General features: G+C 46.0%; 2 protein-coding genes across 4 annotated transcripts; one reads left to right on the forward strand and one right to left on the reverse strand.

Annotated features, from left to right (window-relative positions):
* Positions 1-7,051: 7,051 nt before the first annotated feature.
* Positions 7,052-35,317, forward strand: STOM (stomatin). Its single transcript, XM_004423389.3, has 7 exons — positions 7,052-7,181; positions 20,228-20,331; positions 21,304-21,376; positions 22,476-22,558; positions 26,012-26,215; positions 27,154-27,288; positions 33,253-35,317. Exons 1-7 carry the CDS (start codon positions 7,121-7,123, stop codon positions 33,445-33,447), a joined length of 855 nt encoding a protein of 284 aa, XP_004423446.1. The 5' UTR covers positions 7,052-7,120; the 3' UTR covers positions 33,448-35,317.
* A 5,408-nt stretch (positions 35,318-40,725) lies between these two features.
* On the reverse strand, positions 40,726-96,486 carry GSN (gelsolin). 3 transcript variants are annotated; one of them, XM_014782104.2, is made up of 18 exons: positions 96,405-96,486; positions 85,231-85,321; positions 65,609-65,813; positions 64,754-64,908; positions 59,218-59,379; positions 57,292-57,441; positions 56,017-56,106; positions 53,447-53,579; positions 52,034-52,122; positions 51,628-51,843; positions 49,964-50,097; positions 47,145-47,235; positions 45,163-45,333; positions 44,368-44,542; positions 43,155-43,279; positions 42,839-42,916; positions 41,671-41,731; positions 40,726-41,108 (listed from the first exon to the last, which is right to left on the reverse strand). In XM_014782104.2, the coding sequence occupies exons 3-18, from the start codon at positions 65,802-65,804 to the stop codon at positions 40,939-40,941; spliced, it is 2,196 nt and encodes a 731-aa protein (XP_014637590.1). In that variant the 5' UTR covers positions 65,805-65,813; positions 85,231-85,321; positions 96,405-96,486; the 3' UTR covers positions 40,726-40,938. The 3 variants fall into 3 exon arrangements, with proteins under 3 accessions (XP_014637590.1, XP_004423443.2, XP_004423444.1); XM_004423386.3 differs by lacking the exons at positions 85,231-85,321; positions 96,405-96,486 and adding an exon at positions 67,899-68,234; XM_004423387.3 differs by lacking the exons at positions 85,231-85,321; positions 96,405-96,486 and adding an exon at positions 67,778-67,816.
* Positions 96,487-144,179: the final 47,693 nt, after the last annotated feature.

The following is a 144,179-nucleotide window of genomic DNA, read 5'->3' on the forward strand; positions in this document are numbered from 1 at the left end:
TCTTGTCTTATTTCATTAGCTAGGACTTCCAGTACAATGTTGAAAAGGAGTGGTGGGGGAGTCGTCCCTGCCTTGCTCCTGACTTTAGTGGGAAACCTGCAAGTTTCTCACCATTAAGTATGATGTTCACCGTAGGTTTCTTGTACATGTTCTTTATCAAGTTAAGGAAGTTCTCCATTTCAAGCTTACTGAGAGTTTTTATGATGAATGCATATTGAGTTTTGTCAAATGCTTTTTCTGCATCTATTGATACAAACGTGATTTTTCTTCTTTAGCCTGTTGATATGATGGATTACATTAACTGTTTTTCAAATGTTGAACTATTTTATATATAATTGTATATGATTCTTTTTAAACATTGTTTCTATTTGCTAATATTTTCTTGAGAACTTTTGCACCTATGTTCATGAGAGATATTGGTCTGTAACTTTCTTTCCTTGTAATGTCTTTGTCTGATTTTGGTATTAGAGTAACGCTGGCCTCAGAGAATGAGTTAGGAAGTATTCCCTCTACTTCTGTCTTCTGGAAGAAATTGTAGAGACTTGGTATAATTTCTTAAATGTTTGGTAGAATTCACTAGTGAACCCCTCTGGGCCTGGTGCTTTCTGTTTTAGAAGGTTATTAATTATCAATTCAATTCCTTCAATACATATAGGCCTATTCAAATTGTCTATTACGTGATTTTTTGATAAGTCCAATACATTCATTCCACCCTTCTTGTTAAGATCTTTCAGTGGCTTCCTAATTACCTTCTAAGTTTGGCATATGCCTTTCAGTCTATTGTCATGTCCTATCACTCCCACTCCCTGCATATCTTACTACTTACATTTCCCCCCAAATATCAAGCTCTTTCATACTCATATGCATACACAGGCTATTGTGTATTCCCAAAGCATCCTTTTCTACCTTGTATTTATTCTACTAAACTCAGCTTTCCACCTTTTTCTGATGTCTCCAGGAGTTAAGCTGCCCCATTCAACTTGTACAACAGAAAAACAAAAATTATTCTTTAAAATTACAAAGAAAAAAAACCAAATGTTTGAAGTTATTTTAAATTTTCAATGCAAATCAAGATGTATAATGAAACAAGCTATAAAATACCGATCTGGTTGTGGATTATGTCCTTTATAAATTCAATATCTAAGACAGACACATTCTGACACAGCATATCAACAATGACACAAACACTGAACAGTAAAGTATCATTTCAAGATAAAGATCAAGTATATATCAAGATTGAAGGCAAACTTGAGTACTTATTTAGGTATATGCTTAGATGTGTCACTTTTCAGGAATGCATTATGAATGTTTGAGGTTTTTTGTTTCTTTTTATTTATTCTGAGTGATGACAAGCTTAATCTCTGGGGTCATACAGACTTGGAGCAAACACCACTTATAATCTGTGAGATCTTGGGCAAGTGATTAAACCCAGTCTCAGTTTCCTCATGGAATAAAAATAAATAGTTGTGGTGATGGTAAATGATGGTAACGATATTACTTGAATTATAAAAAATAATGTAATTATATAGGCCTCTTTTTCCTTCCACATACAGTGTTTGAAAAAATACTTTTTAGTGAAACCTTAGTGTCCTGCAAATAATAAACTGTTGAAGAGAGAACCCCTCCAACATAGTTCCCTGTTATTCATTTTTCTAACTGACAAAAGTAGAATATGGTAGACACTAGATGGAGCAACATTCCAAGCAGAATAATCCTTCCTAACCAAGAACTTTCCTAAAAGTTTATTTATTCTTTATTTATTTAAATAAATTTATTTATGGGCCGGCCCCGTGGCTTAGTGGTTAAGTGCGTGCGCTCTGCTGCTGGCGGCCCGGGTTCGGATCCCGGCTGCCCACCCACACACCGCTTCTCTGGTCATGCTGAGGCCGCGTCCCACATACAGCAACTAGAAGAATGTGCAGCTATGACATACAACTATCTACTGGGCTTTGGGGGGAAAAAATAAATAAATAAAATCTTTAAATAAATTTATTTAAAAATTTGTTTATTATTTCTTAAAAATAAATCAAGTCTAGAAAAATAATCACTCATAATTATAGCTTACCTGAACACATTTTGCAAGGAAACATAAATGGCTTTGAATATCGCAGAGATGTGGATATGAGAAAACAGACAAGACAAAGATTTGGATACACCATAGTTATATGAGGTATTATGGGCCGAATTGTATCCCCCCAAAACTCATGTGTTGAAATCCTAACTCCCCAGTACCTCAGAATATGACTGTATTTTGAGATAGGGTCTTTAAAGAGGTAATTAAGTTAAAATGAGGTCATTAGGGTAGGCCCTAATCCAATATGACTGGTCCTTATAAGAAGAGGAATTTGGACACAGACACATACAGAGAGAAGACAATGTGAACACACAGGAGGAAGAGAGCCATCTACAAGTCAAGGAGAGAGGCCCGGAAAAGATCCTTCCTTCAGGCTCCTTAGAGGAAGCCAACTCTGCTGAACCTTGATCCTGGACTTCTTGCCTCCAGAACTGTAAGAAAAATAAACTTGTATTGTTTAAACCATCCAGTCTGCTGTACTTTGTTATGGAAGCCCTAGCAAACTAATACATGTGGAAAGGAATACTAGAATGTCACCTCCATGAGGGCAGGAATTCTTGTCTTTTTTGTTCATTGATGTATCCCAAGCACCTAGAACAATGCCTGGCATATAACAGGTGTTCAATAAATATCTGCTGAGCCAACTAATAAATAAAGTAGATTAATAAGATTCTTCCCATAGATGACTCTATTAAATACCACCAATGTTACAGGAATGCTTTTTATTTTCATAAGACCCGAGAACCTGGACTCCCCATGTTCTTACCAAGTGCCATGACGTAACTGGTCTGCTGCCACAGCCCAAATGGATAAAATCCTCTGGTGAAACTCTTGTTATGACTCAATTCCTGGAGTAATTTCCTGGAGAAGAGAAGAGTTGAGCAGACAAAAACACTGCGGTAATACAATAAATGTGAATTAGTCCACATGGAGAAACAGATCAAACTTGTTAGCCCAGTCCTGGGGAAAATGTCACAAATAGTAGTAACTTGCTGGTATTGCTGCTCCCTCAAAAGTATCTGGTTAGCTTATTTCACTAAGGGCATTGACAATAGCCTGGATTCGCAATTTAAAGGAAACAAATAAATAAGGACTTTCCTGTTGTTCTTATTAAAGCATTTCTTGTGTGGACACAAGAAAAAGACTAATTAAATTTCCTTCTGACTTATTCAGTTATGGATTCATGGTGCATGTCCGTCTTTAAACCGATCTCCACGTCTTAATGTCATCACTATCATATCACCATCAATCAATATGTAATTTGGTACCCTGAATATGCTAGGGAAATAACAGCAAAATAAAACACAAAAGAAATATAGAACATATACTCTGATTTTAACTATATGCAAATATTCTTTAAATAACAGCTAGAGGAAAAATTCACTGAAATTATAACAGTTCTGTTAGAGGTGATAACATTATAAGTAATGCTCCCTATTCAAATTATTTGTAATTTTATATAATAAGTCTTCATTTTTAAAGCATAAAGTTCTCAAAAACTATTTTAACTTTTAATCGTTACTAGAAGAAAATTTACAATTAGAAATTCCCCCAAAGGGAGAAGATGATATGCTAATATTTATTTTAAAAGACATTTAATCAATACACTTATACAGAATATGCATGAGAAAGCCAGAATACACCAGTTTCATGGGCAAGTAAAATTCAGCACTATAAATCAAAATCTGAAAGTTTCCACAAGGCAAAGTAAACCACGGACAAAACAAAAAGACAACCCAACAACTGGGAGAAAATATTTGCAAATAATATATCTGACAAGGGGTTAATTTCCAAAATATATAAACAACTCAACAACGAAAAAACAACCTGATCAAAAAATGGACAGAGGATATGAACAGACATTTTTTCAAAGAAGATATACAGATGGCCAACACATGAAAAGATGCTCAACATCACTAGTCATCAGGGAAATGCAAATCAAAACTACAATGAGATATCACCTTACACCCATCAGAGTGGCTATAACTAACAAGACAAGAAATAGGGCCAGCCCGGTGGCTTAGCAGTTAAGTGCTCGAGCTCTGCTACAGGCAGCCCGGGTTCGGACCCCAGGCACGCACTGACGCACCGCTTGTCCAGCCATGCTGAGGCTGCGTCCCACATACAGCAACTAGAAGGACATGCAACTATGACATACAACTATCTACTGGGGCTTTGGGGAAGAAAAAAAAAAAGACAAGAAATAAATGTTGGAGAGGATGTGGAGGAAAGGGAACCCTCATACACTGCTGGTGGGAATACAAACTGGTGCAGCCACTATGGAAAACCGTATGCAGACTTCTCAAACAATTAAAAATAGAAATACTATATGATCCAGCTATCCCACTACTGTGTATCTATCCAAAGAACTTGAAATCAACAATTCAAAGATATTTATGCACCCCTATGTTCACTGCAGCATTATTCACAATAGCCAAGGTGTGGAAGCAACCCAAGTACTCATCACCAGATGAATGGATAAAGATGTGGTATACATATACAATGGAATACTACTCAGCCATAAAAAAGAGAAAATCCTCCCATTTGCAACAACATGGATGGACCTTGAGGGTACTATGTTAAGCGAAATAAGCCAGACAGAGAAAGACAAACACTGTATGAGTTCACTCATATGTGGAAGATACACATATGGATAAAGAGAACAGATTAGTGGTTACCAGAGGGAAAGGGGTTGGAGGGTGGGCAAAGGGGTGCATATATATGGCAAGAGGTTTTTACCCATCTAATTTTTATTTAGACTATTGGGGGCGAGCACAATGCAGTCTATTCAGAATCTGATAAATAATAATGCACACCTGAAATTTCACAATGTTATAAACCAATATGACCTCAATAAAATAATTGAAAAAAATAAAATCAAAATCTGGAAACACTTATCCATCCTGACTCATTTAAAAATCCAGTCAAAGCTTGTTCTCAGTTTTGGGCCTGGAATTAGCTCTCAAACTGATGCAATCTGAAACCAGAGCCAACAAGTGTTTACCAAAGTCTTTGTCCCAAAGGGAGGAGCCTCTTTTCTGATTCTCCAGAAGTGATGTTGTTGGGATTGCCTTGAGCCCTGAGCAACGGCAGCAGGCAGGAGGACAAACATTAAATTCATTTTGAAATATCTTTTTCCTTTCCAACAAAAATAAAAGCTAAATACTTTTTCACGATATGCCATTTGTAATCAAGCCCTCTACCATTTAACTAGCTGCTTGTGCATTTGCTCCTCTCCTGGGAACCACAGCATAAACAGGAAGTTCGTGCCTCTGGGACTTATTCATTGCAGAATGGAAAAAATGAAGCTGTGCACATTTTCAAGAATAATTTAAAGAGGAAGGATCACTGAATTACTGTACTCCCCTCCTTATCTTCTCCAGGAGACATAAACTAAGTGCACAGGCTGTACTCCACCCACAGGAATATAAACAGTTCTTTGCCCATCTGTGACTGGAAGTCAACTTGATAGCTCTGCGGCAGGCTTTTATCACACACTACAGTCTGCACCCCACAACCAAGATGATCAGCCTCTCTCTTAACACCTGTTACAACTGTGTGTGCTCCAGTTTCGGGCCTGACAGCCAGAAGCCTCCAGAGCTAAAAATCACAGAAAGTCGCCATTTCCTATTACCAAAACACCGCAGTGTTGGGTGTTATACAGCCAAATATTGAGCATATTAAAAAGAAGGAAAAAGTGCTCTTCCCAAGGGAGATCTTTGTGGTGAAGGAATAGCTCTGTATCTTGATTGCCGTGGTGGTTATATGAATCTATACATGAGATAAAACGACACAGAACTATACACACATTTTGTGCCACTGTCAATTTCCTGGCTGTGATACTACAGTTACGTAAGATGTGACTTTCGGGGGAAACTGGGTAGAGGGTACACACAACTTCTCTGTACTGTCTCTGCAACTTCCTGTGAACCGATATTTCAAAATAATAGGTTTTAAAAAGTGTACCTTCTTGTGTACATTAACATAGTTTGCACAGTTTGCCTAGGGACCAAGTCATGGAGAATAAAACGTCGCATGGTTTTTAAATTTGAGGTTTCAGCCACAACCCAACGAAAAGCTTGAGGTTGGAAATACCCTTGAATATGCTTTTCCCTCTGCCTGGGATACCTTTCCAACCTCCCGCACCGCCTGGCCCCCTTCCCAAGGCTGGCTCCTTCTCATCTTTCAGGTCGCATCTCGACGCCGCCTCCTTAGCGAGGCGTTCCCTCGTCGCCCTAACTAAAGGAGACGCCCTCTGCTCTTTGAGGCCCTCGTTGCCCTCACCGCGCTCCTCGCCCCGCGTAACCAGCTGGTTCGTTTACTTGGTCGTGGCCCGTCTCCAGCCGGACCGTAAACTCCACGAGGGCGGGCCCCGTGTCTGCCCGCTGTCCGCCCTACCCCAACAACGAGCACGCCGCTTGGCAGACGGCAGGTGCTCCCAAGGATTTTGTCTGAACAAACGCACGTCACAGGAATTCACTCCCTTCAGCTCGAAGGTGGTCGAGTCGGCCCCTTCCCCTCACACCATTGGTTCTGGCGGCTCAGCCTCTGCGCCCTCACCTTGTCCACCCGGTGCCCCTCCGCCTCCTCCCCTCAACTCGGGCCCACCCCACCCAGGGAGGGCGCCATTTTCTTCTCTCTAATTCCTCTGCCCAGAAGGACGCCGTTTTGTTACTCGCGCCTTTCCCTCAGCCCCCTCCCCAGTATCTTCGGCCCCAGGCCCACGCCCTGCGGCCTCCACTCCTCCCTTCCGGCGCTGCGGCTTCATCCGGACCCCCGCCTCAGAAGTGCCTTGCCCCTCAGGTCACGCCCCTCAGCCCCTGGACTGAGCGGGAAACGCCCACGAAGCAGCGGCGCCGGGGGAGGGGCAGGCCGACGGGCGGGGCAGGGAGCGTGTCCTCCTCTATACTGGGCGTTGATTGGCCAGGCGCGGGGAGGGGGCGGGACCGCAGCCCCGGTCTCTGGTCTCGGGTGCCCTCAGGGCATTCCTCACGGCTCCGACTCCGACGAGCAGTTCGTGAGTGCGGCGACTCCGGTTCGCGCAGCATGTCTGAGAAGCGGCACTCAGCAGATCCTCAGGCCCGGCGGCTCCCCGACTCCTTCAAGGGTGAGCCCCGCGCCCCTGGCGAGGCCCGTGGGGTCGCCTGCTGCCCCCTCCCCTTCTCCTCGGGATCGAGCCCCCGCCTGGAGGTCCCAGGCCCGGCTCCGCGGCTTCTTAGCTGTGCGGATTCCCCATTCCTGCGCTGAGAACGACGAACCCTGCCTCGCGGGCTGGGGGTCAGGTTAGCACGTTAGGGTGCAGAGTGCACGCCCCGTGCCCGGCACCCGGTGGACCCGCGCACAGCAGGGCGCGTCTCCGGTATCCAGAGCCCCAGCAGAGGCTCGCCTCTGCCCCAGACGCCAGATGCCAGGCCCTGTGCCAGCGCTGTCCGTTCCTTATCTCGTGTCTTGCACGTGGGCGAGGAACTGCAGAAGTGACAGGCCGCCAGCGATGGTGAAGCCGAGGCTAAATCCTGCACCCCACACCCAGACCCAGCGTTTTCACTCGACTCGCCTTTCCTACCCGCCCCACCCCCTAGGAGGCCATCTCCTCCACCCAACCTTCGCCCACCCCGAGAGTGAGCCCCCTCCTCTGGAACTGGAAAGAACTCCTGCTCCCCCACCCCCAACCCCACCCCCCGGCCAATTTCCTGTGTAAGAAGCAAGACCGACCCGTGAGGTCCGCCCCAGCTCCCGGTACATAGTAGGCCGTATTTGCAGAAGAAAAAAGGTCTCTTTTTGGCATTCTTCCCCCGTCTCTTTCCACCTTCACTTTCTGCCCCATTCTGCCGCCTCCACTGTATTCCTTTTGTCCTAGGGACCTCGCCTTGGGGTCTTTTGTCCCTTACAAGGAACTCTCAGTTCCCCCACCTCACTCCCACCCTGCCAGGGCCTTCCCAGTCTTGAAGGCAGAAGCTGTGAGTGGCTCAATCTTGTTCCTCTGACAAGGAGACAGGACCCGTGAGAGGGCTAGCACCTTGAAGCTTTATTGGCTAACTCCTTAGGGGGATGGAGGAGGTTCATAAAGAGAGGCATAAACCTCTAGGGAGTATTGAGTCCCTCCCAGGGGCTCTTAGTGATCCAAAGGAATTATTTCTAAGGATGGAATCTCAGACAGGATGTTACAGTGAAAAATTTAGGGGGCTGGATGGGCTTTTCCAGCACCTCACCAAGAACACTACGTTGGACCCGTCCATTCGATTATTTGTAAAGCCAGCCTTGTCCACCCATCCAGTATAAGTCCCGTTTCCCCTGCCCAGCCATCCTAATCTTTAGTTCCTTCCCAGAAGCATCAAAAGAATGATAGAAATCTTCATCCCTCACTTTTCTCTACTAAGCACCTTGGAGAGTTATCTTCCCAAATCAGGAGTGTAACAAGGAGGAGATACTTGAAGAAACTGATATTGAAAGAGGTTCAAGTACTTCCAAGTCACATAGTTTATAAATAATGGAGCTGTATTTTAAGTGTGGGTTTGACTGACTCTCAAACTTGACCATGAAGAAGTTGTGCAGTCCGCCTCTTTGACGGTTGTCTTTTGCTCGGTAGGAAGGCGGGCAGGCTCCTTTCCTCCTACCCTGACCTCCTGGTGGGAGACTAAAGGACTAGGAGGACAATATTAGAAGTTTGGTGAAAGTGTATTCGGAAATTTGTAGAAGTTCTCTGGGAATAAACATGATCTTTGTACTTAATGTTCATTTAGTTGTTTTTCATGGTCACAGACCACTTGTGACTTCTAAGTTCTTTTTCTTGGTTCTATGCTTAACTTTTTTTTAGACAGAAATCTTTTAAGACTCTAATGAAAACTATGTACCCTCTCCTCAGAAAATTATACATACAAACAAAATTTTGCTTGGTCTATGTCACCTTTTTTTAATGTAAATGTTAGAGATCTGATACTGGTAGGAAAGCCATTACTAGAATTTATTAAATAGAATTTTTCGAGTGCTTGCCATATGCCAGACATTACCTAAGTGCTTTACAAACATTATCTTTTTCTTTTTTTTTTTTTTAAAGATTTTATTTCTTTTATTTTTTTTCCCCCCAAAGCCCCAGTGGATAGTTGTATGTTGTAGCTGCACATCCCTCTAGTTGCTGTATGCGGGACTCGGCCTCAGGATGAACGGAGAAGTGGTGCCTCGATGCGCACCCGGGATCCGAACCCGGGCCACCAGCATCGCAGCGCGCGCACTTAACCACCAAGCCACAGGGCCGGCCCCTACAAACATTATCTAATTGCAGTCCTCTAACACTCCACAAGGACAATGTCATCTTCCACCATTTTATAGCAAGGAAACAGGCTCAGAGTGGGACAGTCAACACACACCTGTCTAGGCTTCAGACCTGGACTATCTGATTTTCCAAACCACTTTCCCTATCCTTGAGCTACCTCCAAATGCATACCCAAACAGAGGACCTTGTCAAACATCAGCACTTCAGTGAAGGTGAGAGACAATGAACAAAGAAAGCCCAGGGGAGTCTAGCTTCCATCAAGACCTCTTGGATTAGACAGCTCCAGAGGGCTGCTTCTGAGCGAAGCAGTGGAATATAAAAGCCCAAACTCTGTCCCTATATGTTTTTGCTGATAATTAGTCTTAGGAACATAAATATGCCCAAACCTAGGGCAAGACTAGCTTTTCTTAAAGCCAGTGCATTCATTTTGTAATGAAATAATGTAGGTGGATTGCAAAGAAATGTGTTATTATAATTAAGAGCCATGTCAACAGAACAGATCCCTCTGGGAGAATGCCTGAAAATAAGCGGAATCAAGGGACTGATTTGTTTATTTCAGTTGTTACAGCCCATCAGACTGGGGAGAACTTTGTAACTTCTTCAATAATTAATCTGAGTTAAACCATCAATGGTCATAAATTAACTCAAACTGATGACCAAGTCTACAAGAGCTGGCATCTATGTTTGTTTTTGTTTTTTTATTAATGATTAAATATGTTCTTGGTCCAACCTGATGGTGTAAATTTTACACTGTAAAAGATAGTCACTGACTGCTTGGTCAGCTTTGAAGAAAAAAAATTTTTTAGTGTTGATACGGTGCTGGAGATTGGATTCAAAATCTATTTTTCAGGAAGGTGTGGGAAAACATTTTTCAGAAAACTATCGTAACCAGAAAAAAAGTGAGCACCTCTCCTCTGTGTCTGCCTGGCATACTGTGCATACCTCTATCATAATGTTTATTATGCAGTATTGTAAATATCAATTATAATCACCTTTATTAGACCAGGAGAGCTTAGAAAGCAGAGATATGTCCTACCTCACAGTAGTAAGCTCGGTATCAAGTATGTAGTACATTTGCAAAAATATTTGTTGAAAGAAAAAGCAAGCAGAGGAGGGAGGTAAAGATTCCCACGGAGTAAATCAAGTTGTTAAATGTTTGCCTTGTGTTGGTAGAGACATTTTTCTATTTACAGTCTATTTTATTAAGTTTGTTGTAACCCAAACTGTTGATTATGGAGTGTGATCATCACGTTCCTTATTAGGTACATGTTCTTGTTATAGATAGACTATTTGTCTGGGTTTATATTATCAATAAAGGGATTACAATTGTCAAGGCAATATGTTATACTTAATAAGGAATGTCCTTTTATTTATTAAAGTGTGGGAAGAGCGAAGTTAGAGGTCACAATCAATAGAAAGAAGGAAGTGTGTGTCCGTTTTCTGTTGACACACACTTGTTCCTCCATTCTTTTTGAATCTTTGTCTGTACTCTTGGACTAGTAAAGAAACTTGAACCCCAAGCATTTGGCCTGACATTTCAGTAGATTAGCCTTGAAGATACAAGCAATAAAGTGTCTGTCCTAAAGTAGCAGACAGTGAAAATTATACCAACCTTGTCCAGTTGTGAATGTGCACTTATGGTAAGATGGCATAGTGTAGTGAAAGGAGAGTGGAATTTAGAATTCCAGGATCTGAATTGAGATCTCAATACCATCACTTCCTAGCTGGGTCATCTTGGGCGAGTCTCTCAACCTCCAGAGTCAATTCCTCATCTATATGTTGTGCGTAATCTTACTGTGGTATCTATCTCCCAAGGTTTTGAGTATCCGATGAGAAAATTTATGTGAATGTACTTTTGAAATTTTAAAATGTAATTTATTAAGATATTATTTAATGAGGAAAACAAAGAATTAAAAAATGAGCAATGACTCTTCAGAAAACCTAGTAATCATACAGGAAGTTTAAATTTGTGGACAAAACGTTGTATGAGAGGGGGTCCAAGAAAGTTTAGAACTCTGACTTACGTCCCCAAATGTGGTCTCTTTCTCCTCCAGAGATAGAATCCCCAAGCAGATTGTTAGTCTGAATATTTTCTCTATGGTGTGCAGGTCCCAGTAGGCAATTCACGTAATAAAAAGTTTATTCCTATAAACTATATCAATAATAATCTTCAAGTTGTGATGATAATGGCTACTATTTATTGAACACTTCCTAAGTGTCAAGCACTTTATGTATTTTCTCATATGAGATAAGTACTATTGTTTCCTTCATGTTACTAACAAGAAAATTTAGTGGTAGAATTAGAGTCTGGCACCACAACCCTAAGCTCTTAGCCACTACTTAGCTATTTGGCCTCAGCTGAAGGATAGGGAATCTTATGATCTAGTTTCCTTATGTTTCTGCTTCCCTTTTTTTTTTTTAAATTAAAATGGTGTTATCCTCCAAAGACTTTTATGATAAAAAGTTAATTATAGATACTTTTAAGATGTCCAAGTGAAAGAGCCGAAAAAAAAAAAACTGAAGTAGAAGGGTTTTGTTCTGTTTTAATATATTTGAGGACTAGTCTAAATTTAATGAGCATAATACCATTATGAAATTGTTTTTCTCTCCAATTTTTCTGAACATAACTGTTTTTATCTTTCTAGACAGGGGCCATGTTCAGCCCATCCTTCCTTCCTGAATCCTCTAACCTCACGGGTGGGAAAGGTCTGATATTAAAAAGGGAAAAGAAAAGAAAACATTTGAGGAAAGCAGTGTGAAAACTGCTTTGAGACAGAGGATGATTCTGAACTGTCTTCTTGGATCCTGTCTGCTGACATGTAGTTTCAGTTTGTCTTGTGTAATAGTCTTTTCTCCCCTCGACCTCCGACCAGAAACGGCAGAATTACTCAACTCGTTCAACAACTACTTAACAAATGTTTTTTGAGTACCTCTTATGCGCTGTGTCTTCCGTATTAGCTCATCTGCTCTTCACACTAACCCTCTGAGGAGGTACTCTTATTAGCCGTATTTTTAGATGAGTAGACTGAAGCACAGAGATTTAAGGTACTTTCCCCAAGTCACACAGCTAATAAGTGGCAGAGCCAGCCCTGAAGCCATTGTGCTCTACTGCTTTAACAAGACCAAACTCTCACGAAGAAGACAGACATTGAATAAGATGATTACAAGTGTGATAAATGTTGTTTAGAAAGAGTGAAGAGCTACAGGAGATTAGGAGAGGGAGACCTATATAAGACGGAGGGCTTCAAATTTAAACTTATTGATGGTTACTCTCACCTGGTTTTTTCTCCTGTTTTATGGCTAGAAACATTTGAATGAAGGAAAGCTGCCAAAAATCCTCAAGATGCTTGGGAAATAAAATATTTCTACCTATTTAATTTTCATATTCTTTTTGAGCTGAGCAAAGGACTTTATTGAAAATCTTTCTTAAAAGGATTAGTCCATTTCCTTTCCTTTATATCTTATAGTAAACACATTTTAAGTTTGGTGATTCAAAACATCATCCTTCATCAGTATCTGTGCTTTCGGTCTAGTATTTCTAGCTATAGACGGTTAATAAGAGGGAGGAAAAGTTACAGTCTTCAGTCATGGTTCTTCTGGAAGATTAGCCCTGAGCTAACATCTATTGCCAATCTTCCTCTTTTTTGCTGAGGAAGATTGTCCCTGAGCTAACATCTGTGCCAGTCTTCCTCTGTTTTGTACGTGGGATACCACCACAGCTTGGCTTGATGTGCGGTGCATAGGTCCGTGCCCAGGATTCGAACCTGTAAACCCCAGGCTGCCAAAGCAGAGCATGTGAACTTGACCACTACGCCAGCAGGCCAGCCCCCGCTTATGGTTCTTAACTTGATACCATCTGGCCTGTACCCACTCTGGCCCAGAGAATAATTTCTTCCCTAGAGGTTTAAGAATAAGGGCATTGGAAGAACTATAAACCATGCCTAATTAAAATAATCATTTGAAAGATGGGTTATAGTGTGTGCTTGTTTACTTTGAAGTTTGCTTTGAAAGCCTCTGCCCAAATGAACTGTAAGCTATGATCTCCAAGTAAATATCATCATTTTTCTGCATATATTTTTTGCAACCCTGCTATGTGCTCAACTCTGCCTCTCTCTCACCTCTACCTGTTTTAATCTCTGTCTGTAGCATGCTGCCTTCGTTTTTGTTGTCTCTCTCCTCCTTACTCCTTTTCTCCATTTCTCTTATTTTCCTTTTCTCCTACTGTTTCCTTCCCTTCTTTGTCTATTTCTCCTAAAATTCCAGTCACTTGAAAAACTCAGTTGTAGTTAACATTTTGGTTATTTGAAGACATATTTATATTAACATATTTTATCTGCCCTTTTGCCTGTTTTCACCTTGAGTTTGAATTTTTGCTTATCAGGTTTTATAAAGACTTCGTTTTGACAAAAGCAAAGGAAAGAGAAACTGGGAATCTGGGAAATATGCCCTTATTGGAAAAACTGGAGGAAAGATCAAATGTATCATTTAATTTATGAAGTCCTCCTCCTCAAATAGATAGGTGTATGACATAGAACAGGAATGGGTAGTACAGCCTGTGGACCAAATCTGGCTGACTGCCTGTTTTTGTATGGACCACAAGCTAAAAATAGTTTTTACATTTATAAATAGTTTTTTAAAAAAGAATAATACTTCATTACATGTGAAAATTATGTAAAAATCAATTTCAGTGTCTATAAATTAAGTTTTATTGGAACACAGCCATGGTCATTCATGTATTGTTGTCTGTGGCTGCTTTTGCACTACAGTGGCACAATATTCAGTAGTTGTGACAGACTTTATGGCCTACAAAGCGTAAAATGTTTATCGTCTGGCCCTTTACAGGAAAAGTTTGCAAATCCTGACACAGAATCTCTGATGAGGAATAATAATGGCCAAAAAGAACACTTACATCGTGAATATATATGTTTTTAAGAAAAATTCAAAAATTTCCAAGACCTTTCATTTTGACCTATTGTTGCCCCTCAAAAAATGCTGTTAGAACCAGATAACATGTGTTTCTGAGACTAGATTCCTAGCCATCCTATCTTCCCCCACCCAAACAACACTGTTCTTGGGCCAGTCTGGTGGTGTAGCAGTTAAGTTCTCACCCTCTGCTTCAGCAGCCCGGGGTTCGCCAGTTCGGATCTTGGGCACCGACCTATGCACTGCTCATTAAGCCATGCTGAGGTGGCATCCCACATAGAGCAACTAGAAGGATGTACAACTATGACATACAACTATCTACTGAGGCTTTGGGGAGAAAAAAGGAAAAAGGGAGGAAGATTGGCAACAGATGTTAGCTCAGGGCCAATCCTCCTCCTCAAAAAAAACAAAACAAACACAAAAACACCGTTCTTGGCAATTCACAACATGAATTGTTTCACCTACATTCCAGGAAAGGGGAAGGAAAAGATTGTTCTTTAAATGTTGCTACTTAGGTATTTCAGTAATTCTCTGGCTCATCCTTTTCTTTTTATGTGTAGTAATGCATGTGACTTGGAGTCAGGTTTTCAGATATTGTGTAAGACATGTTTGTGGCCTTTCTCTGAAGAGGAAATCCAGTATCTTTTGAACTTTAAAGTCGCAGTGCTAAATGGAGTTTATGACTCCACATGATATCCAGTATTGCCAAGTTCGATAGACCTTAAAGTAACTCAGTGGATATAGGATCATTAACACTGTACAGTGCTCTGAAATTATGCCTGTGTTAAAGAATATTTTAGTGCTTTTCCAGAAGCTAACCCAACAAAAATTACTGTACAATTTGGTTTTTTCATTTGTTTCTTTTTTTTGGGGGGGGGGGAGTCTCTTCCCAGAAAATCTTTTGCTTTATTACTTTGGGACTCCAAGAGGAATATTTTATACCTACTTTACAGATTTTTGTAAACATTAGAAATATATATATAAGGAGCTAGCTTGTGGCTGACATTCAATAAATGGTTATTATTAGTAGTAATAAAAGATACCTCTGGAATGAGAGAAATTTAAGAATTATGTAATTTCATCTTTTTCAGCAAAATTAGTTTACGTAATAAGGATGTGTGGAATATACTTTGCTAAAAGTATATTCAGTGCAGCAGTTTCTAATTGAGAAAATTGAACACAACCTAAATGTGTATCATATGGAACAATGGAATATTATTCAGCCTTTAATAATAAAGAATAGGTACTGACATGAAAAGATGTTCACAATATTAAAAGCATTTTATACATAAAATCATTATGTACCATTATTTCATTTTTGAAAAGAAGTAAGATAGAAAAGGTTTAAAGGACATTTAGCAAGGCAGAAAATAATCACCATCCAGAGATAACAAAAGTATAGATAACTTTTCTATTTGTTAAGCTCTAATTTCTAATTTTTCTACTGACAATATTTTGCTTTCAAAATAAGGGGGCAAAAGGCAGTAATTTTCAAAATTTACATTAATTTGGGGTTTATTAATTTGGGTTTCCTGGAGGTAAGCCCAATTTGAATGTTCAATAAGAAAATGTTAATGTATAGGCTTATATCCATTTTCAAAACATTTCTTTGGTTAGTTAAAAATTTATTCTAATGCAGTTTTCAGGAAAGAGTTTGGTAGTAAAAGAAAAGAATACTGTAAACCATGGCAAAGTAGTATTTACAATCATGGGATACTTAATCTTTAGGAGTGTTCTCACCCAGCAAAGTATCAACAAGTATATCAACCAAAATATCTCAGGAATTCCGATTGCTCCTTATTTGCCTTTTACCTGGGAAAGCTGGTAGGGAGGATTCAGTCCTCAAGATAATGAAGGAAACTTGAAGGAAATGCATTTCATGAAATTTTGACTGAGAATTTCTTTTCCATTTTCCCCATAAATGGTAGGTGAGAAAGGGTTCATTTACAGCCTGGTGGAATTGAAGCCTCACCTCCCTGAGGAATGTGATTTGTGTACCTTTTTGAGCTGTAATCAGGTGGGGAAGAATTTTGAGGGTTGAAAATAGGATAGTTTCATCTTAAAGGCACTAGAATAATATGAAATGGTGCCATTTCCCCAGTATATACACTCTAATTATTTCTAGCTGAGCATTTGAAATGTGACAGGCCAAGACCAGTTTCCAGGAAATCCACTTAATTTCTTGTTCGTCTTAGTTTGTAATTGCATGTACTCATCTGTGGTTTTCAAAAACACAATGTGAAAATGGAAAGTAAGCACAAAAAAACTGGGCTGGACTTTCTGGCTTTTCCTCATGTAGATAATAATTCAATAATTTAATAACTCAATTCATAAATGAGCTTTTCGAGGATCTTTGAATGTCCAAGCCTAGCCTGGCAGGAGGGAGGCATGAAATGAGGGAAAAATTAAGTCGTTTAAGAGGCTTTTGTTAAAAAAGGGTAAAAACTACCTATTTTCCCATCTTTCATTGTGAAAATTTGAACACTTGAGTAAAATGGGAGGATTACAGAAAACTGTTATCTGCACTGCCTCAATCTTACAAGGCCGGTCTAATTATTCTTAGTTATTACAGGGGAGGAAACTAAGGTTGAAAGAGGTAAAGATCACTAAGAAGTAACAGAATTAAAATTCCAACTTAGACACTCCCTGTTCTCAGGAAATTTCAGTCTAATAAGGGATATAACTGCACAAGAAATTAAAGTATTAGGTAAAATATAAGTGCCATAAGAGAGGTTATCAAGATTCAGAGGAAGGAAAGAACACATCTAGCTGGAAAGCTTCGTAAGAAGTATTTTATATCTGCTCTATGCAGGATACTGTGCTAGACATTGAGAATATAAAAATGAATAAGAAACATCCCTGCCCTCAGGGAGTTTATAGTCTAATATATTCAGGACATAGAGCTATGCACTTTGCCTGGAATATGGGAGACTTGGAGCAATATTTTAGAAAATCCCAAATGCTGTCAGATAAGTATTTTTGGCCAATCTATTCCTTGTTTGGAATCCATTTCACTTTGGAAGCCTTGACCTGAGCCTGGCAGAGAGCCTTGAGACCATCTTTTGCTATAAATAGGCACAGCTGGAATTAAGAGGGCTTCCTCTGTAGGAATATCAGATTTCATTCTCAGAACTCCTGCCATGCTCTCCCAGTGTGGATACTGTCTTGAGAAAGTGCTCCAAACGTGAAAACTTCTTTAATGAGGATGTGTTTATTCAGAGGCAAAGAGTCAAAGCGTGAATTGATTTAGAACATGAGCTTTGAGTGAGATGACTTAATTTGAATCCCAGGTCCTCCGTTGTGTGACCTTGGGAAAGTTGTGTTGCTTCAGTTACCTCGTTTGTAAAATGGAATTAAGAATACTTAACGTGGGCCGGCCCCGTGGCTTGGTGGTTAAGTGCGCGCGCTCCGATGCTGGTGGCCCAGGTTCGGATCCCGGGCGCACACCGAGGCACCACTTCTCCGTCCATCCTGAGGCCGAGTCCCACGTACAGCAACTAGAAGGATGTGCAGCTATGACATACAACTATCTACTGGGGCTTTGAGGGGAAAAATAAATAAATAAAATCTTTTAAAAAAAAATACTTAACTTCACAGGGCTTTGTAAACAATAAATGAGATACACATCTAAAGTAATTTCACACAATGCCTGGGGTATAACAAACCATCTAAAAATGGCTGCTGTGATTATTATCAGTTATGATCGTACCTGATAGAGCTGTCTCTACAGGCAGCACTGTGGCCTTGCTTGGAATATTCTCTCAGTGAATATGTCTATACCCCCAACAATTATAACTTAGAAACCTCCAGGGTTAACTTCGGTCACTTCCTTTAATTATGAATAAGGACATTTACCTCAAACGACGACGCTGGATCAGAAAACTACGAAGTCATGTATAACCAAAGTACTGAACTCATGTATTTCTCACACTTGAGTGTTTCACAGGTTTTTCATCCTGTGTGTTCAAGCACTTGACTTGGATGCCAGCTTGTGTCTCTCTTTTCTCCCATGCCCCCAGCCTTAACTCTGTGCTTATTTCTTGGCCTCCTATTTATTCAAAGTCCTGTGTCTGCCATCTTTGCCCTTTCTTCTGAGCACTAACATGTACCTCTTCCCCTTTTGCCAATCTCCTCCCATTATTGAACAGCTCCTGGAGATACAGCAGAAGCCTTCTGTGGTTGGTAAGAAAGTGATAGTATCTCTTGGCGTCCTCGGTCCTTCTGTCCTCTACAGAAAGGAAAAACAAACTAAAAATGAGGAAGACACTGGATATAGGAAACAGGAAACACAACACAGGAAGTGAAGGGAATTTCCCAGGACCATAGTGAAAGGCAGTCACAGAGTGGCGGCGTGCACACCAGGTGGGAGGACTACCAGACACGGCTGCGAGAGACTCTCTGAGGATGAGATTGAGAGAACACCTGACCCTTCTGAAAGGCGATTTAGACAATTGACAGAAGGTTTGAGGTTGAATCAAAGAGAATTACAAAGGAGAAAACTAAGACACGAACTCCAGAAAAAACCAAAAAGTTGTACAGGAAAGGAAAACTAATTATACCTCAGTATGTGGCTTAGCTTTGATTCACATTTACATATTCATGATAATATAAAATTTGATATTGATCTAACCAAAATTATGACATAATTAGAAGGATGGGTATGTTCATGTGGTAAGGGGAGGGGGCGGAGAAAATGAAATCCTTTTCCATAGTAAAAAATAGTGCTCAAAACTGAAAAGCAAGAAGTAACAAAACCAGCATATTATTTAGAAATATGGAGGTAAATACCAAAATACTCAGCCAAAAGAGCAGTCGCCTTTGAGGAAGGAGAAATTGGAAGAGATGAGCAGGGGACTGCATTCTTTTTGTACTGATCTTGTAGAAGTCTTTGACTTTTTAACTTTCTGCAACTATAACTGATAAAAAATTAAAACTAAAACAGAAAAAGCACAAATGATTAGCAACAAAGGCTAAAAAGGATGAAAGAACAATAGCTAGAGGGGAGAGAAATGGGTTACAAATTTTATTTTTTTATAAAAATATGTGTGACCGAGGAAACAGTCTGGAAGAATATTTATTATCTCTTGATTGGGTAAATTTTCCCTTTTTTATATTTTTCTGAATTTTTTGCAGTGAGGCACGAATTGCCTTTGTAATCAGACAAAAAGCTATTTCGTGTTACAGAAAAGGGAATGGGTTACAAATGTGAGAGGAAAACTGTGTACAAAGATGTTCATTAGAGCATTGTTAATAATTGTAAGAAATCATAAACAACCTAATAATTAGGAAATGGATAATAAATTATGGTGCATGTACCCAGTGAAATAATTTGCAGGTTATCTCTTTAAAAAGAGAGTCTAAGTAAGTTTATACTCTTATTAAACTTTATTATGCTATACCCTAGACTTAAAGGCCTTATTCCTTCCTTCCCCCTTCCTTTTCATTGGTATTTTCGTTAACCATCACATCCTGTAAGAAGCCCTTCTGATAACCACCACCATCACCTACCCACCCCACTCCACTCTCACCTCCATCCCAACTGTGTGAGTTACTCCTGTTTGTGTGTTTTCAGAATATTCTGAACAGATACTCTATGCTTACACCCAGTGTTATAATTTTCTGTCTGTCTTCGCCACTAAACTTGAACCTTCTCAATGGCTGGGATTGGGTCTTATTCATTTTTACTACTTCAGTGCAAAGCCCAGGGCATAATAAATATTAGGTGCTTAATAAATGATTGCTGGATAAAGTAAAAAGACTAATGGGGAAAATACTTGTGTTACCGTGTTAAGTAGATTAGGGAAAGTAGCACTTACACTTGAGGCTTGTTATGAGGATTAGATGGGAAAATGCACGTAAAACAGCTGGTAGAATGCCAAGCATAGGTGTTCAGTGAGGATGAGGATGGCAGGATCGTGTTAATAACAATGATAAGAGCTGTATATTTTTTGTTTTCACAGATAGCCCCAGCACAGGCCTTGGACCTTGTGGATGGATTTTGGTGGCTGCCTCGTTCTTGTTCACAGTTATAACTTTCCCATTGTCAATATGGATGTGCATAAAGGTAAAGAACATCTCATTTGCTTCTGGAAAGGGGTCAACTCCTACCCACATAAACCCCCTTTCTGTGAGCGTGTGTGTAAAAGAGACAGAGAGAGACCATACTGGCCCATAGTTCTTTTTCCTTCATCTTTCTTTTGGAAAATTCACTGTAGTCAGCTATTATAATGGAATCTTAAAACTTCTTTTCAGCCATTGTCCAGTCAGTCCTTCCCGAGGGTTAAAGTAAGGATCGCCATCTAAAATTTTCTGGAGTCAGGGATATGGGATGGTCCTTTGAGAACAAGTTCTCCAGAGTTAGGATGCTGAGGTTTGACTGCTGGCTCCATTGTTTACTGTGTGACCTTTGCCATGTTTCCTCACCTGTAAAATGGGAGGAAATGACAACTCGCACCTCATAGGACCATTGTGTGGATTAAAAGAATTAATGTATTTGAATGTGCTTATTGCAATGCCTGGCACATGGTAAGTACCCCCAAGATGCAGGTTATTTTTTCTATTAAGTTATTAATACTTTGATAAATGGCTATCATTTACATATTCCTAAGAAGATAAAATATGCCCCAAGAATTTCCAGTTAAGTTTATTATTATAATTTAAGGAATCAGGAGACAAACTATGAGGACTTTAGCTTTTTTTTTTTCTTTACTGACAATGCACGAGTCATTGAATGATAGTGTTAACAGCTGAGGAATGAGGTTATGGATTTGCTTCTGTATACTATCCTAGACTTTGCAGATTTTATACAATGAATATCTGTTGCTTTTATAATCAGTAAAAAAAAAGTAAATAAATATCATACTTGGCAGGGTGATTGAACATTGGACATGTTATTTATAGGTATGATCTGGATTGTAGGAAAGAAAACAGAATAAAGGCCTCTAACCTGTTTAGAGCAGAAAAATGTATGTAAAGAGCTCTGCATATAAATATTTGTACTCCTCGTGGTAAATTACTGTTTGTGTTTTTAATCTAGATCATAAAAGAATACGAAAGAGCCATCATCTTCAGATTGGGTCGCATTTTACAAGGAGGAGCCAAAGGACCTGGTCAGTCCGAGGAGTCTGGATTGTACACGTGGAGACTGAAATTTTTCTTTTGTTGAAGTGATTCCCGTTAGGAGGGTCTCTTCTCTGTGGACTTAGAAAGGACTTCACATAGCAGCAGTTGTATAACAATAGCAGTTGTTCTGGCCAGTCTTGCTACAATCACCCTTTCCTTCCCTCTTCTCCCCTCCCCTTCCCCTTCAAGCTGATAAGATTATCTTAGGCCAGGAATAGCTACAGCTATGGAAGTTTGAGCATGAGCATTCCCACTAGAATAAAGGCTTTCAGTCATTATTCTTGGCAAACTTTGGTTAAGCTTCTACTGTTCCAGACTCTGTAAATTCAGTGGAGATGAAAACACAGTCCCTGCCCTCAAGGATCTTACTGTCTGGTGGTGTGACACCAACAAGAAAACAGATAGTTACAATCCTTTGTGATAAATATTATGATCAAGTAATCACAGATAGCTGTAGAAACGCAGAGACGAGTGACTGACCTGAACTAGTAGGATGAGATAAGGCTTTCTGGGGTGACCTCTTGGCTGAATCTTGAAGCATGAAAAGGTGTTAGCCAGAGGGGAGGTGTTCCTGCCGAAATAGCAACGTGTACAAAGCAGTGTGGAGGGGAGCATCCCAGGCTCAGGAACTGCAGATAGCTCAGCCCAGCAAGAGTGCAGGGTGAGGAGAGGGCAGTGGCTGAAGAGGGAAGCCAGGGCAGGTTGTGTAGGACCTTGTATGGCTTGTTCAATGGTTGTATTTCAGGAAAGATGGTTCTTCTTGCAGCTTAGAAAATGGATTGCAGGAGAGAAACTAGAAGAAATAGAAAGGTGACTTGGGAAGCAGTTGCATTTGTCTTAGTGAAAACAAAAGAGTGACGGTAATAGTGAAGTAAGGAAATGAAATCCACAGGCCTTGGTGGGGACAGTTGGATGTGGGCAAGAGGAGTCAAGGATAACATTCTTGGCTTCTGGCTCATTCGCTGAGATGAATTGTTGACTTTCCTTTGATTAGGTTGGTTCTCTTAGAATTGAGTGGTGAAGTGAACTGATGAGGTGCTGGTGTCTCTGTGTAATCTTCTACGTATCTTTTTATCTTTGCCGCAGGTTTGTTTTTTATCCTGCCGTGCACTGACAGCTTCATCAAAGTGGACATGAGAACTATTTCCTTTGATATTCCTCCTCAGGAGGTAAGGTTGTCTTTTGCTGTGAATAAATGACACATCATGTGTGAAAGTGCTTGACAATGAGAGGCTGCTTAGGATAGCAGTTAGAGCACAGGGTTAGAGCCTATCTGCCTTCACCATTTTCTAGCTCTGTGACGTCGACCAAGTTCCTTAGCTTCTCTATGCCTCAGTTTCCTCATGTACAAAATAGACGTTATAATAGTAGGAGCTACTTTATAAGGTTCTTGTGAGGCCTAGATAAGGTATTATAAATAAAGTGCTTAGAATAGTGGCTGATAAATAGAAAATGCTATATAAGTGCTTGTTATTATTATTACAAAACATAGTGTAATGTTAATGTAAGTATAACATTAGCGTTATCGTTGTTGTCATTTTTACTCCCACATTTCTCCTCTATGGGTTTCTGATAGAAAATCCTATTTAGTATAATATTCTTTCTTCTTAAGGTTCTTGATTTTATTCTAGATAAATTGGTTAGAAGCCAAAGAATTAGAAACTGCTCATTTGCCATTTTAAATAAAGCATATAATGTTTTATACTAGTAATTATTTCCTGCTTTCTCAAACTACGTCGCAAATATTATCACAGTTGACACTCACAGCAGAATCCCTAGAAGTATATAGTTACAGTGAGACAAGGGAATTCCTGCAGACTACAGTGGCAGAGCCAGGACTAAAATCCAGCTCTTTGGATTCCCTGTCCAGTGTTTTTTCCACAGTTCTGTGCTAACTGCGTTCTACGTTAGCTCCATCATGGCTCTTGAAGAAGTGATGGCCATTCTGGTACTCGTGTCTAAGGAGGCATAGTGACCATTGCAGAAAGCCTGAAAACATGATGAAGGGAGGAACAGAAGAATCCTGTCAGTGTTTCCTGGCCAAAGGCCGCATACCCAGCAGGATAGTGGAGCCTGGCCATGTTGCCTTCTCTTGTCACAAAATCCAGAAGCCAGGTTAGCAGTTCCTTGCTGGTACTGATCCAAGCAGTTGGTGAGATCAGACTTTATAATCCACACGTATGTGGTGACACCAGAAATCATTTTTACCCACAAGAACTAAACTGAGAGCATCATTGTATTCTCTGCATGTTTTCCCATCTTTCAGGGAAGATTGACTCTCAGAAGCAGCCCCTTTCAGGGTAGCTGGGAATTCTTCTGACATTTTACTCTATCACCGTTGTAGGCCTCTGGCAGGGTCGCTCTCAGCTTCTGCCTTCCAGCTGCTTCCTTGTCTCCTACAAGCTGCTGAATGCAGAGCAGTTTGGAATTTGGCAAGCAGTCCTTTTTCCGATCCCCAGTGAATTTACTGTGAAGGGAGATAAACACTGCCTACGATAAACAGTAGGCAGAGAGGCTGCAGCTTGAGAAAGTTCTGGCTGTGGCAGTTACAGGGACAGGAATTTGTGATACACAGTTTCCCATCACATCATGGGAAATAATTAGTTTCCACACAAGATGGTAATATTCTGTACATTTATTTACAAATGCCCTACTTCTCTTCCAAGTTAGAAGTATTTTTAAATTACTAAAAAAGGATTACTGCTTTGATGCCTGGCAGGACCAAACAGCTGTGTTATATTCTGTTCTTCTTACTTTCCATTTATGTAGCTCTTTACGCTTTCAAAAGGGCTTCGTAAACAAACATCTTCTTATTTGATCTTCAAAGAAATTTGCCTAGAATTGGGCAGTCTTATTAGCCCCATGTCACACACGAGGAATCTCTAAGTCAAACAGTGTAAAGGCCTTGCTAGAGATCGCCGAGGGAGGTACAGGCGGAGCTGGAACTACAGTTCAGGTCTCCTGACTCTCACTCCTGCACTTTTCATCAGTCACTGTGTTCTAGGACCACGTTTCATTTTAGATCATCTCTCGTTTATTGACTACCAGCTATGTGTCAAGCGCTCCGCCAGTGCTAGAGATACAGAGACAAACTGCCCTCAAGAAATTCATAGTCTAATAGAGAGGTAATGATGTAAATAAATAATGTCACTGCAGTAGGGTACAAGGAGAAGAGGGTTTAACTCTGCCAAGTGAGACACAGAGAAGACGACGCTTGAGCTGTGTCTTGAATGATGAGTAAGAATATGCCAGTGTGATGCTGTGAGGGAGAGAGAGAGGGGGGAGATGATATCCAAGCAGAGGGGCAACATGCATAAAGGCCTGGGGACGTGGAACATGATGCATGCGGGAGCATACATGTCGTCTAGTATAGAGTGTGCAGGAGGGAGCGGGGAGGAATGAGGCCAGAGAGCCAAATGTCAAAGGACGTGTATACCAAACTAATGGTGGGAAGCATTGAGGCACTATGTCCTGTTGAGTGTTTTTGTGTAGCATGCTGTAAATATATATTTACCCTGACCTCGCTCTATAAAAACATTGCCTGTTCACTTTTTGTTCTAGTAATACTGTGCTACTTTTAGTTCATCAAACCTAGGCTCTCCCATACCTCTGTGCCTTTGCACACATTATTCTCTCTGCCTTGAGGACTCTTTCACTCCACCCTCCACCCTCAGAAAATCTTTTTCTTCCTTCAAGACTTAGTTCAGGTATCACCCTGCCACCTACAACTGCCCATCCTTTGTCCCTTAAAGCCTCCTTTGATTCCCCAACCTCTTTGAAAGTAGGAACAAGTTTTTTCATACCTTTATCCCTGGTACCTATCTGAGTGGAGTCTCAATATTGGTTGAATGTTTGAACGAATTAATGGAATTAATGAATAAATGAATATATTTTACTAAAATTTTAAAGATAATTAACTTTCTGATGCTGTACTATCTTAGAGTGTTTGGGCTGCTGTAACAAAATACCATAGACTGGGTAGCTTGTAACCAACAGAAATTTATTTCTCACAGTTCTGGAGGCTGGGAAGTCGAAGATGAAGGCACTGGCAGATTCGGTGTCTCGTGAGGGCCTGCTTCCTGGTTCATATAGGGCTATTTTTCACCGTGTCCTCACCTGGCAAAAGGGGCAAAGCTCTCTGGGGTCTTTTTTATAAGGGCACTAATGCCATTCATGAGGGTTCCACCTTCATGATCTAATCACCTCTCAAAGGCCCCACCTCCAAATAGCAACACAGTGGGGGTTAGGTTTCAACATATGAATTTTGGGGGGACACCAGCATTCAGTCGCCAGCACTGAGTAAAGAAAATCAGCTAGTGTTTTAAGATGTTCTACAGAATAACATTCCTTGCAGTTATATTAAAGAAATAGTTGATTGACAGATGTAAAATTGCTTTCCTTTTTTTTTTTTTTTTTGTTAGGAAGATTGTCCCTGAGCTAACATCTGTGCCAGTCTTCCTCTATTTATATGTGGGACACCGCCACAGCATGGCTTGATGAGTGGTGTGTAGGTCCGTGCCCAGGATCCAAACCCATCAACTCTGGGTCGCCGAAGTGAAGCATGTGAACTTAACCACTGCACCACCACACCAGCCCCTAAAATTGCTTTCTTTATGTCATAGATCCTCACTAAGGATTCAGTGACAATTAGTGTGGATGGCGTGGTCTATTACCGCGTTCAGAATGCAACCCTGGCTGTGGCAAATATCACCAACGCTGACTCGGCCACTCGTCTGTTGGCACAAACTACTCTGAGGAACGTCCTGGGCACCAAAAACCTTTCTCAGATCCTCTCTGACAGAGAAGAAATTGCACACAACATGCAGGTGAGGAGTGCACCAGTGCTGTTACTCACCAGAAATTGAAAAATGAAGCAAAGGCTCAATGGTTGTTTGAGAACTTTTTGTTAATTCAAGTTGGGGAATCCCTGGCCTTCTTTCCTTCATAGAAAGGTTTTCCCAAACTTGATGGAAGGGGATGTTTTTCACACCGATAGCTCGTGGGTTAATAAACTGAGGTGCATGCATTGTTTTTTTATTCCCTCAGTGTATACTTTTTTTCCAGAATTAGTAATAACCTTTTTCTTTCACACAATAGTTCAGAGGCCATTCTGCAAGATAATGCAGGTATTGTTAAAGCTTGATTCTCTGTGAGTCCCATGATTCCCTTGTAACTCTCATGCTTTCCAATCTTGCTTGAGTAATAGATGATGAATTAAACCTGACTTGTTCAAAAACGATAAAGTACTATAAATCTGAACTCTTATTATTCGTAGAGGCTTCATTGTATGTAAAATCTATGATCTTATTTGATCCCACAACAATCATACGAAATAGATAGTATGATTTCATTGTTACCACTGTAAAGGGAAGAAGTTGAAGCACAAAGAAGTAATATGGCTCACCTGAGCTAGCCACCTGTTTTTGTAAGTAAAGTTTTATTGGAATACAGCCACACCCATTGGTTCGTGTATTATCCGTGACTGCTTTTGAACTATAATGGCAGGGCTCAGTAGTTGCAACAGAGACTGAAACTACACCATTAGTATCTGGCCCTTTTAGGAAACCCCTGCATTAGTAACAGAATCGAGATCCGCTCCCCAGTGACCCAGCCCCTACTTGAGCATCCCTTCCACCACAGGGTAACTAATCTGTCTACAACTCTGCCCCAGTGCGTTATCCACTCCAGTCCCAACGAAGACTGATACCTGAGGCCTCTGGGCTGGGGCTGAACGTTTCTAGCTTGCCTTCTCTCTTCCTATCAGTCTACCCTGGATGACGCCACTGACGACTGGGGAATAAAGGTGGAACGTGTGGAAATTAAGGACGTGAAGCTGCCTGTGCAGCTCCAGAGAGCTATGGCTGCAGAAGCAGAAGCATCCCGGGAGGCCCGAGCCAAGGTAATCTTTTTTTTTCTCCTTTTCTTTGTAGTTTGTTTTTCCTATTGAGTTTTCTTTTTAATTACAAAAAGTAAAACATGCTTGTTATGAAAAATTGAAATAATCCTGAAGTATTTAGTAAAGATGAAAGCTCTCCCCATCACTTCAAATCGTACCCCCTAGAGGCCGCCACTCGTAACAGTTCAGTGTGGATACTTCCAGATTATCATCCGGGCTTAATTGCGTTTTATCTGACTAGCTTGTTAGACTACTGGCTTGTTTGCTTTTCAAAATTAGGGTCATACTATACACATTATTCTGCACCTTGCTTTTTTCACCTACAGCATCTCGTGGGCGTGTCCGTATATATAGAGTTACCTCATTCTTTTGTAACTGTATGTCCCATACTTTATTCTCGCAATCCCCTAGTTCTGACTTCAGAGCAAGTGGGTAATCTCATCAGTTTGCTTATCATTCATTCCTTCCTTATTTTTGTCCTCACTTTCCTTGTCTTTCTTTTCTCAGGATCTTACTTCTTACTGTTTTTTCTTCCTCTCTCTTTTTTCCTTTTCTTCTCATCTCTTTCTTTGATATCTGCTTTTTCCCCCCTTTTCATCATCCCTGCCTATGTCCTAGCCCTGCATGGGCACATGACCCCTATAGGAGATACTGAGGAAATATTTGTTAACCTAACCTAGAAAAGAGGATCTATTGAGATGCTAATGCATAAGGATACAGGGGTATCTCACCAAACTCAAGGGTACGAAGTAGAGTCAAGCCTCATGAGAATTTGAGCCAGGGACCAGAAAGCAGTCAAGACTCAAGGGAGCTAGTCATTCCATTCCTGGGCCACATCTCACTGCAGATAGCTTGAGGGGGGAATGTCTGACTCCATTTGAACACTAAAGGAGACGGACCAGCCCTGATTCCAAATTCACAGCAGAGAGAGTCTCTTTGGTCCAACTTTGGTCAAAGGGCAAAGTTAGTTACTAAGAAGGTCCCACAGCCCCTTGCCTGTGACTGGGTGGAGGAAGAGGGATAGTTTTCAGAGGAGGGGTTGCTGTGGACTTGACAGATCTCCCAAGACACAAAGAGCCTTGTTGTTAGAAAATAGCAGTTGGCTGGGGATAATTGGCTAACCACAGAACACTGCCCTTCTATCAGGATGTCCTTTAAACCACAAATTGGTCAGAATAAGTTCTTAGCCAGCACCAAATAGAATAGTAGCTCATTTGACATGCTGTATACAGAATTTTCTACTAACCAGAACTTTTAGGTTTTCCTTATGAGATAATTGATGCTCGTGATGATAACCTGGTGATAACGCAGAACCCTCAAGTGCTTTCTCTCAAAATCATCACCTTTAGAAGGCTAAATTATATTTTTGATAACGATATTAAATATGCCCTACTATAATCTAGTTATTCTGAAAATTGGGAATTGCTTTTACCTAGAATATGTCATTAACCAAAAGCCCCATTTCCAAACCATATTGATAATAGAATTCATCACACATAGACTATATAGAATATCAGAGCCCAAAGAGTCCTTAGAGATTATCTTCTAAAGGTGACAAATACCTGGCCCAGATGCTGCCACTCCACCCTCCTATTCCCATGCCAGTGATTAACCACAGCTCTGTTTTCCACTGAGCTTAGACTTGACCTCAGAAGCTTTCTAGAGCACGCCAGGTAACAACCCTCAACTGCTTAGAATTGGCCCTAAAAATGAAACTTATTTGCCATCCCACTATTCAGATGAAAAAATTGAAGCCCTGAAAAGTTACATGATTTACTCTTGACTGCCACCTCGGTGACTTTCCAGGATGGACTGAGCCTCTTCTAGAAGCGTTCTCACCAGTTAGGAAAGAGAGTTCCTATCTTCCCTTTATAACCATAAGAAGAGAGAAAAGAGGCTGGTTAGAATTCTGAATTACTATGCTCCCACGTGGATGGGGCTGTACGGTTGGTCTGGAAGCAGGTTCGTGGACCCAGGCAGTGACTGTCAGTCTTTCAGTTTAGGGTTAACACATAGAATCACAGAGTCTAGCCCTTATGTAAAATACATAACCCTGCAGCAACCATAAGGCTATATATATTCAAGTTCTCATGGAAAAAAGGGGGTCATAGTTTCTTCAACAAATAAACTGCGAAGGGAAAGGGTAGGAGAGCCTATAGATTAAGAGACTTCAGAGAATAATTCCTCAAGTTAATTAGCCATTAGGGAAATGCAAATTCTAATCACAAGCAGTTGCCACACTAGACATCCACTGAAGTAGCTTTAAAAAAAGAAAAGAAATGAACCAAGTGTGGGTGAAGGAGGAACTGGAACTCATATTTTGTTGGTGAGGGTGTAAATTGGTACAACCACTATGGAAAACTGTCTGGCAGTGTTTGTCTAACAGGAAGACTCTCATTTATTTACCAAATGGCATGTACTAGAATGTTCACAGCAGCACTTGGTAATTGCCCCAAACTGGAAACTACTTCATCTCTAGTTGAATGGGTAAATAGTATGTTTATTCACATGAAGAAATACTCTACCACAATTGAAAAACACAATTTGAGAGAAAGGAGCCAGTCACTAAACAGGACTGGTTCTCCCACAAGTTTACATTATGTTAGCTGAACCTCTTTTTGAAGTTTTTAGACCAACTCCTAATGACTTGAAATGTAATATCTCTTGCACTTGCGTTTTCCCTCATTTTCTTTTACGTGACTCTCAGAAAAATGCCTGGCATGTCTTTCAGGCTCATATTTCTGGGCCTGGTCATCTATTAATGAGTGCAAAAATGCAGATCCCCTTTCTCTGCCCTTCTCTCAGACCAGCCCACCTGGGCTACAGAGGGAGACAATAGTACCACCCTCACATGTGTGAAAATGCCAGCTTTAAAATGATGGTCTGTAAAGATAAAGTGTTGATTGACATGGGATTACTGTGCATTTGGCAAAAGCCCCACACACCCACAGGTATCTTGCTTTGCTTCCTAAGATCCTATCCACAGTGTATACTTGCCCTGTATTTAGACAAAGCCAGTGGTATTGCATTTACAACTTTGGCAGCTCACTCAGAGCAGCTTTCCTATTAATTAAATGTGTGCCCAGCCCGGTGGGTCTGGCTTCCCAGCCAAGAGATTGTGTATTGATTGGTAGTGGAAGATGAGATGTCTTTGCAGTTGGTCCATGTCCAGCCAAAAAAAAAGTACCTAATTGGACATCTGGGATGACGTGGAAAAAAATCAGAGCCTGCCGTTCTTGTGGCGGGGGTTCGTTTATGCATTCTCTACTGTGCTGGCCCTGGAGTACAGTGCCACGATTCTCTTTCAGTGTATCTGGCACTTGCCCCTTCTCACAGACCTAGGTAGGACATAATGGTTTGCCATGACAAGTTCAAGTTTTTATCTTCTAAACTAAGTCTCTTCTCTCAGTAACTACCATATCCTGTATCCCTTGTTTCACCAAATGACATTACCCACGCAACCGAAACTTAGAAACCTTGGACTCAGCCTCTGTTCTCCTTTCCTCTGCATACCCAGTCAGCCTCCAAACTGTTGATTCTCCCTCCTGAAGAGCTCCCCAATCCATCTGCTCCTCCATCCCCACTACCAGTGAATTGCACCAATCACTCTGAGCTGTCCCACTAACAGTTCTCAGTCTCGTCTCTTCTCATAGATCCTCAAGTGTCTGAGTATTTTCTTAAACTAGATCTGATGAGGTTATCTACTTAAAACTGTTCAGTGGCTTCCCATTGCTGACAGAATGAAGATCAAACAGCCTGGTCTTCACTGGCCTACAGACCCTGGCCCCGTTCACCCCCCAACTTCCCCCTTTCCTCATATAGTATTCGGCCACTTAGGTTTTCTGGAATACACCAGCTTTTTAATACCTCAGTACCTGTTCATGTGTTCTGTCTAGAGTATTCTTCCTCATCTTAGTCCAAACAACAGAGCTTGTATCCTGTGATATTCAACTTCTATAACCTCACCACCTCACCTTCTGCAAAAATTGCTTTCCTGTTAGTGCCAGCCCTGTACCTTGTACATATCTCTGTCAGCATTTGTCACATTGTCACAGAATGAAGTGGTCTGTCTCATCTCCCCTACTTGACCAGGAGTTGAAGGAGGCGAGGGAGTCTACTCTATCCCTAGCTCCTACACAAGGCTTGACACCCAAAAGTCCCCCGAATTTTACTGTATAAGTGAATGAAATTTCACTGATCATAATTGCTTCCAATTCTCATATTCACAGGACTATGATGAGCCATTAATATTTTGAGATCCATGTGAGAACAACCTAGTGAAACTGTACTTTTAATCTTGATGATTATGGTATTTTCACATGTCTTCTCCTAGGATTATGAATTAAAAGTAACCGCCTTGATTTGGCTTCTGAATCTTTTATGAATTAAGGCATAGGTGGATCCAGAAATCAGGTCTTGACTTGTCACTTGCCATTCCTACTCAGTAGCCTCCGTTTATACATTCGACACTTAATATACCTTGTCTGTCTTCCTCACAATGGTCCTGTGAGGCAGGGGCTATCCCATTTTAAAAATAAGAATCTGAGGCTCAGAATATTAAAAAACCTTTCTGAGGACATTCAGCTAGTAAGGGTTAAGTTTGGGATTTGAGCTCAAGTCTGTCTAACTCCGAAGTCCCTGTTCTCCCCACCACTCCAGTGATCTGCAAACGTTTTTGCCCATGTAACCCCTAGAAGAATTTAGAAAAACTATATGTTCCATCACACATTTTAAATAGACATGTAAAAATTTTCATTTTGATTTTATATACTTGCCAAGAATATAATTCCTGGCATGTTTTAAATATTGACATTTTAAAATAAAACTGTTAACATCATTCTTTTATTTTTTATTTTTATTTTTTTTTTATTTTTTGTTTATTGCAGTAACATTGGTTTATAACATTGTAAAAATTTCAGGTGTACATCATTGTACTTCTATTTCTGCATAGATTACATGGAAATCAAAACTACAATGAGACATCATTCTTTTAAATGCATCCAGGGAAATTTAAATAACGATTTCATCATCTATTTAAAATTGTGTGAATGAGCTGTTTTAACAGTCAGGAATTTTTTATTGTTCTTTTTTCTCTTTGAACTTATATTTCTCTTCCACCTCCCCAACACATTCTTTTCCTAATACAGTATATTTTGTCATGAATTATTTTATTGTCCTACTGCAACACATTTAGTATATAAGTTAAATTTAATTTTTTTAAAATTTCCTGTGCCTACAAATAAGGCTCTAAATGTTTCAGAATTTCTCCTACATAAAAAATAAACTTTTACTAGAAGTGCTTCTCTTAATGAGATGAATGAGGAATGAAGTTATGTATTTGTAGATGGCTATTACTTATTGCTGGAATGAGGCAAGATTCAGCATTTATTCTATTCTTATTTTTCATTTTTTCAGAAATAAGGAGTAAGAAGCCTTATTTACATAAATAAGTAGATGGAAAGGGAAGTTTTGTTTAAAATAGTGTCATACAATCCTTAGCACTCCCTCTGAATTTATGTGCTAAAAAAATCATATGACAATCTTTAGTCAAAAATATTTTTACTCGTCTATCTGCTTTCAGTTCAATAAGGTCCTCTCTCCTTTCTTTGAAATCAGAGAATTGGAAATCTGTCTAACTTACAAAAGGATTTGTATCCAGTCATTAGAGTCATTCACTTTCTCAACCCCTACACAGTATTTTGAATTGTCCCTTTGTTTGGTACCCTGGAAAATGGCAGAAAGGCCGTAGTAAAAGATGTCTTGACCTCAGGAACATAGGCAAATCAGTTATAGGAAAAAGAACATATGGAAACTGAATATCTGGAAATTGATTTCCCTAAAACTCTTCTGGCATACTCCCTGGAAAGTTCTGTATGTCACCTGAGGTCTACATACCCTGGTTTGAAGAGTGTTGCTTGACACCTGCGGTTTTCTGCAGTTTGACCTCTCTTTTCCACTGTTCCATAGGTCATTGCAGCTGAGGGAGAAATGAATGCATCCAGGGCTCTGAAAGAAGCCTCCATGGTCATCACTGAATCTCCTGCTGCCCTTCAGCTCCGGTACCTTCAGACACTGACCACCATTGCTGCTGAGAAAAATTCGACGATTGTCTTCCCTCTGCCCATAGATATGTTGCAAGGCATTGTAGGGGCAAAACAGTGAGCCATATAGGCTAATGCAGAGATGAGCTCTTCCGTTCCAAGGATGAAGCGGGGACCAAATCAGCCTTTAACCCATAAGGAGAGAGTAGGGCAGGAACCTTAACTATTCTCTCTCCCTTTCTTTTCCATATGTTAAGTGTGATGATCTTAGAATGTACAGTGATCCTAGCAACAGATGAAGATTGTTAGCTTGTAAATACTGTGCGAGAGAGAAAGAGAGAGAGAGAGATTGGTGATTTATGTAAGATAATCTCTTACTCTTTAAAATATTTAAAAGTTCATATTTTTAGATCATTATGTAATAGGTTAATCCCTCTTCTTTTGACTTTGAGTCATTCTGCACCCTCTATCAGCAGCCAGGCTAAAGGCAAGAAAATAGGCTATAACCACTACCTGACACCCTGGCTGGACAAATGCTTTGCAGAAAACAGTGACCTTAGGCAGGCTACAACCAGCTTCTCTGGGCCATATGTGCCTTACTTCTGGGGAATCTTAATTAAGGAAATTTTCCTAACATCCGTTTACTTTCTAAACCCAAACCATGTTTCAAAATAATCCTCACTTGAGAGTAGGCATTTTCTTGCCACTAACTGTGAGTGCTGGAGGAAATGGTCAAGATCATGAAAATTATTACTCTAATGCTTGAAAGACTTTTAAATCTGCTATTATTAAGGTCTTTTTAAATAATGTGGGTTTTTTAAACTTCTTTGAGCCTCTTTATCAGTAAATGATTCCTCTGTGATCTTTCAAACCAACTAAATGCTTGTCACAAAAGTGCTTTTTTTCTCACTTCTGCCTACTTTCATATATCAGGTTCTAAATAGTTTTGAGTTTTTAAAATAAAATTTTCTCTAAGTTCTATAAACAATTGTTTACATATACCCATTTGAATAGCATAAGGACTAATACTTTTTAAAAAATTATCTTCAGCAAACCATAATATTTTACTGTCTGCATGCTTTTAACTATTGTACGCTGTGAAATATCTCAGTTACCAATCCCATTCATTAAGTAGTATAAGGAATTCGCAATATATTGGGCATATAATATCCCGTGAGCTTGAGAAGATGTGGTTGAACTTAGGATATCTCTACGGACGTAGCTCTTTTTTGCCTAGTCATTCTTTTTCTGTCATTTACATTAATGCTGAAAGAGGAAGTGATCAGCACTTCTGACCCACAGTTGCTTAATCTGTAATACTAGGAAGCACCTTCCATTTTGCAAATACCTATGAGTCTGAGCCCCCTGGCATTCTTCCTGTTGGTCTGGAAGCTGCTGGTGACATTTGTACCACTTCCTCTTTGAGGCCCCGAGTTCACCTAGAAAAGTCTAAGAATAGCAGCTTCCTTACCCAGAGCCATGCTTCATATCTGGCCTTTGCTGGATCACTCTGTCATCCCGGCCTATGAGTGCCCCTCCTTTACACCTGTTTCTAAGCTTGTTTTAGAAAGCCTTGAACCACCACGTATCCAGGTTCCTAGCTGAGTTTATTAGATGTATGTGGAGCATTTCGACTTGTAACTAAAGTTGCATTTATATTTTGAATTTTAAAATAACGATTTCATCTCTTTTGTGAGGTGGCTCACCCTTGACCACTGAGGACCAGGAAATGACCACATATCCTGGCTGAAAATCTCTTCTCAGATTTAGAGTCACAATGCTTTCTGTTCCTTGAGTTTCCGTGTCTTCAGATGCCAAACAGCCTTTGCTTTTCTGCCTTGTGGATTCACAGCCTGATAGGTTGGAATTAAATCGCTTGGGAGGGAGGAAGCATCGAAGGAGCTCTAGGATGAGAGTGTTAGTGCAAGAGTGTTTTCCAGGTGGCCTCCCTTTCCGGTGCTGTACATAATAAAGTGTGCCCTTTTACTGATTTTCTTTGGGTGAGAGTCTGTTTCTGCCTGCATTTAATGTATGTGGATTTCGTTTTTCAGAAGTGGTACCTCAGATCCTCCAGTCCTGGGCTAGCTGCCTTGGCTTCTTTGTGGGCCAGGGTAAGGAGAGAGGCTACAGTAAGCTGTCTGGCATCTCTCATGTCTAGGCTCCTCTGGTATACCTGCCCACCCATTTTCCCTGGGGAGTTTGAGATCCAGGCACCCCCTGAATTCTTGGCTGGTTTCACTTCCCTTTGCCTTAATCCAAACAGCAGAGGAACCCATTTCTTGCTGTCACCCCGCTAATCACACAGGCATACCCTCTACTTAAAAAGAAATACATGAAATAAAACCAATGGGTATTACCTGCAACATTCAACCTTTGAAGAACTTTCTTGAATTAATGGCTACCATTTGTGAAGTACCAGGCACCTGGCTCTGTGCTCAAATGCTTGTAATACATTCCATCATTTTATCCTCAAAACAGCTCGATGAGATGCTTTATTGTCCCCATTTTATAGATGAAGACACTGAGGCTCAAAGGTTAAAACTTACCCAAAGTCACATGGTTGGTAAGAAACAGAGTTGGGATTCAAACCCTGATCTATCTAATGCCAAAGAGTCCTAAGGTGTCTAAATGTATCTTCGTGTGACACTGCCTGCCTCCACTGCCACCATATACCACCACCAGCAGACATTTTATATGTAGATCACAACTTTTCAAGACAGTCAAAGTTCATTTGATGAGGGAAACTTTGCATTGATACCCAAGCAGACCTTAAACTTGGGCCATCTGATCTAGGCCAAAGTTCTGTCCAAATGAGGGGAGTAGATCTGGTGTTTGTAACCACAAGGTGTTATAACAGCCTGGCCTGAGTGGGAGTAAACCAGGGTTCTACGGATCTTTGAGCTTACATGGCTCCTTAAACTATATTATCCCTGATCTTCACAAGAGCAGGTCGTCCCAAGGTCACTCAGCTAGTAAATGGTGAACCAGTGGTTCTCAAACTTCTTTTTAGCAGCAAACCCCGTTTTTTTTTTTTTCAAAGAAAACTTTACACCAGTAAAAGATTTAGTGTCTTTTATCAGGATAAATTCTTAAGTTCACATTTAGAACATTTACTTAATATTGATCAACGAGATTTACTTAATATTGATCAACGAGGCTGTCTTGAAAAACAAAAATAATATTAATCGGACTTACAAAAGACAATTATAGTCTCAAATCAGGCTCTATATTCAATTAATTTCTCCATTTTGTTTCAAGTGTCTGTCATATTTATTACCACTTTAAAAATGGAATTTGAATCAAATATTTGTAAAATCACTGAAGGACCTCATAGAATTGTACAGATCCCAGTTTTGAAATCACTGCTCTTGGTGCTTTTCCCACTATACCGTCGAACTTGTAATGTGACCTTAGATAGGTCATATCCCTCACTGAGCCTCATTTTCCTCACCTGTAAAATAAGAAGTTGGAGTCCACCTATTTGGGTCTCAGACTTTTTGAAAATATGTTGGAAGCTATAGAGCACAAATTTGCATACAACTTTAGGGGATACGCTGACCCCACCACCATGCCTGTCCAAAGATTTAACAATCATTGGACTTGATAATCTCTAAGGTTTTTTCTAACTTCAGCAACTCCAGGCTCAGATCAGGCTGGGATTTGCCTAAAGGAGTCACACTTGCTAATAGGATACAGCCCTTTTCAATCCACTCCATAGCCAGAAGAGTTCATTGAGAAAAGAAATTCAAACTACTGATTAAACTGTGTTTTAGAAAGCTCTAGAAACTTAGTAACCATAATAGAAGCTGGCAATCTTTCCTTGAAGATTCTGAAAAAAATAGGCGGGAAATTAAGCCCTCTAAGAATTACTAGATGCCACAAGACTGTAAGGAACCATTACTGTTAATTATTATTTTCAGCATCTGACCCCAAAAAAGTCTCCCAACAAAATGGCTGTCTACCCAGCATCCGTTTACCCTCTTCCTCCTTCCTAGGAACCGTGACTTTGTTTGGGTACCTCTCCCTTAGAGCTCTCACCTCAGGGGAAGAAGAATGCAGCCTCAGCTCCTGGGATGAATCTAATTGGCCTATGGATAATTCCATCCCCCTAGCCCATGATTCGGTCAGGAATGGTCATGTGACCCCTGATGGGTTCTTGAGACCTGAGGAGAAGTTTTCTATAAACTGGGGGACAGTTTCTCCTTTCTCCTCCTCTTTCTGGGAAAACTTCTCGAAATAATCCTTTCTCTTTTTCTCTGGGCATTGCCATGCGCAGGTGTGAGAGCCAGAACACCTACAGATATTTCACTACTACATCAGGAATGCCAGAGCCAAGAGAATCAACAGGAAACCCAGACAGACTCATTGGGTTTAGTCAACCATGAGGCCCCCTAAACTCTGCACTATCATTTATGAGCGCACATAAGTGTGCTTGTGGTTTGATTTGGTTTGAGTTGGTTTTCCATTGCTTACAGACAAAAACATTTTATCTGATCCACAGTGCGGTGGGTCTTTACCTCCATGGATATATACTAGGGCCTACTGTGGGCTCTTCAGTTTTACAAAAAAAGAGAAAAAAAATTTTTTTTTTACCGTTTTTGAGCACTTATTACAGGCCAGGCATTGTGCTAAATATAATCTCCCTTAATCCTGGTTAAAATTCTTAGTGGATAGGCACTGTTCTTACTTCCATTTTGCAGCTAAGGAAGCTACAGAGTTTAAGTAACATCGATTACACTGCTGCTAAGTGGGGGAGCTAGAATTTGAATCCAGGTCTCACTCCAAAGCCAGGCTTTTAACCACTATATTTATACCACCTATATTATTACCATTTGGGGGAAATTGAGGCTCATAGAAATTTTTCTGTTATATCTCTAGTACCTTGCACACCGCCTGGCACAAAGTACACAATAAATATAGTTGAACTGAATTGCCCAAGATAGGGCACAGGATCCATGTTCAGGCCACTCTCTTTCCAAGAGATGCCCCTTTGGCACCTGTCATGGCATTTCACAATGACTTCTCCATTGTACATGATGAAAGCCAAGGTCTCTCCAAAATTGTTAGGAAGAGAAAATACATGGTTGAAGTGATAGTGTTCCTGATTCTTTATTTTGCCTTTGAGGGAAAAATATGAACTCTAAGCAATCCAGTTGCCTCAGGCAACGTCTTTTTCTCAGAGCATTGCAGAGCTCTCTCTGATGCCACAGCCACCAACAAACCAAAATTGGCCAATAAATCGCCTTGAATGCCAATAAACTGAAATGAAGAATGCATGGGCAGGTCTACCTGCAATTTGGCTCCTACAGGTTTCCAGGATGTGAGCTGGCCTTGTCCAGACAGGCCTCCATCTGCCTTTAACGAAGACCCTAGAAGCTCCAGGTGGTAGATGTTGCAGGACTTTGATTTGTCAAGTGGATCGCTTTGGCTATGAAAGCAACCCTTTAGTGTAGGCGAGGCAGGCTTTACAAAATCGAGTCCAAACCCCTTAGCATGGCATTCGAGGCCCTTCATGAACTGAGCCCTGCCACCTCTCAGATTCAAGGCCTAGCACTCCCCACCTTCTGCTCCAGCCACACAGGGCTGTTGTCTGTCCCCGAGCATGACGTTCTCCTTCACAGCTCCCCATCTTTGTGCCTGCTGCACACTCTGCTCGAGATGTCTTGACTTCCCCCCACTCCATGTTTCACCTGGAAAATTCCTTCTCCACTACCCTCATCACTTCTGCGATGAATCCGAACCTCTGGAGGTAGGGCCCCTGGGGAATCTATGCTTTTAAAAAGCTCCCTGGGCAATTTGGGTGATCAGCCAGCTTTGGAAACGACAGTGTAAACACACACACACACCCTTCCCACCACATAAACCCTCACACTGGTTTCTGTTCCTCAGCCCTACACATGGGAGTTTTCACTCCATAACTTGGCTGGGGATGGGGTGGGAGGAGGTGGCACGGAACAAGAGAGGGAAAAACATGATGAGAAAAAACCAGAAGGATAGAGGAGAAGGAGGTGGTCTATCCCTCAGCAGTTCCTTGGACTGGTTTGGAGCCTCCATGAAGAAAAGGTTTAGAGGCAGAAGTTCATGGAAATGTCTAAGAGGAACTTTGTGACATCCTGAGCATGAGCAGAATCAGGGCCCAGGGGACGAATTGGGGCACAGAGGAAGTCTCTCTCCCACACCTTAAAGGCTGCAAACTTTGGGAGCATGCAGGGGCACCTCTTGCGATGGGAGCTGCAGCAGCAGAGATTTCTCCAAACAGCTTTGGGGCAGAACGACTTGTGCAAGCCAGAGGAAGCGAGGAAGGTCTAGGTAGATGTTACAGCGTGTGGTGACTATGAGAATGCACCTTGCCAACTTGCTACTACAGGGAATGTAAGTGACTAAGGGCCCCAGCTGCTGGCTTTGAACTCCATCCCCACAAGAGCTCCATGACTGAGTGTGGTGGGGAGATAAGACACCACACCTGCTCCTGGGAGACTGGCAACTCCTTTGTTGGCTGATTTGACTTTGGCTCAAGAACATTTTGAATCGAACAGACATTTGTACCCCAATGTTCACTATAGCCAAATGTGGAAACAGCCCAAGGGTCCATCGATGGATGAATGGATAAACAAAATGTGGTATATACATATAATGGGATATTATTCAGCCAGCAAAAGAATGAAATTTTGATATATGCTACAAAATGTACAAATGTTGAAAACACTATGCTAAGTGAAATAAGCCAGACACACAGGACAAATGTTGTATGATTCCACTTATACAAGGTACCTAGAATAGGCAAATTCATAGAGACAGAAAGTAAAATAGAAGTTACCAGGCACAGAGGGGAGGGGGGACTAAGGAATTATTGTTTAATGGGCACAGCGTTTATGTTGGAGATTATGAAAAAAGTTTGGGTATAGATAGTGGGGATAGCTACACAACATTGTACAGTAAATGTATTTAATGCCAGTGAATTGTACACTTAAAAATGGTCAAAATGATAATGATTATATAATGTATGGTTTACCACAATAAAAAATAACAACAAAAATGGGACCATACCATTAAAAAATTTTTTTTTTTACTTTGGCTCAAGGACTCCCCAAAAGCTTTGCCGAACCTTCTGGACTGCACAACCATCTAAGATGCTTCCACTCACCCTTCTCTCCCTGTCTTCTTCACTTGGGGTGAGACTTGCATCTTGGTCTGATGGCTCTCCAGCCTTCCCGGTTCCCTCCCTATTTCCTTTCATACAGACAGTTCCCCTAGTACAAGCTATGCACATTTCATCTCATCTTGGCATCTGCTTCTCAAAGGACCAGGATTAACCCACAACTCATCCACCAGTTCACAGGCACATGCGAGGCCCCTCCCTGGGCACTCTCAGAATAATTGCCAGGACACGTTGAGCCACTAACACTTCAAAAAGCTTTTATTGAATTCAATTTCCAAAAGCACAGATACTTGAGACAATTTTGCAAAGACCCTGAATTTTTGCAGGGCTGTTTTTGACTGCTGTAAAAAACGCACACACACCAGAGTGGCCCTGCTTGCCGTAAGGTCTCTTTGGAGGGATGGACAGTTCGAGAAGGCACTGACCAGTGACCATGGTGGGACCTGCACTTCCTCAGGCAGCCAGCTCAGCCAAGGCCCTGTCCAAGGGATCCACAGACCAGTAGTTGTCATCCCAGCCGAGGAACCAGCCCACGAAGGACGGAGGCTCAAAGCCTTGCTTCACAACGGTGATGGTGGTCCGCCTATCGCGATGAGCTGGGTCCGTCTCAATATACCGCTTAGCTGCAGACACACGTGCAGGAGGAGGAAACCCCAAGAATCCTTAGTGCCTCCCTCACCAGGGGAAGGCCGGTCAGGGCAGGAGGTGCCTAAGATGGTTTTGGTCCTACGGCCCCTACTGCCCAATCCCAATGGTGACTCCTCCACCATTCTGCCCCGGAACCCAGGAAGGGACAGGGGTCACAGTTTAATCTCCTGCTTCACCAGGCTTATATCATTTTCTCTTGTTGTCCCCTACTGGAAGACATTAAAGAGCCAGCTTTTGGGTTCCCAGCTCCCAAATCAGATCTGTTCAGCTCCCACGACTTGCCTTCCAACATCTAAACCCTGACAAGTTCAGTCCTTGGGCATTCTGGGAATTCGAAGCAGGTTCTATCTGCCCTGGCCTGACCGAGGGCTTTCTGAAGGAACTGAGCTGTTCTTTGGCCACCCCAGGCAGGGCTCCCTGGGGGCTGACCACGGATGAGGAAGTTCCCACCCCACTGTCATGAACTCCCAGACCTGTAGAGGAAGCCCCTCCCACCCCACCACAGGGAACAGACCACGGGCAGACTTGGGCCCTCACCAGAGGTCAAGGCTTCTGTCTTTTCCTCTTCTAGAGAATCCTTTCCGACCCAGACAAAGACCTGGAGGTGAGAGGTGACACAAAAAGTACATGAGGGATGCTGCCCAAACTTACTGCTGGAGGGAGAATAGGGAGGTTCTGGGTGCTGGACGGGACAAACCCTCAGCTGACAGAGGCCACAGACAATGCCCAGAAGGATTTAGAACAGAGGTTGCAAACTGGTGACCTACAAATGTGCTTTGTTTGCCCACCCACCACCCCACCGGGTCTGCAATATCTTTTTAGACCAATTTAGTTACCAGCTAATTACATTAAATCTAGATTTTCTTCCAACTTCTCTTGAAAACTTGGAAGATCTGGCAACCGTGAGCCTTCACCCTCACATGGATGAACCTGAGCAGTGGCTGCCTCCTTTAGATGGGAAGTTCCAGTATGCCTCAGGCTCCACCACTCCTTCATGTCTCCCCATCCCAGCTTGCTTCACTCATTAACGTCGCCAACCAGGTGCCATGAGGCACTGAGTTTGAGACCCCTCTCTAGAAGTTGATGAATTATCTCTTTACAGGTTTTTATTTGTTCAACAAATGAGTGGCCAAACATGCTCACTGGTTTATTCATACCACAAATATGCATTAAAGGTCTGCTATGTGCCAGGCTCTGTGTGTCTGGGCCCACATGGGTCAAAGGCTTGGAATAAACACAACTCACCACCACTGCCACCATTTTGGATCTTATTATAGTTTTGTTACATCAAAAAATCTAATCAGCTGATTTTTATGTATCATCTATTTTTACATATGTCTAAAATATTTTAAAGAGCACCTGTCATTGATAACATAGTATTAGACCATCAAATACCAGACTTAATTGCTCTGACTCATTTACAAATGTGTTCCCTATTAAACTAGCCCTTCCTCAGTGGGTGCTGTGTCTATTCTGCTCGTCGTAGGACTTCCAGTACTCCAGCTGGATTATGCAAGGTAGGTACCATCTCTCCCTCATCTTTGCAGATGAGGAAATAGAGGCTCAGAAGGGAGAGGTGACTTGTGGACTTTTCCAGCAACAGCTGGCACTGCCCCTTTTAAGTCCTTCTGGCAAGTATCTAGAGCTGGAAGCACCTCCCACTCCCTCGGGCCCAGAGAGCCTTCACCTTCTGTCCTGCACCCACCTGATCCCAGGTGTCCAGGAGCATGACGTCATCAGTGGCCAGGTCTTCCTGCATGAACTCGCCAGGGACCTCTTCGATCTGGGAAGGAACAGAAGAGGTTAATGCAAGTGCACCAGCACACGGTCTTCCCTCCCCTGGGTGGGCTCACTCTATTTGCCCCCATGAGGGAGTTCAGAGCTGGCTCAGCCTGCAGGGTGTTCCTGCGTCCGTGCTGTGCCATCAGATCACTTCTCCCTGCCCTGCTGCTGATGGGCCCGCTCCTGGGAACACGCGTCCCGAGGGGAAAGCAGAGGCAGCGGCCTCTGCAAGGGCTCACCACAAAACGTCCGATCTTGTTGGAGCAGGCAAACAGGCGAGGAGGGTGGGCATCTATCTTCTTGTCCTTCAGCCGTGGGGATGTGCGGTAGGCGGCCTTCCCACCCAGGGCCTCCCAGAAGCTGTCTGTGAGGGGAGACCACACCAGTTGCCAACTGACACCACCGTCTCCCTAGCACTTCTCAGAGGCTGGGAAAACCCTGCCCTAGTGCAACCAGCTGCTCTCCACCCCCACCCTCCATCTTAAAATCCCAGGGGGCCAAAGAGGGAAAAAGCCTGAGGGATTCGAAGGTGATGAAATGAGACCCGGAGAGGGCAGACTTGGCAGTAGACACACAGCCAGGACTACTTCTGGCTTGAGACCGACAACAGCACTGCAGGATGGGGATAATTATCCCCGCGCAACAAATGAGGTGACTGGGTGCTCAGAGAGGTTAAGCAACTCAGCCAACATCACACAGCCAGTAAGCGGTAAAGCCAGGATGCAAAACTTGTCGGACTCCAATTTCCATGTTTTTTCCACTATACCTGCTCTGTCCACATGTGGCTATTTGAATTTAATTGCATTAAAATGAAATACGATGAAAAATCCAGTTCCTCCTTCTCACTAATTTCCACCAGTCACATCTCAAGTGCTCATTAGCCACATGGGACTAGTGGCCACCTAACTGGACCTGGCAGATATAGAACAGGTCCATCCTCTCAGAAGGTTCCATTGGACGGTGTTGCTCTCGGCCAAGCTCCTTCTCCCCATTTCTACTAAGCAACTATCAGGGGGGTGTGGGCTCAAAGTAAGCGCAGCAAGACTGAGGGCTGGCATAAGGAAGATGCTCCTGACCTATGTTCTAGAAACGGAGCAGGCCTGTGGCATATCCGTCCTAGGAGATTCTAAAGATTAGGCGAGACCACTGCCCTGCGAGGCTGTTACTCCTGCCTATAATCTTTCAAGGCTTCCGAGCGAGTGACCGCCTCCTCCAGGAGCCTTCCCTGACTGCCCCAGCCCACACTCGGCTCTCCTTTCTCTAACTCCTGGAAGCCTCCCTCTCACTCACCATAGCCCTCATTTTCATCCAACCCACTCTCATCTAACACACATTAGGACAGGCACTGAGGAGGGTGCAGAAGGTGCACCCTTTCTCAAGCAGAAGGAAGGGAGGGAACCTAACAGCTGTAGTCCCCAGAGAACAGCCGGTCCCCATGCCCCGAGCCCCTACCTGGCTCGCTGCCTTCTGCCACCTGCACGGGCTGGGCCCGCAGCACCCTGAGCAGCTCCTGGGCCCCCGTCTTCTCCGCCTCGCTGGCTCCTGCACCCACCCATAGGTAGGCAGCCGAGGGTGTTTGCAGGACAAAGGCGTCGTTGGAGTTCAGCGCCCCAGCCTTCGGGATTATCTGGGAGGACAGTGCTTGATGAATCAGGAACCAGACCAAAAGCCCTCAGGCCCCTCCCCACAGCCCAGCAGACGCTGCAGCAGGACAGGCTCTTAGGTGGGGACTTGGAGGAGCACCCCCCATCAGAGATGAGGGCACAGACTTTGGACACTGACGGGCTTAGTTGACTCCTGTGAGTCACTAATGCACTGTGGTTAGCCAAGGTGATTCTAGAATTCTGGGCTGCATTAACAGAAGTTGAGTGCCCAGAACAAAGGAGATGATAGTCCCATTCTCCTCTAGACGGCTCAGAGTGTCCTGTAGGTCTGCACCTTCCCCCACGAAAGTGAGGGAAGCCAGGGCGAATGTCATCAGGAACAGTTTCCAGACTGTGAAGAGTGGACTACCTGTGAAGTAGTGAGCTGCCCACTATGGAAGGTGTGCAAGGGGCACTGGGCATCCATGAAACAAGAAGTCTTATATAATCCTGCTGCCAGGGGAGGAAGGTTCAAAAAGCTGGTTCTTAACCCATCCTGTGGTTAACCCCTTAACACCCAATTGTGTGCCCAGAGATCTGCCCATCGAGCCTGGGAGGTTTCAGGGAGGCCCATCCCTCCCGGGGTCCAAGGCCGGGGCATTACCTCAACGGCTCGGGTGGCTCCAGAGCTGCTGGCCCGGACCTGGAAGAGGCGAGTACTGGCAGGGGCCGTCTGCCCACCCTCTCGGGAGGTGCCACCCTTGTAGACGATCATTGGCTTCCCGCCAAATAGGCTCATGAGGTGGGCGGGCTCCTTGCCTTGGACCACGCGGCTCTGGCAGGGAGAGAGGATGGCAAGTCAGGAAAGGGGGGTGGGGGCATCAGTCCTTCTGTGTGGCACCAGGCTCACCCCTCCCTCCCCAGCCAGCACGGCCCAGGCCCATCCCCCAAATGAGGCCATCACACCTGTGTCTGAGTGTGGCGTGGAGCACGGCCCCACAGCACACAGGGGTTGGGCAGGCAAGTGGGAGTCCCAGGAAAGCTGGAGACAGCACTACTGCCTGAGGTCCCCCGGGTACTGCCTTGCTGACCCTGAGTCTAGTCCAAGATCCAAGAGAGTCCATATTTGCAAATATTCCCTTAAATGGAATCACAGGGATTGTTCGTGGACATTCTTCCAGGATGATGACGTCAGCCCCGGGCATGAAAGCCGTCCGAATGGTGAGAATAGAGCCTTCTGGAAAGAGACCCCTTCTGCACGGCTGCACAGATGCAGGCTGCAGTCAGGGGCTTGGGGGTGGGAGGAAGGGGGGCAGGGAGGTCTACACCAAGATACATCACATCTGCCCCTGCCCGTGTGCCACCTCATTTCAGATCCCAGCTGTGGCCCTGGCCAGCTAAATCTAAAGAGAATCTCACGTGTGTGTTGGGAGTATCATGGTCACCTCCCCACCACTGCTGGGTGAGAGCTCAGACCCCAGCGCCACCCTGCCAGTGAGAATTCGGGCATGTGCCTCAACCTCTCAGGTTCTTCCTCTGTAAAATGGGGCTGAGAATGCTACTCCCAAGGCCGTTGTCGGGATCAAATGAGCTAAGACAGTGATCAACCCACTTGGCGCTCGGCACCCAGAGGACCCCACTGTCCCAGTCCAAGTTCAGGGCACCAACTCCAGATCCGAATCTAGAGCCTTGTCCACTCCAAGGGTAGGACAGAGGATGGAGAATTCTGTCTCCTTCCCCCACATCTCCCCAACCTGGCTCTGCTACCTCTAGGGCCCCACACTGTAGCCAAAGCAACCTTTTAAACCCACAAATCCCTTCACATCACATTTACCACTTAGCAACGTCCCCTTGTTCTCAGGATCGAGGTCAACATCCTCACCTGACTTCTGGGTGGCCTGGCCCCTCTGAGCACCTCTCCAGACTCCTATCATGGCAGTCTCCCCCTCACTTTAATACCTAATGCTCCCTCTAACCTCAAGGCCTTTGCATATACTCTTCCCTCTGCCTGGAATGTGCCTGGCCAACTCCTACTCATCCGTTAGGTCCCAGCTGAAAAGTCCCTTCCTTGGGGGGTGGCCTTGTCTAATCCAATTAGATCCTACCTGGGATCTATATGTTCTTATACTTAACACACATGTATCAGGGGCCTATTATGGGCCAGGCGTGGCTTTACATGCTTTACAAACGTTAACTCCTCATCCTCCCAGCACTGTGAGGCAGGTACTGTGGTTATCCCCAGTTTGAGAACAGAGAGGCATAAAGTGGTCCCGGGGACTTGGCCTAGGTTGCCCAGAGGTGAAGACAGGATTCAAACCCCAGCAGGCTGGCTCCATGTCCATCCTCTGAGCTGTCCCGCCATGTGCCTCTCCTGCTACTGTCTCCATGGCCTCTTACCACTTTCACTCACGGCACACATCGCAGTGTGTGATTACACATCCGTTCGTCTGTTAACATCTTTCTCCCCCTAGACTGAAAAGGGCCTAGGGCAAGGGCGGGACCTGTGTGTTCACGGCTGCAGACGCAGGGTCGGGCACACAGGAGCCCTGCATAAATGTTTGCTGGACGGAGGGACAGTGAGATAGATGACTCAACAGATGGACAAGGCCCAGGGTGCAGCCCAGGGAGGCAGTGGGCTGGGCTCACCTGGACAGGGGTACCTCCCAGCTCCTCATCCAGCTGGGCCGTCAGGATGGCAGATGCAGCGACCTCATCCTGGGTGGACTGGGCACCCTGCCTGGAAGAGGAAGTGATACTCAGCACCGACGTTCACAGAGCCCAGAGTCTCTCCTCTGCCCCGGGCCCGAGAAACCCACAAACCTCCAGATTACAGGTAATGAACTGAGACACAGAGAGGGGAAGGATTCTCTCAGGAGCAACCAGAGTCAGGAACCAAACCAACAGGCCACACCCCCACTCAGCATCTCGCCTACTCATGGAGATCTGAGCACAACCACTGGACTCCCTTACCCTAAACGTGCCCATGGGGGACCGGCTGGCTCATCCCTTGCTGGGCAGCCATGAGAGAAAGTGCTCTGAGACTCGAGTCCAAGATGCAGAAAAGTGGCCCGGACATTTCTCATGGTGGGAGGGCAGGTCAGGGAATAGCAAGTGCGACATGGGCCCATTTGTGGGAAAAGACATCAGTCACTTTTGCCTCACATGGACATGCACAGAAAGGTCTGCACGGATGTCCACCAAAAAGCCAGTGGTGACTGCCCCGAGAGGGGAGATTTAGGGGGGTGGTTGGCTTTCTGCCCCATCTCTTCCTATACTGTCTAAAGTTCCCCTAACCAATGTGTGTTATCCTTATAAGGAACCAAAATCTGATAAATCAATGTGCCAATGCAGCTAACTAAAAAAAAAATGCCTTCTTGTGAATTTGGTACCACGTGTATGTATTACCCAGTCAAAAACAATTTCCTGTACACTGCTTTTAAAAGCCTGATGTTGGCAGATTGAGAGGCATTCTACAAAAGAACCAACCAGTACTCTTCTAAGGTATCAAGGTTGTGGAAGAAAAGTAAAGACTGAGGAATTGTCACAGATCAGAGACATGATGATTAAACGCCATGTGGGATCCTGGATTAGATCCTAGACCAGAAAAAGGATATTAGTGGAGAAACTGGTGAAATTCAAGCGAGGTCTACAGATTAACACTCAGCACCGACGTTCAGTACAGTAAACAGTACTGTATCAATGTTAATTTCCTGGTTTTGATCATTGCACTGAGGTTAGGTAAGATGTGAACATATAGGAAGCTGTGTAATGGTTATATGGGTTACACAGTTAAGGATTATGGGCTAATGGTTATATGTTTGTACTATTTTCACAACTTTTCAGCAAGTCTGTTACTTCGAAATAAAAAGTTTAAAAAAGAAGAAATCCAACAGCCAATCATCAAAAAGTTTGAGATTATATAGTAAGAGAAATACAACTTCAAAATATACTGAGATACCATTTTATAAACTATAAGGTTGACATCCAAAAGTTTGGTAACACCATCCATCGGCGAGGCTGTGGAGAAACAGACACTCACTCTTTGCTGGTGGGAACACGAAATGCTGCCAACCCCATCTAGGGAAATTGGGCATTATCTATCAAAATGACAAGGGCACTTACTCTTCGATCCAGCAATCCCCTTCTGGGAACTGACCCTATAGACATTTCTCTACACATTCAAAATGACATTTGTTTAGAGTTACTAATCACAGCAATGCTGGTAATAGCAAAAGACTGGAATCAACCCAAGTATGCATCAGCAGGGAATTTTTAAATAAACTACAGGATAGCCAGACAGTGGAATATTATGCAGCTGTGAAAAAGAACAAGGAAGCTCTCTATGTACTGACATAGATTGATCTCCAGGAAGTAGTAAGTGAAAAAAGCAAAGTGCAGGACAACATACACAGTATGCTATCCTTTGTGTAAAGAAGGGAGAGAACTATGAATACAGAGCCATATTTGCTTACATAGTCATGCACTACATAACAACATTTCCGTCAATGATGGACCACATATACGAGAGTGGTCCCATAAGATGAGTATAGCCTAGGTGTGTAGTAGGCTGTACCATCTAGGTTTATTTAAGTACGCTCCGTGATGTTTGCACAATGACGAAATCACCCAATGGCACATTTCTCAGAATGGACCCCTGACGTTAAGTGGCACATAACTTTATTTGCATAAGCAATTAGTAGAAGGATATACAAGAAACTAATGAAAGCGGTTACCCATGGAGGGGTGGAGATTGGACGGTGGGGTAGAGAGGGATAGTAGGAACAAGATTTCTCAATAGATACCTTTTTATTCTGTTTTGATATTTTTTGTGAGAAAGATCAGCCCTGAGCTAACATCTGTCGCCAATCCTCTTTTTGCTGAGAAAGACTGGCCCTGGGCTAACATCTGTGCCCATCTTCCTCCACTTTATATGGGACACCACCCCAGCTTGGCTTGACAAGCGGTGCCTCAGTGCGTGCCCGGGATCCAAACTCGGGGCCACCGCAGCAGAGTGCACACACTTAACCGCTATGCCACCGAGCCGGCCTGGTTTTGATTTCTGAATTATGTGAATGTAGTATCTATTTTTTTTAAATAGATAATATTTTTAATATTATTAAATTATAATATATTTAATATTTTATTTTTAATTAAAAAATGTGGGAGGATAAACACCCATGTGTACAGTACTTAGCGTGGAATTGTGGGAGAGATTTTCTGTTTGTTTCTCCCTATTCACCACAACTCCTACAATGGACAGGTAATGTTTTTATAAGAACAGTTTAAAAGTTGTTTTGAGAAATAAGACAAGTGGTGTTGCCCTGTGGATAAGAGGCTTTCCAGCGGAGTGTGGCTGTCCCTCAGGAGTCCCTCAGCCCTGTTCAACCCCCACCCTTGCTGCCCTATCGGGGCCCAGCCAGTGCCCCCCACGTACCGCCCCACAGCACACGGCCCCAGACTCTCACCAGTTGTAGATGATCTGTCCCTGACGGCCGCCATGACGGTAGTTGTACAGAATGATATAGCTGTCACCACCGTAGAACTGCCCATACGTGGCGGGGTCCACGGGCACTTTGTTGGAGCCTTCAACTCTCCAGATCTGCCGGAGCAAAGCTGGGCTCAGACACGGTGCGGCACCCCCACCCCCCAACTCTGGCCAGCTGGGAAACCGCAGCGTGGTGGGTCGCAGTTACACAAAGGGACAAGCTTTTTTTTTTTCTCTTCTCCCTGAGGAAGATTCGCCCTGAGCTAACATCTGTGCCAATCTTCCTCTATTTTGTATGTGGGACGCCGCCACAGCATGGCTGACAAGTGGTGTAGGTCTGCACCTGGGATCCAAACCTGCGAACCTGGGCCGCCAGAGTGGCTGTGCTGAACTTAACCATTACACCACTGGGCCAGCCCCTAGGATAAGCTTTTATAAGTGACTCCGCTTGGGCTCAGACTGAAGTTAAATAATTTGCCCAAATCACAGAGCCACGAGGATTCAAACCCAGGTCTCCTGCTCCAGAACCTGATACCGTACCCCTGCCCCACCCCATACTTCCTCCTCGGAGACCTCAGTGTGGGGACTGGTAGCTGCACGGTGGTCGTTACAACGTGCTTTTAGCGAATGTAACACAGTGAGGGCTCAGTGCACAAATCAACATATGACCCAGATCTGAATCAGGCTCCACCCCCTTAGAGGTCGTGCAATCTTGGACAAGTTGCTTAATGTCTACAAGCCTCAGTTTCCTCATCTGAAAAATGGGAATAATAAGAGGATCTACCTCAAAGGGTTGTTGTGAAGATCAAATGAGTTTATTCATGAAAGTCTTGCCCAGTGCCTGGCACAGGGTGATAGCTCTGTAGGTGGCAGCTACTCTTATTACTAGAATTATTATTATTGCTACTACTAACATTACCATATCGGTATCAGTATTGAATTGTCTAGATTTTATAGATCACCTCGAGGCAGGGCCATCATTAGGTGACCTCAGAGTGACCCCTGCTGGCAGATCTCTTCGCAGAGATCCGGTGACTCCCTTTTCCAAGTGGGCAAGAGGCCCTGCAGCGCCACCTGGTGGTGCTGTGGAGACACGGAACCCTCCCAGTCCCGGGAAACAGAAGCCCAGAATCTCTGGACTTTCAAAATTCTTGAAGGTGATGGAGTGAAATTAAACCCCATTTTACAGATGAGGAAAACGAGGCTCACAGAGGTTAAGCAACTCGCCCAAGGTCACACAGCCAGGCTGCCAGGGCTCTTTCCACACTGCCCTACCCTGAACATTTTCATCACATCCTCCCCTCCCACTGAAGTAATGAATGAAAGAATAGTAATAATACCAATGACAAAAACAATAATAAATAAAAATGAACACATTTGCTATTTCTGTCATGTGGAAAGGAATCAACGTCTGCCTGAAGCAATTCTACCTCATGATGTTTCAGAGATGTTTATCTCCGAATGTGCCCCCCCCCCACCTCTCCAGCCTCACTGTGACCTTCCTGGTCTTAAAGTTGAATTCTCTCTCCTAACCTATTCCAACAACTTCTTCACGGGGTCTCTACCTTTTCCTGCATGGGTCAGAGGTGCCTGGGGGGGAGCCAGGGAGGGTCCTGGACACACCCACCCCAACCCCCCAGGTACCTGTTTCTGGCCTGTGCCATCGTCATCCATGCCGTGCTGGGCGGCCATAGCCGTGGAGGTGTGCAGGGTGGCGGCATCGAAGGGCACACGCTCCACATGGGCGATGTGGCTGGAGAGATAGGCCAAGCCTGGGCCGTCCGTCTGGTCTGGGTCCCGCCAGTTCTTGAAGAACTGCTTGAACAGCGGGGTCTCCCCGCCCTCGGGAAGGACGGAGATCTGGAAGGAGAGGGAGAAGAGCAGGATGTGGCTGGATTTGGGTGCCCCTGAGGACAGGAGCCTCCCAGCAGGGGTCTTCAGGGGAGCCTCGGACACAGTCCACACTGAGGGTGGGACACTCACCCCGCCTCAGCCCTTCCCCACGCCCACTGGGCCCATCCTCACTGTCCTACCTGGCTCCAAGACTCACCTGGGTCTGCTTGGGGTAGTTCATCTTGGAGATGAAGTCGGAGGCCGTTTTGAGGGCAGCCTTCCTCTCCTCCATGTTGGCCTGCTTGCCTGCCAGCAGATGGAGGATGAGGGGCCTGGGGTCAGTGCTGCACCCTAACGCCCAGTGGTCCAGGGAACGCAGCAGCCGAACCTCCCTCCCTATTCTTCTTAGACTGTGGACAGCCAAGGCCAGAGCCCCTAGAGCTGACTGCTCCTAGAGCCCCTGGGGGTCCAGCCCGGGGTCCTGGCTGATGACGGCAACCACAGCAACCATTATGGTCCATTCACTGAGCGTGTATTTTGTGCTCAGAACTATACATAAATTATCTCATTTAATCCACACAACAACCTTCTGTGATAAAGATCATTATTATCTTGTCCACATTTACATATAAGGAAACTAGGGTCTTAGAGAGGTTAAGTGACTTGACCCAGGCCACTCACAAATGGGAAAGCTGAGACAGCTCTGCTCCATCGACTCTGAAGCCGACACACCACACACTCCTTCCCCCTTCTCTCCCCTAGGCCCTCTGTCCACAGTGGGGCCTCCTCCTCCTCCACAGTCTGAAGTCTACCCCAACCCTGAGAGCCTCCCCATGCCTGGCCAGTTCCTGGCCAGCTGTGCCAGCCCTCGGTGCCCAGTCTTCTTATCAACAAGGCTGAGGGCCAAGATAATAATGATAATTATTACTATAGCCACAAGTGCTTGATCAATCTCTCTCTCCTTTTCTCTCTCTTGCTTGTTGCCATTCTCTGTCCACCCACTGCCTCCCTCTCCCTTCTGTCCTCTTCCCCTGGACCACCCATGGAGCATCAGAAAAGGATGCTGATGGGTCCCCTCAGAATATCTCAGGACCTCTCAGAAACATCTGGGCCAACCTTTTCCTAGAGCCTCCCACGATCAGTCCCACAAGACACTCCACCAAGAGTTCCGCGGACCCCTAGCACAGCATCTCCCAAACAGAAACCAGATCACCTTCAAGAAAAGCCCCAACACACATTAGCAAGTTAAAGGCTCTTAAAAGTCCTGCAATAAACAAACTTGCTAACATTATTTAACCCAGTGTTGCCCATAAACTTATTCGACCACAGAACTGTATGTTTTTTACATGATGCCAATTAACCTCTCTGAGAACTGGTATTAGAATACACTTGGGAAACATCAGTTTTAGCCCAAATAGGAAATCTGAGGCCCAGAAAGGTAAGTAAAGTGCCCAAGATCACACAGCAAGTCAATTGCAAAGCCAGGGCTTTAGCCCAACACTCCTGATTTCCACTCAGGAGCCTGCCACTGCCCCAGGGAACCTGGAACACACACCCTACCCTCCCTGTGAGCTGAGTTCCTGCAAGGCTGCCTGGAGGCCAGTGAGAACGCTTCCCCTGTCCCCAGTACCTTTCCAGACAAAGATTTTCCCGTCTTTGCCATGGTCCAAGATGAAGCAGTCCTCTGACCTCAAGGCCCCCTGGGCGAAGGGGTTCTCATCAGCCACGAGGGAGACCACCATGGTGCCCGCGCCATTGGAGACCTGAGGGGACGAGGGAGAGGGAGCCCAGCATGTAAGTGACTTCCATCACCTCCATCTGCCCAGAGGGTGTCCCCAAGCAACATATGGGGAGGTCCCCATCCCGACCCCCACCCCAAACGACACTGCAGAGTAACATCTGACTTGTACCCTCAAGCTCTGAGGCACACTCAGATCTTCTTTCTCCTTCTCTGCTTTGTCACAACCACATCTGTGACCTACACACGGGAGTAACATGGAAACTACACATGGAAAGGGAGGGAGGATAAAATGCAGGAAGGTGGGTGGCATAAGAGAAGAACTGTACAGTCGGCTGAGGAGATATTCAACCTCATCAGTTAAAAAAAAAAAAGGAAATAAAAATAAAAGTAAAAAGATCTAAATGCAATGTGGTATCCTGGATTGGAATCTGGAATGAAAAACTGGGGAAATCTGAATAAAGTCTGTCGTCTAGTTAATAGTATTGAATCAATGTTAATTTCTTAATGTTGACAAATGTATCTGATTATGTTAAGATGCTCAGGAGAAGTTGTTATATGAGAACCCTCTGTACTATCTTTGCAATTTTTCTGTAAACCTAAAAATTATTCCAAAACAAAAAGTTCATTGAATTTTTAAAAAAGTGTACCATACTAGTCAAAATTCAGATTGACACTACCTAGTGTTGACAAGGCTCTGGGTGAACAGGTACCTTCAAACCCCTGGGGAGGGTAATCTGGGAGTCCTTCCAGAGGGCAGTCTAGTAACATGTATCAGAACTTTAAATAATAAGTGTTTTACACTTATCAAATACTTACCATGTGCCAGGCACTGTTCTAAGCAATTTAATAAGTTATATAATTATATAACTCCTTTAATCCTTGCAACGACCCTGTGATAGCTCTAGAATTATCCCCATTTTATTCACAAGGAAACCAAGGCACAGAGAGGTTAAGTAACCCACACAGATAGAAAGTACCAGACCTGGGATATGAACCCAGGCAGTCTGACTCCAGAAACAGTATTTTCAATCACAGACTCATTATTCAGCCTTTGACCCAGCAATCCATGTCTGGAAACTTGCCCTAATGCCATACTTAGCACAAGAGCATAAAGAGGGACTGTTTGCAGTCAGAAAAGGTGGAAACATCCTAATGTCCATCACTTAGGGGGGTCTGCTGACATTCTTACATTTGTGGAATAGAATACTATACAGCTATTATAAAGGGCCATGTGGATCTCAATTATAGAAAGATATTCCTGATCATGTTGAATGGAACAAAGAAGGCTACAGAAAACCATGAAGAGTTTGGATCCCTTTGTATCATTTAAACAGAGATGGAAGGGCCGGCCCCGTGGCTTAGTGGTTAAGTGTGCATGCTCCCCTGCTGGCAGCCCGGGTTCGGATCCCGGGTGCGCACCGACACACTGCTTCTCCAGCCATGCTGAGGCCGCATCCCACATACAGCAACTAGAAGGATGTGCAGCTATGACATACAACTATCTACTGGGGCTTTGGGGGAAAAAATAAATAAAATTAAAAAAAATAAATAGAGATGGAAAAGTACATAATTAGACACAGAAAGATGTAATCTGGAACGTTCTTCCACCCAAATGGTAACCATGTAACCATGGTAAGCTGTGGAGAGGGAGGGAGAGGTTGATTTTTTTTAATTGGGTATTGTTACTTTTGTAATTAAAACCCATTTTAAAAATAGTACTTAATAGTATCTTAAACTAGTGAAATTGCACTTTTACTTTCTTTTTAAAAATTCTTGAGTATTGCTCACTATTTTTTTTTTACAATGAACATGTATTCCTTTCACATCAGAATAAAAATCAATAACGTGGTTTTTCTTTGGAGGTGATGGGAATCTGGACCCCTATTTCGTTGTTATTTTACCACAAATAAGCCTGGAGCACAACATGAGCGCCACAGGCGAGGCCGGGCTTTCTCCCAGAGCTCAGCCCAGACGCCAGAGTTCCTCAGCTCAAGGTAAGCCTCAAGTCCCTTTTAAAAATCACAAGAAATTATAAATAAAGTCAATGACCATAACCTGCCCTCCCCCCGACTCCCATTTCTGTAGTATTTTCCCGAGTATTTTCCTAGGACACTTTTCCATCAGTTTTCTCTGTGGACTCTCAGAAATCCTCCAAAATTGACCCTACTGCCCTTCTCCCCACTTTACAGTCTAGGAAACTGAGACCCAGAGAGAAGACCTTGCTGCCCAAGACCCCACAGACGAACGTGACACAGAGGCGTCTGCGGTTGATCACATTCTCTTACTCTTGGTGCAAGACGGTGAAGGAAGTGGATGGGTGTTCAACGGAGATATGAGGAAGCTGAGTACCCCCCCTCCCCAAACCCCCAAAGGTCTCACGGCAGTGGAGCTTGGGGAGACCAGGTTCCCTGCCTCCCTGTCCTGACCGCACACCTAGGGCACAGAACAGCTGAGCTCACCTTGTAGAGCTTGGCCAGCTTCCGGTTGGCTGCATCCTCCTTGACTGTGTCCTCGGTACCATCGGGCAGAGTCGGCTTGGGGCCCAGCACCTGCAGGAGACGGAGAGATGGAAGAAAGGGGGGCCGTGAGCTCCAGGCAGCCTCCTTCCTCAGGGAGGGGCCTGGGCTCCTGAGAGAGCTCCCTCCCCAGGCAGGCAAGGACCACACGGGCATTCACGGCGAGCCTCCACTGGGGGGAGGACCCCCCTAGAGACATCCTGCCTCTCTTCACACGCCTCCTGTGGGTGGAGCTCAACCGGATCTGCCCGTCAAGTGCTTCCCTCCCTGTCGCCCTGTCTCCAGGAGCTCCATAAGAACACCCTGCTCCTCTACCTCCAGCACGGTCCTTCAGACATTTGCTCCACCGTTTCCTCCCAGGCCTTCTAGGAATGTTAAATACAGCTACTGAACACTTCCCCCACGTGCCTTTAAAAGATCTCATTTAACACTCACACCCACGGTAGGAGGCACAGATTAACACTCTCATCTCACAGAAGAGGAAACTGAAGTCCAGAGAGATGAAATAAGTTGTCCACACAGCTATGAAGTGGCTAACTCAGAATGTGAACCCAGATCCCTGTGACTTCAGAGCCTATTATCACTCCTCCATTCTGGGCTACCTCCACTCTCAACAGCCCCAGCTACTGCCCCTCCCAAGCCATGGCTGGTGTCCAGGCTCCTCCACATAATAATCACCTTCTGCTCTTTCTAAAAACTAGAACTCAGTGCCCCAAGACAAGCAGGAGCCAAGCGGCATGGAGCAGAGCTCATGGTATCCTCCTTTTCCTGGTGAACTTTGCCTCTATTGATAAGTTCTCAAAGCACAATGGCTGGCAATCACATCATGCAGTTGACCAAATGTGCCATAAACTACCAGGAATGGTCAGAAGAGGAAAGAGGGGATTGGTTGTCTCTTTCTGACCTGGCTCCAGCACCAGGGTTGTCCTCAGAAGATGGCAAGAACCTCCTCTTCAGCTCCTTTGGAGGACCTGGCCCTCCCAGCTGGAGGGTGTGCCTCACAACCCCAGCATGCACCAGGTCCTGGGCTTCCGGCCCCACCTCTCAGGGGAGTCTGGGAGTTTCCAGGGAATCTGCTCTTCCCCACTTCCTAAAGAGTTCCAGCTTGTTGGAAAAATAAATTCATCTCAAAATTGCCTACTGAATGGAAGAAAGAAATGAGCATCCTGTCCCCATGCTCAGCCCCACCCTGTACCCCTGGGATGCGGCTGCGGGTACCTGGAGCATTGCCTCAGGCTCAGCGCCCTCCTCAGACACGGTCACTTGGGCCCGGCCACTCCGCTCATTGTCCCGAATGCCCTTGGACACCTGTGTGGCCTTCAGCTTCTCAAAATTGTTGCTCTTGGCGCCGCACCACTGGTAGATTTTCTGTAAGACAGGGACCCCACGTAAGGCAGTGCCCCCACCTTCATAGAAGCCCTGCCCAGTGACATAGCAAGGAGGAGCCTGGGGCGTATGTAAGCTCACCTGTTCTCTGCTTGCCCAGGTGAGGGCCAGTGGAGCGTGTACACAGGCATGGCCAAGCATAATGGGTGTGATTCGTGTGCACCAGGGTATGTGAGTGCATGGCTTGGGATATGTGGTTTTTCACAGGTACAACTACACATAGAATGTGTATAAAAATGTCTGTCTGCTGGTGGGAACACAAATTGGTACAACCACTTTGGAAAACCATTGGCTGTGGCCACTAAAAGCTCAGTACCATTATGCGCTGCATAACGACGTTTCGGTCAACGACAAACTGCATATATGACAGTGTCCCATAAGATCAGTACTGTGTAGCCCAGGTGTGTAGTAGGCTATGCCATCTAAGTTTGTGTATGTACACTCTATGATGTTTGCACAACGACAAAATCACCTAATGATGCATTTCTTAGAACATATCCCCATCGTTAAGCAACACATGACTGTATATAGATATCCTATGACCCAGCAATCCCTCTGCTAAGAATATACCCAACAGAAGTGCATTCAGGTGTCCACCAAAAGATGTGTGCAGGGACGTTCAGAGTAGCTCCACTTGGAATAGCCCTAAACCAGAAACCACCCCAAGCGCCCGTCTACAACAGAGAGGATAAATAAATTGTGACATATCCAGCCAATCGAATCTTATATAGCAAGGAGAATGAACAATCTACAGCTAAATGCAACAACACAGATGGACCTCAGTAATGGAACGCTGAACAAAAAAAGTCAGACACAAAAAAAGAACGACTCCATGTCCATAAAGTTCAGAAACAGGCAGAACTACACTATGCTGTTGACAGATCAGGATGGTGGTTCCTCTTGTGGGTGAAGGGATTGGAGGAGGACAGGAGGGGCCGGTGAGGTTCTGTTTCTTGATCTGGGTGTTGGTTAAACAGGTGTGTTCACTTAGAGCTGTGCACTCAGGATTCACACACTCTTCTGTGTACTTATTCTACTTTAATAAAAAGCTTACACTAAATAAGTGTGAGCCTACGTTTGCATGGGCATTACACCACGTGTATCCATGCACAGGAGCTTGGGGTGGAATGTCTGGCCACGTCCATTTGCAGGTATGAGTGCACATGCATTTTGTGAGGAATGTGCACAAAGCATCACGCATCGGTAAGGCAGGCCTGGGTGAGTGCATCCCACACACGTTGCCATATACAAGTGTGCATGTGCAACTACATGTATGACACACACATATGTGGGTCCTTGAACAACACACCCAAGTCTACGTGTGTAGGCATTCATCACGGTGTCATGTCCATGCCTGGTGAGCAAGAGCCTATAGTTTTTGCACGTGCCTTCTGTGTACTTGTAAGTGAGTGGCTATATGTAAAAAGGTACATGAGATGTGCGTATGAACACAAGATGTCAGGGAGTCTGTACATCAATCAAAGTCTAAGTGTGCTGTGCACGAGGTCTGTGTGCATGTGTATGATGGGTCTACAGCGAGTCTGAGTCTGCTGGGCACATCTGTATCTGAGTCTTTGCAAGTGTGTCTGACTCATGCATAGAGCACGTGTGTGCATGGAGGCTGCTGTACCTGAGGCTTGCCCTGCCAGTGTCTTTGCGTGTATGTGTTCACATAGGCGTGTCCACCTCCCCAGAGTCAGGCCTTGCCAGGCCAGAAGCACCTCAGTGGCCCCTGGGAAAGGGCAGGGCAGGACTCACGTTGCCCAGGTCCAGGATGAAGCAGTCGCCACGGTTGAAGCTCTCCCAGGACACGGGCACCTCGGTGGCACGGACCACACGCCGCCCTTTGACCTGGAAGAGTCTCTGCACCACCACCTCGTTGGGTACCACGTGCTTGAATCCTGATGCCACACCTCCTTTCTGTTGGGTCAAGGAGACAGGGTCAGTCCAGGGAGAGGGTCCAGGGAAGCAGATGTGGGAAAGGGATGGGGTTGAGTTGAAGGAAATTCTGGCCTGCGGACGAGTGACCTTCCAGCAGATTCCCTACCCAATGCTCCTGGCTGCCACCCCTTTGAATCTCATGCTCTGCTAACAAAGTCTTCTGGGGCCACTTTCCTGGATCAAAGAGCTGCAAATTTTCCTTTCTTAAAACCAGCATTTCCCAAAGGATATTCTAAGGAACCCTAGTCCTCCAAGATATTCTGCAAGGATAAGGTTCCATGATCACGTAAGCACAGGGAATGCTCCTTACTCACCCCTTGACTGTTACACGATGCTCACCAGCATAATAAAGGCTCTGGGAAACGAACCTGCTGGTCTTTTGTTTTACACAGCATTTCCCTACCTTAGTGAATCAAGAACTGCTTTTCTCCACCACATCCTGCCTGCAGCTCCAGTGTTCTGCAAAACCCACTTTGAGAAGTGCCAATCCAAAGCTTTCCCATCCTTCAAGCCTCTCTAGGAAGACTGCTCCAGCCCACACCCTCTCTCTCCCTCCTCTTACGGTATAGCAGCAAGTCCCGCCCAGCTGTGCCTTCAGAGGCAGCTGTGGGTAAGGGACAGAGCACCGACCTCAGGTTCAAGTCCTTGTCCTGCCCCTACAGTGCTGGATGACGTTGGGTAAGTCTCTTCCTCTCTCTGAGCCTCAGGCCTCTCCTTTCTGAAATGGAGACATAACCCCCTGCTCTGCCCCCCTCTGCAATTGTCACCAAGTCGCAGAGAAGGGGTCTTCCCTACAGCAGTCAAGTAAAGTCGGCTGGGCTTTCTCGTGAGCAGTCACCAGTCCCAGGTGCTCACTGGCCCCAGGGATGTCAAAACAGAGCTGAGAAGGTCCTTAGGAGCTCCCCATTTTACCCAGGGGTAAACTGAAGCCCAGAGAAGTGAAGTGACTTACTCAAGGGCGCTCAGCAAGTGTGTGGCAAAGCCAGGGCTTGTAACCTTGGCCCCTGCTCCCAATCTGGCACTCATCTCCCTGCTCCACGCGTCACACGAGTGGAGGGAGAAGGGCTTCCACTAAGGCCACAAATGTGGCCACCCCATCCAGGCCCATCTCTGCCGTCTCGCTTGCAGAGCGAAGCCTAGTATGACTCCACCAGACTCCATGAGGGCAAGGAGACAAAGGGAGCAAGTTTAAATTGGGCTCCTGTTATGTCTACACACAGTAAGCAATACAGACTTGTTTGTGAAATGATAATGCCCACTGTGCTGGGCATTTTGCATGCGTCATCTCTGAGGGAGGTGTCATTATCCCCATCTTACAGACGAGGAATGTGGAGCCCAGAAGGGAAGGGACTTGCCCAAGATCTCACACCCAGTAAATGGTGGAGCTAAGATTCAAACTCAGGTGTGACTGACCCTATAAGGCCCACATTCTCCAGGTTTACTTAGAGCAAAGGTCACTAGGGTCACCCAGGATGGAAGGCAAGAACAATCCACACTGTTTGGAGCAAAGTCGTTCAAGTAGGAATGTGTTTTTTTCTGTTGTGAGTAGAGCGCCCCCTGGTGTCTTTTCTTAGTACCAGCATGAGGCCTCACAGGAGCAGCCCTTGGCCTTAGCGGGGCTGCCAAGGCCTTTACAGAGCCCTTCCTTCCGTCCTGCTTCAAGGGCCTTCCTGCTGGGGAGCAGGTGAGGAAGGGCAGCTAGGGAAGAAGATGCAAGGCCCTGCACTCACCTGGTAATGACCACAGAGGCTGCCACTCACTGAGCCCGTGCCAGGGGCTGGAACACCTGCTTTATGGACGGGGTCCTCACAACAAACCCGAAGGTAGGGACTCTTGTTACCCCACTTCACAGGTGGAAACTGAGGTGCAAAGAGGGTAAGCCCCGTGCCCAGGGTCCCAGCTAGTTGGTGGCAGTGCCGGGTGTCACCCTTCCAGGGACCCGGCCTCGCCCAAGTCTGCCAGCCCAGGAACTCCGGCATGTCTGTGGGCAGCCCCAACCCAGGACTTCATTCCGCTGAAGGCAAAGAGACAGTGGATCCGAAAAGCTTTTCCAAAAGGTGCTGGAAGACACAGTGACTGTTTCCATGGTTTCCTCAGAGACGAGGAAATGGGTGGAGAGATGGGGAGAGAGAAAGACCCTTCACTTTTTTTTTAATATGTCTCTAAACTATTTTACTTGTTCAAGCATGCCTTTTATTTGTTACTAAAAAGTAGAAACAATTTTTTAAAGGAAAAGGGTCGTTTTATGTCATAAATCTTGGTTCTGATAAATTCTCTGTATATAAATTTATAAAATACTTGATTTCTAATGATTGTGGATGTGCATTTCCTGATTGATTAACTCCTCTAATCTTACCAATCTAGGAAATTAGACTTGGCAAGATAAGTTAACAAAAAAAGAAAAGCAAGCCTTTAGAAGACATTAATGGATCTATAAGCACACCGGGCAGGAATTTTTTGAAATTCTTACTATTTTTACTATAATATTTAGGATTGATTGTTGCTTTCTATGGTCTAATCACTAGGTGGGCAGAGATTGGCGTCAAATTATTTGAACAAAATTGTATAGGATAAATTGTTTTAAAAGCCACTTTCCAAATTAAAGTGATGATATATATATATACATATCATATATATAGATAGTTCTATATCAGTATACGAATATACATATCTATATGTTCATATCTAGAAAGAAAAATCATCCATCATTTGGTATATACCTCCAAGAGTAGAATCATGGGAGACTTTTACTCTCTAAAATCTGTATTTCTATAATGTTTGACATTTTACAATAAGCTTGTATTACTCTTGTAGTCAGAAGATGGAAAAAAAGCTACAAGGATTTACATTTTAAAAAATGTTAAACTGTTTATAAAACAAAGAAAAACATACTGATTGGGGCTGGTCCCCTCCACCCTCTAAACTCAGTGTTCCTTAGCTAAGAAAAGGAAGTGATTCTGTAGGTTTCCCATTGTGTTCCTCGGGCCAGGGGCTACTAGGACTCAGCCCAGCCCGGATTCTGTTTGAACAAAGGGTTTCAAATAACCAGGCCCCACAGGGTCTTAGGGTTCTGTGTGAGAGTGGAGGAGAAGGAGGGGAGGAAGGATGAGGAGAAGGAGATGGAGGAGAAAGGTTCTGAAAAGTGCAGTGACTTTTCAGGAAATCCTTAGGACAAGCGTTGCAGAACAAGACAGGTCAGGCCCTGTGACAGCCCTTTCCAGTGGCTCCCATCCCCTCCCTGCCCCTTCTCACACCCCGAGGACAGAACTGGCTCCAAGGAGCAGGCTTTCACAGAAACAAGTCTTGCGTAACAAGCTCTGATCCTTGGGGATGTATAATTGATGAGGGCGCCAGGCCAAGAACCTTGGGCTGGGCCTGCCAAGTGCGGGGGCAGCCGGAGGACTTGCAGAAGGTGGAAAACAGGGCCGGCCTTGGACCTCACATTTCCACCAGGAACCAGGGCCTGTCCGGACTCAAGTCTCAAATCCAGGCCGGGTTGGAAACCAACCCCCTGGAGCATGCTTCAAAGTGTGGTCCAAAAACATCCTGGAAAAATCATCACAGGGTAGGGCAGGCTTGCTAAACATGCAGATTCCTAGGCCCCATCTGGGCGAAGATCAGAGACCAGGGAGTCTTGCAATGTCCACTCTGAACCAGCTGTGTTAGGCCCTTCACACCTGGGTTTGAATCCCAGCTCCGTCATCTACCCGCTGTGTAACTGCTTCACCTGTCCACAAGAGAGGTTGCTGCTGTCCACACAGCAGCGACAATAACAGGCCTTGTTCCTACAGGGGCTCCATAAATGTCTGCTGAATGAATAGCGAATGGGGAATGCGTGAGAGCCCACACCCAGAAGACACAACTGGCCCGGGGCCTCACAGCTGTCAGGGGCGGGGGGAGCCTTGGGACCTGAACCTCAATCTCTCTGACTCCTGGTCAAGTGTTCTTTCCACTTCCTGCTCCAGGAGCTGCAAAAAGGTCTGGTCCTTCTCCAGGTGAGGGGCTTGGGTCCCAACCGTCTCACCTCTCCCTCTTCAAAGTACCAAGGCCCCCCGAAGAGGCTGTAGGAAGAATGTAGAGCTGGACAGCTCAGCAGGGGGAGCTCCAGGCCCTGGGGGGAACTGGCAGGCAGGGGGCACTGTGCAGGCTCCAGGGAATCCAGCCCAGCTCCGCCCGGCCCAGGGCTGAGGCCCTGTTCCCACGACACACCCTGCCCTTTGCTATCTCAGTCTCGCTAGTGCTTTCCCATCGTCTAATCCCCCGTGCCTCACCTGGGCAGAGTCACTATCCTGTTGACACAGAGAACCCTGAGGCCCCCAGTGAGGGGCGATGACTTCTCTAGGGACACACAGCACATCAGCGGCACAGAGGGGAGTTGACCCCTACCATGGAACCTGCTCCTGAGAGGCAAGTTGGTGTAGTGGAAAGAAAGCTGAGAGTCAGATCTGTGTTCTGGTCCTGGCTCTGGGACCGACTTCTGTGTGATGCTGGGCCAGCTGCTTAACCTCTCTGTGCCTCAGTTTCCCCTCCATCCCTTAAAATAAGAGATTTGGACTCTGACATTGAGGCCCATCTGGCTATCAAAGCTTATGATCCCCTCCCTATCCTGACCAAAGAGAATCCTAGCTTTGCAAAACTACAACTTTCCCTGAGCTCCTCCAAGGTGCCAAGTCCTGTGCAAGGCATTTCCCAGCTACCCCTTCACCAAATCCTCTCCCCAGGCCTGAAGGGCAGGTACAACTGGCTCTCATTAACCAGAGAGGAGGGAGGCTCAGGGAGGCCAAGTGGCTTGCCAGAAGTCACACAGGATATTAGGGCACAGCCTCTCCGGGCTCCTAGCTTAGCTTTGCTCAGCCCCAACTGGCTGCGGGCTGAGGAGAGAGCTCTGTGTCGGCTCAGACTCTTTAGAGTTCAAGTTCAAGGGGGATTCTAATGAACGGAAAGAGGAATGTGATCAAGGGTGCCTTTTCAAATACCTAACACGGGCCCTGTGTTGGCAGGGCCTAAGAACTAAGGGGGGAGGAACAGGGCTAGCTCAAGCCCCGGGCAAGCAAGGGGCTGGGTTTCCACCCACGGCCCACTCCTTGCTGCTGGGGCTAGGATGACAACCCAGCGAAGTGATGGAGAATTTTCTTCTCTCCATTTTAAGATAAGCAACCAGAGGCTCAGAGAGGGAGTGTGATTTGTCCAAGGTCACACAGCTAGGAAGGGTCCAGGATTCAAACCCAGATCCAGCCAACTCCAGAGGCTGAGCTCTGAGCTGTGTGCCCACATCACCCCACAAGGCTGAAAGATGGGTGGACCTGAGTGAGCCCTGCCATTGGTGCCTTTGTCCCCACCGTCCAGGACCCACCTTGTACTTGAGGCCAGACTTGAAGTAGCCGAGGAAGGTGGCCGACTCGAAGCCCTGGACCTCGCGGTGCTGTACAGCCCGACCGTTCAGGTAGTCATCCAGCTGCACGGTGAAGATGGCCGCCGCCCCACTCTCGTCCTGGCTGCACTCATTGCCTATAGGGGACGTCAGAGCAGCATGAGCCTGGCTTCCTGAAAGTGGTCCCAGCCTCCCACGGAGGAGGAGTCCAGAGCCCCCAGCACTGCCCTGGCCTGGCGGTGGAAGCCAGGCAAGCCCCTGCCTTCCATAAACCTCAGCCAATCTGTATAACGGGGGAGCTGGGGAGCTGGACTCCATGGTCTCCAAGAGTCCTCCAGCTCTGACTCATCCCCCACACTCACTCTCAGCCTAGGAGCACAGGCTCGATTCACAGATTAGGAAACTGAGGCACAGTGAGGGGGCATGACTTACAGAGTCACACAGCAGACCCGTGGCAAGGACTCCAGGCTCCTGACTCTGAATGGGAAACTGGGGTGTGTCTGGAGCTGGGTCAGGGAAGCTATGGGGGAGTCTAGGGTCCCCAAGTCACCTCCAGTTCTGAGGGCCATAGTAATGGGCTTAACCTTCACGACACTCCTGTGAGGGAGGTGGCGCTATCACCATGTCCACTTCACAGAGGCACTGAGTGACTTGCCAAAGGGCAGAGCTGGGTCTGAACTCAGGCAGGCTGGCTCTAGAGTCTGGGGACACGTAACCGCTAGCCAACGGCCTGGCGCGTACTTGATGCTCAATAGTCAGCGCCCATGGGTGCTTCCTGGGAACCACGCCTCAGAGGTCCGTGCTTTCCGGGGGAGGGCGCTGGGCGGGGCGGCTCACCCAGCCAGTAGTGCAGGTCATACTGCAGGTTCCCATTCCTCAGCTGCACCGTCTTCAGGATGACATAGGCGTCGCCTGTGAAGAAGTCTCCGTAAAGGTTGGGGGGCACGGGCACCAGGTCGAACTTCTCCACACGCCAGATCTGCAGGCCGGGCTCCTTCCCTGCCTTGAGGAACTCGGGGTGTTCCACCACCATGCTGCTGGGCTGGAAGAGACAGGACGGAGCCTGAGCGGGGCAGGAGCCTTGGCGGAGAGACCCCGGGGCACGAGGGAGGGGGGTTTCCAGCACCAAGAGCATCTCACTTGAGCCTCTGACTCTCCCCACCCCCTAGGTGAGTCTCCCCACTTCTATGACCCCTGTCTCCATGAGTGAGCAAACAGGGCAGAGTGTAGGCTAAAACCCTGTCCCCAGCCAGCGTCTGTCTCTCCTACTCAGCTCCCGGTGATGGAGGGACAGAGAGCTCTACCTCCCTTCTCCTTTCCCTTCTTAGTACCAATTGGATAGTACAGCTATGGCACAGAGAGCTGAAGTGACTCTGCCAAGGACCCCTGCTAGGAAACGGCATAGGAGGAACTGCCCCAGGCTCTAAGAGCCTGAGATCTGGGACCATAGGGAGACCCCCTCAGATGGAAATGGTAAGTTGGGGTCCCCAAGGGCTCAGCGTATTCCCTTCCAGCATCCTCAGTGGCTCTTAGAACTAGAAGGGTCCTCAGAAATCTCATTATCCAAACCCATTCTGCAGATAGGGAAATTGAGGCCCAGAGAGGGGAGGAAACTAACCCAAGGTCACACAGCTTGTTTGCTTTTGTTCTTGGAAGTGGGAAGATATCTCATGCCCCATCCATGTCCCCATCACACCCCCCAGAAGGGCCTAGATGACTAAGCCCAAGTGGCCTCCTGCGCTGTCTGCCTCCTCCCTCCTGCCCCCCAACACCCCACCCCCAAATTCCATTTCTTGGAAAAGGCGGAGAGGACACAGCCAGGGTCTGCAGGAGCCTGTTGGAGATGAGGTGGCCAAGGATGGGGAAGGGCCTTCAGACATGCACTCGGGCTAGAGGGCTAGAGACGGAGCAGAGTGGGATGGTTAGCCTGGAGCCAGAGGGCAGAAATCAGCAGGCGCAGGTCACCTCGGGCCGGAGGACAAATCTGGTGGGAGAAGTCAGAGAAACCAGATGGGAAGAACTCAGGCAGAGGGTGGAGAAAACAAAAGGGAAGCAGGAGAGAGGAGGAGAAACCAGACAGGGCAGAGGAGATATTGTTACCGCACAAAATTGAGGTTCTCTTGCCCAATGTGCATTAAAAAACCCAATTAATTATGGCACCAGCTTTTGGGGGAGAAATCAGCTTTATTCTGCAAGATCGATCTGCAGGGAGATGAGGGGTGTGCCCTCGGATCTGTATGTCCCATTCAGGATTTGGGGCTACATTTAAGAGGTTACGGAGAACAGGCTGGCAGGTGGAAACGATAGCAGGATAGGTTTTGATTGGTGGGCTTCAAGCATTTATGACAGGGTTCTAAACATTTATGATGATGTGGGGAAGGAATTTTAACACCAGATCTTCCTGAATGAGGGACCCCTGGCTTCTGATAAGAGGCCCACTTTTTAATCCTAGTCATGTCCGGGTCCTTGGGTTCTGGAGGAGCATCTTTGGTTCTGTGGTCATTTCAGGTCACGATTTCTTCTTCTGCACATGCTCTGGCTACCAGACTTTGCAAATTTTCTGAAAGGCAATTACTCTGTTCATAAGATAACTAATCACTCTGTTGACACGAGAGGGGGTCAGTTGAACCGGTCCTGGAGGGCAGGCGGTTACAATATCAGAGAGGGGAGAGTCAATAATAGTTGTGAAGATAAGCAGGCAGAGGGGAGATCATAAAAGAAAGAGGCAGAAAATATTGGAGACTGAGAGAGAAATCAGATGAGAAAGGAATCTGAAATGGAAGAAGAGATCAGAAGAGGGAAGGAGAGACATCAGGCAGAGGGAAGGAGAAATGAGACAAGGAAAAGGAGAAATCAGGCGGCAGGGATGGGTAAGACATCAGAGGCAGCGACGAGGGAAAAGAAATCCGGCCAAGGTAAGGTTAGCCTCCAGGGAGGGAAATAGCCAGGGCCCCGAGGCTCCCACCCCCATCCACGGGAGCCCCGGAAGCAGCAAGAGATACTTACAAAGCAACAAAACAGTTTTTCCATTCTAGACCTGAATTACTCCCCTTTTCCTAGTGCTGTATCTGCAAGAACTTACAATAGAGAGTTACTCCGGGAGCCCCCGGGCCCCCCGGGCACTCACCCGCGTCGGGGACGCCCGTCCCTGGGGCGCCCGTGCCTGGGTCGCCCTCCGCGACGCGGTGGCCGCGCGGGCCGGCGGCGACAGCGCGCACAGCGCCAGGACCAGCGCGCCGAGCAGCGCCGGCGCGGAGCGGTGCGGAGCCATGGCGGCGACGGCGGCAGAAGACCCGGTCGGCACCCCCTGCCTCCGGGTCGCCGGCCTTAAGTAGCCGCCCGCCCATCCCGCCCAAGCTGGGGACCGCCCCGCAGGGAGGGCGTGGGACAGGGCTGGGCCCCCGCGGGCCTCGGAGGGGCGGGGATCTGGCTTGGATTTTGGAGACATCGGGGTTCCCACCGGGGCCGACCCGACTGGGCGCGCCCACTCCTTCACTCCAGCTCCGGGGCGCAGACCCAGCACACGGCCTGGCATACAGCAGGCCCTAACTCAGTGCACACTAAATGGGCGCACGCACGAAAGGCGGGGGGCCCAACTCAGCCTCCTGTGTGACCCACGCAAGTCCCCTCCCCTCTCCGCACTAACACCTCCAGCAAAAAATAACAGGAATTAACATTTATTGAAGACTTGAACACATCATATGAAAGCTGACACATCCTAACATCCTTTACAGAGTACTATGGACAGCCCCATTTTACAGAGGGGAAAACTGAGTGCAGAATGATCAAGCAAGGTGCACACAACAAGGAAATGGTACAGCCAAGATTTGAACCCAGGTGGTCTGAGTGGAACGCCCACCTAGGTAACATGCGGCTGCCACCCACTAGGGCAGCAGTGCAAGGGGCTTCCCTTCACTGGGCCAGTCAACAAGAGAGACTCAGAGAGGGGCGGGCAGATCTCTCAACTTCCATCATTGCCCTCAAGACTGCCCTTCTTTCCTTCTTTTTAAAAAACTTTTATTTTTATCAAAACTTAAAGTCACGGATTTGTACAAAGGTGTTCTTTCTCAACCCCACTCACGTCTCCCCAGGGGCAGGCACATCCATCTTCCTCCTTTAGCTGATGATTCCAGGGTTTACCTTCATGTCTTAAATAACAAGCCCTCCTTTGCTTCTTGTAGTTGTTGTTTTGGGGTTTTATTTATTTATTTTTCTTCCCAGTTTTAGATCTTATCTATTGGCTCCCCTTGGAGAAGGCAAGGATTTAAGTCTCTTCCCCCACTCCCAGGCTCCTTTCCCATCACTGGGTTAGGAGAAGTGCTATTCAAACTCACCTAGGTCCACTTCCCACCTCCACCAACCCCTCTCTCCTCCCTCCCACCACTCTGCTGGACCCAACTTCTTTATTTCCAGGTTCTCTTTGCATCTCGGATCTCCCCCTCCCCAACAACTGGTGCAACGACAGGAAAGAGAACCAGGGAGTTGGAGGCCTGGGCTTGATTCCCGCCTCCACTGTGTGTAAGTTACTTTCTTTTTCTATGCCTCAGTCTTCTCATATACTAAATGGGTATATAGTTGCTGAGGATTAAATCAGTCTGCGTGTGTGAAAATGGCCTGGCCTGCAACTAGGTAAATGGGAGATCCCGTCCCCCTTCCCCACAAGCTATAGTTACCTGTCCCAGCTCTTCCTGGAGCCCAGCTTCTATCTAATCAGGGTGAAATTTGCCCTCCACCAATGCAACTTCCTCCCACTTAAGGGGGATTGTGGGTCAGATAAAGGGCTAAGGGAACACAGAGAGGAGACTCTGTCCCTTGAAGGACAGGGAGGAAGAAGATTGAGAAGAAAAGGCATTCTGGGGGGCAGGGGGGCGAGGGAACGGCATGGGCAAAGGGCAATCAAAAGCAGTGAATAATGAGAGGTCCAGTCTGAAACACAGGCAGCGAGAGGCGATGAGGCTGGAGAGGGTGGCAGGAGTCACAGGAGCCCGTGCACCACCCTGAAGAGTCTGAACTTTATCCCAGCGTCTGTGGGGAGCCACATAGAGATGCCCGAGTTCTCAGTGCTATAAGTCTAGGCCTGGGCCTGCAGAGCCTGCAGTGGGCCAGCTCTGGCCTAAATTCAGAGGGCTCTTGCCTCTCCCTAGGCATGTGGAGGATTATAAAAACCCCACAGTTCTCATGTGCTCTTGATGGAAGCATAAACCGGTTTCACCTCTCCGGATGGCAATTTGACTATCCAAATTTGAAACACACAATGCAGCAACAGTTCCGCGTCCTTCAGTATTACTTACAGAGGAACACAAAAATAATATGTGCAAGGATGTTCACTGAAGCACTGTTTGAAGAAAACAGGAAAGGACTCAATTGTCCTGATTAAATAAATCATGGAGCTGCCGTACAATGGACCACTCTGCAGCTGTGAAAAAGGAATGGGCTAGATTTACTGTGCCTGGCACATAGTAGGCACTCCATGAGCATGCAGAGATCCCCAAGTGCAAAAAGCAAATTCTACAACGACTATAGTGTGGCTCCTCTCCTCTCGTTTATAAGGGTGTCTGTTTTTGCATAGATCCTTAAAGAGTCCAGCAGGATAAATGACAAACTGTCAAGGCGGTTTGCTTGAAAGGGATGAAGGGGGAGACATTCACTCTTAAACATTGCCGTGGCTGCCTGAGGCTGGAGTTAAGCGCCCAGATTACTGCAGTCTGCACAAGGAAACATTTTAGGGGATGAAAACATTCTAACACTAGATTATGGTGATGATTACACAGCTGAAAAATCTACTGAAAATCACAGTACTGTATGCTTACAATGGGTGAATTGTTATGGTATGTAAATTATACCTCAATATACTTGCATAACAATTTTAAAAACTTGCTGTAGGGTTTGAAACTATTTACATGTATGTATCCAACGTAGTTGTTATTTATTTATTTATTTTTTTAGTTAATCCCTGATCTAGGAATAATACCCTTAAAAAATACCCTTAAAGTGATGCCTGCTCATTAGACAAATGGGAAAATCCAAACAAGTCGGAAGAAAATTTCCGTGTCATCCCAACCCCCCAGAGTGAACCTCAGTCGGCAGCTGGCCCAGCCTGGCAGTCCCTCCTGGAGCAGTGTGGCCCTGACCACACAGTTGGTGATTAACAGAGGATTGTGTGGTTTGGCCTTGGCCTCAGGGGTCATGGACCACCAGCCCTGGGTCAGTGGCCCCCAGGTTAATGATCACAAAGGCCCTACTGCTTTGCCGGCCACTAGTTCTGGAGCCTGGTCCTCGGCACTGGAGAGCTGGTGAGCACGCCCTGCCCCTGTCCTGGGGGAGCCCACAGCCCGGAAACTCTCGCTATAGTGCAGTGATATGCGGAGACTGCAATGGGGGCAACATGGTCTTATGCTGCTCCCTGCCTGGAAGAGAATGTATGAGTTCGGGACTGCAGGGGACTTGGGTGCAAAAGAAAGACACCTAGGTAGAAAGGAAGAGGCCCCAGTGCTAGGCCTGCCTCTGCCACTGACTTCCTGGGTGACTGTCCCTGTCTGGGCCTCAGAGTCTCCATACGCGAAAGACGGGGTAGGCCCCAATGCTCTGATTTGAAGCCTCATTCCAAGCCCCAGCATCCCCAGATACTGGCTGTGCAACCATATCCAGGACCTACATGTCTCTGAACCTCAGGGTTCCCATCTGTAAAATAGGGGCACTGGACCAGGTCACCTCTACAGGTCCTTCTGAATCAGATAGTCCAGAGCCCCTGACCTGCGGAAGGAGGCACCGCCATCACCAATGGCAGCATGCCACCCCGCTTCTGGATCCAGACATCTCTGGGAGAAGGGAGGGAAGAAAGAGGGATCTAATACTGAGTCTCCTCACAGCAACCAGGGGAAATAAGCATTAAAGTTCCCATTTTACAGACAGGGAAACTGAGACTCAGGGAGTTTCAGTCACTTGCTGAGGTTGGAAATAGGCATTGCTGAGATTCAAACACAAGTCTGGCTGGCTCCAGTCCCCAAGCTCTGTCTGGAGAGATCAAGCAGGGTCTCCTGACACCATCCAACCTGGCCGGGGAGCAACAGTGCCCTTTCCGGGTAAAAGGTTGCAGTTGCTAAACCTGTCAAGCCCCAGTGAAGCCTGGCAGCCAGGAGTCTCTGGGGCAGCCATCCCGACCACACCTCCCAGGCCGGGGCAGGAGGTTGCACCAGGAAAGCCCCGTAGCCCTCCACACACCTGATGTGAGCGCCCAGGACAAAGGCATGTCCTAGGAAGACCTCCAGGCTGTGGCCACTGGGTGGAGGATGGATGGCAGCTCCTACACCCTGTGCCACTCATGGGCACTCAGGTCTGGCATGGTTTCTTTGACTTGGGAGGCAGCCTGGCTCTGCCACCACTCACTTCTCTGGACCTCAGAGATTCCCTTGATCTCTGGTCCTGGGTGTTCCAGGGTCCTGCCCAGTGCCATGCACACAGTAGGCAGCTTTTCAGTGCCTGCCATAGGATGGAGCTGTACAGCCCACATCCCTCCCCTGTAGTTGGACCCAGAACCCCCACAACCAGCTCCAGCCCTGCTCCCTCTGTGATCTACGGCTAGTCTCCACGTCTCTCTGGGCCTCCCAGGGCAGGGCAGCTACCAGAGACCAGAAAAGGCGGCAAAGGCGGCCTCACCCTCCGCCCCCAGCCACAATGTACAAAAGGCCTTGGCCAGCCTGGAAGACCCCACCCTGTTCTTTTCTCTTCACCCAAACACTGTTGTTCTTGATTTCCCAGGCAGCCGGCCACTCATGGGAAGCCCTCTCTTGGAGCTCGTTTGCTTTCTGGCTCGCTGCTGTTCTCTGGGTCCTCCTGGAAACACCCGCCCCTCTGGCTGGGATTTTGCTAATTGGGACAATGGTCAGTAAACAGAGAAGCCAGTTATGAAACCCAGTGAAACCGGACAGGGCCTCGGTGAGGTCTGGGGAGACCTGTGGACCTGAAAGAACATGTGTTTTAGAATCTGGGAGACTCAGCTCCTGTGATCAGGGCCTCGGTTTCCTTAGCTATAAAATGGGGAGAATGATACCTAGCTTATAGGGCAGTGAGGAGGCCCAAGGCCTGATACACAGTAGGAGCTCCCCAAAGTTAGCAGCCTTCTTCCTGAACTATCTGGTTTCTTTGCACAGAGGCTTTTGTTCAGCATGTGTACACCACATGAGAGCAATGTTGCAGTGCAGGAGAAAGGTTACAGACTCCACGGTGAGAATCTTGAGTTCAGGTCTGGGCTGTGTGACCTGGAGCAAGTTACTTTCCCTCTCTGAGCCTCAGGTCACTAAATCTGTAAATAGGGAGAGTGATGCCCAGTTGCAGGATGGCTGGGAGCTTCGGAGTAAGACTGTTAGAGTGTGTGGCACAGAGCAGGACTTATTAGCGGCAATGTTCATTAGGCCATCCTTTTTGGAGATGATGACACCAAGAACAAGAGTGTAACTTCTCAGAGTCATATAGTGCATCACATAGCAAAGCAGACCTAGAACCCAGGTCTCGGCTCCCAGGCCAGAGCTGAAGCCTGAGCCCATGACATAACAGGGCTCCCTGTAAGGGCCAGCTGGACCTCTGCCTTGGCCCAGTCTATCCTGGGTGTGGGCAGCTGTCAGGGAGATGGCCAGTGAGGCTTAGCTGAAGCCACTTCCAAGAGGCCAACTACCCCAGGGACTGGAGCCACTGGCTCTTTCCCAGCTTCCGGAGGCAACCCCACCTAGTGCTGAGAGCCAGAGCAGGACGTTCAGAGAGGGCCTCGTCCCGCCCTTCCTGACCTCGGGCCCTGGAAGCAGCCACATTTGGCTATGGGTGCGAGCCCAGTGTCCTGCCTGCCAGGGTCCACTTCACTGTCTGTCTCCTCTTCCTTGGAGGAGGAAGTGGCAGGCTCGGCAGGCCAGCAGCTGGGGTGGCAAACAGCTGCAAACACCTGGTATCCTAGCCCCTCCAGCACCCCACAGCCCACTGATGGGGAGCCCAGGCCCAAACACAAATCAGCAGGAGGACAAAGAGGCTCAACTACAGGTCCTGTGGCCACGAGACCAGTAGAAGACAGGAAGACGGGGAGACAGTCTCTACCTGCAAAACCCCTGAGGAAGCAGGACCTACAATACCCCAACCAGAGCCAGAATGAGCAGAAGCCACAGGAGGCATCTTCCCGCTCCACAGAGGAAGGGCTTTCCAAGACGGAGAAAAATGGTGTGCATGACTGTGGAAAGAGCTCCGGCCAGGAAAATCTGTGTTTAAATCCCTGACCTATCACTTCCTAGCTGTGTGGCTTTGAGCAAGTCGCTTCTGCTCTCTGAGCCTCAATTCCTCATCTGTAACATGGAGATTATAATACCTTCTTCCTAGGGCTACTGTGAGAATTTAATAAGGTAAAATATGTTTGGGGCTTAGCAGAGTGCTTGGCACAGAATACACACATATAAACGAAGTTGAGATTATTGTTCGCTGGGGGCTTGGGTAAGTTTCCATCTCTCCGAGACTCAGGTTCGTTCCGTATAAAATTGAGGTAAAAATGCCTTTCTTGAAGGCAGGTGGAGAGGACTGAATGAGACCATAAATGTGAAAGATCCTAAGATCACGCCTGGCATAAAAGAGATGTTCAAAAATGCCAGTTTCCTTCCCCCTCTTCCTGAGAGATAAGGAGCTGCCCAGCGGTGACCTAGCCAAGAGGACTCAGGCGACAAGCGAACCAGCCCATCTCTAAGGACTCTTCAGGCCCTGGGACTCTAGGGTTCTGAAAGAAACAGCAAAAAGCAAATAACGTTTGTGCATCTGGCCCAGGTCCCCTCCTGCCTGTCTGAGGATCAAGCTCATCCTTCACCAGGTTCCACCAGGGATGGCGGAGGCTGCCTAGGCCAATAATCATCATGATGGGAACAATGACAACAGGCCATCAGAAGATGGTGATATGTCCCTCCCGCTGTGGACTCCAAATGAAGCCCTTCTCTGTCCCGAAACCCCGCACAGCCAGCTACAGGCAAGACTGCCCCCGCTCTGGCAAGAAGCTCAAGAGACCATCCATCTGGGCGTCAGTTTGCATCCTGCAGGCAGAACTCCTGAGAAACACAAAGGGGGCAGGTGCAGAGCAGGGGAGAGATGAAGGAACCCAGGAGCAGGGGCCGAGCTTCCCTGAGCTCAGGATGCCAAGAATGACCAACAGGATGAAGGGCGAACAACCTTCTGTTCAAGAGAATACAAGGCAATGTCTGGGGTGAGTTTGGACAGAGCCCAAATCCCTACTATATGGGGCGGGGGGGTGGGGACAGGGGACTGGGCAAGTGGCCCTTCTGCAGCACTTCAATTTCCTCCTCTGTAAAATGGGGTGATGATTCCTACTCTGTGGGGTGCAGGGAGGACTGAAGGAACCCCTGGCCCCATGCTTGGCACACAGCAGGTGCTCAATACCCATAACATGCAAAGAAGAACCCTAGCATGTGTCCAGGCCCTGCACACATACAGCTCACTGGCCCCCATACCCACCTTTGACCTCCGCCTCTGTGTCCTTGCATCCAAAGCAGGGGAGGGCTGGAGGGTCCCAGCCAAGCCCGGAAACCCGGGTGGTACCTGCTGCCAGGGCTGGGGAGTCATCTCAGAAGAGGGCCTCGAGCCAGCACCTAAAGAGCCTGCCTTGCCTCCCACCTGCTCCACAAGTGGTCTGCCCCCACCCAAAAGAACAAGGGCTCCAGAGGCACCGTCCAATCCCAGCCCTGCCACCTACTCTCTGGATGACCTGGGCAAGTGACTCAACCTCCGTGCCTCAGTGTCCTCAGGTATAGAAGGGCCAGACTATCTCACAGGCTTGCCAGAACTTGATCCTTGTAAAAATCAGTTATGGCGGTCATAAAGAGATCTTTTCAAATTCCACGTCTACTCAGACAAGGGAAACAAAAGAAAAAATAAACAAGTGGGACTTCATCAGATTAAAGAGCTTCTACTAGGCAATGAAACCAGGATCAAAATGAATAGGCAACCTACCAGCTGGGAAAAAACATTTGCAAACCATATATCTGACAAGGGATTAATCTCCATAATATATAAAGAACTCACACAACTGAACAACAAAAGCAAACAACCCGATCAAAAGATTGGCAGAGGAAATGAACAGACACTTCTCCAAAGAAGATATATAGATGGCCAATAGGCATATGAAAAGATGCTCAACATCACTAATCATCAGGGAAATGCAAATCAAAACTACACTATGGTATCATCTTACACCCATTAGAATGGCTATAATCACCAAGACCGAAAACAACAAACGCTGGAGAGGCTGTGGAAAAACAGGAACCCTAATTCACTGCTGGTGGGAATGCAAACTGGTGCAGCCGCTATGGAAAACAGTATGGAGATTCCTCAAAAAACTGAAAATAGAAATACCTTACGATCCAGCTATCCCACTACTGGGTATCTACTCAACAAACCTGAAATCAACAATCCAAAGAGGCTTATGCACCCCTCTGTTCATTGCAGCATTATTCACTACAGCCAAGAAGTGGAAGCAACCTAAATGTCCCTCAACTGATGATTGGATAAAGAAGATGTGGTATATATATACAATGGAATACTGCTCAGCCATAAAAAAAAGACCAAATCATCCCATTTGCAACAACATGGATGGGCCTGGAGGGTATTATGTTAAGCGAAATAAGCCGGAAAGAGAAAGACAAACACCACATGATCTCACTCATAAGTGGAAGATAAACTAACACACGGACAGAGAGAACTGTTTGGTGGTTACCAGGGGTAAGGGGGGTCGGGGGGGCACAAGGGGTGAAGGGATGCATTTATATGGTGACTGACAAACAATAATGTACAACAAAAACTTCACAATAAAGAAAAAAAATCAGTTATGCAAAAACTCCAAATGCTATAGAATAATTAAAGATTCTCTGCAATTTATCTCAAACTTTTAACTACAATAGAGCTGCCAGAGATGCAAAAATATTTGTGTGGTTACTAATCCTTTTAATTTTAACAGTTGTTTTTTTTTAAGTACTTTCCCCTCTTAAACATAAACAGAAGTATAGTACTGGAATGCTTTTGTTTCTATCCCAGCTCAGAGAATAATCATAACCAGCTGGAGGAATTAAACAAGATCCAACACACAAAACACAATGCCTGGCATATGGTAGGAAGGGCTCCAGAAAGGTGCTGTCTTCTCTTCTCAGGTGTCTACCGGCCTCACCTCCATCCAGGTACCTGCCCAATGACCAGCAGCATCCTCCAGGTGCCTGTCCCTCTGGGGGCTTCTGGAACCTTCTGGAACACTCTTAGAGGCAGGGCCTAACCAGAGTCACCCAACCAGGACAGCACATAAGGGCTGAGGCCAGAGCTGAGATGTTCAACCTCACACACTCCCTGCCTTACACTCACTTCCCAGCCCCTGTTCTGGTTCAGGGTCCCCATCTTTTCTCTGGAACCACTGCACTAGCTTCTTTCATTGCCTTCAACTCTCTCATTATCCAAAGAGATTGATTATTTCTTCCTCAAGACCCTTCCACGGCCCCCAGTGCAGACTGAAAGAAGTCAGGACTCCTACGCTTGGCACTTAAAGCCCTCTATGATCTGGTGCCCACGTGCTCTTTCAACCTCCTCACCCACTGACTCCCCCAACAACACCCTCTGCGCCACCTAACCTTTGTATGTCCTCAATTTCCTGCCTTCAGGACAGCTAGGGGCTAGCCTCGGCTCTGCATCTGATTGTGTGACCTTGGACAAGCTCTTTGCCTCTCTGAACCTCAGTCTCCTCATCAAGCTATTGGGGCTCTCATAGACAAGAGACGAGATAAGGGAGTGAGGGCCAGGTGCCGGGAGGGCTCAGGAAATGCTAGCCTGCGAGCACTGCCTCCTCCCTGCACCTCCATCCCCTCAGACAGCAGCTGGTGGCCATCTGCTCCTCATCCCCAGCAGCGGGCTCTCTTCCCTAAGCCCCGGAATGCAGACGCACTCACGGCCAGCAGCAGCGGCAGCCAGGGAGGGGAGCAGGAGGGAGGACGGCCCTTAGAGGAAAATTACCCGGCTCTGGCCCAGCCAACACTGACACTCACGGCTGCCTCTGAGAGAGGGGATTTGGGGGCCTGGCAGGCTCTTCGTGAGCCATGGACTTGGCCCCAAGCCTTGACCCCTGTCTGAGCTGGCGGGATGGTGGGGGGCGCTCTGGGCCCCACTCCTCTGGGACATTCCCACTCTTTGGCATCCAAAGAGATGGGGAAGAGGAAGAACAAAAACAGGCCTTTGTGAGAGGAGAAAATTGGCTTCTGCCTCTGCCTGCTGGGGCCCCAGGCACTGACATGAAAAAGAGACCCTCTGTGCCCCACTGCTGTATCTCAAGCCCTACACCCTGGGTACCACATCCCTGCATCATCTTCTTTGAACCATGCCCAGCATCACATACACCGTGCTCTCTACGCAACATACTGGAACACCCCGTGGTCCTCATGCCTCATCCTGTGTGTACCCGTGTTCCATGCACTGCATCTCATGTTACTTACACCTTAGGTCATGCTCCATGCATCACATCACATCCGTTGTGTGATGTACTCTGTACTATGTACCATCTTGCAAATCCCATGTCCACTGTACCCGGTCCTGTCCCTTGGAAATGTGCACCACAAACCTTGTCCTGGGTCCATCAGTTGTGTCACTCGCTCCATGATTCCCGTCTGTAGTGTAATGGTTAAGGAGGGCAGGCTCTTGGACAGACTCCCCGCCCTACCCACAGTTACCTAGGCGACCCCTTCTCAGTGCCTCAGTTTCTTTTGCTATAAAATGGAAACGATATTAACACTCACCTAATAGGGCTGTTGTGGGGATTAAAAGAAATAATGCATTAAAGGTGCTTAGCCCAGTGCCTGACACAAAGCGAGTGTTATAAAATGTTTGCTAGTACTGTTACAATTGTGCCTGGGGATCTGTACTATGTTCTGTGTACTGTGTGCCAGGCTCCCACGTCCCCAGCTCCTACTATGCATCAGACACTCTATCATATTAGTGAAATTCAAACAACGAGCTACAAGGAGGATATAAATCTCCACTCCTACAGAAGAGAAATCCGGGGCTCAGAGAGAGCAATAATCCGCATGAGGTCACACAGCCAGAAAGGGTGAAGCTGTGAGGTGCACACAGGTCAGGGCATTCAGAGAGACAGAAAGTAGATCAGTGGTGGGGTGGGAGTGGGTGCAGAGACTGCCAGCAAGCAGGCACAGGCATATTTTAGGGGTGATTGGGGTGATAAAAATGTTCTCACACTGGATTGTGGTGATGGCGGCATAACTGTGAATTTACTAAAAATATTGAATTACTTAAAACAGGTGAATTATATATATGTAAATTACATGTTAATTTACTTTGACAACTTTTGTAAACTATACTTCAATAAAGCTGTTTAAAAAAAAAAAATAGCCTGGGGGCCGGCCTGGTGGCATAGTGGTTAAGCACGCACGCTCCACTTCAGCGGCCAGGGGTTCACAGGTTCGGATCTCAGGCATGGACCTGCACACTGCTCATCAAGCCATGTTGTGGCAGCACCCCATATACAAAGTAGAGGAACACTGGCACAGATGTTAGCTCAGGGACAATCTTCCTCACCAAAAGAAAAATATATATATAGCCTGTGCACTTCCCCTGCACCATTCTGCAAAGGCATTCAGCAAGAGAAGTGACTCTCCATCGGTTAGTGGAGATGGTCAAGCAGAGGCTGAGCAAGCGCCCTGAGGCTGTGCCGGGAGGAGTCTTGAGCTGTGTGGTTCCCAAACACCTCTGCAGACCAGGTGTGCAGCAGAAATCACCTGGGGAGCTCCAGAAAGGTAGACTCCCAGGCCCCAGGCCCAGCCTCTTGAGTGTATAGGTTGGGGTGGGGCCTGGGAACCTGGGCTTCTGAGGCTCAGCCTGGCCTGGGAACCACTCATCAAAGCCCAGCATCTCCTCTCACCCTTGGGGAAACTGAGGCCAGACAGGAGAGGGGACTTGTCAGACCTAGCTGACCAAGCAGTGGGAAAGCCAGAAGTGGAATTGGGGCCCCCTCCTTGTCCATTCTCTCCTTTCCCTCCTCACCCCTCCCCAGTCCACCCTCCGCCCCCAGCCTCCAGTGACTCACGGCTCTGAGTCATCCAGTGATACCACAGAGGAAACTTCTTAGGAAAAACAATCCCCAAACAAAGCTTCTCCTCATCTGGGGAACAGAATAGGCCCAGGGGACTAAGAGAGAGAGAGAAGGAGAACACAGAGTGGAGTTGGAGGCTAGGACCCCAAGACCAGGTCTCTCCTCTCAGCCACTGACTTGTGTGGGGCCCTAGAGAAAGTGCTTCCCTGCCCTGAACCTCAGTTTCCCTGCCTGTAAATAACACCAACTACTGCACATTGAAGCTTATTATGGACCAGGCAACAAGAGAATTACTTATTAGCTTTGTCTTGTTGACAATGCTCTCTCAAACCTATAGCTAGCATCTTTCCCATTTTACAGATGGGGAAACTGAGGCTCAGAGAGGTTCAGCCCAATGTTACATAGTTAGGAAGTGCAGAGCAGAGTCTGAATCCAAGGCTTTCTGACTCTGAAGTCTTACTCTCATCCCACACACCTTTTAAAGATGCCTCCTGCGTAGAGTGGCAGGCAGATCATATCTCAACAAACACGTGATATGAATGGCCACAGTAAGAACTCAACCACAAATGCCTTTCTCCTTTCTTTCTTCCTCTGTGTCAGGCCTCAGGACTTTGCAGCCCAGTGGGAGCACACATGAATCACTCAAGTGGCTCTGGGCATTGGGAGCACCAAGCAGGGAGCACCCAGAGACTGATGAGCCACAGAGGAGAAGCATTTAAGCCGTGAAGGATGAACAAAGGTTTGTTTTTGGGGAAGTGGGAACCGGCAAGTCAGGTGGAGGGAACAGCAAAAGCAAAGGCTCAGAGGTGTGGCTGGCACAGGGAAATGCAGACACTGGAGAGGGGTGCCTGGGGTTGAGACCTGGACGTGGGGGTGGGGAAGGAGCCTGACTGCTACAGAGTCCTGGCCTGATCGGAGGCAGTGGAGGATTTTCAAGCAGGGAGAGAATAGGATCGGAGCTGGTTTCACCTCTGCAGAGGGCCTAGCTGCAGCTGAACTGGGAGTCAGGAGTGGGGCTTCCCCGGAGGCCTCCCTGGAGCCCCTCCTCCGAGCAGGCCACTCCAGGTCCCTTGCTACTCACCCATGGGTCAGAATCGCCCCCAGGGGCCTCTTCCTCAGCCATAGCTGGGCTGGGCAGAAGGCAGGCGGGCCTCTCCTGACTACATCAACATAATCACATCAGCCTATAAATAGGACCCTGTGGCTTAGTCTGAAATAGCTGTGGCCAGCCCAGCTCCACGGGCTTCACATGGGCACGCACAGTCCCGGAAATGGTCCTTCTCCTTGACACCATTAACAACCAAAACTTCCCCAGGAAACCACTGTTCACGCTCTAATTCACTTTCTTAAACGTGAGGCAGTGGGCTGGCAGGGGGAAGAGGCTGCTCACCTCCTGAAGTTTACTGGAAGTGGGCCCATGACTACTTTTCTGCTTCCCGTTCTCTGGGGACCCTGAGAGAGCCACTTCCTCTCTCTGGGCCTGTTTTCCCAAATGTAAACTAGGGAGGTTCGACGTGATACCCTTGGGGGCCCCTCTAGCCAGGATGCTTCCCAGAATCGTCTGGGGGGAACCCCTACCCCAAATGCCCATTCCATTGTTACCCTCCCCTAGTCGACTTGGGAATTTTTTAAATTATCAGCACTTAAAAAATTAGAATTGCAATAAATATTTGAGCCAGGTCCAGGCCCTGCCACTGAAGGGCTGGGTGACCTTGGATGAGTCTCTGTCCCTCTCTGGGCCCCAGATTCCTCAGCCTTAAGATGAAGGTGCTGGTGGGATGATGCCCAAGATCGATGGCTTTTTTTTATTTAAATGTTTTTTGTTTAGTATTTATGAGAACCATGATAGGCCAGCCTTGTGCTGAGAGCCTGGGCTAAACGACAATTAAGACCTGGTCCAGCCCCTTGAGCCCAGCCCTGTGCCAGACCCCAGTGGGGGAAATATAAAGGCATTTCCAACCCCCTCGATGTCCCACTAGAGACCTCCTTCGGGGCTGCTGGGGACACCTTGTTTCCAGTTCAGGTTACAGAATTATGGCCACAGAGAAGGACTCCCCAAGGGGCAGATTACTACATGGCCTGGGCCATCACCAACCAACAGGGAAATAAAGATAACCAGCTGTCCCTATGCACCAGGCATACACTTAGGACTTTACTTCCCCATCAGTTAATCCTCAACAACCCTATTATCACCTCTATTTCACAGATGAGGAAACTGAGGCTGAGAGGGGTTAAGGAACGTGTCGAGGGGCACAGAGCAAGACAGTGCCAGAGTGATGCTTCAGGCTCAGACCTGTTTGCCTCTGGAGCCCAGGTGTAACCAAACCCCAGGGCGGGAGTGAAACAGCGCTGGGCAGCTCAGGTGGACCACCGATCGGGGAATATCCCAACAAGGACAGAGGACAGAAAGGGGCACGGAGTATTTTGCTATGTGTGTGTAGGCAGGTGCCAGTGACAAGGCTTCACCCAGCGATACTCATTCCCTCCAACTAGTTTACAGCGCTGCCACTCCGATCCACCCTCCCCTCTGCCTCCCACCGACTGACTGTTCAGAAATCCCATCACTCAAGCTCAAGACCTGTCCGTGGCTCCCGGCACCCAGAGGATGGAGACCCGCCCAGAGGATGGAGACCTGCCCGACATTCAAGGCCTCCCCAACCCTGCTCTCCCCCCACCTCCTGGCACTCCCCACCTCAATCTCACACTCCTGCTTTAGCTGCGAGGCTCACTAGTCCCCAAGCACAGCGGCTCTGCCGGGTGGCCCAGCCTTTGCACACGCAACTCCATTGCCCGGAATGCCCAATGCCCCTCTCAGCCTGGTGCTTGACCCAGAGGAGAAGCCCTCTCTGGCTCCTGGAGCCCCTGCACTTATCGCAAACATCAGCCGCCACAAATCTGGATCTGCGAGGGCGGAGCGGGGTCTGATTCACCTGCCCTCTCCAGTGCAGAAGCTCAATAAGGGTTGGCCAGGTAAATGAAAAAATGCAAGGAGCCCAGAGAATGCTGATAAGCACACATTTCCCAGGACCGCCCAACACGAAGCCTCGTACTGAGGCACAGCGTCAGGACGCCACGGTGTGGAAGAACCAAAAATGACACCCTTGGGGCTTATCAGGGAACTGGCGGCTACCCCATTCCAGAGTTCTAATCAGTAAATCTGGGCAAGCCTCTCCCCTCCTTTAAAACTTCCAGTGGTCCCCCAGTGATCTAGAATAAAATCCAAACTCTGGCCAAGACCTCCAACGGCCTGCATGAGGGAGGTGCTGCCTGGTCTCCAGGCCCTTCTCCCACCACATTCCCTTCTTTCAGTTCCTCAATGACTCCACACGCAAAGTCCTGCCTGAGAGCCTCGCCCATGCTGTTCCCTCTGCCTGGGGGCTCCCTTCCCTGCTCACCTAGCCACCTTCCGCTCCCTCTCCCACCTGCACTTTTTCAGGAAGGCCTCCCTCATCTGTCCAGATAAGATCGCATCATAGCCACCCAGTCCCATATGCTCTCATAACCCTGGTCGTTTCCTTCACAGCTGAAGAAAGAGTGAATTTGTTATGTGTATAACGGCTGACTATAAGATCCAAGACTGTAAGACCCATGAGGGATGGAAAAATCTTATTCTTTGCTGATTCTCCAACACCCAGTTCAGGGCTTAAATATCTGTCAAGTGAATGCATGCATTAATGAATGAATGAATGAGTGAATGGACCCATATGTGTAACTCAAGAAAAGAAGGTTGTCAGAATCCTGGTGAAGGACGTCTGAGGCAGAAAAACAGGGCCCTGGACGAAGAAGGTCAGAGACGCAGGAGATGAACTGGATGGTGCAGCCTCCCAGAACAAAAAGGAGAATGCGCTCCTAGAAGAAGGTATCTGATGCTCCAGAGGTGGTACCTGGAGATCTGAGGAAATGCCACTGGATTTTGACAAGTAAGAGGTCCCTGGGCCTCCTTGCTGGAAGCCAAGTTCAGCAGAGGTGGGCATGAGGCGGGAGAGTGCAGAGACAGAGGAGAGAAGGGAGCGAACGAGCAAAGCCCTCAGTTCACAGGTACTCAGTTTGGTCCTCTCTTCTGCGGAAGCGGGGAAAGCAGAAGACAGGTCCCCGTGTCACTGGTACCAAAAGCATTAGCAGAGCATAACAACACTCTTTCTCGTGACAGATCACTTTGAGGCAACGGGGCTTCGGGAGTTGTCAGGGCTCAGTCTCAAAAGCAGGAGCGTCAGAGCCAAGAGGTCCCCATCCCTCCTGTCTGGGCAGCATTGGGGTTACCCCTTTGCCAGCAGATCCCTCGGGCTGCGGCTGAAGTGGAACAAGTCCCCCCTCTGGGCCCAGCTGGCCTGCTAGGAATGCCCAGCTTTGAGGACAAAGCATTCTGGGGACCATCAGGTGGCCCTTTCATCTAACTTTGAGAAAGAGGAACAGCTCTGACTGTGGTCGGCTGTCGTGTCTCTGCCTGGAAGCCAGCTGGGCCGCAGCAGATGAGTAAGCCCTGTAGGCAAGTGGCCCCTTCGCCTTTTGGCAACCAAGGGTGATGTCATGGCTGGAGCGGTGTTTTCCAGGCTCTCTGCACGACCGCTATTAGAAATTCACTTCTGTTCCCGTGTTGGAAGCTAGGTTATTCCCCTGTTAGTGACCCAGCCCGTTTCACAGCTCACAGAGCTCGTGCGGTCTTCACAACAACCTCGTTAGGTGGGTGGGGGAGACTGATGCACCCATTTCACAGGCAGAGAAACAGAGGCCTGAGCTGGGACATGAACTGGGTCTCCTGCTTCCAGCCCAGGACTCTGGACTCCACCCCCTGCCTCTTGGCCTACTTCAGCGGGTCACCTGTGAATCTGATAGTCAGGTGGGCCCCACCCTGCCACCATCCCCAGGTGGGTATGACTCATCCAACTGCCCCGTGACCCACACTGCTCAGATGCTCCTCCCATGGTCAACAAGCCGGAGGCTTGGCAGCCGCACCCCAGCTTTTCTTACCTCCCCAAAGCCTCCAGGGAGAATTCCTGCACCTCCTCCTCAGGGACTCCAGCCTCCTACAGAAGAGCTGACAGACCCTTGAGAGGGAAAGCGACTTCCCCAGTCACACAGCGAGCAAGGAGTACAGCCAGGGTGGGGCCGGGCCCTGTCCTTGCCTCTGCCTCCGCAAGGCTCTCCGTTGCCTGGCCTCCCTCTCAGGGAAGGGTGAGGAAGAAATGAGGCAGAAACGTCCTCTGAGCCATACTAGAAAAACCTTGGGGACTCCCTTTGACTCCACTGTGGCGACCAGCCGCTGTTTCCACTGCCCTCTCCAGACTCCCCCGGGGCAGCCAGGGCTGGGTTTGGGAGGACGCTGGGGTGTCTGCACTGCTCTACCTACCTGGCAGGGCTGTGAGGGTGAAGACCGCTGCTCCGTGGGGAGGCACTGGGACCAAGTCGGAAGCACTGCCCAAGGTGGGTATCAGCACCACCTGGAAATAAAGGACCAAGACTCAGCATCAGAGGCTCAAGGGCATCTGGTCAAAGCCCCATGCGATGCTTCCACTCCTCCTCATCCCCCGACCACGGTCACACAGCCCCTACTTGCACACCTCCAGCAACGGGATGCTCACTTCCTGCCAAAGCTGCAAGACCTTCTGTTGGAGAGTTTAGCTGGTTAAAAGAATTGTCGGTAGGATGTGCTAAACTCTCTCTCTCTATGCCTTATACCTGCTGGTCCAAGCTGTACCCTCTCGGGTCACCCAGAACAAGTCTGTTACCCTATTTCCCAGTGGCTCCTTGGAGACTTGAAGACAGTGATCCTGGGCCACTCAAGTCTTCCAAAAGTCGTATACCCCTTTTCCCCCAGCTCTTCCTGAGTGCAGGGAGTCTGGTTCCCTCACTCCCTTCTCTGATCTACTCCAAATGAGCCCTGTCCCTACTGACAGCACAAGACCCAGAATTAGGCATTCAGATGAGCTCTATTCAGGGTGGGGCAAGTAGAACTCTCACCTCCATCATTCTAGATATCATGCCTCTATTAATCCAGCCTAAAATCCCATGCACATTTAAGGTAACCCCATCGCATGACTGAATTCAGCTTACAGTCAACTTCAGAGCTATGGTTCAGGATTCTGGAGTTAGAAAAATGGCCCCTCACTTAACTAACTATGTATCTCGACCAAGCTACTTCACCTCTCTGAGTCTCAGTTTCCTTCTCTATAAAAAAGAGATTATGTGAGAACCTACCCAATAGGGTCATTATGGGGATGAAATGAGATAAAATAAGTCAAGGATTTTCAACAATGCAGAAACTGTTTACTCTCCAGCTGTCTCTGGTTTACTCTGGTTAGTAATTAAATCTCTAAGTCTTTTTCTAGAAATTATATCTTTCTCATCCTGTACTTGTGCAGTTTGGGGACCCAAGCTATTTACATGCCATATCCCACCTCCACGCCTAAACATTGCTCTATTATTGCAAGACAGTATTATTATTATCATTATTATTATTATCTGGTGATGGGTCTTTCTCGCCCATCAGACTATGAGCTCCACTAGGCTGCTTTGTCTCTGAAGCCTTGGTCCTGGCATGTGACCTGGCAAACAGCAGGACCAGTGGGTACATGCTAGACAAGTGAAGGCAGGGCCAGCCTGTGTCGGCCCCACAGTGGACTGTGCAGCCCAGCCTTCCAATGCCCCCGCCTTTCAGGGACAAGCTGGATTTTCTCCTTTCTCAGTCCCTAGAGTCCAGTCATCTACATTCGGGGGAGGCTGAGCAAGCTGGCTCCTGCCTACACTGGAAACTTTCTCTGCCCAAACCAGCTTCTCCAAGCCAAGGGGAGAGGCCAAGATCCCAAACGTGGTGGGGCCCTTCAGGATCCTGGGATTAGGACACAAATGAGCCCTGTTCTCCGCCGACAGTAAATGGCCCAGACATTCATGGTGGATTTCTTCATGGCGAGTGGCACGGGTTGCTAGCAGGGGATCTGGAAAGAGGTTGGGTGCTTATCTGGACCCTCGGACCTGGTATTAAATGCCACCCCTGTGGGCCTTCCTCAAAGAGGTCCACAGAAACTTCCTGGTTCCATGGTAGAGATCAAAGCAGAGTTGGGTTTTATTGTTCCTGCAAATGACTAATGAACACCTGCTTTCTGTTAACTCTGTATGAGGACGAGTCTTTCAAATCCGGCCCCTCCTCTTCTACACACCTCCAAATCACACCCTCGTCCTCACTGGTGGTACATTTGTTCCTAAGTGTAACCTGCTCCTCCTCCAGTGCTCCCCATCTCAGCAACAGCACCACCACCCACCATCCACTCATTGGGCCAGGCCAAACACCGGGGCACCACCCTCCTCAACCTCCCCTGCTCTGTCACTCTCGCCTCCAACACCACCACCTCCTGCCCATTCTACTGGAATGCATCCTCTTCTCCCCACCCCCTGCCAACATCTTGGTCCAAGCACCACCACCTCTTACCCGAGTGACTGCCATGCTTCCTAACTGGTCCTCCCACTTCCTCTCTCCTCCCTTACAGTGCAGTCTCCTCAAAACAAGCCCAGACCATGTCACTCTGCTGCTCAGACTCTACCTCGGCTCTCCTATGGCCCCTAGATAAAGTCCAGGATCCTCAACAAACTTTTCAACATCCTTCATGATCTGCCCCCACCGTCCCCTTGGACATCAGCTCTCATCAGTTCCTGTCTTCCACCCACAACCCTCCAAGCTCAGCCAGACACAGCTGCACTCTGTTCCTTGACTCCTCGTGTAAACCTTGTACAGAGTTTCCACTGTTCTGGAACTCTCTCCCACCCCTGTTCTTCTTTTCTCTTTCCATTCATCATCAAGTCTCAGCTTTCCTCCAGGAAGTCTTCTCTAACCTCCCCTTCCCTGTGAGCTCCTCTGAGCTCCCACAGGCCTCTAGTCTTCCTGTCACACTGTCTTGTAATGGTCTGTTTCCAAGTCAGCCTCCCCCCATTAGACTAAGATCTGCTCCTGTGTACCCCACGGCCTAGCCTAGGGCTGGGCCCACCACAGCTCAAGATTCAACAAAGGAAGAAACTAGTGAATCACATGCTTGCACACGTGCATGTACACGTGTGTGCACACGTGCGTAAACACATACTCGCGCATGCACCCGTTCAGAGACGGCTGAGAGTACAGGTGCTGCCCTCTATGGGCAAAATGAGCATACACTCTTTCCCAGGATTTGGACACCAGGAGCCTCAGAGTTTCAAACTCAGTTGGGTTTAGAATTAAACCTAGCTAACTCCAAGTTGGTCTGTTTTTCATTTTGGACCTTAAGGCTGCAGTGGCTTAAAAACAAGGTCCACAAACCACTGACTAGTCTATCACCCACATGCTCCTGATGGAGCCATAAGGAGAGGCGTTTCCTCCCAGCGCTCAGACCCCAGCCCAGGGCTCGGGGTTCGCTAGGTGCCTGTTTGCTGAATTACACTCAGAGCATAGGGAGAGGAGGCACTTTCTAATAGTCAGGGCTGCCCACCAGCGGAAAGGCTGGCCTTTGGGTAGAGAGCTCACCATTAGTGAAAGTGTGCAAGCCTCCAGGAACCCCATCTATCTAGGTGGCCGAAGAGGAGCTTTCTGCCCTGAGGGCGGGATGGGAGGAGGCTGGAGCAGAGGTGTTCTTCTCCTAAAAGACTGCTCCCAGCTCCCTGGGAGGCCCTTCCGATTTGGTGTGAGAAAGAGGATATCTGTTCAGTAACGTCAGAAGGGTTCGAATGGCCACCTCAATGACAACAGTTATCATTTGCTGAGTATCTATCAAGTGTTAAACTCCTTACATACTTATATACTCTCATCCTCACAATAACCTTGCCAGGGAGGTATCATTGTCCCCATTTTGTGAAGGGAGGACACAAGCTCAGAGAGGTGAAGTAATGTGTTCAGGGTCACACAGTGAAGATGTCTGGGCAATTCCCACCAAGTCAGGCTGCCTTCCTTGCATCTTGGTCTCACTAAATTTCAAGCTATAAGGCTGGGCCTCTTGCTCACTAGAGAAAAACATAGAGCTTCGGTTACTCCAGATCAGGGGTCAGCAAACTTTTAGTGTAAAGGGCCAGACAGTAAATATTTTAGGTTTTGCAGGCCACTACCCTCTCTGTTGCATACTCTTCCTTGTTTGGTTTTGGGTTTTTTTTTTAACAACCTTTTAAAATGTAAAAACCATTCTTAGTTCAGAGGCAAACAAAAACAGGCTGGGGCCTCCCCAGGGATTTTAGTTTGCAGCCTATAGAGAGAATTAACTGGAAAACCTTCTGGTGGGAGTGTTTATGCCAAATGCAGGTCCTTCAGCTGTATTTCTCCCCCTTCAGATGGCTTCCTACTGAGTCACTCTCTCAGAAAGAGGGGCCCTACCTCACTCCGAAAAAAGGCAGCAAAATATTTCAAGGGCTTTCAGATTCCAGAAACTCAGAGCTGTGGACCAAATAGTTCGACTCTGCATTGGTTACAGAAGAGGGAGGCAAATGCGATGGGTAGAAAGAACCTCAAAGATAAGACATTAAGATTAAGAGATCCACTTAACGAGGGATTTAGAATCCTACTATGCAAAGTGTGGTCCGTGGACCAGCAACATCTGCATCACCTGGGAGATCATTAGAAATGCAGAGTCTCAGGCCCCACCCCAGACCTAACGAACCAGAATCTCCATTTTAACAAAAATCCTCAGGTGATTCATGTGCAGGATAAGTTTGAGATGCTCTAGAGCATCCTTTATGTCCAAGTGCAACATTGTTAACACAACTTTTACCCTGAGGAAAGAAAGGGTCTAAAGGCATCTTTCTTTGTGTCATAATATTAAATCTCTGACCTAATATCTGCACTAGTGACCTCCAAAAGCACCCCACTTTAGGATGCACAATGGACAGACCAAGACCTGCCACTGGATCTGGAAATCAGACCTTCAACTGGCAGAGAAGTAGACCTGGGAGGACCAGAGAAGGTGCCATTTCCCATTTCAGAGTGAGAGGAATCAGTTTGAGAGGGAAATGACTTCTCCAAGACCACACTGCAAGGAAAAACTAGAGGTCTGACCATGGCCAAGTTCCTTCATCTTCCCACGCCTTGGGGTTAATAATAACTGAAATCGTTTGGGTTTAGAATGAGTACTTTCGAACTCTCATAAGTGATAGAGTGGCAATCAGCAGTCTTGCCGTGTGCTTTAGGAAATTCACTTGCTCTCTCTGGGCATGTTTGCCCAGCCAGGACCGGGGGTGGGGATTCAGGTGATTTCCAAGGTCCAACTGTCAAAGTCAGAGTCTGGAAACTGTTTTGAGGTGAGGAAGCAGTCAGAAGAGGGGCTTTCTGCTGAGGGTCACCACATTCACACCAAAGTCTCTGGGCTGGGAACATAAAGTCAAGCCCTTCGGACCTAGATGTGGAGACAGAGAAGTCACCTGGCATAAGCCCAAAGCTTTATGGCAAATGGAAAGCAGAAACTGGAATGAGAACCAGCTTCTCTCTGCCTCTTCAGCCTGGGATCTTAATCCTTTACTGATGCTGAGCTGTGCAAAGGTATTTGCTGAATGAATGAATGAAGCACAATGTTTCAGGAAAATGGTCCCTGAGTCTTCTCATAGGACAGCTAGACTTCTGATAACCAGCTTCTGACGCTCCCTCAAGAATGCTGCCGCCCTCAGGGCGGCTGGTGGGAATAAGAAATGATGCAGCCTTTCTGGGTAGCAATTTGGCAAAATGCAGCAAAAGCTGTAAAATGCTTTCGGATGCTCCGGAGGGAGCCACAGGTGAGGCGTTTCCTCCCAGCGCTCAGATCCCAGGCTTGGGCTCAGGGCTCGCTAGGTGTCTGATTGCTGAATTATATCTCAGAGCATAGGGAGAGGAGGCACTTTCTAATAGTCAGGGCTGCCCACCAGCGGAAAGGCTGGCCTTCGGGTAGAGAGCTCATTTTGACCCAGCAACTCCATTTCTTGCGCTCTCTTCTAGGAAATAACGAAAGAATAATTTATGCACTAGGATGTTCATTGCAGCATTGTTTATAAACAGCCTAAATGCCTAATAACAGGGGAAAGTGAGCCACAGGATATTTACACTTAGATACAATAATAGAGAGTGATGAAAAATCAAGTCGGCCTATATCATTTTCATAATAAAAAAAGTAAAACCTTTTTTTTATGAATAAAATGCTTCTTTAATCCCCTAGACTATTGGAAAGAAAGATTTTAAATAGAAACAAACACACATAAAATAAACTTAGGCATAGTATATTTTTAAAACTCTTTTAAAAATTAAATTTAGAGTCCTTAATAACATGAGAAAATATTTAGGCTATAATGTTGAGAAAAATAAAAAGTCAGAATAGAAAATTAGAAATGTGGTATGACCACAATTATGTGGGGGTAAAAAAATGTGCTGAAAATATCAGGGAGGAAATGCACCCAAATGTTAGCAGTGATTATCTTGCGTTGGCAGAATTGTGGACAGTTCTTATTTTTTTACACTTTTTTTATTTTCTAAATTTCCTATTATGAACATTTATTATCATTAGAAAAAGAAGAAAAAAAAGGAGGAGGGGAGAAAAAGTCCCCCATATCCCATGGGCATCCCACCCATAGTGCTTTGCCACTCCCCTAAAATTATCTAGTATTTACTGAGTACCCACCAAGGGCCCAGCCCAGCCCCAGCCACTATAGAAGGGAAATTAAGGGCCCAGCTCCACCCCGAAGGCTCACAGACACCGAATATACTCTTTGTTTGGCAAATAAGCCAGACCCAGATGATATCCTTGAAGCTGGAAAGTAGTAAGACTGTTTACTTAACCAGTTCAGAATCAATGAATCCACTCCCACTGGTGTGGCGCCTTCACTGGAGTTCCCTGAGAGGCTCCATGGCTCAAAGCGTCTCTGGAGCCCCCCTGGGAAGAGCAGATTTCAGGGATGCTTTACAGCCCAGGAAGAAAAGTTATCCCTTAGTCCAAGCATTGAATGCAAGAGGTGCAGAAGGGCCCTCCGAGACAGAAGAAGCAAGGCACCAGGAAGGAGTTGGATGGGGGAGCCTGGGAAGGAACCTAACTGGCCATGTCGCCCCTGGGGACCCCTGGGCATGAGAGCTCACATCTCCAGGCCTCAGTTTCCCTATCTATAAATTGGGGCCCATAATGACAATCTCAGGGCTACTGTGAGGCTCAAAGAAGAGAAAGTACATCATTTCATCTCTCTAGGCCTGCCTCAGTTTCTTCACCTGTAAAACTGAGTCAATATCTCCTCCCTTATAGGGCTGTTGGGAGATTAAACAAGACAGGGAAGACAGCAGGTGAACACACACAGTAAGGAGGCTACATACGGTGGCCGTGATTGTTACTGCTTGTAGAACAGGGAAGAGGATACATAAATGAATCGTAGGGCTCAACTTCCTCATCTGCAAAACGGGGCAACCAATTCAGTCTGCAAAGACCAAATTCGTGAACAGTAGCTGAATCTCCGGCTGGCACTGGTGCAAGTAACTTAAACACGGATGACGGCTGTGGGCTCACTCTGTGCCCACAGATGTGCAGGTCCCATGTTCGTGCACCGAGCACAAATCCCTCTGACTCAGAGGCCATCAGAGCTGGGAAGGCCTGACATTATCCTGTCCACCCCTGGGCACAGGGTGGAATCTGAGGTCCAGAGAAAGGCACGCATTAGCGCAAGTCACCCAATACTTTCTCAGCGGCAAAACTAGGACCAAGCCCACGCCTTCTGCCGCCCACAGTGCCCACCACACCCACCCATTTTCTCTGCTTGCCCTCAAATTGCTGATGTGGTCCCAGGCAGGGCAGGGAGAGCAGGCATATGGCAGGATGGGGAGGGGAGTAGGGGGAAGCCAGAGAGCAGCAGGAACCGAGCCTGCCTGTGGTCTCCAAACTCAGAAACCACATCAGGCTGAAACATGACACACGCTCACTCAGTTGAAAGGGAGGAGATATTTTTACTTGACATCCCCTGACTGCCTAAACACTAGTCTCTTTCTTTCCCTCCCCGCAAAAATGCATAACTCCTGGGACCTGCTTTTCTCTGCTTCTGCTGGTGTTTTCTAGGGGAATGACGGTGGGCCAGGGGGGTGCCCACTCTTCCTGGCCTCCCCAGAAATCTTTCCAGAACATGAATTCAAATGGTGGAAGGCAGGGACTGCTCCTGGCTGGGCCCCCAACTCACCAAGTGACCTTGGGCAAGTCCTGTGTCCCCTTGGAGCCTTGACTCCCTGAAACAGAGGGGAGACTGACCTACCCTCTGGAGTCCTGTTGATAGTATAGAAAAGTATGAGTTTACAAACAGACATGGGGGGCCCCTCCAGGTCTCTCTGCTGCAAGGCTGAGCTCCCCAAGCTGTGCACACTGAGTCACATCCCTCATGACAGCCACAGCAAAACTCCCCCAGCGGTTCTCATGTCAGGACTAGACGGAACCTTCCGGAGAATGTCTGGTGCAGTGATTAAAAGATACTGCTCTATAGTCAAACCTCCAGAATCCTGGTACCATCACCTAATGGCCTCACAATTCAAGACACATTATTTAGCCTCTTTCAGCCTCAGTTACCTCATCGATAAAAGCAGATAATAGTATCCAACTCAGAGGAATGGTTGTGAGGAATCAATGAAGTAATTAATATTTCCGTGCTTGGTATACCAAAAGGTAGCTTTTTATCATTAGCGTGCAGACCAACATCTCCCCATTTTATAGATGGGGAAACTGAGGCCCAGGGACTTGTCCACAGGACTTGCCCAAGGACACTCAGAAGAACTAAGACTGCAGTTCCACTCCCAAGTCAGTGTTTCTAACTTCTCTCAGTCCTGTGGTCTCTAATCAGCAAACATACACACTCAGAGACTATAGACACAGGCTGTCAAGTTTTCTTGAAGAAAACCAGAGACCAATGCCTCAGCAAAGGACTATGGGCCATTCAGAAATCATCTCTAGGACCTGGCAACTTCTCATGAAGACCCAAACTACCCTCGTGGAGTAGGAGGAAGTGACCTACTGGCCCTGGATGGCTAAGATGTGAGAAGGCATCCTTCCAATCAACAGCTCTTGCTGGTAAGAGCTTGGCAGAATGCACACACGGCTGTTAACAGTGGCTACCTCTGGGGAAAGAAGAGCATTTGGAGAGATGAAGGTTACTCTATACTCTTCTCTGTGTTCGCATCTCTAACGATATTTTTTTCACTTTAAAAACAAAACTCAACACTGAAAAACTCAAAATAACTTAGCAGACTTATCCAGGAGCTATAAGCCTACTGTCTGCTTTTGCATGAAATTTATAGCAGGTTATGACTGGTTCTTCAGCTGGGCTTCCAGAATCTGCCACTCTGATCCATCCTGTGGCCACTGCCCTGGTTCAGACCTGCACTCTTTCACTTGACCATGCAACAGCCTCCTTGGGGTCCCCCTGCCTCCGGTTTCCCCCTTCCAATGCATCTCCTACATAAGCCACCAGATTGATGAGAGTTTTTATCATTGTTCTGGCAAAAACCTTTCTCAGCTCCTCATTGCCTTCAGGATAAAGTCCAAACCCTTAGTTTGTAATCTAGTTCCATCTTTATTTACAGTCTCAACTCCTATCACTCCACCCTTAATCTCCCTCAATCTCCATTCTAGCCACGTGGATTGCTCAGAAAACCTCAGTGCCTTTGCACAAGCTGTTTCTGCTTCTCAGAATGTCTCTTCTCCAATCACTTTATCTCCTGGGAAACTATTACTCATTTCTGAGGCCTGGGTGGCCCAGACAGACTTAGTCTTCCCTTTACAGGCTGAAGTAACTCTTCGTATCGCATGATTGTGTCAACCACTACAGATGGGAAGCATCTTGAAGACTGAGAGCTTTGTCCTCCTCGGGGCTCTTGGGCTCTCACAGAGCAGCACACAGAACACAGGCCCAGAAGTGCAGTGAATCAAGGAAGGAGGGAAGGAAGGAAATTCCATGAGAGGCAAACCCTGCAGCCCTCCCTCCCGGAGCCGCCTGCTTTCCCAGGTTCATGTTAGTCCATAATAAAAAAGACTATGGAAAATTTTGGAATTAAGTTCCCTTCCCTGATGCACATGGAAACCTTCTTTGCTGCCATGTAACTCACCCGGGTGCCAATCCAAGCTCCCCGGGCTGTTTACAACTTTCCTGGCATTTATAAATAGCAAGGCTCCAGAAAGGAAAATGGAGTTTTAAGGGAGTTGGATGCTGACTGTCCCCCCACCTCCCATCCTTACGCTTCCTTTCCAAGCCTCTTCCCTTTAACATCCTCAAGAAACACCAACCAGCCCCAGTGTTCCTATGTGTGTGTGCCAGGGTGCTCAGTCCCTTACTGAATGGAACATTCAAGAAAGAGTCTCAGGTCCCACTAGCTACAAGGAGTCAGCTGAGGGCCCACTGGAACTGGGTCCCAGCCCTGCCCCTTCCTTACTGTGTGACTATGAGCCCGTCACGAATTCTCAGGGCCCTTCAGTTCTCTCAACTGTGGAATGGGGTTGGGATTAGACCCCAGCAAGCTATGGTCACTGTAAAGTTCAGTGCAGCAGGTCCTGGCGAGAAATGCGGTCCTGGGAGAACAGGACGTGCAGGATTAAATCTTTGAAAAGTCCCTAGAGGCCAGACAAAAGCAGGAGGCACCTCCCCAGAGGGCTCATCTTCCACCAAGCACGCAGTACCCCCAGACCAGCCCTGAATGCCTCTGCCTTTTTAGCGTTCCGGTTTTAAAGACCCCTCTCTGCTCTGAGGAAGGGGAGGGCGGAATAAAGGGTGGATGTCTGGGCAGACAAGGGGCTACAAAAGATGTCTCCTGCCCACCCAACATCTCCCTCAGAATTCCAAGGACTGGGGCTTGCTCTTGGCCCCTGCACGGAGCAGCCAGCCTGCACTGGACTAGGGGGACACTGCTGTCATCAGGTTCTGGGGAGATTAGACCAGAAGAGATGGGGTCCCAGAGAGAAAGGGAGGTTCCAATCACTGTCTTCAACTCGAAAGAAGTTTCCCTGTGAGTCAGGGAAGGAAACAAACACTGCAGGGGAGGAGGAGACAGCACCTTCGGGCAGCCCATGCACGCAGATTCCAGACGAGTGCAAGGAGGAACTTTCTAACAGTCCTGGGCCCAGAAAGAGGAAGGAGGTGGAGGGCTCCCCATCGCCCGGGGAGAGCAGGCAAAGCCATTATTACTTGGAGTCAAGGATCCCTCGAGCAGACTCCCCAGCGGTGCCACCGCCCAGACCGTGGGCAGGGGGCCACCTGCAAGTTCGGGTCAGATACGCCGAGTGCCTGCCGCGGTGACCCCGGGCCCAGTACCCCCAGCCGCGGGGGCGGGGGCGGGGGCGAGGTTAGCTCAGATGCTTGCAGCACAGCGGGGCCTGTGGGTGGAGACCTGGCCCCCCTGTCTCCTGCCTTAGCCCCCCCAATCCAAACTTCCTTGGTCCCCTAGACGACGAGCAAGATGCGGGAAGAAGCCGTTCTCCAGCGATGCCCCCGCTGCTCGGACGAGCTCCAGGCGCGGGCGAGTTGGGACAGGGAGGGGAGCGAGAAGAAAGACCCAGATGCCCGGGATCCCCAGATGTCCGAGGCAGGGGCCGCCGCCTCCCCTACCTGCTGCTGCGGCGCTGGCGACGGCGGCTGCTGGGTCCAGCTGCGCTCAGCTGGTTCCGGGCGGCGGGGCCGGGGCGTTGCGGTCGCTCGGCCACGGTGGGCAGGGCGCGGGCGGGAGCCGCCCTCGGGGCGGGGCGGCGGGGGGGCCGGGCGGGGGTGGGTGGGGAGGAGCGCCGGGCCCTCCGGAGGCCGCAGGGAGGACGGCGCCTCTGGCTCCAGGCTAGCCTTCCCCGAGTGCATTGTATGTCACTTCACCAAACCCCTCGCTACCTCCCCAAGGAAGGCATCAAGTTCCCTGCTTTACGCGCGAGGAAACTGAGGCCCGGAGCGCGGAGGGGAGAGCTGCAGGAGTCTGGGGGGAAGGGAGGAGACTTGGGCAGCGCCTGGGCTGGGCTGGGGTCACGGAGCTCAGTGGGGTGGGCAACGTGCCTTGCACAACCAGGATCAGCGGAGGCAGATTTCAGCACCGGTGAGGTTCGACTTCGGGAGGCAAAGCCCTCAGAGGGTGAAATGGGCTCCTAGCAAAAGCAGGGAATGTGTGCACGCAGCAGCTAGAGCTACTGAAGGGAATAAAAGAGAAGAATGATTCCCAGCTTCATTCAGAATGAAAACACAAGAAACGCCAAAGTACATCCCTGTCCTTAAATGAGAACGTTAAGCAGGATCTTTGGAGTCAGACGGCCTCGGTTGTTACTCCTGACACTTACCAGTCCTGTAACTTTGGGCAAGTGACTTAACATATCAAAGCCTCCATTTCCTCATCTGTAGAATGGGCATAATAATTGCCTCTTCGTGTGGCTGTTGGGAAGACTCAGTAAGAGAAAGACTCAGCACAAGGGCAGGTACTGTGGGTTCTCCATAAATGGAAGTTCTTATCAGTGTGATGGCAGAATCATTTTAGGCAACTGAGAAAATCCACATTGTCAAAAAGATGAGTGCAAAGTCACTTGTAAACAAATGTAATATTTAATTTATCTCAACGACATCTCACATGCATTTGAGAAAGAGCCATTTATGACGGGGCAGGGCACAGGGCAGCCCCCCAAACAGTCCAGGTGCAAATGTGGGTTCCCAGGCCTCTTGTAGTTGCTGTGACACCAAGTTGGGAGGACTCACACAACAGGAGACTGGACCAGGTGACCCAGAACTCCATTCCCAGCCTAGGTGCTGGCAGCAGCCCATGTTCTGGGCTGGATAAATTTCCCTCCAACACCGGATGAAATGTACCAAGTCAGTAATTCCGGGTGCTGGGGATCAGAGCAGGAAAAGCTGGTGTTGTTTCAGTAGCAGAGGAGCAAGAGCACAGCACTCACTTCCTGGCTTTTCCTGTTTTTTCCACTGAGTAGCAGCCAGGGAAGCCACAGGGCCCGGGAATCCCAGCCTCCTGCCCCCCTCGCTTTGGACAACACTCGTAATTACAGGAACCGTTTCTTAAACACCTCATGGAAGCTCTGGGCTTCCCACTTCCCAGTGCTATTGACTTTCATCCTCATCTCCCCACTTGAATCCCCCAGGTAGCAGTTACCATGTGCAGTTGTCAGACGAGGAGGCCAAGGCTCGGAGAGGGTTAAGTAGCTCTTTCGAGTTCCCACAAGTGACACCATGCACAGCTGAGTCTAGCCCCTTCTCCTTTCCTCAGTGTTGTATATCATACTCTGTCACCCTTCCTCACTTGGGAAACACCCCAGTTCCACTTTCTCTGAGAACTGAAGCAGGGCGTCCACCCCTCTGGGAGGCTCACACTCTCTCTCTGCCACTCCCTGCTTTCTCCAGAGGCTGCCTGTGGCCCACTGAGGGGCAGGAGGGGAGAAAGGCAGAAACACAGACCATTTGGTTCTGAGTTCTTTGATTATAATCCCCAGCATACACATGCCCTGGAATTATCTAACATATCATTTCCAACCCCAGCAACTTCTCTCTGGCAAAGAGAAGTAAACCTCTGAATCTGTGTTTCCATAGAACTGGAGAATATCATACTGGAACGAAGGAAACATTGGAGATTATCTGGTCCAAACATTAATTTTATTTATTTATTTATTTGCTGAGGAAGATTCACCCTGAGCTAACATCCATTGGCAATCTTCCTCTTTTTGTACGTGAGCCGCCGCCACAGCATGGCTGCTGACAGACAAATGGGGTATGTCTACTCGGATACTTGGAGTATCCTTTAGCCAGAAGACCACCTCCTCCCAAAGAGTGAGGATGGGGAAATGAAGACCACACCCAGGCCATGCAGTAGATAATTTAGGGATGCCTGCTCCCTCTTGTGAGAATGCCTCACCCCACCCACAAGTGTGGTCCTCACTTGGCACCGATGTTTGTACAGTAACCCCCACCCCACTCCAAACATGCTTGACAGCACTGGGAGTGGACACCAGACCCAAGCTGGACTGTTGGAATTTGGAATGGGAGTTTTGGATGTGACGATTATAGTTAGTTAACTGGGCCTGTGAGGACTGGTCATCTTTGAAGGCCAAGGCCGCCATTTCGAGGTGGCCATCTTCCACAGAGAAAGCCAGTGAGACCCTCATTAAATGACTAGATGGGTGTGGATAAATGAGTGTGGAGAAACTCGGAGAGGAGAAGGCTGGGCTGGCCAGGAAAGACGTCTGGATCCATGGGACTCGTTAGGATGCAGACCTCTCCTGGAGCTAGCCTCAGAAAAGTAAGTTATTAGGACAAGTATTTATTGAGCATTGAATGCCTTTAGCAGGTTCCTAGAAGCAGAGCACAAGATCAGGATTTTGTGCAAGGGATTAATTGAGGGAGTGCTCTCAGGAATCCTGGAATATTGCAAGGAGCCCTGAGGCAGGAATGCAGCTGAGCGTGGAGGTCAGACCAGAGCAGGGCCTGAACACTAAAGGGCACGCAGAAAGTGCTCTCCCTCCATCCGTCATCTCTGCCGTCTGCTTCATTGTTCTTCCTCACATCAGATAAGCATCTCTGCTTTCCACAAAATGGCTTCTACCAGCAGTGAGCTGGAATCTTTGTCTGTGGCCCACGTGCTAATTTGGGTCAGATGCCTACCCTTTATCCAACTGACTCTAGCCAGAGGGGCAGGGTCGTACTGCACAAACCTGGCTGCTCCTGAAGGAAGTAAATTATATTAAAAATTTAAAAGTTACTACCTTAGAGACAGGCACCTCCACACCCTAAGGATTCCTGGTATAAGGGGGAACGTTTATCGATCCTGACTGACTCTATTCATAGAAGACTCGCCCTAAACTGTTCGGGGAAAATTGAGAACAAGAGAGTGCTCCAGAGGGATAAGTTTGGGAGGGTCGGGGTGGAGGGGGTCCAGATGGGGACGCGTGTGTGTAACCTGATAATTGCTTCGCGCCATAGCAATTCGCGCCATAAAATGTAACTGTTTAAATGTTTTAAATTAGCCAATCATGTAAGACCGCGCCAACCTTTTCCCGCTTTATGCTTCCGAATCCTATAAAAGAGCTTGCCCCTTAAGGTTCGGGTCGACCCCTCTGTCTCCTGCGAGATACGTGTCGACCCGAGCTCCGCTTAATAAAACCTCGTGCATTTGCATCAAGCTCGGTCTCCTGTGTCTGTGGGTCCGCGCCTTCCCGAGACTGGAGTTGGATTTCCTTTTGGAATCCTACATTTGGGGGCTCGTCCGGGATCTGCTGTCACCCCAGACTCAAGACCCCTTGGAGGTAAGCCTGAGTGACTGGGTGTGCGAATGTGTGCGGCGCCAAACATTGCTTTGGTCTCGGTATCTGGGCAGCCGCCGCTTCGGGCCGAGAGGGCCCAGCGGCTGCAGTGGCAGACGTGCTGGGAACTGCAGGCTGCAACCCTGGGGGACGCCCCAAGGGACAAGGGGAGTCAGGAAAGCCTGACTACCCCCTTTCAGGTAGAAAAAGAAACGGCACTCTTTTTCCCAGGGAGGACACGAAAACCCCTCCCGTCTGAAACCGCCTTCGGTTGGCTTGTACAGACACCAACCGGGCAAAGTTGTTTTTGTCTTGCTGTGTTTTTGATGTTCATTGTTCTGTTTTTGTTCGTTCCGTGGACCTCATTTGACGGGATGGGACAGACTATGACGACCCCCCTCTCTTTGACCTTAGACCACTGGACTGAAGTGAGAGCGAGAGCGCACGATTTGTCGGTAGAAATAAAAAAAGGGCGTTGGCAGACTTTTTGCACCTCTGAGTGGCCCTCCCTCAATGTGGGTTGGCCCCCTGAGGGGACGTTTAATCTAACTGTTATCCTCGCGGTGAGGGCTATTGTTTTCCAGGAGAAACCGGGTCCCATCCTGACCAACGACCATATATTACAGTGTGGCAGGATCTGGTGCAGAACCCACTCCCGTGGGTTAAGCCATGGGTAAAAGCAGAAAAACTAAGCCCCCGAGTCCTGGCGCTGCAGGATGCGGAGACACGGCAAAAATCGAAATCAACTCGAACAGCGGAGTCGGAGACCCTTCGGCCCCCGGGTCTACCCTGAGATTGAGCCTCCTCCCGAATGGCCCCTTTCTCGCCTCCCCTTACCCCTCCCCCGCTCCAGGATCGCAATCAGGACGGAGGGCGACTGGCTCGGGTCCCTCCGCTGGAACCCGAAGCCGCCGCGGAGCCACTCCGGACGGGCCTGATACCACGGTGGCGCTCCCACTAAGAGAGTATGGAGCTCCTGCGGGGCCCAACCAGCTGTCACCCCTCCAGTACTGGCCTTTCTCTTCCTCAGACCTGTATAACTGGAAAAATAACCATCCCCCCTTTTCAGAAAACCCCGCCGGATTAACCGCCCTGATAGAGTCCCTAATGTTTTCCCATCAGCCCACTTGGGATGACTGTCAACAGCTCTTACAGGCACTCTTCACCACGGAGGAGAGAGAAAGAATCACACAGGAAGCAAGAAAGAATATCCGAGGCACCAACGGGCAGCCAGCAACGATAGCTGAGGCGGAAGAAGGGTTTCCGCACAACCGACCCAACTGGGACTATAACACGGCTGAAGGTAAGGGGTCGCTGTCCGCTTACCGCCGGGCTCTAGTGGCGGGTCTCCGGGGAGCCGCAAGGCGGCCCACCAATTTGGCTAAGGTAAGAGAGATTCAGCAAGGACCCACTGAACCCCCCTCCGTTTTTCTAGAACGATTGATGGAGGCTTACCGCAGGTACACGCCCTTTGATCCGTCCTCGGAAGGGCAGAAGGCCTCTGTCATTACGGCCTTTATTGGACAGTCAGCCCCAGATATAAAGAGGAGATTACAAAGGCTAGAGGGGCTGCAAGACTACGACCTGCGGGACGTAATAAAGGAGGCTGAAAAGGTGTATCATAAAAGGGAGAGTGAAGAGGAAAAGCGAGAGAGAGAGAAGGGAGGCTGAGGAGAGGGAAGACAAGAGAGACAGGAGACGAGAAAAAAAACTAACTAAAATACTGGCCGCAGTGATAAAAGCGACAGGGCCAGATCACAGACAGTCAGGGAACCTGGGCAACGCCCCACGACCAGGCTCACGCAGACGGCAACCCTTGGACAAGGACCAATGTGCCTATTGTAAGGAGAGAGGACACTGGGCAAGGGAATGCCCCAAGAAAAGGGCCACACCCAAGGTGTTGTCTTTAGGAGAGGACGAAGAATAGAGGGGGCGGGGCTCGGGCCGCCTCCCCGAGCCTAGGGTAACCCTAACTGTTGAGGGGACCCCTATGAGTTTTCTGATTGATACTGGGGCTGAATATTCAGTACTGAAGCAACCTTTGGGGAAATTAAAAACTAAAAAGACTCTGGTTGTTGGAGCCACTGGGCAGAAACAATACTCATGGACTACTTCCCGGACAGTGAACTTGGGGAAAGGAAGGGTGTCCCATTCCTTCCTAGTGATTCCTGAATGCCCGACCCCGTTGCTAGGACGAGACCTTTTAACCAAACTGAAAGCTCAAATAGATTTTGCTCAACCTCGGCCTACAGTATCCTGGTCCGCACCTACCACCATGATATTGGCCCTGGAGCTAGAGGAAGAATATCGGCTCCATCAGCAGCCTAAGCCTAGAGCTCGGCTCAATACCGATAAGTGGCTGATCGAATTTCCAACGGCATGGGCTGAAACCGGGGGACTAGGGACGGCTACGAGAATTCCCCCAGTCGTGATAGATCTTAAGGCCGGAGCCCTCCCGATAAGGGTGCGTCAATACCCAATAAGCAAAGAGGCCAGAGAAGGGAGCCAGCGCCATATCCAGAGGCAGCGCCGACAAGGAATCCTGGTTCCTTGCCAGTCTCCTTGGAACACCCTCCTGCCTGTAAAAAGCCTGGAACTAATGATTATAGGCCGGTCCAGGATTTGAGAGAAGTAAATAAGAGAGTGCAGGATTTACACCCTACCGTGCCAAACCCATATAACCTACTCAGCTCCCTCCCCCCATCACGAAAATGGTACACTGTCTTGGACCTGAAAGATGCATTCTTCTGTCTACGGCTTCACCCAAAAAGCCAATTACTTTTTGCTTTCGAGTGGCGCGACCCTGATATGGGGATCGTTGGACAACTGACTTGGACGAGACTACCTCAAGGTTTTAAAAACTCCCCTACCCTGTTTGATGAAGCCCTCCACAGGGACTTGACAGATTATAGGGTTAAAAACCCTCAAGTGACTCTTTTACAGTATGTAGATGATCTACTGTTGGCGGCGGAAACCCCGGGAGACTGTGAAGAAGGGACCAACCGCCTCCTGGCCGAGTTGGGTGAGTTGGGATACCGGGCGTCGAAAAAAAAGGCACAGTTGTGCCAGGAAAAAGTAGTCTACTTAGGCTACACTCTAAAGGACGGCCAAAGGTGGTTAACTGACGCACGGAAAAAGACTGTGACCCAGATTCCGGCCCCAACCTCCGCTCGCCAGGTAAGGGAATTCCTGGGGACAGCCGGCTTCTGCCGATTGTGGATCCCTGGGTTTGCTACCCTGGCTGCTCCACTGTACCCATTGACTAAGGAAAGTGAGAACTTTGTCTGGACTCTAGAGCACCAGAAGGCTTTTGAGACTCTAAAACGGGCATTATTAGAGGCACCCGCGTTGGCCCTACCCGATTTGACCAAGCCCTTCACCTTGTATGTAGATGAAAAAAAGGGAATCGCCCGGGGAGTCCTAACTCAAGCCCTTGGGCCCTGGAAGCGCCCAGTCGCATATCTATCAAAAAAACTGGATCCGGATCCGGTAGCCAGTGGATGGCCCTCCTGCTTAAGGGCAATCGCCGCCACTGCCCAGCTGGTAAAAGATGCAGATAAGTTAACTCTGGGCCAACAGATAACCGTAGTAGCCCCCCATGCCTTAGAAAGCATTATCAGACAGCCTCCAGATCGATGGATGACTAACGCCCGGATGACTCAGTACCAAAGTCTGCTCCTAACTGAGAGAATTACCTTCGCCCCACCGCCATCTTAAACCCAGCCACACTACTGCCCGAAGCAGATGATGAAATACCTGTTCACCAATGCGGCGACATCTTGGCATCAGAAACGGGGACCCGACCCGATCTGCCGGATGAGCCATGGGCTGGGGCCCCTAATTGGTACACCGACGGCAGCAGCTTTATGGCAGAAGGTAAGAGGATGGCTGGGGCTGCTGTGGTAGACGGAAAAGACTCTGTGGGCAAGCAGCTTGCCGGAAGGGACTTCTGCACAAAAGGCTGAGCTTATCGCCCTGACACAGGCGTTAAGGTTAGCTGAAAATAAGACTGTGAATATATACACGGACAGCAGGTATGCCTTTGCTACTGCCCATGTTCATGGGGCTATTTATAAACAAAGAGGGCTGCTTACCTCGGCCGGAAAAGATATCAAAAATAAAAAAGAGATTCTGGGCCTCCTAGAGGCTATACATTTGCCTAAAAGGTGGCAATCATCCATTGCCCAGGTCATCAGAAAGGCACCGACCCCATAGCTCAAGGGAACCGCTTAGCAGATTTGGAAGCCAAACGGGCGGCACTAGGACCTATGGTCCTGACTCTCCAGGAGCTAAGGTCAACAAAACTGTCTCCGGTGGGGAACTAACTAAAGAAGAGAAAGTCCTTTCCGTTGCAGAAGGGCGAGAATATCTATCACATCTACACCGGCTAACCCACTTGAGCCCTCAGAAACTAATTAAAATTATTGAGGCCTCCCCGTACCAGGTACCAGATTTGAGAAAGGCGGCTGAGGAAATTTATAAGGATTGTAGAGCTTGCGCTCTCACAAATGCTGCAGTTACCAAATACCGCACTGGACATAGACTCCGGGGAGATAGGCCCGGAACCTTTTGGGAGATAGACTTTACTGAAATCAAACCGGCCCGGTATGGAAATAAATATCTTCTAGTATTTGTAGATACCTTCTCGGGATGGGTAGAGGCTTTCCCCACCCGAAAAGAGACTGCCTCTGTAGTAGCCAAGAAGATATTGGAAGAAATCCTCCCGAGATTCGGGATCCCAAAGGTAATTGGATCTGACAACGGTCCTGCATTCGTTGCCCAGGTAAGTCAGGGACTGGCCAGTCAACTGGGGATCAATTGGAAATTACATTGTGCTTATAGACCCCAGAGCTCAGGCCAGGTAGAAAGGATGAATAGAACAATTAAAGAGACCCTAACTAAATTGTCCATAGAGACCGGCGATAGTGACTGGACAGCCCTCCTGCCCTTTGCCCTGTTCCGCGCTCGAACACCCCACAGGGACCCTTAAAACTTACACCCTTTGAAATCCTCTATGGAACCCCTCCCCCTTTGGCACAAATAGGGATACATGACCCTGACATTATACCTTCTATACCTTTGTCAGCCCGCTTGAAAGCACTCGAGGCTGTCAGGCGCGACATCTGGAACCAGCTAAAAGAGGCCTACCAGCCTGGTGATCTGCTCATCCCGCACCAATTCCAGGTTGGGGACTCTGTCCTTGTGAGACGACATCGGACGGGGTCATTAGAGCCACGTTGGAAGGGGCCCTACGTGGTGCTCCTCACTACGCCCACAGCAGTCAAGGTGGACGGTATAACCTCTTGGGTTCACGCCACACACGTAAAGAAGGCACCCCAGAATGCAGCAGATCTCTGGAAGGTGGAAAAGACTGATAACCCTCTTAAGCTGCGTTTGCGTCATGGGAACGGCGAGCAGGTCGTCCAATCCTAATCCCCACGCTCCTCAACTGCTCACGTGGCAAGTCGTCTCCCAGGTAGGAGATATAACCTGGTCAATCCAAAAAACTGCTTCCCCTTGGACATGGTGGCCAGACTTACACCCTGACCTTTGTAAACTGGCTATAGGAACCCCCGACTGGGATTTCATGGGTCGACGAAGGGGGGCAAAACAAGCCGGAGGATGCCACTCCCCCCATCGCAAGGGTAAACTAAAGGCATACCCCTTTTACGTGTGCCCCGGTCACCACAGACCTCGTTCAATTGACTCCTGGTGCGGGGGCAAAGAAGACTTCTACTGTAAAAACTGGGGATGTGAAACCAGTGGGACTACTTATTGGGAACCCTCCTCTTCTTGGGATTTAATCAGGGTTAGAGCAAATTATAGCCACCAGATGAGTCGGGGCTCAGAATGCAATACCTGGTGCCACCCCTTAACCATTCAGTTCACAGGGAAGGGAAAAATAATTAAAACCTGGATTGGGAATGGTCATTCATGGGGAATAAGATTGTACAAAGAACGGTACGATGATGGCCTGACCTTCTCTATTAGATTAAAAATAGAACCCCCCGCCAGCAGACCAATAGGGCCAAACGGGATCCTAGCCGATCAGAGGCCCCCTCTGTCCCAAAAATCCCCCGCCAGCAGACCGATAGGGTTAAATAGCCCCAAACCCCCCCAGGTAAAATCCATAACCCTAAATGGGGCCGTAGATATGGTCACCAGATCTGCTCTGCGACCACCATCTACGCCACCTCCCGCAGTACCTACTGAGCAAAGATGGCACAGACTGTTTAACTTAGTATGGGGAGCTTACTACGCCTTGAATGATTCCAACCCTGAAATGACTGAATCATGCTGGCTATGCCTAGCGGTCAGCCCCCCTTATTATGAAGGAATTGCCACCATGGGGGTCTATAATAACACCCCAGACCACACGACTTGTCTTTGGGGCAAAGAAGGGCGGCTAACCCTAACGGATGTGTCGGGGACCGGTTCAGGACTATGCTTAAAAAAAATTCCCCCAGGCTACCAAGCTCTATGTAATAAGATTGAAGTCAGCCTTCCGACTACTCCTGGTCATTTTTGGTACCAGGACCCAATAGGTGGTGGGCCTGCACCACGGGCCTAACCCCCTGCATCTCAACTAGCGTATTCAATTCGTCACAAGATTTTTGCGTGCTTGTGCAGTTGGTGCCTAGAATTTATTATCATACTGCCAATAGTTTCGAGGATGAATTTGACCAGAGATCCAGATTATGGAAAAGAGAACCAGTATCCCTCACCCTGGCTGTACTCCTGGGACTGGGAGTTGCCGCGGGCGTAGGGACTGGCACTACGGCCTTAGTCACAGGAGAAAGGGGATTAACTGCCTTGAGCAATGCTATAGATGAAGACCTCAGGACTTGAGAACAGTCCATCTCTAAATTAGAGGAGTCCCTCACCTCCCTGTCTGAAGTAGTGCTCCAGAATAGAAGAGGATTGGACCTGCTGTTTTTAAGAGAGGGAGGACTTTGTGCGGCCCTTAAAGAAGACTGCTGTTTCTATGCAGATCACACAGGGGTAGTCCGAGATTCAATGCAAAAATTAAAGAAAAGATTAGACATGAGGCAGCAAAGCAGGGAGGCGCAACAGAGCTGGTTTGAATCCTGGTTCACTAAGTCCCCCTGGATGACGACCTTACTATCCTCCCTAGCAGGACCCTTGCTGATTCTTTGTCTACTTTTGGTCTTCGGACCGTGTGTTTTCAATAGAATTACTGCTTTCATAAGAAAAAGGGTCAATGCAGTGCATGCTATGATGCTCCAACGCCATTACCAAGCTCTCCCACGCAATGAGCCACTGATAGTAGACACCGAAAACTAAGTTCTAAGATTAGAACTAGGGACAAAAGAAGAAGTGGGGAATGAAGGAAGTAAATTATATTAAAAATTTAAAAGTTACTACCTTAGAGACAGGCACCTCCACACCCTAAGGATTCCTGGTATAAGGGGGAACGTTTATCGATCCTGACTGACTCTATTCATAGAAGACTCGCCTAAACTGTTCGGGAAAATTGAGAACAAGAGAGTGCTCCAGAGGGATAAGTTTGGGAGGGTCGGGGTGGAGGGGTCCAGATGGGGACGCGTGTGTAACCTGATAATTGCTTCGCGCCATAGCAATTCGCGCCATAAAATGTAACTGTTTAAATGTTTTAAATTAGCCAATCATGTAAGACCGCGCCAACCTTTTCCCGCTTTATGCTTCCGAATCCTATAAAAGAGCTTGCCCCTTAAGGTTCGGGGTCGACCCCTCTGTCTCCTGCGAGAGATACGTGTCGACCCAGAGCTCCGCTTAATAAAACCTCGTGCATTTGCATCAAGCTCGGTCTCCTGTGTCTGTGGGTCCGCGCCTTCCCGAGACTGGAGTTGGATTTCCTTTTTGGAATCCTACACTCCCACTGTAACCTGTGGATGGAGAGAAATGCAGAGGGAAACCCAGGCAGAGAAGCTTCACTAGGCGAAAGGACACAGTCGGCCTTGAAAGGATGGAAAGAATAAGAATGGAGGTGAGGAATGGGACAGCATCTGCTGCTAAAGGCACGGAATAAGCAAAGGTGTGGAGGTTGGAGGAAGACAAGCCTGGAAGAAGAGAAGGAGTCTGGTATTCGCTCCAGCCTGGGCCCCTTCAGTGATGTGCTAGAGCCAGCTTGAGCCACTGCAAGAACTGGTTGTTAAAACTCCAAGAATTTTGACAGCCAGTTGTTAAAAGTAGCCTTCAATAAAAATCAATTTATATAAACTTATAATTAAATACATTATAAATAAAGGTAATAACTTCTCCAAACTTACCACCTCCTAATTATTTTACTATGCTATTATCTATGTTCCTAAGGTTGTTTTAGCTGTTCAGCTATATGGAGGATATACTGTATAACCGTATGCTATTGCAAATCACTTCCCAATTCCACATTCAATGACATCGTACTGGTAATCTGAAATCAGCGATGGTGGGAGTATTTACACCACTGAAATCAGCAAAGGCTGTGAATCAGGGCTTCCCTTCTCCCTGATCATCCCCCACACACTCCCAAGAGCCTATTGTTTACGGTTTACCAGCACAGCACTGCGCAATACCCCTAGGTTTCTCCATTCAACTCTCTACAGTGAGATTGCCTGTTTATATCTCCCTCATTGACTGGGAGCTCAGTAGAAGGAGAAAGTGTGTTTGCTTCATTTTCCAGAATATGCCCAGTGTCAAATAGTGCCTGGCACAGAGCAGATGCTTAGCAAATTTTTATTGAATTAATTAATCAGTAAATGAGGGAAAGGAGAGGTGAGTTTGATCAGATAGAGTGAGTTGGGACCCATCAGAAGGACACAGGAGAGAGTTGTACTTTGAATTCCAAGCGCTGCCAATCCTAACGTCTTCCCAATGCCTCAGGCAGGAATGTGTTTGTCTCATTATTTTAATGAGAACTTAGAAATGTGGGTTCCATACAATCACTGTCAACTCAGTCATAAAACCCACAGTTTATATATTTGCACATCATTGGATTCTTAACAGACACAATTCAATAATTGTGCCCCATAAAGTCCAGTAAGGTACGGAATAACATGAGCTTCATCGAGGGTCACAAATTCTGATTTCCCCTCCATCCAGCCTCCCAAGTTAGATTTTCAAGGAAATAGCAAAAGCACCCAGATACCCTTCCTCCTTCCGCCAGGCCTGTCACTGCTGTCCGCAGTGACACAGCTGACCCTATGACAGTGGCACTAATGAAAATAAGAACTAAAATCATAATTATAATGACCACTTTCTGGGTACTTACTGGCCACTTTATTATTTCAATTTATTATTTCCATTAAGCCTTACAAACACCTCCAAGTTAGGTATACTCTTCAATTTTACGAATAAATAAATAGGCTCAGAAAAGATAAGTAACGTGCTTAAGGTTCCACAGCTGGGTGAGTGGTAGAACCAGGCTTTGAATCCAGGTCTGTCTCCAAGGCCCAGGTTCCTTCTACAGTCAAGGCGAAAGACAGTCAAGGGGAGGGTCGGGCCTTTTCCATGCGTCCTATTTGGGATCAGGAATTATTTAATTTCATCTCGCTGATGTTAAGGCCTGATGTTAGGCCCTTCCCTGGACACTTCATATAACGCTTCATGACACTCACTATTTCTTTATATGGAAGGTGTTTGGAGTTGTTGAAGAAATGTAGACCTATTTTAAGAAAGCTCGTAAACTGCTGTGCTTCAAAAATACAAAGTAATTCGTAAAACCCCTTAAATATACACACACCCAAAAAATCTTTGAGGCAGTGCTATTTTTGTACTCTTTTATTCTGTTCCCACAGCAGAAGTTCATATTTTCTGTTTTTCCCTCATTTATTATTTACTTACTGCTTTTCTGAGCACCAGCTATGTGCCAAGCCTTGTGCTTGGGATTAAGGGCACGGAGATGAGTCAGCCATAGACTCAATCTTTGCAGGGCCGGTGGCCAAGGAAACAGACAATTACAATAGGGTGTTATGAGAACTAAGAGGAAGGGGTGGGGCGCGGAGACGGGGTGAGAGGCTGGGGAACATAGACAGTGTCCAAGAAGACAGCAAAGAAGATGAGCCGGGCCTTGGAAGACACCTCTCTGAACCTCAGTTGCTTCATCTGATAATCGTGTCCACCTCAGAGAGTTGTGGGGAAACGGAATGAAATTATCCATGTCAACTGCTTGCTGCAAGGCCTGGAGCATAGCAAGAGCTCTGCAAACAGTAGCTGGTGTCATTATGGGAACCCCATAGGTAAAGGCATGGAGGTGTTTAAGATGAGTGAGCACGTGCCAGGATGTCTGAAATGTAGGTTACATGGACCGAGTTCTGGAAGATGAAACCAGACAGCAAGATAACAACAAGATAGCCACAGGATAATAGTATTCATAAGTGCCTGCTCAGGGCATTATCCCCTTCAAATCTGACAACAAATTCCTCAGATTGGAACTATTCTCACTCCCAGTTCACAGATGGAGAAACTGAGGCTCAGAGGGGTGAAGTCACTTGTTTACATTGCACAGGTGGGAAATGTCAGGACAGGGGAGACAACCCAGATTTCTCTCCAAAGCCACTATCTCCCAGGTGTTGCTGAGAGCACGCCAGGCTGAAGGGATGGGGCAGGGGGAAGCTGTCAAGGCTCTCATGCAGGAGACTGACACTGTTGGAGCCGGATCAAGAAGTTTCCGCGAAGGGGCGCAGGGGCCGGCTGGCCTCGCAGCCCGTGCCTGCGAGGGATTTAGCAGGAAGAGCTGCTTTTGTTCTAGATGAATGAGCCCAGCTGTTTCTGAAAGCCCAGCCCCAGTCTTCTGGGCTCAGCGGACCAGAAGGCATTCAGCTGTCCCCGCAGGTCACCAGCGGGGTGGGAGGGGGCAGGACTCTGTACACTGGACTGCACCGTTTACAGAGACTTACATTATCACAGCACGGAACAATGGGCTTTTCAAATGTTACGCTGCATCTTGGGCTGCAAGTTATAGTGGAAACACGATCAGGCCAGCAAAGCATTACCTTTTTCGGAATTTGGAGAAACTAAAAAAAAACCACTCATCACAGCTGATTGGATTAAGGTTTTAGTCAAACGCTGATCTCCCTCCTCTGCTTTCCTTCTCCTTTCCCTTCTCCCTATTCTCTGTGCTTCTCTTTTTCTTTTTGTTCCCTCTTCCTCCTTCTCCTCTTTCTCCTTTCTCACCTCTGTTCCAGCAAGAGCAGCACTTTGCTGGAGTCCAGATAGCCTTGCCTGGGGAATTAGGACACTCGGGGTTACTCCCTGTTCTGCCTCTTTCTTGCAGTGATCTGGGCAAGTCACTCACTCCTTTGAGCCTCCATTGTCTCATCTGCAAACTGGGACAATAGAAGGAACTGTCTCCAAGAGAGGTCAAACCTAGCTCATAAAACCAGGAGTTTCTCCAGCCCCTGCTTCTGCTGCAGTAGCCCCAAGGAGAGCAGAGGGCACCTGTCTCAAGATCTAGTAAACTGTCCTTCAAAACATTAGGCTGTAAGTTAAGTCACTCTAGGTTGTCTTACTTTACATCTGTAATTTGTAAGAATGTTTTCAAATCTCACGGTGCAAAGGCAATCACTTCAGTTCTTTTTTTTCTCAAATCAAAAACCACCTTCTTGAGAAATCCAATGCCTGACTAACAAGAAGCGCCATGTTTTCCTGATGGATCTCTCCTTTCCTCCTGAATGTTCCCCAAACTCTGAGGCTGAAGCAGCCCCAGCAGGGAAGGGTCAGCCCTCCATCCACACCTAGCAGGCAATCTGGAGTTTCGCTTTCTTCCTGGTGCACAGTCTTGCTGTTTTGACCCTGACCTCGTACCTGGGTGATGATGACCTTGCAGATCCAGGTCCCTGGGCAGGCTCCAGGGGACTCCAGGAGGGGTCCGGCACCCTCACTGCTTAGCCCAGGCCCTGTGCTCAATTTCTCACACAGCTATTCTCCAAGGTCGCAGCCTACCAGGGGCTCCATATCAACATTTGTCTGCATATCTGCCCTTAGGGACTCCAAACCTCCTTCTCTTTTGTCTCCAGGTGCCCTACCTGTCCCCCCATAGGGATGAGGGAGCAACATTTAGGCAGTTAAAGGTGAATTACCCCAACTTGACTTTTAAGTTCATCTTTCCCTAGAGCTAAAAAAGAAAAATAGTTACATCTTAGCAGGCAACCTGTGACACCTCTTTTAAAGTATACAGCTGAATCATGGCATAAAATACAATCGATACAGTCTGGTTTTACGGAACCCACGGAAAACTATGGGAACCCTATATGCTGAGAGCCATGGGTTGGTAAGCTCTACATTTTATCACCATTCAGACAAATTCCAAGCTGCTTTAGCCTGGCACGGTGGCCACATGTGATCTGGCCTTGCTTTATCTCCCCAGCTTCATCTCATCCTCTCCTTCCTTAATTCCATATCCCTCTGCCACTGAATCACCTGCCGATTCCCCAGCAGACCCTGTTTTCTGTCATCTTGACACCTGCAAACCTTTGTACCCCAGTTCTCTCTCTTGGGATTGCCCATCTTGACATCTCCCCTCCTGTTTAACTAACTCTTCCCTATCTTTTCGGACTCAGTTTGGAGGGAACCTCCTTGGCAAAGCCTTCCCTGACTTCTCCAGGGTATATTTGGTTAGCTGCCCCTGAGTACTCCCACAGTCCCCTGTGATACCTCCATCACAGCACTTCCTGGACCATTCTGCTGTAATAGGTTCCCCTATTCTGTGATTCTTCATCCCAGAACCCTGCTTAATTCCCTTATCAATGATGTTTATATATAATGATTTAGGTTACTGGTTTGTTTACTTTCTCTCCCACTAGACTGTGAGCTCCCTGAGGGCAGGACAAGATGTCTCATTCTCTACTGCCTATGACAGTGCCCAGCACAGCACCATGGACAGAGCAGACCATCCATATACAGTAAGTGAATTGAATTGAAATGGCACTTATCACACCGTGTTATAATCATCTCTTCACGTTTCTAACTCTACCAGCAACCTCTTGTGCGCAAGAACCAAGTCTTGTTCACTAATACGCTCCCAGTACCCAGCACAGAACTTGGCATACAGTAAGAGACTAGTAAATGCAGAATGAATGAATGAATGAATGAACAAATGAAATGAAATGAATAAAGAAAAGAACTAACATGAAGGCAGGATTAACAAGTGATCAAATAAAGGAATTTCAAATAACCTTTCTGAAATAACCAATTGATAGCCGTTACTTTCTCTGTTTGAGATAAACATAAGCCTCCTGTCCTGATTCTGTTTGTTTATACTGCTGGAAAAAAATTATAATGGAGTTGGTCAAGGCTAACCTTTAAAAAACAATCCCCACAGAAATCCAATGACTGCAGTAGCCTTTTAATGAATAGGCAGGACATGATATCAATTTACATTAATTAGTAAGGCGAAGATACCCTCTCAAAATATCTGCTTCCTTAAGCTTCTGGATTTGTATCAAGTATCACCCCTTAGTTTTTCCAAATTTTATGTTTTAAAAAGTTTGAGTCACTGTAACAACACTGAAGTGTGTGTATGCGTGTGTGTGTGTGTGTGTATAAAGGGGAAACTACTGTTTCTTCTCTACTACTCACACAGAACTTCACTTCTGACACCAAATGTGTGGAGTTTTTCCCGCACCAACCAATTCTGTGACATCGGCTGGGTGTCCTACAATTCAATTCCATTCTGATATTTTCTACCTGGAGTTAGCATCAGATCTCACAGGTTAAGGGCTCAGTCCCACAAGACTGCCCCCACCCCCACTTCAGATAACAGCTCTACATCAAGGGTTCTCATGACACCCTCCTCAGGTCTGATAATTTGCTAGAATGGCTCACAAAACTCAGGACAACAATTTACTTACTAGGTTACCCGTTTATAATAAAGGATACAACTCAGGAAGAGCCAGATGGAAAGACGCATAGGGCAAGATGTGGAGGAAGACGCACAGAGCATCCACGCCCTCTCCAGGTGTACCACCCTCCCAGCGCCTCTATGTGTTCAGCAAACCGTAGCTCTCTGAACCCCATAGATCAGGGATTTTTATGGAGGTTCATCACATAGGCATGATCAATTATTAACTCCAACTCCCACCCTTCTCCCCCTCCCAGAGGATGGGGGAGTGGGGCTGAGAGTTCCAAGCTTCTAATCAAGGGTTGGTCTTTCTGGTGACCAGCCCCCATCCTGAAGCTATCCAGATGCCCACCAAGAGTCTCCACATTAGAACAATAGGTGCTCTTATCACCCAGGAAATTCCAAAGGATTTAGGAGCTCTGGATCAGGAACCAGGGTCAAAGACCAAATATTAGAACAAAAGATGCTCCTAGCACATTTATCACTGAGGAAATTACAAAGGTTTTAGGAGTTCTGGCTGGAAGCTGGGGATGAAGACCAAAATATATATTTCTTATTATATCACAATATCACAATGTTTGTTCCATAATGTATATGCACATTTAAATGCTCATGGTATCAAAAATACCATAACTACTTAAATGTCTGCAACATAGCCTTTAGTTTTAAGAAAAGTAGCCATAATTCCCCAACTTTCCTAAAGACAGAATTTAGCACCTGATTGAAGGCTGATAACAATTAGAAACTTTAAACCCATGACTGCCCTAGAATATTCTGGATGAGTCGTCAGCACAGAAATACCACAAGTATTTCTGTATTTACATAGTTGTGATCATGACATTTAACCAATCATACACACAGCTTTTTTTCCCTCGCTATATTATTTAACAAACATTTTTCCACGTTGCAGTATATTCTTTGTATTTCCCCTGAAAAAGTCATATAATCTCTTGAACTTCCATTTTCTCACCTGTAATCACTTCATCTCCGATGATACCTCCCCCAGAGCTCTGGCGAGTTCATTGAGCTGATGGAAGGAGGCCATTCTATTGGGTGAGAGAGCAGGCTTTGGGGTCACAGACCTTTACGAATCCTGGCTCTGCCACTTCCTTGTTGTGTTACCTTTGGCAAGTTATCTGTCATCTTTGATCCTCAATTTTCTTATTGGTAAACTGGAAATAATAGTGCCTTATGCAGAGAGTTGGTATAAGGATTAAATGACTTTAAAAAAGGCATGTGTGATACTTAATCCAGAGCCTGACACATAGTAGCTCTTAATAAACAACAGCTATTATTATTGTTATTATTGTTGTTGTTGTTATACTTTGCTTTTTCATAGAGTTCATGTATCATCATTACTTAACTCTTACCAAATGCCTTCCTATTCCTTACTCTTATACGTAATTCTGCAAGGTACATCCTCAGGCATACAACTTTTTTCTTCCCCCCAAAATTATCTCTTCATATTAAACTGCTAGGAAGAGCCAGCACAGCCACACAGGTTTTTCCTCTCTCTGCCTGGTGAGCTGGTTCTTCAAGACCCAATTCAAGAGCCTCACCTTCAGAAAGCCTTCTCTGACCCCCAAAGAGAATGAATCTCCCCCACCCCACTTTACCTAGAACACCACCATGTCCCTCATAGGTACTTCTAGGTCCTCTCCTTCCAATTCAACTTCCACATGGCCCCAGAAGGATTTTTCTAGAAATACAGGTAGAGCACTCCGTGGGAAAACAGAATCTCTTCATGACTAGTGAGAGTGTAAATTGGTACAAGCTCAAGGAAGGGCAATTTGGAATATTTATTCTCTTTGATTCAGCAATTCCACTTCAGGAATTTTTCCAATTCCACTTTCCAGGAATTTTTTCTATGAATGTACTCAAAAATGTGCAAAATGGTACCTCTGCAAGGTTGTCAGGGTAGCGTTGCTTATAGTGGAAAAAAATTAGAAATCAGCTAAATGTTCACCAATAGGGGATTATTGAAATAAATTATGTAATGTGCATACATTGGAATATTATAGATTGGTGAAACTCTATGTAGTAAAATGGGAATATTCCCAAATTATATCTATATTTTTAGTGAAAAAAGCAAGATGCAAATCAATGTGTATGGAACGCTAGCATGTGTGTGGAGACTAAAAAGAAGGGAAAGAATAGATATATGTGTGTGCTTGTACTTACATAAAGTACTTTGGAAGGATACGTAAGAAACTGGTAACATTGGTCACCTCTGAGGAGAGTATGGTGGCTGGTGGATGGGGCAGAAAGGAGATTTTTTGTGTGTATACCCTTTGTTGCCTTTGAATTTTAAACCATGCAAATGCATCATCTATTCAAAATAATAACAATAATAGAAAGAAAACACACGTTGTGGCAACACAAAAACATTGCTATATGTGCTTGTTACTAAAGGGATGGCAGAAGAATTCGTCTTCTGGAGAAAATTGCTCTCACGTTGTGGAAAAAACTTCCTGAGGGTCTTTTGGTTTTGCAAAGCCAAAGCCCAGAGCCCCATCTGGAGGGGAAAGGTTAAAACTATTGGAAAGTAAAGGATGACCTCTCTGAGCGAAGAAGTAGTTCTGATTTTAAGTAATTTTTTATCTCCTCTGGGGTGGACCCAAGAGACAGGGGTTTGGGGCACTGGGAACTGGAGGGAGAGAAAAGGAAAGAGAAAGGACTAAATAAGAATAAGAAATAAGAAGGGACCTCCAGGGCTGAGATGGCTCCCCATCAATGGTGTAAAGCTAAAGACTTTTAGAACAAGTGACTCGTTTTGGGAGGAGCCAAATCTTGCTATTACGTGTGTGGCAGGATGTGAAGGCTCAAACTGTTTTAATACCAAACAGTTTGTAGTTGCCTCCCTTTCTTTGTCTACTTACCACAATTATTTTCCCTCACTTATTATGCAGTTGGAATGTTGAGCCCTCCCCACCCTTAAGAAAAGGGAAATCTTTTCTTTTTCTTTTTTGGTTTGTTTGTATTAATAGCTGATGATGCAGACTCTAGATTGAATAGATCACCAAGTCTTCAGTTAAAGAACTAGAGAAGAACAGAGGAAGTAGAAGAGAGAAAGAAGGAAGTACTATTGAGGAGGCCAAAAGAGGAGAAAGATTTTCTCAAAACTAGAAGGAGGTCAGAGGATAGAAGGAGGAGGAGAAAGTAACAGGGAGGGTCACCACAACGACCCCACTGGCCTGGGACATGATCTGGGGCAGTTTACCAACAAGGAGGAGGACTCGAAGCTCAATTGAGCCGGGTAAATGGAGCTAGAAAAGAAGGTTTTAGGGACATTGAGCAACAAGGAGCAGGGCGAGAGCTAAGTCATTGTCACAGATTGCTCAGCCCTGACCAGAGAGATAACCTCCTGTTGCCCGCACCAAACTCACCCAGACACATTGTTCCTCTGTGGGTAGCTGGTGAATAGGTCACCCCATTAGCATCAATAACTCACTGGATGCCTGCCCAGCTGGAGAGAAGCCTGTCCATACCACACAACCTCAACATGAACCTGCCCCATTACTCCAGGTGACAGATACTTACCTAGTGCCTCGGAACAATGCCTATAAGCCCAAAGCAAGGGAATGGGGCCCTGGACTCAGTAGAATGGTGACAAGTAAGCTCTGGGCATCTGTACTTGGTGGGGGAAGGGAAAGGAGAAAAGTGCGAGCTCAACCGAACAAATTCAAACCCTCTTGAGATGGGGCAGTGGTTAATAACATTGCCGTTACACATGGATAGGGACAATCTAGATGGCAGTGTCTGGCAAATCTCCACCTCTAGGGTAAATTCCGAATTTCTCAGCCTGGTGTATCAGTCAGGATAAGAAAAGTTATGCTACAGTAACAAATTAACCCTGAAATCCTAATGGCTTAACACAACAAAAGATTATTTCTTGCTCATGGTATATACACCATGAATGTGCTCCACATAATTGCTCATGGACCCAGACTGATGGAGGGGCCACCACTGTGGAGCTGCACCACTTGGAAGACATGACCTCCTTGGTCACTGTGGCAAAGCAGGAAAACTAAGGGAGAACTTGCTTTTTTATACTTTAGCCCAGAGCTGACATGTGTGACTTCCATTTTCAGCCCATTGGTGAAACTAGTTATGTGGTTCCCTTCAAGTGCAAGAAGGCTGGGAAATGTGAGGAGTAGATGGATATTTGGTGAGCAGCAAATATCTCTGCCATACACATCTTTCAAGAGCCTTTGAGATCTGTTCCCAGGATCCCCCCAGCTTCATTTTCTGCCACTGCCCCCTTCCCAACTCATTATGCACCTGTGGTCACAGGGTCTTCTCCCAGCTCCCCAGGCATGTCCTTTAACCATCACATCCTCATACTTTTGCTCATGCTGGTTCCTAAATGTAAAAAGTCCTTTTTCTATCTTCCCCTTCTGCCAAAATTCTACTTCTTTTAAGTCCAGCTCAAACGTCACCTTCTCCATTTCTGATCCCTTGAGGTAAAAGTAATTGAGCCTTTTCGGTTCTGCCATATTTCTTTTTGTACGTTTCCATTAGGACTTAGGGTCCATGGGACTGACTTCCTGACATCTTTCACAGTGCCTGGCACATAGTGGGCACTAAATAAATATTTGTTGAATAAATGCTTTGACTTTAGAATTTTTCAGATAATAATTTAATTGTATGTCTTTCTCCACACCCATCCACCCAATCCCAATAAGTTGTGAACTCTGGATAATACCGTCTAAATCTTATTCATCTCCTCATTATCTACCAACACTGGAATATATTTCAGTAAATGTTTGGGGAAGAATCGATCAATTTCTCTTATATTTAATTTTGAATAATGAATTAAAAAGTAACTGTGAATAGGTCTTTGAAAAATGGACATCGGCTATGTGTATGTTATACTTCAATCAGCAAGTTTACTCTAAAAATCAAACAAGAGTGATGAGCAAAAATGGGAAGTATTTGGCAAGTCAATTGCACAAACACAAAGGCACTTCTAGAAGATGCAATCATGGATCTGTGAGTTTTGCAACGGCATCTGTAGACAAAACTATTAAGGTTTTTTTGGGTGCAGTCACATTGGCTGGAGCTCGCTAAAGCAAAACAGAACCCACAGGTAGAAACATCTTGGCCTGAGGATCAGGTGGAATTAAGGCCCCAAGTGTGTGGGAAACACACACAGCCCTCTTCACTTCTTTCATCTCTGTTTCTCTCTGAGCATACACTTCATTATTCTCACTCACTAAAAACCAGCCTTTTCTACTTCTCAGAAAACAGCCACTTGACCCACCAGCTGACAGTTACCTAATTTCCAACTCCTTTCCAGAGAGCAACAGTCACCTTCTTTGACCCAATTTCAAGACTCGGAGAAGGACTGATGGGCCCAGCTTGTTCATGTGCCCACCTGGCCCAATCACAGGTGACCAGGGTGGAAAGTCCCCAGGCATACACATGGCTATTTCTCACCATGACCTTCTTTATGGAGGAACCAGGTACCAGAAAGAAAAAGTGATTGCTACCCACTAAAATCAGGAAGAGAGAGAACTATTCTTGAGAATGTAGCTTCGGAGAGAGATAATATAAATATAAATACAATTATAAATATAAATATATATATCCTCTGGAAAAAAAGGATGACAAGGACACATTATTTGGGAAGGAATTAAAACGGCAGGAGCCACTTCATAGTTATTCTCCTCCATCTCCCTATACATCACCCCGCATGTACATCCATTGTCAATTCTATCTCCTGAATGTCTTGTGAAATAGCTCCCCTGCCCTCACCATCTCCATTGCCTCAGATCTTACCTTACCATCCTTGGTCTGGGCTGTTGCAACAGTGTCTTAACTGGTCTCTGTGCTTCCAGTGAGTCATTCTAGTCATTCACAAGATGGCCTCCAAATGATCTTTCTTACGAACATATAATCCTACCATTTCCCCGCTTAAAACTCTTCTATGGCCTCCATTACCTTCCAAGCTTCTTAGCACAGCCTTCAAGGCCCTCTTTGGTCTAGCACCAGCTTCATCTGTTCTTATTCTTTCCTAGACACCAGGACTTCTCCCCATACCCTCCCTACCAGCAATCTATGTTTTCCCATCTTCTCAAGCGTTTGCTCTCTCTGTTCCCTCTGCCCAGGATGCTCGTCCCACCTCCATTATCTCTACTTGGTGATGCTACTTACCCTTCAAGGTCCTCCCTCCCTCTGTGATACTCCACATTGCGTCCATTTTTAGCTCTGGATACATCTGTCTCCCCTGCTATGTTCTTTCAAAGTAGTAACCATGGGCCGGCCCCGTGGCTTGGTGGTTAAGTGCGCGCGCTCCGATGGTGGTGGCCCGGGTTCGGATCCCGGGCGTGCACCGAGGCACCACTTCTCCGTCCATCCTGAGGCCGAGTCCCACATGCAGCGGCTGGAAGGATGTGCAGCTATGACATACAACTATCTACTGGGGCTTTGGGGGGAAAAATAAAAATAAATAAAATCTTTAAAAAAAAAAAAAAAAAACAAAGTAGTAACCATGTCTTAGTTATGTTTGAATCTCCAGCTCCAAGCCTAGGGACTGACCCTAGGGTGAAAAGAAGGAAGGGAGCGAAAAAGAAAGAAGGAAGGAGAGACAAGGGAAGAGAAAGAAAGAAAGGAAGGAAGGAAGGAAGGTAGGTTAGTTTAAGGAAAGAACCAAGGGCTTGAAGTTACAACACTTGTTTTCTCCTCTAATTATCACTGACTAACTCAGACAGACTATGTCATTTCTCTGAGACTCAGTCCCCTCCTTTACAAAATAACATCTGTCCTATCTAACTCACAGGCTTATTGGGGATCAAATAAAGAAAAGAATGTGGAAGCACTTTATTCATTTCTAGGCAAATATTAGTTGTTATTAATTGGCCATTGTGTACTATTTATTCTCCTAACTAACTGAAGACTGTGGTCTTAGTGGACCACCTTCGTTGGTCAGGACTCCCTTGCAGGGGTCGGGGTGGGGCGGTGAGGTAGCTTTAGCTATGTTTTATCAGTAACACATTACCAGAATCTTGTGAGTCAGGGAGGGCTGACACTGGGGTTCATTAGAGTCACAGTGTTAACAAGTGAGTAAATTTGACAACATTATTCTATTTTGGATACTTTTTGTGCTTATTTTAAGTCTTGGGTGCTCTTTCCTCTTGATTTTAATGAAAACTAAGGAATATCCACAACCACTGGCTATTATTAATGATTTAAACTCGAATCAAATTTTTTTTACTCACTTCTTTCTCAAGCTTCTGGATCAGTTTAATTGGAAAGTAGCTTGAGATGACTTTACAACGGGAGATGATGAAAAATTGCTTCAGTTTGCAGCTACTTATTGGTGTGAATCAGGATGTTCTCAATACTGTGTAACCAAAATAACAAAAGGAAATTAGAAGCTGCACAGATGGGAGGCTGCAGTTGTCGTGTTGCACTTGTCTGGTAGACCAGGTGGGGCCTGGTTAGGCCTGATGGTGTGGTAAGAAACAGAACAATGTGGGACAAATGTGGGTCAGCGGTGAGTCAGGGTTCCCTTACGTGGGGGTAAACAGACCCTTGAGTGCTTGCACAGCCTCTCCCCCAGTGCCACCCTTGAGCACATCTGGCCTGGCTGATTCCTGACTCCCCAGGGATTGCACTGACCATTGCACTTGAACTTGGCTCTGTGAGGACCCAGGAACAGCAGGGAGCTGAGTCTCCTCACTTGTATCCTTGATCCATGCATGTCTTCTGCACTGTTCGTTTGCCTTCCCTAGTCAACCAAAGAAAAACCTGTCCAAGTCGTCATTCTCACCAATCTCTGTACCCATTCTAAACTTCGTGATCTGGCCTGACTCTACTAGACATCTATTGTCCGTCTGCCAGTTGCTTCCCACTCCTGAATCTCAGGCAATTGTTCTTCCCACGCCTCCGTTCACATGAACATCACAGGATCCCACAGGATCAGCCACTTTGCACATACCTTGAACCCTAGCCATGACTGACCTAGAAACGGGCCCTTCCCCTTGGATAGGACAATCCCACCTCTCGGACCAATCAATTTCTTCTTCCATAATTTTCGGAATTGGGGTCCAGGGGGAAAAACCAGTCTCTACCTGGATGGCTGAACTTGAGCGTGTAAAACCAGAAACTACGGATGTGCATGTCTTTTATGATATGGACTGGAAAGTGAAGACAGCTGGTCTGCAACAAGATAGAGCAGTGATAGATAGTCATAATTATGCTGAGCAGTGGAGACAAGAGATGGAGAAAGAATACTGACAGACGTTACATTTTGAACTACGTTCCTTAAGAGTCTTGGTGGCATTTTCTAGAATTCCACGAGACTTCCCTGAAAGTCCGTAATAAATCTCCAGATTTTACCTAAGCTAAGGCTTCTGTTGTTTGCAACCAGAGAATTCTCATGAATACACATTGAGAAACCCCAATTTCAATGTTTATCCATCAAAAACTGCCTCATTTTCTCATTAACTAGCTTTATAATTAGTCAGTTTAACAAATTTGAATTTACACAAATGAAATATCTATCAATTTGGATGCTTTTTTTTTTTTTTTTTTTTTTTGCTGAGGCAGATTCTCCCTGAGCTAACATCTTCCTCTATTTTGTATGTGGGTCACCGTGACAGCATGGCTGACGAGTGGTGTAGGTCCAAGCCCAGGATCTGGGCCCATGAAGCCAGGGACACCACCAAATCGGAGCATGCCAAAATTAACCACTATGCCACAGGGCTGGCCCCTCAATTTGGATGCTTTTGACCTCAGGCTTGAGCTCTCATGGTTATAAGGTGGCTGCAGCAGCTCCAAGCATCACATCCTCACGCAATATCCAAACCTTTTTCACATACTTTTTAAAAAAACACCCTTTTTTATTACGAAAAAATTTTTAATCATTTAATAATAGAAAGTATAGTATAATGGTCCCAATATTTTTTTAACTGTAATTTGAAGTTTATTCCAGCTATAATGCAGGTTATTCTCACTTTAAGGTAGTATCACATGGCATACTTCCGAGTCCACTCCCAAGATATCCTGTTGTGCTTATCTCTGTCTGTTTTATAGATCCGTGTAACCTCTGGCAGTAGGGAATCACCTGGGTTTGGATTACATAGCAGTGAACAAATGGATAAAAGAACTTTTGAAATAGTTAAAGCAGGAGACCACTGTGATCTTAGAATAGCAAGATAAATGCTGCCATTACTGTTAATATTTGGATCATAAATTCTTGTTGTAAATGCAACCTTAGTGGTCTGACGGGGTAGTCTGTAGGAAAGTGAATTTTCAAAAAATATACTGCCTTGATATGGGCTGTCACTAGGGTCCCATATCCGTGGCTTGCCCACCACCCAGCTTTCACAACCCTCACTACACAGTCATCCTGTATCATATAAACTTTCACAAAACATTCTCCTCCCTTCAAATTATTTTGAGGCAAATCCTAGACATCATATTATTTCTTCTGTAACTATTTCAGATTATATCTCTAAAAGATACAAGTCCTTTAAAAAAAAAAAAATCTCAGGCCAGCTCTGGTGGCCTAGTAGGAAGTTTACCACTTCGGCGGCCTGGGTTTGGTTCCCGGGCGCAGACTTATACCACTCATCAGTGGTCATGCTGTGGCGACAGCCCACACACAAAATAGAGGAAGATTGGCAACAGATGTTAGCTCAGGGTGACACTTCCTCAGCAAAAAAACAGAACAAAAAAATCTCCACAGTATCATGATCACAGCTAAAAATATTGACAGTCATTTCCTGGTGTCATCAAATCTACAATCAGGTTCACTTTTCCCTGATTGTCTTAAAAATATGTTTTTATTTTTACTCTTTACTTGAATTTGAATTCTTTTTAGTGGGCATCGCTAGGAAATATATACATTATTTTCTAAAGAGAAAAAGTATAATGTGTTCATACTGATAATTCCAATTGAAATGGAGAACTACAGTTTTCACTCAAGGTCATCAATCCTACATCTGTATCTCTGTGCCAAATATCTGAGTTCTCTAGGCACCAATATAATTACGTATTTTTGTCCCATGATACACAGTTCCTTTTTGTCTTTGGACATATCCTCTAAGGCTGTAGAGTCGAATGATGGTGATTTAAAGTCACTCCAAGTCTTCTCTGTGTGGTTATGTCACCCACTGGATGTACAGTTAAGGTCATTTTTATTTCATTTTCCTTTCAATTTCTAGGGATTGCTTTTTGTTTAATTTTGTTTGTAACTATGTAAAATACTTACATAGTTCCAAGTTAAATCTACAAAATGAGGTGTATTTTTTAAAGTCTAGATTCTACTCATATTCTTTCTTCTCTGTTCCCTCCCTTTTTCCTATAGTAATATTTTATTAAATTTTTATAGCTTCTTCGTTTATTTGTAGATAAGTGATTATATACTCTACACATTTTTCCCTTGTATTTCTCTTCTTACTTAAAAATATATCCTGGAGAGCACTCCATAGTAGTAAAGATATTACTTATTCCTTGCTACAGCTGCATAATACTCCATTTGGGGAATGTACCATCGTTTATTCAATTAGTCTTCTATTGATGGACATTGGGCTGTTTCCAGTTCTTGTAGTTATAAACAGAGCCACATTGGATAGTCTTGTATATACATCTCTTCACATTTTTGCCACTGCATCCCTATGATAGATTTCTAGAAGTGGAATTGCTGCATTACTGCACACCTATGAGAATGGCTAAAATTAAGAGAGAAAAAAATGACAATACCAAATACTGATGAGAATGTGAAGCAACTGGAACTCTTATGCATTACTAGTGGGAATATAAAATGGTACAGCCACTTTGGAAAACAGTTTGGCAGTCCCTTATAAAGTTTAACATACATTTACAATTTACGGTATGACCCAGCAATCCCTTTCTTGAATATTCACTTAAGAGAAATGAAAATTTATATTCACACAAAACTCGTCTGTACATGAACATTTATAGAAGCTTTATTCATAATTGCCAAAAATTGGAAGCAACTCAAGTGTCCTTCAACTGATGCATAAATTGTGATACATTTCTACAATCAAATGCTACCCAGTAGCAATAAAAAGGAATGAACTACTGATACACTACAACATGGGTGAATTTCAAATGCATTATTCTAAGAGAAAGAAGCCATATTTTAAAAGCTACATACTCCATAATTCCATTTATATGACATTCTCCAAAAGGCTATACTGTAGGGACAGCGAATACATCAGCGGTTGCCAGGGGCTTAGGCGAGGTGATGGTTTGACCACAGGGCGGCAGAATGAAGGGATTTCTTGGGGGTGATGGAACTGTTGTACATCTTGACTGTGGTGGTAATTACAGAACTATACGTGTTTGTCAAAACTCAGAATTCTAGGGGCCGGCCCGGTGGCATAGTGGTTAAGTTCACACGCTCTGCTTTGGCAGCCCAGATTCACAGGTTTGGATTCTGTGCGCGGACCTACTTACTGCTCATCAAGCCATGCTGAGGTGGCGTCCCACATAGAAGAGCTACAACTCTACAACTATGATACACAACTATCATAGGGCTTTGGGAAGAAAGAAAAAACAACTCAGAATTCTACACTAAAAAGAGTGAATTTTGGGCCGGCCCCGTGGCTTAGTGGTTAAGTATGTGCGCTCCGCTACTGGCGGCCTGGGTTTGGATCCCCGGCTCGCACCCACGCACCGCTTCTCCGGCCATGCTGAGGCCGCGTCCCACATACAGCAACTAGAAGGATGTACAACTATGACGTACAACTACCTAACGGGGCTTTGGGGAAAAAAAAGGAGGAGGATTGGAAATAGATGTTAGCTCAGAGTCGGTCTTCCTCAGCAAAAAGAGGAGGATGAGCATGGATGTTAGCTCAGGGCTGATCTTCCTCGGGGAAAAAAAAAAAAAGAGTGAATTTTACTATACGTAAATTATACCTCAATAAGCCTGACTTAAAAAAAAAAAGATAAATGCATAGGTAGTTTTGCTAGTTAGTGCCAAAATCCTCTGCAGTAGAATGATTAATGGCTCCCACAGATTTCCAGGTCCTAATTCCTGGAACCTGTGGATGCTACCTTTGCAGACATGATTAAGTTAAGACTCTCGAGATAGGGAGAGTATCCTGGATTATTCAGGTAAGGCTTAAATACAATCATAAGTGTCCTTATAAAAGGGAGGCAGAGGGAGATTTTACTGTGGAGAAGGCAATGTGAAGACAGAGCAGAGACAGATTTGAAGATGCTGCATTGCTGGCCTTAAGATGGAGGAAGGAGCCATGTACCAAGGAATGCAAGAAACAAAGCTCTAGAAGGTGGAAAAAACAAGGATACAGATTCTCCCCTGGAGCCTCCAGAGGGAGCAGAGCTCTGCCAACACTTGATTTCAGCCCAGTGAGACTTCTGATCTCCAGAACTTGTAGAGAATAATTTGTATTGTTTTAAGTCATTAAGTTTGTGGTAATTTACTAGTAGCCACAGGAAACTAATATGTTCTTCATAGGGGTTGTACTATTTTTTGCAGTCCTTCCAAAAGTGTAAGGCATGTCCATTTTTTTTTAAAAATGAGGAAATTTTTCCCAGAAGTCCCAGAGCAGATGTCCCCTTATATCTCATTGGCCTGAATTGTGTCATATGGCCATTCCTAAACCAGTCACTGGCAAGAGTAATCAGGCTTCCTCCTACCCTTCATCCTGCATCATTCTCTCCTGAGCCACACAGCTCCCTGGTCCTGAATCACATCAGGGTTCTGCCCTCAAGGACAGAGAGAGGCATAGCTTTGGGTTGGCCACCAGTGGTGCCTATCTCAAAAATTATGTGCAGAAAAAGAAAACCCCTCAGTTCAATATGTATTTTATAAGAGTCAAAAACCCTTGGACTAGACTCTCTGAGGGGCCATCAGCAGCAGCCTCCCAGGCCAGGGCTTCCCCCTGTCCAGCACCATCTGGCTCTGCCCTCCTCTCTCCCACTTTCTCCGGATGAGGCAGGGCCCAGCTGAGCTCTGGTTGTGAGTCACCTATGTTAAATAAAGCCCTGTGAACACATGGGCCTGTCTTCCAGAAAAATGTCCCACTTGCAATACTAACTCAAGTCCTCTTAAGGGAATTTTTTCTGTTTTCTCCCTGGTTTAGCTTTTCTCTGACATATTATCCTAGAATTTCAGAGCTGCAAAGGCCCTTAGGAGTAATAATAATAATACTAATAATATTAATATGTAATAATAATAACAATAATTATTATGACCACTATGGTAATTATAATAGTTACCATTTATTGAGCATTTTCTATGTTACAGGAACTTTGTATTTATTGTCACATTTAATCCTCAAGTCTTCTTGATGAGGTAGATATTATTATCACCCTCGTCTGATAGACTTTGAAACCCAGGAAAAGAAAGGATGAGTCATCCAAGGTAAATGCTGGCCCCAGGGTTTAAACTGAGATCTGTAAAGACTCCAAAGATTTTGCTGTCAAACTCCATGAGGTCCAGAACCTTTCATCCTGTCCGTGGGCAATGATAACTCAGGGTGGGGAGGTGGAGTAGAGGGGGGCTTGGGAGGCATAAGCATCTTGCTCGGTTCGCATGACCGGTGCCAGTGGCCCGGAGAACGGCTGCCCCTTCTAGTGCAGCAAGCAGCTCATATTAGCTTTTCTGTCTCCTCCATCGGAATCAAATATTTACATGTAACTGGACTTAGCTAAGAGAAAAGGTGTTTGTCTTTTTGCAAACTGAGAGCAATGGGGACTTTTCTCATTGTGATTGTAGCATGTATCTGGCAATGTTGGGGAATTAAAAAAAAAATCATAGTTATAACATGAAGAGTGCCATGCCGTTCATAAAACGCTTTCAAATACTTTCTCTCACGTGATCCTTGCTACAGCTCTTGAAGCAGGAAGGTGTGATTATCCCACGTCACAGATGAAGAAACTAAGGCCCAAAAGGGTGATGTTATGTGCCGAAGGTCTCACAGATCATTAAGTGGCAGAGCCAAAATCAAAACCTGGGCCCTGTCCCTTGGGAGAAAGCTTGTTGGCTACGAGGACGCAACATCCAAGGAGAGGGACTTTTCCTGTGAATTTTAGATGCATATTTTCAAGTTTAAAAAACTTTAAGATTTTGATTGGCTGAAGTGATTTTTTATTTTGGCTGAGATTTTTGCACTGAATAAATCAACTTAGTGAGAAATGACATCTTTATAGTCTGAAGTCTTCCCATCCTTCATTTTTTAATGCCTCCAAGGAGAATCTGATGGTTTTTTAAAATAGAGACCTTTGCATTTTTGCTGAGTTTTTCCTTTACAAGTTGCCTTGGTAGCTAATTTGAATAACATCTTTGGTTCTGTTATGCTTTTTTTCCAATTGATTTATATTACATTATTTTTATTTCCAGTGACTAACTTGATACTTGGTTGAACATTCCTGTTGTTTTCAAGAGCTTTTCAGTTGATTCTCTTCAGTTTTCAGGATAGAATTATACCATCTGCAAATATTTAAAAAAAAAACAAAACCTGCTCTTTTGATTTCCCACGAGTGCTCTTTTTACCACATGACACTGAATTTTTCCACAATTCTGCATTTTCCTGATGACTACATAGCTCTTTTAAGTGCCAAAATATTTAGAAATATAAGTGCCTGAGCTGAAAATCTTTCTCAAATGAATTACAATGTGTAGCAAACAGCTGTGGTTTTGCCTGCACGAAACGAAACATCCCTCCCCCCACCTTTCGGTAGCAGCCTCTCTCTTTCTTTTGAGGAACTGCCCCTCCCACAGCCCATGAGGTCCCGGCAAGACTGTCCATCACTTGATCCTATTCACATATCCCCAAACAGGCCCTGATTCTACGGCAGGCTGACCCAACTGACTCTTCCAAGAATTTATGTCTTGAGAGAAGAGACACTTGGCCAGAAGGACACTGGAGCAGAGTCATCTAGAAGGCAGGCCTGAAGGAGATGTCCATGAGTTTTTGCCTGGGGCTGACCTGATTTCTATCTTTAGCAAAGCCTGATTGTTCAAGTTCTCCTTTGATTCCAGGAGCTACCCAATATCCTTCCACTATATTCTCTTTGTTTGCTTAGGGTTGCTTCTGTTACAAATGCTACAGATATCGGTGCCCAAGAGTTGGTTGCAGATAATAGACTCTGTTATGAGTTGAATTGTGTCTCCCCCTCAAAAAAAAAGATATGTTGAAGTCCTAACCCCTAGTACCTCGAATTTGGAGATAATATCTTAACAGAGGTATTCAAGTTAGAATGAGGTCATTAGGGTAGGCCCTAATCCAATATGACTGGTGTCCTTAAAAGGGGAAAATTTGGAAGCAGAGACAGACACATACAAAGGGAAGACAATGTGGAGACACACAGGGAGATTTGGAGTGATGTGTGTACAAGCGAAGAAACTCCTGGAAGTGACCAGAAGCTAAGAAAGAGATATGGAGAACAGTTCCTTCTCTAGCACCTTTAGAGGGAACATGGCCCTGCTGACACCTTGATTTCAGAGTTCTGGCCTCCAGAATGTGAGACAATAAATTTCTGTTGTTTTAAGCCATCAAATTTTTGATACTTTGTTCTGGCAGCCCTAGAAAACTAATATAGACTCTCAAGAAAATATGGGCTATTTGGAATGAGGTATGGCAGAGATTGCTAGCTGTTCACCAAAACCCTTCTCCCCTTTTTTGCCTACAAGTAGACTTGTAGCCAGGCTCACGACTACCCCCCAGAACACCTTTGCCAGCCTCTGTTTTATTAGGGTGGCCATATGTCTAAATTCTCCCCAGTGGAATGTAAGTGGGGATGATGTGTGCCATTTCTGGGTCTGAGTTCTAAGATACACAGCAAGCCTCCTCCACTCTCTTCTCCTTTCTCACTAGCCAGAACCCAGAAGCAAGGGCAACCCAGCTTCCTCTCTGCAGAAGAAAACCCCGCCAAGGACATGGAAGAACGAATGACAAAGGAGCAAAGCTGCCCTGCTGCCCTGGACCACTTGCCTCAGGGGGAAATAGGCCACTCTAGTTTGTGTTTTTTATTGAGAGCTTAGCTTTTTCCTCTAACTGATCCATGGTTATTGAGCTGAGAGGAGGAGCAAGGCACTGAGAATCCTGATTGTATTCCAGAAGGGAACTAGCAGCCCATGCAACACAGTGGCTAAGTAAATAGTCTCTTTTGGTCTCTTGGGACTTTTTACAAGTGGAAGACAAAACTCTTGGCAACCTAAAAGGGAGAGGAGAGATATTGAAACCAGTAGGGTGGCTGCTTCTGAAGCATTGGGTATCTTTTTTTTTTTTTTGCTGAGGAAGATTCACCTTGAGCTAATATCCACTGCCAATCTTCTTTTTGTATGTGAGCCGCCGCCACAGCACGGCCACTGACAGACGAGTTGTGTGGATCCATGCCTGGGAACCGAAGCCGGGCCACTGAAGCGGAGTGAGCCAAACTTTAACCACTGGGCTGGGGCTGGCCCAGCATTGGGTATCTTAATTTGAGAGAACGACAAGTTCAAGTCTTGACATGTTTGCTACAAAGCACAGATTGAAATTGAAGGCTTTTCTGTGGCCAAGTGAAAAACCTTTCATTGAGGCCGTGGGTTTAGGTTGCTGGAAGCCAAACTCAGATTCGGAGAGCTGCTGAATTTCAATGTCAGCTGACTACATGATTTTGCCAGGTTTCTTTTATTAAAGATGGAGTTATCTGGAGGTTTCAGAGCACTTGGAGAATCCCTACCCACTAACTCTCTCCTGTCAGCAATCTTGTCCCTCATCTCCTTCTCCTGGAGAAGGAAGCTAACACTTTCCCTCATGCCCAATCCCTGCCTGTTGCTCGGGGGGTAACTAACTCCATCTGTAGCAAGTAAATTCTTCTCAAAGAAATGTTTTACATCTATTTTTTATTTGGATTTGCTTTCCCTGCCCTTCTTGCCTCTGCCAGCACCCCAGCCCACGGGCTTACGGAAAGCTTTTCATCCAGTCATGGTTATGTCACACAGCATAGCCTCTTATTAAGGAACTCACTTCACAGCAAAAGTGGCAATGGCCTAATGCCCACAGGATTTACCATCCACGGGCCCCACCTGTGATCAAGGAGCAGCTGGCCTTATAAAACTGTAGGATGGCCTCGTAGAGGCTCATAGTATCCACTGGAAGTTACCTGCTTACTCTCCTCTGGAAGTGATCTATGCTCAGTCAGTATCCCATACATGATCCTATTTCCCTATGTCTCTCTTTTTCCGGGTTGCAGAGGTGGGGCAGCCTTGGTAATAGTCTCCAGTGGCCTTTCTGACCTAAAGCAGTAGAATTTATAGCTGAGTCCGTGGCCGCCCAAAGTTAAGACAACATTTGCCAGCCTTTTTGATCACTCTGTCAAAAATTTGGAGCCCTTTCCCTCCCCACTTTCCAGCTCTCAGTGGAATTGACTGGAGGTCTGATATCCACTTAAGTTATTGGGTTTGGGTTTTTCTTCTTCTTCTTCTTAGAAATAGTGTCCTAAATGAACTACAGCTTCAAAGAGCTTTTCTAATCAGCCTCTTCAATTGAGGCATTTGGCTCTGGATTGGCTGGATCTCTGCCCCCTTCACCCAGTTATTGTTTGAAGTGTAGGAGAAGTTCTTGATAAATAACATCAACCTAACACTCTCAGAAATTATCTTGAGGATTGAAAAGAAGAAAAAAAATATCCAGTCTCCCGCTCTCCTCCTAATGATGTTTTCTGTGGAAGGAATATAATGATGCTGATGATAATACTCTTTTACTTTTCTAGGGCTCTGCAGTTTTGCAGAGCATTTTCACATCTAACTCTCATTTGCTGTTCTGAACACTGTGACCTAAAGGGAAGGACAGGCATGGAGGTCAGGGAGAGTTGGGTGGAATCCTCGCTCTGCTATTCATTGGCTCTGAACTGCCAATCAATCGCGTGTCAAAGGAGGGGTATAGCAACGCTCACTCTTTGGTTTTAGCATTAGGACAGTGATGACTCTGCACATAGTAGGAGCTTGTGCAGTCTGTTGAGTGAGGCTGTGAAGTTTGCAAGGGAGGGATTATGAGCCCTGATTTACAAGTGAGGAAAATGAAGGTCATCAGAATGAGGACAAGACTTGTCCAGGGTCACAGAGGCTGGACTAGGATCTTCAAAATCCAAATCCATTGCTTTTTCTATCACTTTAACCCACTGAATGACAGGATCATCTCAGATTTTAATAATAATAACAGCCCTGTTAGTAAAGGTAGCTTTCATTTCTTGAGCATTTAACATGTGCCAGACACTATACTAAGCACTTTACATGAATGAATCTGTCAGGGCAGAGAAAGCCCCCGTTCTTCCCTTCTTGTGTTCGTACGGCTGGACTAATAAAAATTGACATAAGACCAGATTAACAAGAGAAAAAAAATCGAAATTAATATGTGCATATTGAAGATCACAAAGAAATGATGCCCAGAGAGTGAACAAAGCAGGCAGTACATATATCTTTTACACAAAGAAACAATAAATTTATGAAGAATTGACAGGACAAAGAAACTTAGATTTGAGGTACATAAATAGTGAGGAATTTAAGCAGAGTTTAGATTTGAGGTAGTAAATTTAGCAAGGTTTGTTTATGCAGGCTTGTCGGCCCTGAGTTCCCTAGCTCTGGTGACAAGGATGCAGGGAGAGCACCTTTCGCAGGGGAGATTTATTTCCTGCTCTCAGGGGGAACAGAGACAGGAGGGTCAGAATGGCCTTTTTGCCTCTCAAGTAACTTTAATTCAAAATAATCAATTTGCTATTGTGGGATATTTTGGGGTGGCATGCCCTGGGCCCCAACAAATCTATTTTACAAGTGGAGAAGTCTGAGATTCAACAACGTGAAGCAACTTGCCCAAAGACACACACAGGGGCGGAGTCTGCTTGGGTCTTAAAGGAAACCTTGGTTCTTCCTCACTCCAAAACCTATGCTCTGATCCCCCACATTACAACTTCCTCAATAAATAAAATATCCTTGGAATGTGTTGCAAATTGTCTAAGTGGAAAGTTGTCATCCAAATGTTTGCGTTTTGTTACGCAAGCTCTGTGTGCAGTCAGCTAAGGGTTGGGCTGGCATTGAGATCATCTATATGTCTTGATAAGGTCCTTTCTGCACTATAGTGATGGTTGGCCTATCAGTGTAGCTACTTTCTTACGAATATGGATTCAAAAGTCCTGAGCTTGATCAGAATCTCTCAAATCTTGTGAGGAGGCAAGCCATTTCACCTCTCTGAGCCTCCTTTTTCTCCTTTTTAAAATAGGGATAAAAGGTGAGCCTGGACTATCTTATTGTGCCAGAAAGCAAAGAAGTGCTAAAAGCTATTGGAGACATGAAGGCACACAGGAGCTGGCTCAAAGCAGCTCCTGCTGGTCAAATTTGGGACAATTTCAACATCAAAATGAATAATGATGATAAGGGATTCCTATATACTGAATAAAAGAAGAATCCATGAATGTATCATGACACTCTAACCAAAAAAAGAAGAAAAAAGAAGAATGCAGAGAGCTCTGCTATATAGAAGATTGTCAGCTTAATAAATGTAGAAGAAATTAGAAAATCACCATTTTGCAACCACCATAGTAATAATTAATTCAGGTAAGATCATCGACGGATGCTAAAATTATCGGGTGAAAAGTTGTTGGGGAACAGAATATTCATATACTCTTAAAGTATCTCCCCAGAAGTTACTTATTAATTACAAAGAGAAAATGGTACCTTTACCATAGACATCTGGTGGACAATACCTTAACCAAGTTGTGTAAGAAAAACTCAGTTCAGGCCTGTGCATCTCCTTTACTATTCACTCAGAACTTCACTTCTGACACTTCTGATCACCAAATGTGTGGGGATTTTTTCCCCACACCAAGCAATTCTCCGTGACACCAGCTGAGTGTCCTACAATTTAACTCAGTTCTGACACTATCTACCTGGAGATAGCATCAGATCCGCAGGTTAAGGGTTCAGTCCCACAAGACTGCTCCCACTCACTTCAGATGCCAGTCACAAGCAGTAGGTCCTCAGGTAACCCACAACTTCTGTCCCATTTGGCTATAAATTGGAGCCTCCCGTGACCCGCTCTCAGGTTGGATTAATTTGCTAGAGCAGCTTACAGAACTCAGGGAAACACTTACTTATGTTTCCCAGGTAATTAAAGGATATGATAAAGGATACAGATGAACAGCCAGATGAAGAGATACATACGGTGAGGTCTGGGAGGGTCCTAAGTACAGGAGTTTCTGTCCCTGTGGAATTGGGGTGTGTCACCCTCCCTGTGTGGCTGAGATCACCAATCTGGAAGCTCTCTGAATCCAGTGCTTTTGGGATTTTTATGGAGGCGTCATCACATAGGCAGGATCCATTATTAACTCCATTTTCAGCCCTTCCCTCTTCTCCAGAGAATGGAGGGCGGGGCTGAAAATTCCAAGCTTCTAATCATGACTTGGTCTTTCTGGCCACCAGCCCTCATCCAGGAACCTACCAAGAGTCGCCTCAATAGCAGAAAAGAAACTCCTTGGGCCGGCCAGTGGCTTAGCGGTTAAGTGCGCGCACTCTGCTACTGGCGGCCGGGGTTCGGATCCCGGGCGCGCACCAACGCACCGCTTCTCCGGCCATGCTGAGGCCGCATCCCACATACAGCAACTGGAAGGATGTGCAGCTATGACGTGTAACTATCTACTGGGGCTTTGGGGTGAGGAAAAAAAAAAGAAACTCCTATCACCCAGGAAATTAAAAGGGTTTCAGGAGCTGTATGCCAGGAACTGGAGGCAGAGACTGTATATTTTCTGTTATCTCACACAGTGATCAAATTTAGCATTGCCAATAATGGGACAAGCTGACAACTCATGCCTTCTGATGTGATGCACTAGAAAGACATGGCATCACCTGAATAGTATTTTTGCCAAAAAACGTATAACCTGATTGAATAGTGAAGAGACATTAGACAAACCCAAATTGTGGGGTATTTTGTAAAACAACTGGCCTGGACTCTTCAAAAGTGCCTATGACATGAAAGACCAAAAAAAAATAGAAAATAGTGGGGGAAATTGTTCCAGGTTAATGGAGACTAAAGATGTATGATAATTAAATGCTTCCTATATTGCTGGATGAAAACTAAAAAGCTATAAAGGACATAATCAGGCCAAGTGGAGAAATTCAAACATGGACTTTTAGGTATTATTGTATCCATCTTATATTTATTGAGTGTGACAATGACATCATGATTATGCAGAAAAATGTTCTTATTCTTAGGAGATATGTGCTACACATTTTAGGGGTGGAGTCATCATATCAGCAACTTTCAAATGGTTCAGGAAGAAAAAGTGTGTGTGTGTGTGTGTGTGTGTGCGCACGTGTACTGTAGGGGAGCAGAATTTGTCACCCCAAAATATGTCTCTTTGGCTTGATTATTTGGGGCTGATTATTTTTAAGAACGAAAGACTCAGGAACAAACTTTGACCTTCCCCTGACTGCCTAAAAGATTTTAAGATGGGAGGGCTGTCCCAGGAAGGAGCTATCACCAGAGACAACTGTAGTATAACATGAACTAGGTGTGGTAGACAGAGAGGAATCTAGCCAGGCCCCTTGGATCAAAGTCCTCTCCACATCCCATTGTCTCTGCAGGGCATGGCAAATATTTGTTTACCATGCATTTGCTCTTCTACCTCTATGTGAATTGCCTTCTTCCCCTTTGAAGTCCAAAACCACTAACCCCAACATCCTCTTTTGTTTTTAGCTGAAGATGGTGGTGGGTTGGCCAGTTACTCAATTTTCCTGGGTTTCTCCCATGTATACACGTTATTAAACTTTGTACGATTTTCTTCTGTTATTCTGTCTCACGTCAATTTAATTCTTAGACCAGCCAGAAGAAGCTAGAAGGGTAGAGGAAGGTGTCTTCCTCCCCTACAGTGCATACATGCACACAGACATAAAACAATTGTGGCAAAATTAGCAAATCTACATGAAGGGTGTATGGGTGTTTATTTTACTGTTCATGTTCATTCAACTTTTCTGTTTATCTGAGTTTCTTCCAAATATAAAGCTGAGGAGAAAATGCAGGCAAAATAATGCCATTCTCCAAAAACCAATTTAATGAGATAACATTAGTAACATGTCTGGCATACCACAGATGCTCAATGAAACATAGCTAGTATTGGGAGATAATAATTACCTAAGATCAAATGAGTAATTCTTTGCAAAGCATCATTTATTATTCATTCAACAAACATACCCTCAGCAGCACCTCATATGTGCAAGGTCTGTGCTAGGAGCTGGTGACAGAGGAAGAAAAAAAAAACACATTCTCTTCTAACAGGGAGCTCATAAGATAGTGGAAGAACACATATGAGCAGCTGATTACAACACAGATAATGCCAGAGAGGGGGAAAGTACGACTTGGCAAAGGAGAGTGATTGCATCAGGTTAAGACCAAAAACATGAGGCTGTTTGTCCACTTCCTGGTGGCACTGGTACAGAAGCCAGCAGGTTTCACCTGAATTTCTGGGTGCACCAGCCAATCTCCAGATGGACCATGTCACCTCAGAAGTAGTGAGTTCCTGGCCCTAGAATGTGCAGAGTGAAGCTGGGATGAATTCCTGTCTGGGACGCCAGAGCCAGAATTCCTGAGCTGGGAATATTCTACCCAAGCTCCAGCCACACCAGCCTTCTGTTGGTTACTCCAGATAACCCTGTTCCATCCTGCTCAGGCCTTACCAGGGCTTCCCTCAGCTCCAACCAATGCTAATTCCCCCCATCTCTCAGATCCCTTCTTCAGAGCCCTTCCTGAACATTCCCAAGGCTCCTGCTACACTCTGGGTTTCTTTTCCTCTTAGCTTTGCTTGAATTGTAAATAATTCATTTTTGCAAAACTATCTGTTCCATGTCTGATGGCCTCATTAGACTGTAAACTCCAGGAGGGCAGAGACTGCCTCTCTCATATTCACACTGGTCTCCACAGCACCTGCATGGTGCCCAGCATGCATACATGCGAAATAAACATTGTTGAATGAATGAACTGGAGAGTCCAGGAAATCTCTGTGAGTTCTCAGAAAAGAGCATGGGAAGGAAACACACTTTTTTTAATTATCTAATAAGTGCCAGGCTCTGTGCCAGGCAGTACACATTCAGCACCTTATTGATTCCTCAAAAACATTCTCAGACTTGGGTATCACTAGCCCCATTTTACAAATGAGGAAATAAGGAATTGAGATGTTACACATCTCGTCAGAGGACTGGCAAATGCCAGCACAGCCAGGATTCAAATCCAATGTGGTTATCTTCAAAGCCTGGGCTCTTTTCCTCTTCTGAGGAAAAGTGATTGACTGACACCCCCACAGCTCCCTTTACACCTGAACTCATGTCTGATGCTTTTCCACACAGATTTTGGCTGCATCACTGGAAATCATGAAGATCACAACGACAGTCATAACAACCATGTCTACCTTGATGAAAAATGCCTTTGAGTAAGCCACGTGCACAGGCATTATCTTTTTTTTTTTTTTTTTGGTGAGCTAACACCTATTGCCAATCTTCCTCCTTTTGCCTGAGGAAGAGTGGCCCTGAGCTAACATCTCTGCCTATCTTCCTCTATTTTGTATGTGGGCTGCTGTCACAGCATGGCTTGTCGAGTGGTGTAGGTCCGTGCCCGGGATCTGAACCTGTGAACCCGAGCCACCAAAGCAGAGCGGACCAAACTTAACCACTACACCTCCAGGCCGGCCCCCCCAAGGCATTATCTTTTTTAATCCTATAATTGGTCTAATAGTTGGTGAATGACTAAGTAACTACTGATACATGTTTTTTGTTTGTTTGTTTAAAAGAGTGGGATCTTGTATAAATTCTCCTTTTGTCTTTCAAACTGCTTTGTAGTGGTTTGTTGTTGGTTTTGCCGTGTAGATGATTTAAAGCATTTAGTGGTCAAATCTGTTAAACTTTTCTTTACGATTTGTTTTATCTGTTTTCTTTCTTTCTTTTTTATTTTTTTGCTCAAGATCAGCCCTGAGCTAACATCCATGCCAATCCTTCTCTTTTTGCTGAGGAACACTGGCCCTGAGCTAACATTTGTGCCCATCTTCTTCCACTTTATGTGGGACGCCACCACAGCATGGCCTGACAAGCAGTGCGTTGGTGCGCACCTGGGATCCAAATCCAGGCTGCCAGCAGTGGAGCATGCACACTTAACCGCTATGCCATGGGGCCTGCCCCTATGATTTGTTTTATAAATCACAGAACTAATTTACTCTTATTTTTCTTGCAGTCCATTTATTTATTGATTTCACATTTATTTTTTTACTTTTAAGTATTTGGTCCATTGGTGATGAGGTAGGAGTTCACTTTTATTTTTTTCAAATGGCCTAACTAATGATATAATCTCCATTGATTGACTAACCCAAAGAAGAGCTGACTTCTGATGGGTCCCCATCACCCCCACTGGTATTCACACTAAAAGCAACACTGGTGTCAGGGAGGCTCATAAGAAAGGCTCTATTTATTCCAGAAAAAAGTCAGAAAACCCAGAGGAGCGTCCCAGGTCTGCCCCTAACTCACAGGATGGCCTCGGACAGGTCCCTGCACCACTGGGCACTTTGCTCTGAATTCACAGCTCTACTTTGGAAGTGGGGGGTGAAGGGCAAAGTGATCTCTGGCACGGATAATTATCCTTCTAAAAGAGTCCTGAAGAATTCTTGCCTTAAAAAGAAATATAAATGAAAATAACACCAAGAAACCATTTTTTTCCACCTCTCAGGCTGGCAAATATTGAAAAGATTGATATACTCATTGTTGGCAAAGTATGAAAATAAAGTCTCCTAAACTGGCTGCTGATGGGAGTGTAAATTGATGTCGCTTTTTGGAGGGCAATTTGGTAACCTCTATCGAATGTAAAATGCACATATTCTTGAACACAGCTATTCTACTTTGAGGAATTCTAAGTGGAGAATGATACAAAGATATTCACTGAAATGTTCATCACAGAAAAAAACTGGAAACAATGCAAGTGCCCATCAGTTGAAAGTTGGATAAACAATGATTTAATGTAGTATCAATGCAAATAATCCATAATCAATCTATAAATCAAAATTGGGATGAGTTTATCATATGAGCCTGATACCTACTGAGCCATGGGCTCGCTCTGCTTGCCGAGATCTGAGCCAATTAAACACTACTTGAGCTAGGGATCTAGGGATCAAGAAAGGAAGTTTTAATTAGATTATATTAGCTGGCAAATCAGAAGATGAGTGACTAATGTCTCAAAAAACTCATCTTCCAGGATTACAGAACCTTGAGGCAGTTACATAGGGAAAATGAGCAGTAAGGAAGGGGTTTAGAAATGTACATGACAGACTCCAGGATCTCTCATTGTTCTTTTCTTCTGTCAGTGGTGATGAATATCCTACAGGTGTTCTTTCTCCCCAGCGGCCTTCTTATTCCTTAGGAAGATTCATTAAAATTGTTAAGAACAAAGCTATCAGAGTACCACAGCAGGGGTATGTGCACAGGATCAGGGCCAGAAAGTCATGAGATCATTCAGCTATTTATAATGGTCACATGCTAGAAGGGTTTTAACTAGGAAAGGGTTATTTAGTGTAACAAGATGGCCTCACTTCTGTTCACTTACAAGCCAGCTTTGAGGACTATAGCCCAGGAGTTTCCTCCCCAAGGAAGAAAGCACTCCAAAGAAGCAGAGTGTACAGAGTGCTTATACACCATCTTGGAACAAGGAACATACATCACATATGACAGGAATATCTCTTTTACTACAGTCATGAGATGCCTTTGCTAGCACAGCAGGTCAGTGGTCATAAGATGAACACAGCAGGGCAGTAATTAATCTCTAGTTTCTAGGAAGAAATGTTTAAAGAAATGCTAATATGGGGGTAGGCAATACCTCTATCTCTAAAGGCCTCATTCTTTTTTTTTTTTTTTTTTGAAATTGACGTTTTAATAGTTTTTAACATTGTGAAATTTTGGGTTGTACATTTTTGTTTGTCCATCACCATATATATGACTCCCTTCATCCCTTGTGCCCACCCCCCACCCCCATTGCCCCTGGTAACCACAATACAGTTTTCTCTGTCCATGTGTTGGTTTATATTCCACATATGAGTGAGATCATACAGTGTTTGTCTTTCTCCTTCTGGCTTACTTCACTTAACATAATACCCTCCAGGCCCATCCATGTTGTTGCAAATGGGGCGATTTTGTCTTTTTTTATGGCTGAGCAGTATTCCATTGTATATATATACCACATTTTCTTGATCCAATCGTCAGTCGAGGGACACTTAGGTTGCTTCCACTTCTTGGCTATGGTGAATAATGCTGCAATGAACATAGGGGTGCATGAGTCTCTTTGGATTGCTGATTTCAGGTTCGTTGGATAGATTCCCAGTAGTGGGATGGCTGGATCATAGGGTATTTCTATTTTTAATTCTTTGAGGAATCTCCATACTGTTTTCCATAGAGGCTGCACCAGTTTGCATTCCCACCAGCTGTGTATGAGGGTTCCTGTTTCCCCACATCCTCTCCAACATTTGTTGTTTTTTGTCTTGGTGATTATAGCCATTCTAATGGGCGTGAGGTGATATCTTAGTGTTGTTTTGATTTGCATTTCTCTGATGATTAATGATGTTGAACATCTTTTCATGAGCCTATTGGCCATCTGTATATCTTCTTTGGAGAAGTGTCTGTTCATTTCCTCTGCCCATTTTTTGATCAGGTTGTTTGTTTTTTTGTTGTTCAGTTGTGTGAGTTCTTTATATATTATGGAGATCAACCCCTTGTCAGATGTATGTTTTGCAAATATTCTCTCCCAGCTGGTGGGTTGTCTGTTCATCCTGATTCTGGTTTCGTTTGTCTTATAGAAGCTCTTTAATCTGATAAAGTCCCACTTGTTTATTTTTTCTTTAGTTTCCCTAGTCTGGGTAGGCATGTCATCCAAAAAGATTCCTTTATGACTAATGTCAAATAGTGTATTGCCTATATTTTCTTCTATGAGTTTTATAGTTTCAGGTCTCACCTTCAGGTCTTTGATCCATTTTGAGTTAATTTTTGTGAATGGTGATAGCAGATGGTCCACTTTCATTCTTTTGCATGTGGCTGTCCAGTTTTCCCAACACCATTTATTGAAGAGACTTTAAAGGGCCTCATTCTTGGCTTTGGGACATTGTAAATGTTTAAAGCAGATGTACAATGCATGCTCAATAGGCCACGTCAGACCCTTTCAGAAAAACAAGGTCAGGCCAAATTAGTTTTAAACTCAATGGCTTCCTCATCTACTCCAATATATCTTATTGCTTTTCATTTATTCATCAGTAGTAGTTAGGGGCTTGACTTGTGGCTTTCCCACTGCCTAGGTATGTGACATCAGGCAAATTACTTAACCTATCTGTAGCTGAATTTTCTGATCAGTAAAAATGAAATGATAATAAGGTCTACCTCACAGGCTTATTATGAGGATTAAGTGAGATAATACTCATAAAGTACTTACAACAGTGCCTGGCACATAGTAAACACCCCCCAAAGTATTAGCTATTATAAACATGATATATGTTTGGGTGAAAAATTGTGTAAGTTTATTGAGTGTCCTTTCAATGGAACGTTGGGTGTTTGGTGGTTATCTGATTCTATAGGGCTTGAGTCTTTCACTGTCTTTGCCTAGGCTATTTCACAACCCTGTAAATTATAGAAAAGTGATAGTAACACAAATTATTCTTGCCCATATAAATGCAAATTGATCTTGTCCTGTAAATGGATAACTTAAGAGATGATTCCAAACACCACTTTATTGCCCTAAAAATAATAACCAACTTTGCATCTATTAGCGAATTTATGTATATATATCTACATATCTGTTAACCAGATTCTCCTTTGAACTGATTTTAAAGATTTTATTTTTATTTATTTTTTTCCCCCAAAGCCCCAGTAGATAGTTGTATGTCATAGCTGCACATCCTTCTAGTTGCTGTATGTGGGACGCAGCCTCAGCATGGCCGGAGAAGCGGTGCATCGGTGCGCGCCCGGGATCTGAACCCGGGCCGCCAGCAGTGGAGCGTGCGCGCTTAACCGCTAAGCCACGGGGCCGGCCCCGAACTGATTTTAATATATTACTGGTTCCTTCATTAATTACTGAGTTAAATAAAATCTTTGACAAATGTTCATTTATATTTGTATGAGAGTCACGATTTTACCTTTTAAAAAATTCTAACAGTATTTCTAGTATGATCCTATCTTCATTATAAAGATGCATGTCTTTACATTTCCTAGAGAAAGCCTAGAATGATGAATACAAAAATGTTTATGAAAGATATCTTGGGCAGGGGTTGGTAATAATATTTCAGTTGACTTTGATTCTCTTCTTTATACATTTCTATATTTTGTAAACATTTTTATGCTAAACATATGTTTTATGGCAAGTTAAAGAAAACCAACAATGTTCCTTTTTAAAAGACAAAATAGAAAACTCTCCTGCTGGAACCAGTCATTTGGGATGGGAGGAGAGAGGGTTATGAGGGGTCAAATGTGAGCCTCCTTTACTCTGTAGGGCTTTGTGGTTGGTTATTTATGTAAGGAGATCCCTTGGGAATTGGGGAGGCCAGCTTAATTCCCAGCAGACCCATGTTTCCTGACATAGGGCACTCAGGCATAAAACAATATGAAGTGCAAAGCATCGAAGTCCTCTTTGTGGCCGGGCTGGGGTGGTCAATTCTGAGAGTTGGACCTCAGCTCTGGCACTTCAAGCCTCTTTGATGATAAGCTGGTCCATAAATTCAGTCTCAGGCTACAGCCCACAGAATGTCAGCCCTGAAAGAGACTCATCTAATCCAATCCCTTCTTTCTACCAATGGGAAAAGCGAAGCACGGTGAAGAGAGGGAACCTGCAGAGATCACACAGCAAATTAGAGGTCACTCTAGCACTAGAACTGTTACCAAACCAAAGTGGGTCCACTTCTTGGTGAGGTGAAATCAAAGCCTTCACCAGAAGTAGTTGTCACACAAAGTAAAGTTTATTTGCAGCAAGTAAGGACCTGTGGGGAATTATTTCCAAAGCTGTGGCTCCCCAAGCAGGTGTGGGAGATCAAAATTGGCTACCCTGAAATATGTCTCTTTACTTTGATTATTTTCTCTGATGGACATTTGACCTACCCCACTAACTGCCTGAAGAATTTAACATAGAAGAGCTGTTTCAGGAAGGAGCCACTATCATATGATGGCTGTAATATAATGTAAAATAGATGTTACAATAGGAAAGGCACCAAGCCCGTCTTATCAAAAATTCTGTCTCTTCCAAGTCACCTGCTCTAGGTGGCCCTGAAAAGAATTGCCAGACAAACATTTACATTTATAAGGGAAATCTCCATTTGTAAAGGTATCTCCCTCTCTGTACTGGGTAGAGGGGGGATGACCTCATCTCTAGAAACTTATCAGTGTGGAATGTGAGGCCTTAAATCTGCATAATAACCTTACTCTTATTTACTGTGTTTTTCTAATAATCTCCCATAACTGACTCCCCCCACCCCCAATATCCTCCTTTGTCTTTAGCTGAAGATAGTATTTAAGATGAGAAACTCTACTATTTTGTTGAGAAACTCACTTTCCCTGGTTTCTCCCATGTATACATGTTATTAAACTTGTTACTATTTTCTCCTGCTAACCTGTCTTTTAATTATTTGGCCAGCCATAAGAACCTTAAGGGAAAGGGTGGAGGGGGATTCTCCCTCTTCCCCAACACAGAGGAAAGCAGGGGACTTTTATTTCGGATGGGGAATGAATATCCAAAAGGGAGAGGTGGGTATTCGATTGCGAAGGTTCAGTTGGAAAACAGGCTTCCACATACATCACTTGTTATAGTAATAAGGCCTAAGCACCTCCTGGGGCAGAGATCTTAACATTAAAATGAAGCAAAGGTAATCTCTTGGGCACTTCTTGGCCTGTCTATGCAGGAATCCCTCTTGTGGTGGGGTTTGGACTGGTGACCGCACCTCTTAACATAACTAAAAAAATAATTTGGAGAAACAGTTAAGTGCTTCCAAAACCTTCCTTGAGTTCCTCAGGGCAGTTAGTCAGTGACAGAACCCCTTTATCCAGAATCCTGGCCCAGTGTGCTTTTACTTCACCATATTGATCGTGAAGGCCTCCGAAGCAAAGCCAGGGAGGTTGGCCAGAGAGAGACGGGCATGTTGGACAGAACACCCCAGGGCCAAGGTCAGAGCTGCGCTTTAGATGACTTTTCACTCAGAGCATGGGGAGAGCATACCCCTCCCCATCTGAGGGCTGGGCCAGGAAAGGGGGCTACTCTTATGACCTAACACTCTTCCAGCCCTTTAATAAACTGCCATTGCAAAGCTACTTGCCATTTT

This window comes from Ceratotherium simum, chromosome 29 (assembly GCF_057802395.1).
Source record: "Ceratotherium simum simum isolate JZ-2026a chromosome 29, ASM5780239v1, whole genome shotgun sequence".
Taxonomy (NCBI): domain Eukaryota; kingdom Metazoa; phylum Chordata; class Mammalia; order Perissodactyla; family Rhinocerotidae; genus Ceratotherium; species Ceratotherium simum.

Bases quoted from the DNA above. Each gene is read 5' to 3' on its own strand.
- STOM (XM_004423389.3), top strand. From the start codon at position 7,121: ATGTCTGAGAAGCGGCACTCAGCAGATCCTCAGGCCCGGCGGCTCCCC. The intron at 22,559-26,011 runs GTAAGGTTGTCT...TTTATGTCATAG, and splicing joins TTGATATTCCTCCTCAGGAG to ATCCTCACTAAGGATTCAGT. The intron at 26,216-27,153 runs GTGAGGAGTGCA...TCTTCCTATCAG, and splicing joins AAATTGCACACAACATGCAG to TCTACCCTGGATGACGCCAC.
- GSN (XM_004423386.3), bottom strand. From the start codon at position 68,219: ATGTCTCCAAAATCCAAGCCAGATCCCCGCCCCTCCGAGGCCCGCGGG. The intron at 51,844-52,033 runs GTGAGTCTTGGA...CTCTCCTTCCAG, and splicing joins ACTACCCCAAGCAGACCCAG to ATCTCCGTCCTTCCCGAGGG. The intron at 50,098-51,627 runs GTACCTGGGGGG...TTGCTCCGGCAG, and splicing joins ATGGCACAGGCCAGAAACAG to ATCTGGAGAGTTGAAGGCTC.